The sequence below is a fragment of the Canis lupus genome, chromosome 4 (assembly GCF_003254725.2).
Source record: "Canis lupus dingo isolate Sandy chromosome 4, ASM325472v2, whole genome shotgun sequence".
In the NCBI taxonomy this organism is placed as follows: domain Eukaryota; kingdom Metazoa; phylum Chordata; class Mammalia; order Carnivora; family Canidae; genus Canis; species Canis lupus.
The window spans coordinates 77,736,578-77,880,756 of NC_064246.1; the positions used below are offsets into that span (position 1 = coordinate 77,736,578).

Genomic DNA, 144,179 nt, shown 5'->3' on the forward strand with positions numbered 1-144,179 from the left:
AGAAAGAAAGAAAGAAAGAAAGAAAGAAAGAAAGAAAGAAAGAAAAAGAAAGAAAGAAAGAATCAGACATATAAAAATAAACACAGCAGCTATATCACTGGGAGAGCAGATTCCGAGGAGATTTAGATGTGGGGAAACAGTGCCATACTGAATATTGATCCCCATATTGGATTCATTTTACCACGGGCAGCACTGAACCACCACAATTATTTCCCAAAGGTAGAGGATATCACACTGTGTGCATCCTGAGAGCGATTGGAGGGATGGGAAGTCTGGGTTAATAATATATAGTTGCTAATTTTTTTTTCTTTTTTTTTTCTTTTTTTTCTTTTTTTACTGTAATCAAAATCATTGGTCAGATTGAATGGATAAAGGTATCATCTTTACCATTAAGTTTAGGCCAGACCAGTATATTTATTCTCCGTATCCAGTATATTTATTCTCTGTATCCAATCTTATTTAGAATGGAGGGAGGAAGAAGTTCAAAGTCTCTAACTCCAAATTCATTAAAGAGAAAATTCACTCTTCTTCCACTGAGATGGACTGTGTAAAGGAGTATGAGAGAGGCCTGAGAGCCAAAGTCTTTCCCTTTATTTATTTATGTGTTATGTGCTTTATTCACTTTATTGAATAAATGAGATTCTTTTGACCTGTCACCTGAAATCACACACCCTAAAGTATATTTTAATTACGTCTTCCTTATTGATTAAAAAAAAGAGAAGCCATGGAAGTGAATATGTCTCATTAGCAGTTTCTAAAATAGCTCATAACTCTCTCCAGACACTTATGTTGGAGAGGGAAAACAGTACTATATTTTGAGGGGGAAAAGCAACAATATGACGCTTCCTTCAGGGAAAATGAAAAACTATTGGAAAAAGCAAGGATCAAAAACACTAAGCCACCAGTTATTAAAAATTATTTATCACTTGAACTTTTAGTAGGAAAATTTCATTTCCTGTAGAGATGTAAGAATTTCAATCACAGAACTAATGTCCTGAGAATTAATTTTATTTACTCTGAAATCTCAGGAGATTGGTTACATTTTTATAGTTTTAAAATCAGGATAAACTCTATTGGATTGTTTTAGATGAAATACATAGATATTATTTTTTCAAGCACATGTTAGGACTTAACTAGTAAGATACCAGCCTATATGTTAGCCAGACTACATACACTCTTAGAAAATGTTACAAACTGTGACTGATGTTGATAATGTGTGTTTGTAAATTCACCTTTACTGTTCATCTCTTTTTAGATATCTGGTAACCTCCATTGAATGTCTTACTAATTTCTTTATCTTTTTTAATTTATCCCTTTATCTTCCTTGTTGCCTATCATTTTGGTATATTTTTGTATTAATGATTAAATAAGAATTACCTTGAATTATGATTAATAAGTTTTATTTAATGTATACTCTTTGCACTAGCCATTCATTTGCTTGTTTGTTTATTTATTTTAAACATTTTATTTACTCATGAGAGGCAGAGACACAGGCAGAGGGAGAAGCAGGCTCTCTGCAGAATGCCTGATGTGGGACTTGATCCCCGGACCCAGGGATCAGAGCCTGAGGCAAAGGCTCAACCACTGAGCCACCCAGGCATCTCATAGCTTTCTATTTAGTAACAGAATTGTAAACACTTAAAACCTATTAGCTTAAAACCACATACCTAAATTTACTGGGTGCTGATAAAGCATTGCCTGAGTAAAAATTATAGTTTTAAATGCCAAGAAAATATATACTAATAATCTAACATACTATTTTCAAAAATTATAAGAAAAATAAGTGCAAACTAAACCCAAAGGAAGAGGAAGAGAATAATAAAGATTAATGAGTACATTAAATGGAGATTGTATAGAAATTATTCATTGTTTTTAGTTAAAGTCCACGTGTATCTAACTCAAGACCTAGTGTATGTGTATCTTTTTATCTCCACATTTATCAATCTTTGCCTCCATTTACTTATGGATTTGTTTATCATTTACATACGGAGGTATTTAACTGTAAATAGGTCATTTATAATTCCCACTTTTTCTTTTTTTCTAGTAATTTCAATATCTGTTTTATATTTTCCTACAACACAAGGAATTTAAAATGCCTTAGGCTTTATTTTTCATAACCCACTATTTTTATTGAAATATACATTGAAGTTAACATACCATAATTAAGAAGATTGAGGCATATTCATTTAATACACTCACGTGCACAGCACCTAGATCAAGAAACTGAACATTGCAGCATCCAGAATCCAGAAGTCTTCTGTGTCACCTAATAGGTATATAGCCCTTGGGCAAACTACTTCATTTTTCTTAGTCAAGTTCCTCACCTATAAAATGTGAATATATTATATTTTGTTACTGGTTTTTATCTAGGCTGCAACAGAGTTATTAAAAATAACATAAATTATTATAAATAACCTAATTCCTATTCTCTCTCATCTCCTCAGGTAATAACCCAACATAGCCTATGTACAAGGTTTTTAAGGAGTCCCAGCAGCATTGGGCACTGCCCTCACTAACTACAGTAGTCATTTGCTCAAGGTTTTGATGGTCTGTTGTGAGATGGCTTAGAACCTTTTCACTCTACACCTGCTTTTGTGTTTACCTCATGTAGATGGTTCACCAGCTATGCAGACTGTGCTTTGATATTGTAGAGAGGTTTGTTTGCAAGGCCTAGTTTGATTTGTCCTCTTCATATTGCATCACATATAATTTTAATAATTCAATGATTTTATTAAATGCGTATAATGCCTAGAGTTGTTCCTTCATCAGTTATCACAACAATTCAATTTTAAAACTTTTCCATCACTCCTCATGCTTCCATGGAGCCTGTGCAGATAATTCACATTTCTCCCCCTACCACCCAGCCCCAGGCAACCAGTAGTCTCCTTTCTGTATTTTTCAATTTGCCCTGTTAAACACTGAAAAGTTCAGGTAAATGGTGTCATAGAATAAATATTATTTTTGCAACTGGCTTAGTTTATTTAGCAAAGTTATTTTGATATTTATCCATGTTGTAGCACGCATCAGTATTTTTTAATGCAGAACAGAATTGGATTATATGGATATAACACTTATGCACTGACAAGCTGATAGGCATTTGGTTTGTTTCCAATTTGGGCTATTATGAATAATTCTGCTATGAAATCTAAGTGTCTTTAGACATGTTTATTTCTCATGGGTAGATTACTAAGACTGTGACTAGTGAAATATACAGTAAATATAAACTTTAAATAGATTGTCAGACTGATTACCAAAGTATCTGTAGCCTCTTACATCCCTACCGGCAATGCCTGAGAAATCTAGTTTTCCACATACTCACCAACACTTAGTATTGTATGAGGGTTTTTTTTTTTTTTAACTTTTTTAAAAAAAGATTTTATTTATTTATTCATGAGAGACACAGAGAGAGAGGCAGAGACACAGGCAGAGGGAGAAGCAGGCTTCCTGCAAGGAGCTGGATGCAGGCAGGACTCAATCCTGGGATCCTGGGATCATGCCCTGAGATGAAGACAGACGATTGGCTCAATCGCTAAACCACCCAGGCGTCCCATTGTCTGAGTCTTTCATTGTAGCCATAGCATTGGGTTTACAGTCCACAAATTGTGGGCTTAATCTACATTTTCCTAATTTATGAGATTATTCACCTTGTATTGCCTTTATTAGGCATTTATATGTCTTAGGGTAACGTTTGGCATTTTGTATATTTTTAATTGAGTTTCTTACTATTGAGTTGTAAGTAATACATTCTGGGTACAAATGTCTTATCAGATATATAATCTGAAAATATTTTCTTCCAATCTATGGCTTGCCTATTCATATTCTTATGAACATGTTTGTCTAGAGGTTCAAAGCTGTGGTGCTGTTTTCTTTCTACTTTTAATTTTTATTTTTATTTTTTATTTTTTATTTTTTTTAATTTTTATTTTTAGTTGAAGTATGTTTGACATACTATATTAGTTTCAGATGTTCAACATAAAACACTGTGATTCAATAATTATAAAGATTCTGAAATATCACAATAAGTGTAGCTACCATCTGTGATTATATGAAGTGATTACACTATTGACTATATTCCTTATGCTGTTTTTCACCCCTGTGACTTATTTATAGCTGGAACTTTGTACCTCTAAATCTCTTTCAATTCTGAATGACAACCATGTGGGGTAGAGTATTCTTGGTTGTTAGGATTTTTATCCTTTTGTTACTTTGAACATGTCACACTAGTCTCTTCTGGTCTACAAAATTTCTGCTAAAAACTCAGCCAGTAGCCTTATGGTGTTTTCCTATTTGCTTTTCTATTGTTGGTTTTCAGATTCTCTCTTTAACTTTTGATGTTTTAATTACTATGTGTCCTGTGTTGACCTCCTTGGGTTCATTTTGTTTGGGGCTTTCTTTGCTTCCAGAGACCTGATGTCTATTTCCTTCCCCAGGTTGGGGAAGTTTTCAGCTGTTATTTTTTCAAGTAAGTTTTATGCCCCCTCTATCTTGCTCTTTTCCTTCTGGGAGCCCTATATTAATATTATTAATTTTTATATTGTCAGAGACTCCTTAACCTATCCTTTTTATAATTCTGTTCAGATTGCATACTTCCATCATCCTTTCAGATCACTGACCCAGTCTGCATATGTATATATCATTTGTTGTATTTTTTCAGCTCTGATTGGTTCTTTTAAAAAATATTTTCTATCTCTTTGTTGAAGATTTCACTGAGTTTATCTACTCTTAATTCCAGTGAGTATTTTGTATGGCCATTATTTTGAACTCTTTATCAGATATACTGATCATTTCCATTTTGCTTAGTTCTTTTTCTGAGGTTTTGTCTTATTTCATTTGGAACATATTTTCCTATCTCTTCAGTCTGTCTGATTCTGCTTATATGTATTACATAGATCAGCTACATCTCTTTGTCTTGAGTATGGTGGCCTTCTGTCAAAGGCATTGTATGGGGTCCAGTAGTGCAACACCCCCTAGTTACTGGAAGCAGTACCTATATAACCTTTTTTTGTGACCAGGTTGCAACCGCTGAGAACATGCTAGTGGATGGCAAGAGCCCTCAGCCCTGCTGTTTATAACTCTCCGTGACTCCTGCAGGTCCACTGTTGGGCAGGGCTGACTCCCAGCTCAACCAGCTGAGAGGCTGGGTTGTGGCTGCTATAGATGTGCTGGCAAGTGAGGCCAGTCCCTTGCAAAACTGACTGAGAGGTCTGATTGAAATTGCTGCAGGTGTGCTGATGCGGGGTTCACAGGACAGGAGCCTTTTGGAAGATCAACAGTCCTAACCTGATTGCTGGTTGAGGTGAGGCAATAGTTACTTTGTGGGTATTCCAGTCCTGACCAAGACCGCCTACCAGGTGTTGCAGTGTGAGCCACTTTGAAGGAGTACCTGCTGGGGCAGGTGGGTTGGATGGGCCTGGTTTGCAGGAGAATGACAGGGCAGGACAAGCGGTGCTAGCGTGCTTGGAGACTGTCAGAACTGGCTCCCGTTAGCATCAAGCCAGCAAGGCTAAAAGAGAGTAAGAAAAGTGGTGCCCTACACTACTTTTGTTTCTAGAGGACGATCCTTCAGATTCCTGTTCTTCTAGCATATGTCCTAAAATGAGTTAATAAATCTCCTTCAAGTATAACCCAGACACTTTTCAAATTGCTTTTTCTACGCTATTTCCTACTGAGTGATATAGTTGGCTGGCTCTCTAATAGCAGAATAGTGGTTTCCTATAGACTTTTAGTTCTCCTGGAATTAAGCTTTGCTGATTTCGCAGCCAGATGTTACAAGCGCTTGTCTTTCTGGTGCAAGACTCAGGCTGGGCATACCCATTGTGGGGTTTGATCCCCTCCTCGGAGAGGCCTTGGTGCCTGTGATATTCCTGGGTCCCTCACCAGAGGTTTGATTCTTGACTATGTCCCTGCCCCTCTTACTCTTCTCAATGTGGCGTTCTCTTTACATCTTCAGTTATGGAATGTCTGGTCTGCAGTGTGCAAGTCATTTTAAGAGTGAGCTGTATCACATCTATTTGTTCCCTCTCTGAGGAAGGTAAGCCCAAGATCCTCTTACTCTACCATCTTCACTTTATTTTGGTTTCTTTTTAAAAATAAATTCCAGTTTATCTTAAAAAAAAAAAAAACCTTCTGATTTATTCTATTGGTATCATATCTGAGATATTTTTTCCTAATCCAAAGTTAAAAGTTTTTTTCCTAGAAATCTTAGTTTTAGCTTCTAAACTTTTGTGTATGTGTATTCTTTGATTTTCTGCAAATATGATCATGTCTTTTGACAGTAAAGAAAGCTTTGCTTTTAATAGCACAGATAATTTTATATTTATTTTTATTACTCTATGGCATTGGGTAGAATGAGGTGGAAATTCTTGACTCTTGATTTTTTTCCAGTCTTAGAGGAAAAATAGCCCATCATTAAGAGATAGAAGTTTCCTTCTATCCCTAGTTTTTTGAGTTTAACTTTCTCAGATATAACTTGTCTAATACTGTTGTTCTTTTGCCTAATAATTGAATGAGAAGTAATAGCTCCAGTTATTTGCAAAATAGGGCAGAAGTATACCTGCTATGCGTGTTGTACTCAATACACTTTCATATAGTATATTAGATAAAATATTGCTCTGGGTCATTGGTGCATGTCCATACTCTGTCAGTCTCTGATTGCTAAATAAAGTTTCTTTTAGTTGTTCAGTATTTATGGGACTAGGGGTTTGATCTGGTGGACTCAATTTTTCTTTATTTTATTGAAATAGTACTTAATATAATTCAAATTGTAACTTTGAGTTTTCTTCTCTAAGTATATTCTGATCATTTCCCATTACTGTATTTCCATTTTCTCTCTACCAAAATTCTTCTGAAATCTTGTAGAGTTAATAAAGGGTCTTAGATGAGGTCCTTTAGAAGCAGACCCTGAGATGACAACACATGTGCAAGTAATTTATAAATAATATGTTTCCAGAAGAAGCTGGGCAATGGCAGAAGAAGCAGGGTGGGGAAAAGGAGGAAACTAAGTAGATGATTTCATGTGAAGTATGGGCTCTAGCCTAACCCTGCAGGGGTGCCTTAGGCTATGAATTGTACTTCAGAGTTAGTTCCAAAATTTAAGAAAATAAGCCAGGCTCTTATAGTTCTTCATTGACTAAGGGTTACCTTTGAGGGTTGGAAGCCTACCAGGAGCTACAGGATCATTGCATATAGAGGTAAAGTGGTTCCAAGCCAAGAACAGTCATCCAAAGACCATATTAGGCACATGAATTGAAGAAAACGCATACAGGGACGCCTGGGTGGCTCAGCGGTTGAGTGTCTGCCTTTGGCTCAGAACGTGATCCCCGGGGTCCTGGTACCGAGTCCCACATCGGGCTCCCTGCTTGGAGTCTGCTTCTCCCTCTGCCTGTGTCTCTGCCTCTCTCTGTGTGTCTCTCATGAATAAATAAATAAAATCTTAAGAAAAAGTAAGAAGAAAATGCATACAAGAGCTGGGTGTGACCCCACAGGTAAAAAGAATCTAAAGGATCTGGGCATGTACAGGAAGTGTCCATCACATTAGATCTTCATGCTTTTCATAACTATTTGGAAGTCTTAAGTATTTTTATAAGTTTTTAAATGAACTATAAGTGATATATAATATCCTATTAATTTAAGTTGTACATCGAGGTAATTTAACTTAAGGTAATTATAATTTATAATGTATAATTTATAATTATACATTATAAGAGGATCCTCAAAATAAGTGTCATTAACATCTATCACCATATATGTTATTAAAATATTATTGACTATATTGCCTATGTGGTACCTCTCCATGACTTATTTATGACTGAAAGTGTGTACCACTTACTCCCCTTTACCTATTTTGCCCTCCCCTTAACACCCCACACCTTGTAAACAACAGTTTGTTGTTTGTGTCTATGAGTTTGTTAATTTGTTTTGTTATTTTAGGTACGACCTATAAGTGAAATCATATGGTATTTGTCTTTTTCTGTATGACTTATTATAATACCTCTAGGTTCATCCATATTGTTGCAATAGATAAGATTTCATTGCTTTTAAAGCTGAGTAATATTCCAGTAGACACACACACACACACACACACACACACACACACACAATTTCTTGATCGATTCACCTATCATGAACACTTATATTGCTTACATACTTCGACTATCATAAAAACCACTGCAATGAACTTAGGGGTGCAAATCTCTCTTCAATTTGGTGTTTTCATTTTCTTCAGATAAATACCTAGGAATTGAATTACTAGATAATATGTTAGTTTTAATTTTTCAGTAACCTGAAATTTTTTTCCATAGTGGCAATACCAATTTACGTTTACAGTGAACAAGTGTCCTCTTTTTTTCCCATTCTCATCAAAATCATTTTTTTTTGTCTTTTTGATAATAGCCATTTTTGACAGGTGTGAGGTCATATCTCACTGTGTTTTTTTTTTTGTTTTTTTGTTTTTTTTCTCACTGTGGTTTTGATTTTGCAGTTCCCTGATGATGAGTAGTGATGTTAAACATCTTTTTATGTGTCTGTTGGCTATCTGTCTTCTTTGGAAATGTGTATTCAAGTCCTCTGCTCATTTTTTATTTGGGTTATTTTGGTATTAAGTTGTGTAAATTCTTTATATATTTTGGACATTAACCCCTTATTGGATGTATGTTTTGCATACATCTTCTTCCATTCAGTAAGTTGCCTTTTCACTCTGTTGATTATTTCCAATATTATTGTGAAAAAGTTTTTTAGTTTGATGTAATCTCTTTTGTTTATTTTAGCTTTTGTTGCCCTTTTCTGAAGTGACAAATCCAAATTTTGCTAATATCCAAGAGCTTACTGCCTATTTTCTTCTAGTAGTTTTATGGTGACAGGTCTTACGTAAAAGTTCTTGTCCATATTTTTGCATGAACTGTCCAGTTTTCCCAGCATTATTTATTGAAAACTGTTAAAAAAAACTGTCATTTTCCCATTATATATTCATGCCTCATTTGTTATAGATTAATTTATCATATATACATGGTTTTACTTCTGGGCTTTCTATTTCATTGACCTATGTGTCTGTTTCCATGAGAGTACTATACAGTTTTGATTACCACAGCATTGTAATATAGTTTGAAGCCAGGGAGTCTTTTGTTCTTCTCTGTCAAGATAACTATGGCTATTCAATGTGTTTTGTAGTTCTATTTTAGGTCTCTTTATGATAGTTTTATAAAAATGGTCATTGGTATTTTTGACAGGGAATAGAATGAATTAAGTACAGAGGTTGCTTTGGGTAGTATACATATTTAAACAATATTGATTCTTCCAATCCATGAGCCAGACTATTTTTACATTCATTTGTATCATCAACCTCTTTGGTTAAGTTTATTCCTAGGTATTTTCTTCTTTTTGATGCAGTTTTACATGGAACCATTAATTTCTCCTTCTGGTAGCTAATTATATGTGTAAAAGAACACAACCAACTTCTATATGTTAGTTTTGTCTCCTACAAATTTATTGAATTCATTTAATTGTTCTAATAGTTGGGTTTTTGTTGTTGTTGTGATTTTTATATATATAATTCAGGGTTTTTATATATAGTATCCTGTCACCTACAAATGATTTTATTTCTTCGTTTCCAATCTGGATATCTTCTATGATTTTATTTATTTTTTGCCTAATTGATTTGGATGGGACTTCCAGTACTTCATGAATACAAATGGCAAGACTGGGCATTTTATTTTTAATTTTAAAAAGTTTAAGCTTTTCATCATTGAGCATGTTGTTAGCTATGGGTTTGCAGTATATGGCTTTATGTTATGTTTCTTATATACCCACTTTTATGAGAGTTCTTTTTGTAAATGGATGTTGAACTCCATCAAATGCCTTTTCTGCATCTATTGAGATGATTATATGATTTTTATCCTTTATTTTGTTAATATAATACACAACGTTGATTCACTTATGGGTGCACTTGCATCCCTGGAAGAAATCACATTTGATAACAGTGTACAATTATTTTAATATTTTTTTGGCAGGCCAGGTGGTGTGGGTACAAGCCAGGGAGTCCCAGGGGTATGACACATTGGGGACCCCTTGGTGGGATACCAGGAGGTGGCATGGATCAGGAGCCCAGGGTACACAGGGTCAATGTTAGCAGGTTGGCTAGAGTTCCTGGACCCTATTTCTAAACTTTTTTTTTTTTTTTATGATAGCGAGAGAGAGAGAGAGAGAGGCAGTGACACAGGCAGAGGGAAAAGCAGGCTCCATGCACCGGGAGCCCGACGTGGGATTTGATCCAGGGTCTCCTGGATCGCGCCCTGGGCCAAAGGCAGACGCCAAACCGCTGCGCCACCCAGGGATCCCACCTGGACCCTATTTCCACCCATGTTATTAAGCTAAAGGAACATAAAATATAGTATTCAAAGGTACCTCAATCTCAGAGAAAAATATCAGAAATTCTTACTTGTTGGGCTCTTTAGGACTAGTAAGTGAATTTCCTTCACCTATAATCCTGTTGCCTTTTAAATGAGGTTTTTCGTTTTTTCTCTGTGACCCAGGTGGGTGAGTCTGCACATGGGCTCCTCAGTGATATTCCTCCTTCCTACAGATTGTCAAGGAGGGTGTGGTTCTCTTCATTACCATGTTTTTCTTACCTTTCTCCATGTTTTCCTTCTATCATTTGTTGTGCAAAGAGTTTTCAATCAGCCTTCAGTTTTCCTTCCAGATGATTGCTTTATATGTAGGTGTAGATTTCGCATGTCTATGGGAGAAGATGAGTTCAGTGTCTTCCTATACAGTGTCAGGAACTCTACCATGATTAGGTTTCATCTAGTTGTCTGATCCTGATAGATACCACTTGGTATGTGAATACATGCTGATAGGTGTTAAAATCCCTGGGAGTATATAATGTGTTATATAGGTCAATATGGTGAATAAATGGAATAATAGCCAATGATTAAAAATTTCTTGGAGTGAATTCCTGGAGCCAAGATTTAACCATTTATATTCAGATTTTAATTTTCTAAATCAATTTTTTGAATAATGTATACTTGGGTTTTAATTTTTTGAGTTATTTTCATGAGTATAGCATGATGTATTAGCAGACACATTCTCATGATTACTTAAAACATTCTCAGATTTATCGTGTTGTAAATCAAGAGACAATATTGCAGCAGAGCTTCTACCTAAATTAGACCTTTATATGATGGGAATAATTGGGCAGGTAGAGTTAGTTTTTAAAAATTTTCATATAAATTGTAATTTAAGAAAATTATACATTTGAATTTGGAGAACACCCACTCTAGAGTGGTTTCAAAACATCTTGAGATGGTAATATGAGGATGGCAGTTTTATTCTAATGGGTTTTTCTAGTTTAACAATGTTTGATGATTTCAGCAGGTCCTCTGTTGAACTTCCTTGAGTTGCTCATACAGCAATAGGCATAAAGTTGTCCACATACAATTTATTGTGGTGAATTCTCTGAAATTTACAAGTAGGTAACAAAACCTCAAATACAGTCATTACAGTACTAAAATCTGATATCTACCAGGGTATATTATTGAAACATAATCTAATATTTATCATAGATAATCATAGTAAGATAATAAGACTAACTTATTTGCGAAGAAGTATAGTTTCAAAACACTTGGTTTGATTATTTACAAAAGTGCAGCAAGAAATGTGATTGACCAGATATAGGTGTTTTTAAACCTAATTTGATGAAACTTTTCATAAGGAATCTCAGATTGGACTCTTAAAACCATCTCAAGAATAGGAAGCCAAGGTAAGGATTTGTCTAACTGTATCCTGACACAGAAACAGACTTTTATTCAACTTATGCAAATAGTTATATTGTCTTGAAAAATAAGAATATTCAATAAGTTTCTGCATTCTGCAGAGATCAGGTAGTGAGAAAAAGATAAACGTATCTGCTTGTTGCAAAAATCTACTTTACCAAATTACAGTAAGTTATAGTTTGCTTAAAAGATAGAAAAGGGGGCCTTGTAAATCTGGAAAGCACACATTAAAACAGCAACGTTTTAAGTGAAGTCATAAGAATTATAGCTCTTATTTTGCTTCAACTTGGATTAGCAGCTTTATGAATCAATTTTTTTAAATATTTTTTTCTTTATTTATTTATGATAGTCACCACAGAGAGAGAGAGAGGCAGAGACACAGGCAGAGGGAGAGGCGGCTCCAGGTACTGGGAGCCCGACGTGGGATTCGATCCCGGGTCTCCAGGATCGGGCCCTGGGCCAAAGGCAGGCGCCAAACCACTGCGCCACCCAGGGATCCCCTATGAATCAATTTTTCATTAGAATTTTAGAAACTCTTACTCAGTTCTGTCTTATTAAAGTTACCAGAAACCTACATTTTAGAGTAGTAGTCAGGGTCTTTTCCAAGAGCCTCAGAGTAAAACAGTAACTGTGAGTGACAAAGGACTTAAAAATGGCCATAACCAAAAATTTGATGAGTTCATTATAATTTACAAGGAAATTTGTTATCTCAGTGACATACATTTTAAAACAATAACAAATTATGACTGATAACATATCAGAATATCAGATTTTTAGAAATTTCATATAATTTCTGAATCACTTATTTTAATGACATACATAGGCCATAAAAATGTGGTCTAAGAAAGTTAAAAATTACTTTATGTATCAAATAACATTTCTCTTTCCATTAATTCAGAATTTGATATTGAGAAGTTTAAAATGTCAAAAGATTTAAGATATTTCAAGAAATAGGGTCACTATGAAACAATAGGTATCCATTCAAAGTGACAACAGATTTCAAAGGTAAATACAGAAAGTTATATAGCTGTAAAAAGCCTTAGCTATTTTCCTAAGTAATCAAAGTCTGAAATGGTTTCATCAGAAACAGGAGCCTTGTTTTCTAGGTAGATTACATTAAAGGTAAAGAAATTGTGTTCATAATTTCTTATTGAGATCAGAGTAATAATTTTTAAAAATACTTTGTCCTTTTAACAGAGAGAAAACTGAATTTTAATTCTATAACAGTGTACATTTGATATTAAAACTCTCTAACTTAAATCCTTTATTTATTTATTTATTTATTTATTTATTTATTTATTATTTTTAATTTTTTAAAGCCATTTCTATTTTAGCTTGACCACATAAAGTTTCTTTCTCAGGATCTATTTTCCACCAACCTTCTGCAACTTTCTTATCCTGGAATATTTTCAGACAAAATTACCTTATTTCCCTTTAACAAAACAAAAATCCATGTCCTTTAAATCATTGCTTATCCAAAAAACACTATTTTTTAACTTTTTATGCACAATTGGTTTCTTTTATTCTTTATTTCTATTAGTATTACTTACACATATTAATTTGAATTCTTAGCCCTTATAATCCATAATTCCTACTGAAAACTAAGAAGCAATCATCTGATTACTGGAAAGTTAATATGTAATGATAAAGACTTTTTTTATAGTATAATTTTTTTAATGTGGTGAAAAACATATTACTATCTTCTGTCTTTCTGTAAAAATTAAAAAGCCAAGTTGATAAATTTGTTTATATTATTTGGAAATAATCTAGCTATTATTTAGTATAACTGAGTAGAAACTTTGGGCTTATTTACATTTATTTAAAATATTTGTTGTTACCCAATATGCTTGGATTGCACATTAAATAACTAGTCTCATTTTTCTTGATGATAAATTTTTGACATAGATATTGGGCTTATTTGATTAGTAAACCAAAGTAGAATAAGTTATATGTTTGGAATTACATTTAATATTGACAATTCTGAAGACAAGCCTGTTTTTATTAAATCAACAGACAAACTAGCTTTTATTTATTATAGATTACTCAAGGTCATGTGAACCTGAAAAACCTTTGGGTTAATTTCTGTATTTCTTAAAGTTTTACAAATATGTAAGCACTTATTTTTTCCGTAACCCAACTACATAGAACTCTACATATTTCTGTGCGTTTATGTGTGTGTATATGGCAGGTACAAAACTCAAAAGAATAGTTGGATCAAATTGTGTTTCTGTTATATAGGCTATATTAAGGTTACTTGCTTAGAGGGCCAACTTTGTTTTTGGAGAAGTTTATTTATTGTTATTTATTTTTTTAAAGATTTATTTTAGAGAGAGAGAGCAAGTGAGGGCAGCGGGAGAGAGAAACTCTCAAGCAGAGACCATGGCTGAGCATGGAGCCCAATGCTGAGCTCAATCTCATCACCTCCTGAGCTGAAACCAAGAGTCGAGTCAGATGCTTAACCAACTGAGCCACCCAGGTGCCTCTGCTTTCTAAATGTTTTCTATTTCCATACCATAATTATTTTTAGAACTATTTTTGTAGTCATTGTATCTTTTAGAACTTTCTGAATACTGAGGTATCCATTCCTTTGTCTTTGAGAGGTTTGAGATCCTCTCTTAGATAAGACCACCTTGAGGGTCACCCTCATAAGTTAAAGGTGTCTCAAAGTGGCCACTGCAATTACAAAAGTTCACCCATTTTCCCAAAAGACATAAGAGCATGGTCTATAGACAGGTGGAACCTGCCATGCCTTAGGATTCCCCAAGATGTCTTAACTATGAGTGACTGTTTACCAAAATTCAGGAAATCACGTATTTTCCATGCTTTTGAACGGAATAGAAATAGACTATGATGGGGTCATGCTTGATAAGAGAACCCTAAGTCCAACTCTTCTCTGTGTTTTTCTTTGTCTTTGATCTTACAAAGGAGTTAAAGATGGCTGTGTAAAGATAGAGGCAGAAATTGTTATGATGTAGCTATGAGCCAAGGATTATTAGCAAATTGCCAAAGCTAAGAAAAGGCAAAAAAGAATTCTCTCCTGAAAACTACAGGGAGAATGTGACAGGGCTGACACTTTCATTTCAGCCTTCTTGCCTTCCAAAGTATAAGAGATCAAACTTCTACTTGAAGCCACCCAGTTTGTGGTTAAGTATTATTGCAGCTCTAGGAACCTAATACACTATTTATCCCTCTGCTTCATCTCACATTGAAATCCTCTGTAAGCCTTTCCAAACAGCCACCAAGCCAAGCTATGCGCCTCTCTGCAGTGTGTCCTTTGTGCCCTTTGCATTGTTATTCACAACACCAAATATGATATATGAAAATTCTCTGCCAACAAGTGTATCTACTACCCTAGTTTTCTCCTATCATGTTTTAACTATTTAATTGTGGTACAATTACTATACAACAATCTGTACACATAAAAATTGCAGAGCTCTGTCATATGAATGTACCTGTTAGAATATTACCTAATCAAAATATCGCACTGTTCTGTTGAAAATAACTATTCATATAAAACATTTTATAGTTTTGATGAAAAAAAAATCTTCTTTAACAGTGAAAGTAGAATAACTTTTGTCCATTGGAACCCTTACTTGTGACAAGGACAATGTTGGCAATGATATAAAGTGAAATGCATATTAAAAATGAAATATGAAAACTAACTTGATCATTAAAATAGAAAATGTTTGTACTAAATGCAAATTATTTATAATACATTTTGACTAATACTATTAAAGGAGATTCTTCTGCAAATGAAATGTGTTCAGTATTTTGCTAACAAATTGCATCTCAGTATTAATTATGATTGTGAAAGATAAATATACACAATAAAAGAGAGCTCATTAAAGATAGATTCACTCCATTATTTTCTTAATTATTTTTAACCATTGTATATTCTTTCCAGAAATAAAACTTGCAAATATTTAAATGCTCATTTTCTTCAGTTTATAGAAGAACATCATACAATGCATTTATACATAAAGCACTTATGGAGAGCAAACCCACATTTTAATTATACAGTATCTGCTAATGATATCTGAATAATATCAACACACAAAAACAATTCTAGGAGAAATCTAAAACTCTATTAGAGCTTTAAAATCAAACAATAGGTAACTGTATGAAATGGAAAAAGGGAGGTAATTTACTGAACAGATATTTCATAAATAAGTCCAAATTAAACACTGTATCTAATTGGAAAACATGACTTAATGATTTTCACAAAATGCAATCCTTTATCTTCATTTCTTTTGCTTTCGAAATGAATTTAGACAATCTACAGTGAATTTTTTCACTGTAGAACTTAAAAGTTATTTTGCTTACAATTTAAAAGATATACCTAACAAAGGTTCTGGTTTCAGCTCTAACACATGAAAAACACTGAAGTCATCCCTCTAAGACACACAACAGGAAAATCCTGAAAAACCTAGAAATTAATGTATCTTCTGTGGCTCGATCTGGAATCTAGTCTGTAGGGCAAATCACCATCCCAAAGTCAAGAAAAGCAGGTGAACTCAAAGGATCTGCTTAAGCAGAGAAAAAAACTACAGGAGCCAGAAAATGGTAAGGCATCTTTAATGATAATATCGATTTGGTTAGTCCGCAGAGTCCTGAATGAATGAGAAATTTCTGGGTGCTACAGTTTGAGGGAACCCCAAAATTTCATGGGTTTTATTTCCAGAAATACCACTAGATTCTCACAATGAAGAGTCAAGAAAGGTTCTTTATGATGTTAGGAATGGAAAAAATAGCTTTATTAATTTCTTAGGGCTGCTGTAACAAATCATCATAAACTCTTAAGACTTAAAACAATAGAAATATATTATCTTACAGTTTTGAAAGCTAGAGGTTAAAAATCAATTTCACTGACCTGAAATGAAAGGTTCAGCAAGGCCATGCTTCCTTGGGAGAGAGACTTTGAGGGGAGACTCCATTTCTTGCACTTCCAGGATCTTGGCTTATGGCCATATACTTCCAGTCTCTGCTTCTGTGGCCATGTTGCCTCTTCTTCCTTTATGTGCTTCTTATATCTTAACTGTGAGGGATCCTGTTTTCCAACAGCTATTCAAAAATCAGGGAATCATGTTTTCCATGCTTTTGAACAGAATAGGGTGACTTACCAAGAAACTTCAACAAACAAAATACATGTCCATTTTGAACTTGTAAATGTAAATGCGACATTATTTAGAAACAGAATTGGTGCAGATGCAATCAAGCTATGATGGGTCATGCATGATAAAGATATTCCAAGGATATAAGGGTATTCCATATTTGCAAACTGATCAGTGTGATGCATTTCATTAGTAAGAGAAAGGATAAAAAACATAGATGATCAAGGATGATCATATGATCATCTTGAAAGATGCAGATAAAGCATTTGACAAAGTACAATATCCATTCATGATAAAAACTTCCAACAAGGTAGGTTTAGAAATAACATCTCAACATACTAAAGGCCATATGTGAAAAACTCATTGCTAATATCATAGTTGTGAAAAAAATGAGAGCTTTTCCTCTAAAATCAGGAAAAAGACAAGTATAGACATTATCACTTTTATTCAACCAACATAACACTGGAAGTGCCAGACACAACAATCAGACATAAATAAATAAATAAATAAATAAATAAATAAATTCCAAATTGGTAAGGAATACATAAAACTTTATTTGCAGAATACATGATACTACATATAGAAAACCCTAAAGACTCCATGCACACACACAAAAATGTATTAGAAATGTTAAATGAATTTAGTAAAGTCAGAGGATAATTCTTTTGTATTCAATTGGTTGCATTTCTATCATTTTTTTTATAGACTAAAAATGAAGTAGCAGAGAAATTAAAAGAATACCATTTAAAATTACATCAAAAGTAATAAAATACCTGGGAATAAACTTAACCAAGGTGGTGAAAAATCTGTCCTCTAAAAACTATAAAACGCTAAGAAAAAAATTGAAGATGACACAAACAAATGGAAAGATATCCCATGATAGTGAATTGAAAAAAACAATATTGCTAACATACATTTTACCCAAAGCAATCCAGATTTAATGCAATCTCTACAAAAATGCCAACATATTTTAAAAGGTTAATTTATTTTACAGAGTGAGCAAGAGAGAGTGGGCAGGGGAGAAGGAAAGAGAATCCTCAAGTAGACTCCCTGCTGAGCGTGGAGCGCAAAGCAGGTCTCAATCCCAAGACCCAGGGATCATGACCTGAATAGAAATCAGTCAGACACTTAACAGACTGAGCCACTCAGGCTTCCCCAACTACATTTTTCACAAAGCTAGAACACATAATACTGAAATTTGTATGAAAAAAAAAAAAAAAAAAAACGAAGAATAGCCAAAGCAATCTTAAAAGAGAACAAAGCTGGAAGTATCATAATTCCAGATTTCATGATATACTTCAAGCTGTAATAAAACAGTATTATACTGGTACAAAAATAGTTCAATGAAACAGAATAGAAAGCCCAGTAATAAACCTACATTTATATGGTCAATTAATCTGTGACAAAAGCAAGTATGTACAATGGGGAAAGACAATCTCTTCAACAAATAGTGCTGGGAAACTCTTATACCATACACAAAAATAAACTAAAAATGTTTTAAACACCTGAATGTGAGACTTAAAATTATAAGACTCCTAGACAAAAACACAGGCAGTAAATTCTCTGATGCCAGCTTAACAACATTTTTACAGATGGATTCCCTCAGGCAAGGAAGACAAAAGCAAAAATAATTACTGAGAATACACCAAAATAACCATTTGCAGAGCAAAGGAAATTATCAACAAAAAAAGCAGCTGACTAGAAGAAGATACTTGCAAATTATACATCCAATAAGGGGATAATGTCTAAAACATATAAAGAACTTACACAACTCAAAATATACACACAAAAACCTTCCCAATGATCCTATTAAAAATGAGCAGAAAACCTGATCAAACATTTTTTCAGAGTACATACAGATGGCCAACATAAGACATGAAAAGACACTCAACATCACTAATCATCAGGAAAATGTGCATCAAAACTACACCTTCCAGAATGACTAAAATCAAAAACATAAATAACGTGTTCATAAGGATATGGAGAAAAGGAACCCTGGTGCACTGTTGGTAATTCAAATTGGAGCATGCACTATAGAAGATAGTACAGAAGTTACTAAAAAAAATAAATAAATAAAAATAGAATTTCCATACGGTCCAGTAATTCTACTGCTGGGTTTTTACCCCTCCCCCAATAAAAACACTAATTCAAAAAGATATGCACCCCTATGTTCACTGTCGCATTATTTACAATAGCTAAAATAAGGAACCAATGCAAGTCCATCAACAGATGAATGGATAAAGATGTGTATGTGTACACACACATACACACAGACACGTATTCACAAAGGAATATTACTCAGCCATAAAAACAAATGAGATTTTGCCATTTGTAACAGCATGGTCTAGGTCTAGATGGACCTAGAGAGTATAATGCTAAGCAAAATAAGAAAGACAAATATGATTCATTTATGTGGATTTAAGAAAAAAATAACAGACAAACATAGGAAATAAACAGACTCTTAAATACAGACAACAAACTGTAGCCATCACTTTGTTGGCTGCCAGAGGGGAGGTAAGATAGATAAAGGAGATTAAGATTTCACTTATCTTGATGAGTACTTAATAATATGTAGAAATAATATATGGAATTGTTAATTCATTATATTGTATACCTAAAACAAATATTGCAAGTTAATTTTACTTCAATAAAAAATCTGTTCAGAACTTGTATGTAAATCATACAGAGAACTCTTAAAACTAAATGATAAAACAAAACAATTGAAATGTGCAAAATATCTTAATAGACACTTACCAAAGAAGATGCTCAGAGGGCAACTAATCACTTGAACTCAAGCTCAGAATCATTTGTCATTAGGGATTTACGAAATGGAACAATAACACCACATAGGTACATCTCTATCGGAATAGCTAAAATCCAAAACCTGGCGATATTGATTGCTGGCAAGCATGCACAGCAGTGGAAACTATTTTTTCCATTTACATGATATTCTGGAAAAGGTAAGGCTGTAATGATTTTGTTTTTATTTCTTTTTTAAAGATGTTATGTATTTATTCATGAGACAGAGAGAGAGAGAGACAGAGAGAGAGAGAGGGGGGCAGAGGGAGAAGCAGGCTCCATGCAGGAGCCCGATGTGGGACTAGATACTGGGACCCCAGGATTATGCCCTGTGCCGAAGGCAGGCGCTAAACTGCTGAACCACCCAGGGATCCCCCGACTGTAAAGATTTTAAACAAATTAGTCATTCCCAGGTGTCCATGTGAAGGTAATGAGAAGGTTGAATAACTGAAGCACAGGAGAAATTTTCAGTGTGGTTAAACTACAGTGTATGAGACAGTAAAGACAATACATTTGTCAATACTCAGAATTTTAAAGTACAATGCTTGAATCCTAACAAATGAAAAGAAAGTTAAGTCCTTTAGGAGAACAGAGAATTACAGGATGGAATTCAGAGTATTGAGAAAAATTAACTGTATTTGAAACATATTAACCTCACTGGAAAAGATATGAGAGATTAATCTAATAATCTAATCTAGGTAATTTTGGAAATGAATGTAATCTCTAAGACTAGAGGCAATGGAAACTGTACATGAGAACTGTATTGAGGGATGCCTAGGTGGATTGGCGGTTAGCATCTGCCTTCAGCGCAGGGCATGATCCTGGAGTTCTAGGATTGAGTCCCACATCCGGCTCCCTGCATGGAGCCTGCTTCTCTCTCTATCTGTGTCTCTGCCTCTCTTTCTGTCTCTCATGAATAAATAAATAATTTAAAAAAAAGAAAAAAAAAACTATCGAGTTGATAAAGTCGTTTTTCATGGGGTATAGGTCAATAATTCTTGTACCACAGTACAAATACATTGAAGAACTAAGTAAATGGATTAAGGATGGTAGGAGTCAGTTTTCTCACTTTTGGAATGGGAGATTGCACATAAGTAAGAGAAAGAGCCTAAAATAATACATGTGGTTATTTAAAAAAAAAGATTTTGTTTATTTGATAGAGAGAAAGAGAGAGAGAGAGAGAGAGAGAGAGAGAGAGAGAGAGCAGGGGGAGCTACAGATGGAGAGGAAGAAGCAGGTTCCCTACTGAGCAGGGATCCCAACTGTGGCTTGATCCCAGGACCCTGAGATCAGGACCTAAGCCAAAGGCAGACACTTGGTTAACTGAGCTACCCAGGAGATCCAGTATATGTGGTCATTAATTAGAGTCCCAGACATTAGTATTAACTCATAATTAACTTAATATGGATGCAGATAACTATATATATATATATATATATATATATATATATATATATATATACACCACCCAGGGATTTCCTGACTGGGATATATATATATATATATATACACTCAGAATTGTACTGTATAGAGTACAACTGAGCTGGAGATATATATTTTAGAGTAACTGATTAAAAACAGCAAGCCTAAATAAAAAAGATAAACCTTTAGTCACTTACTGAAATATTATAAGTAACCACCTAAGCAGAAAGTGACAACACTGCATTTCATCTCCCCTTCCAATGAATGGTATGCTAGTCAAAGATCAAATAGATCAGCAGAGACATGAAAATTGTATTACAGTACATGGATCATTAAGCAAAATATTCCTGCACATTTATGGACCCTGAGGCTAGGGGTGGATGTTGGATAGTAGGAAAAGAGGAGGAAAACAGTAGAAAGTAGAAAAGTACTATTGGGCCAGAGTGGGGAAAGCCTTGTTAAGTATTCTCTTGTTACCCTAACAAGGAGGTGTTTGAAGACTACTTTGGCTGAGGACCCCAAGTAAAGAAACCTAGAAATGAAGGCACCAGGGCATTAAGCATAATGACATTTAACTTACCTGACTGTTCTCTCTCTCTTCACAACTAGAAAAGAAAAACAACGGCCTGAAATCACAGTGAAAATCAGCAGCATGACAGCATTAGAAGATGCAAATGATATCAAGCTCCTTTAAAGCCCCATTCTCAATTGTTCATATTTGATCTCACTGGTTATTCCCTGAAATTTGTACTAAAAAACTTGTCTTTATTTGACCTGACTCAGAATTCTCCAGGGGCCAGATATGTTTCTGGTGAATATTTGTTTGAAACAATCAGTGGCAATTTTTTAACATTACAAATGTCCCAGGTGGTGAGTAAAAACTGGAGCAAACAATAAGTTAACCATAAGGCTTAATGAAAAAATCTAGGGGAAAAAGATATCCACATAAGGCAGAATAATTTTCACATATTCCTAGAAGGTTATACACAAGTTAAAGCCTGAGTGTTTCCCTGAGTTGTAGACATAATCACATTCTACATGAAGAAATTCTCAGCAACAAGCAAATAAACCTAATTACAAACATCTAAAGATCATTAGCTGTCCACTAATGTAGCCAAACAAACTTCAGTGGAAATTCTATTACAGAAAGAATATATTCTTTACATAATTAACTTAGATATCTCTAAACAAACAACAATAACAACAAATACTGGGGGAGATCAGGTTTCCAGAACTGTCATGTTATTTAATATATCCATTTAAAAAATACAAAATATACAAAGAAATAAGAAAATATGACCAATACAAAGAAAAGGAAGTAGTCAAGGGATGCCCAGGTGGCTTAATCAGTTAAACATCTGACTCTTGATCTTGGCTCAGTTTGTGCTCTCAGGGCTGTGAGATCAAACTCCACAATGGGCTCCATGCTGGACATGGAACATGCTCAAGATCTTCTCTGTCCCTCTCTCTCCTTAAAGAAAGAAAGAAAAGGAAGAAAGGAAGGAAGGAAGGAAGGAAGGAAGGAAGGAAGGAAGGAAGGAAGGAAGGAAGGAAGGAAGGGAGAAAGAGAGAAAAGAGAAAAAAGAAAAGAGTAAATAAAAATTGTCCCTTAGGAAGTTGGTGGCTGGACTTAACACTCAATAAAGACATTAAAACAGTTATCTTAAATATATTAAAAGAACTTAAGGAAAGCATGTCTGTGGTACTGAGCAAAGAACAAGAATGGTATTTATGAAATGTGGAACATCTGTGAAGACATGGCAATCATTTAAAAATTATAGAAATTCAGAAGTTGGAAATCACAATAAATAGCATGCAAAATTCACTACAAGTCCCCCGGGGCAGTTTTCACTTGGCAGAAGAAATAAACACCAAATTTGAAGGTAACTAAATTGAGATTATCTGAGTAATATAATATGATAATTAAGATTATTTCAGTCTGAGAAACAGAAAGAGAAAAGAATTTTAAAGAATCAAAATTATTTGAGACCTGTGGCACATCATGATGTGTGTGTGAGTACCAGAATAAAATGGGAAAGAAAAAGGCATGGAGAGAATATTTGATGACATGATGGACCAAAACTTCACAAATTTGGTGAAAAACATTAATATACATATCTAAAGGCTCAATGAACTCCAAATAGGATAAAAGATCCACACCAAGACACAATATAAACATTTTTACAAAAAGAGAACCTTGAAATTAGCATGAGAAATACAATTTATCATACATAAGAATTCACTACAAGATTGACGGTTTTTTTTTTTTTTTTCCATCAGAAACCATACAAGTCAGAAGGCAGTGGAATGATATAGCCAAAATAATAAAAGAAAAAAATACAGTAACGCAAGAGTTCTATATCTGAAACTATCTATTGAATAAAAGGGGAGATTTAAAGATTCTCAAACAAAGCTGAGGATTTCACTGCTAGTTGAACTGCTCTACAGAAAACAACAACAACAACAACACAACATACTAATGGTAACCTTTCAGACTAAAATAAGTGACAGCAATTAATTGAATCCCATAGAAGATATTAGGAACACCATTAAAAGTAACTGCATAGGTGAATGACAGCATAAGCATAGTTTTTGAAGCATTTTTCTCTTATATGTATTGAATGACAACTACAAAAATCAATATTTCTAAATCTGTGTTGTCATACATTTTACAAAGATGTAATCTGTATGACAGCAGCACAAAGAAGGGAGAGATAATTAAGATAAAGAAATATATTTTTGTGTACTCTTGAAAATGTTCATATCAATTGAAGTAAATTGTCATAATTTAGGACGTTAATTGTAAGAAAGACAACCATTGGGAGAACATCATAAAAAATATAGTCAAATAACAAGCAAATGTACACTATAAAAATATCTATTTCATACAAAGGAAAGCAATAATTAAAGGACAGAGGAACAAATTAAATATATGACATATAGAAAGGAAATAGCTAAACAGGGGATATTATGCAAAATTTAATGGATTATATTTACAATAAAAATGAAAAGATTTGAAGAATGGATAAAAATTTAAAAAATAGCAATATGTTGCCTTTAGGAGACCACTTAACCTTGAAAACATAGGTAACTTGAAAATAAATGATAGAAAAAAATTACCATGCAATAGAAAATAATCAAAAGAAACCCAAAGGGGTACGTGGGTGGCTCAATTGGTTTAGCATCTGACTGTTGATTTTGGCTCAGGTAATAGTCTCAGGCTCCTGAGATTGAACCCCATGTCAGGCCTTGCACTGAGCATATTGCCTGCTTAGGATTCTCTCTCCCTCTGCCCCTCCCCACCCAGCTAGTGCTCTCTCTGTCTCAGAAAGAAAGAAAGAAAGAAAGAAAGAAAGAAAGAAAGAAAGAAAAGAAAGGAAGGAAGGAAGGAAGAAAGAAAGAAAGAAGAAAGAAAGAAAGAAAGAAAGAAAGAAAGAAAGAAAGAAAGAAGAAAGAAAGAAAGAAAAGAAAGAAAAAAAGAAAGAAAGGAAAGAAAGAAAGAAAGAAAGAAAGAAAGAAAGAAAGAAAGAAAGAAACCTGAAAGGGTTAATATCAGACAAAATACCCTCGAGTACATAAATTGTTACTAGAGAAAAAAGAAGATATATTTTTAATGCTAAAAGTGTCAGTTAATTAAAATATATGATTATATATCCATATGTACTTCATATGAGATTTCTATAGGACATAAAACAAAATTTTATAATGGAGAAATAAATGATTTTAGAATAATATTTGGACATTTTTGCACTTTCAGTAATGGATAGACTAATATAAGATCAATAAAGAAATAGAAAAACTGAACTACATTATAAACAAACTATAAATAAACATATCTACAAAACAGTTCAGCCAACATCACCAGAATACACATTCATCTCAAGTAATATAGAATATTCTCCTGAATTGATAATATGTCAGGTCATATTGACAAGTTAACAGATTAAAATCATACAAAATATATTCTTCCAATAATAAAAGGAAATATGATATATTCAATAACATTCTCCAAAATCACTACTGGGTAAAATATGAAATCACAAGTGAAATTATGACATAATTTGAGTGGAATAAAAGGGAAAACACAGTATGCCAAAACATTAGATACTAATAAAACACTACTTAAGAGAAATGTATTGTTAGAAATGCTATTTAAAAATATTTTTTGAATTGATAACCTAATGTTCCCAATTAAGAACTAGAAAAAGAAGAATAAACAAATCCCAAAGTGAAAAGAATGGATATAAGAAATATAAGAACAGAGGTAAGACAATAGGTACTATATAATAAATAAAAAAATCACAACTAAGTATTTATCCTTTAATGAGATCAACTAAATCAATAAACCTTTAGCTAAACTAAAAAGGGAGAAAACTCAGATTGCTATAACCAGACATGAAAAAGAGGACAATACCAATGACTTTACAAAAATAACAATTATATGGGAATACTATAAACAATTGTATGCCTAAAAATATATCGGAAATGAGAAAATTTCTAGATAGACACAAACAACGGAAACTAATGCAAACTAATATACTTGTAATAAGCAATAAAACTGAAATAGCAATCAAAAATGTTCTACAAAGAAAAATTTTATACAATAATGAAAAATTCTGCAAAATATTTAAGATGAATTTATGCTGATACTTAATGGCCTCCAAAAATAGAAGAGGAAGAAACATTGCTCATCTCATTCTATGAGGCTAGAATTACCCTGATACCAAAACCAGAAAGAAATATCACAAGAACAGAAAATTATAGAACAAATATCTCTCACAGATGTAATAGACATCAATAAAATATAGCCAACCACATCCAGAACAATATTAATGGGATTAAACAGTATGTCCAAGTGGAATTTATGCCAAAAATACAGTATTTCAATATATGAAAGTAAATCTATGTAAAACACCATGTTAAGAGAACAAAAGCTATAAAAATGTCCTTTCAATAAACCAAAGAAAAAGTCACTGACAAACACAGCAAATACCAAACTTAATAACGAAGACCAAAACCCTTCTTCTAAAATCAAGTAAAAAACAGCAATGTCCTCTTTCACTACATCAATTTAAAATTATTCTGTAGGTTTTACTCCATGCAATTAAAAAAATAGAAGGAATTATAGAAAACATATTGTTAAAGTTATACATAATGGTGAAAGATTGTCTGCTCTCACCATGTCTATTCTATTCAACCTTGTAATAAGGGTTCTAGCCAGGGCAATTAGGAACAATTATATTGAAAAGAATGCATTAAAACTATCTCTATTCACAGATAATATGATATTACATATTCATAATCTTAAGGATCCACAAAAATGATTAGATCTAATAAATGAGTTTATCAAAGCTTCAGAGTACAAAAATAATAAACAAAGAACAATTGTATTTTTATGCATAAACCAAATCAGACAGAAAATGAAATTGACGAACAATCCCATTTATAATAGCATCAACAAGTAAACTAGAGATAATTTAACAAAAGAAGTACATGACTTCTATATGAAAAACTACAAAACAATGTTAAAAGATATTAAAGACTAAAACAAATGCAGGGGTGTCTTATGTTTATAGCTTGGAAGACTTTTTTTTTTTTTTTTTTTTTTTTTTTTTTTAGAGATTTTATTTGAGAGAGAGAGTGCATGTAAGCAGGAGGAGAAGCAGAGGGAAAGACTCCTTTCTGAGTGTGGAGCCTGACACAGTCCTGATCCTATAACTATGGGATTATGGCCTGAGCTGAAACCAAGAATCAGACACTCAAATGACTAAGGCACTCTGCCACCCTTGTCTGGAAGATTTAAAATTATTAAAACAGCAAACTCTTTAACTGTTTCACAGAGTTAACACAAACTATCAAAATTCCAGCTGACATTTTGCAGAAATTTATAATTGGATACAAAGTTTCATATGGAATTGCAAAAGACCTAGAATAGCCAAAACAAACTCAAAAAGGTAACAAAATGAAAAAAAAAAACCTCTCACAATATTTGAAGACTTATTTATTTCAAAACTTAGAACAAAGCTACAGTAATCAAGGCTTCATGGATTAGCATAAGTATAGACAGACAAACTATAATAAAATTTAGAGAAGAGAAACTCATTTAAGTTTAATTAATTTTGATAAAGGTGTCAGGACAATTCAATGGTAAAAGCATAGTCTCCAAAAGACCATGCTGAGGGGTGCCTGGGTGGCTGTTAACATCTGCCTTTGCCTCAGGTCATGATCCCAGTATGCTGGGTTTGAGCCCCTTATTGGGCTTCCTGCTCAGCAGAGTCTTTTTCTCCTTCCCTCTGCTCGTGTGCTCTCACTCATTCTTACTCTCTCTCTCCTTCTCAAATGAATGAATAAAATCTTCTGAAAAAAAATTTAAAAATGGTGCTGAGAAACTGAATACATGCAATGACAATGCTGAATCTCCACCTTATGCAATATACAGAAAAAGACAAAAACCAAAAGAAACAATAACAACAAAAAAAAAACCCTAGGAATAGATCAAAGACCAAAGTGTAAGAAATAAAGTGATAAAATTATTTGAAGATATACACCCAAAATTTTATGTTGTTGGATTATATGACGGTGTATTTTATATGTCAAAACACAATAATAGGCTGAGAAGATGGCAGCATAAAAAGACTGTAAGCTTACCTCATCCCACAAATCCTGCTAGATTACAGCAACATAAATAAACCAGAAAAATTACTGAAATAGTGGCAGAGCAAACTCTCCAACTAAAGGTAGAGAAGAGGCCATATCAAAGAGTTTATGAAGGGCAAAGACATAGTAAAGAACAGAACAGATTTGCAAGACTCCTGTATGAAACCATTGGCTTATCTCAAAGCATGTCTGGAGGTCCAGGGATCATAGGACGACCATTCTAGGAACAAAGGAGCTGATAGGCACCATTTCCTTTGAGGTCCTCAGAGTAACTACATGGCCATATGGGAGAACCACATAGCACTGACATTCACTACCTACCTTATTTAAACCAAGTCCTACCCCCGTGATTCAGTGGATCTGCCCTTTCCAGTCACACTAGTCTCAGTCCCAGCATTGCAGGTTCCTTCCCTCAGAAGGCCAGCACAACCCCTGCCAATCTGCATCTATTTATCAGTGTGCTTTGTAGAGCCTCTGTGCCTGTGGTAGTGGTGGTGGTGGTGGTGGTGGTGGTGGTGGTGGTGGTGGCAGGCCCTTTGGAATTCTGAGGTGGACCTTGTTAAGAGTGCATTCCTCACTTACACATTCTTGGTCCCTGTGGCAGTGGCTACATGTATAATTTTGAAGGCAGACCTGCAAGTATTTTGTTAAAATTATGTTGCCCCATCATGGCTGGACACATGTCCACAATAAGTAAAGAGAGCCTCCGCAGGATGACTGGATTGAAGGAAAAAGTGGCAAGGAAATAACAGCTGGACACATGCAACACACATAGACGACCCCTGAAATGCCATGTTCTGGGGGACAGGAAATGCTTCACTGCAGGATCCTATAGGATCTCTTCTTCATAAAGCCATTATTTTCGACAGCAAGAGATATAGCTCATTTTCTCAAACACAGAAAAAGAGAGTTAGATAAAATGAGGAGACAGAGGAATATATCACAAATGAAAGAATAGGACAAAACCACAGCAAGAGACCTAAGTGAAACAGATATATATAATGTGCCTGATAGAGAATTTAAAGTAATGATCATAAAGATACTCACTGCACTTGAGACAGGAGTGGAGGACATTAGTGACATTTTTAACAAAGAGATAAAAAATAACTAATCCAAGATGAAGAACACATAAATAAATTGAATATATATTAGATGGAATAAATAGTAGACTAGATGAAGCATAGGAATGAATTAGTGACTTGGAAAACAGTAATGTAGGTGATCAAGCTGAGGAGGTGACAGGGAAAAAAGAAGCAATAGGAGATTAGACTCAGGGGATTTAGCAATTCCATTAAGTAAAATAACATTTGCATTATAATGATGCCAGAAGAAGAAGAGAGAAAAGAGGACAGAACATTTATTTGGCAAAATAATAGCTGAACATTTCCCATATCTGGAGAAGGAAACAGATATCCAGATCCAGGAGGCACAAAGATCCCCCAACAAAATCAAACTAAGGAAGTCTGTACCAAGACCCATTGTATTTAAAATGGCAAAAAATAGGGGCTCCTGGGTGGGTGATCCCATTGGTTAAACTTCTGCCTTTGGTCATGATTTGAGGGTCCTGAGATCAAGCCCCATGTCGGCTCCCCCTCAGCAGAGAGTCTGCTTTTCCCTCTGCCCCTCCCCTTACTTATGCTCTTTTTTCTTTCTTCCTTCCTTTCTTTCTTTCTTTCTTTCTTTCTTTCTTTCTTTCTTTCTTTCTTTCTTTCTTTCTTTCTTTCTTCTTTCTTTCTTTTTCTTTTTCTTTTCTTTCTCTCTCTCTCAAATAAATAAATAAAATCGTTAAAAAATAAAATGACAAAAAGTAGTGATAAAGAATTTAAAAACAGCAAAATGAAAGAAGGCAGTTACATACAAGAGAAAGCCTATACTGATACGAGCAGATTTTTCAGCGGATACTTTGCAGGCCAAAAGAGAATGGCATGATATGCTTAAAGTAGTTAAAGGAAAAATTCTGCAGCCAAGAATACTCTATCCAGGAGGTCCACCATGCAAAATAGAGGGAGAGATAAGATTTGCTCAGAAAAACAAAAGCTAGAATTCATGGCCAGTAAGTCAGCCTTACAAGAAATATTATAGGGGACTCTGAGTGGAAAGGAAAGATCACAAATGACAGTATGAAAAGTAGGAAGCACAAAAACAGAAAAATAAGTATATCTGTAAAATCAATTAAGGGATGCATAAAATAAAGCAATATAAAATATGATACCATTTACTTAAAGTGTGAAGGATAAAGGAGAAAAGAATGTGTTCAAATTTAAGTGACCATCAACATAATATAGAGTACTATATGCAGAAGATGTTATCTATAAACCTAATGGTAACCGAAAAAGAAAAACCAGTAATAGATATGCAAACACTAAAGAGAAAAGAACCCAAGAATATCATTAAAGAAGCCCAGCAAACCATGAAAGAGAACAAAAAAGGATCAGAGAAAAAACACAAAAACAGCCACAAAGTAACTAACGTAAATGGCAATAAATACCTATCTATCAATAATTACATTGAATGTTAATGCACTAAAAGCTCCAATTAAAAGACATAGGGTGACGGTATGAATAAAAAACAGGACCCATCTATATGTTGCCCACAGGAAACTCATTTCAGACCTAAAGACACATGCAGATTGAAAGTGAGAGGATAGAGAAAAATTTATCCTCCAAATAGATGTCAAAAGAAAGCCAGATTAACAATACTTCTATCAGACAAAATAGATTTTAAAACAAGGACTGTAACAAGTGACAAAAACAGACATTATATAATAATAAACAGGACAGTCCAACAAGAAGATATAACATATAATTGTACATATTTCTGCACTCAACATAGGAGCACCCAAATATATAAGCAGTTAATAACAAACAAAGGAACTAATTGAGAGAAATATAATAGTAGGGGACATTAACACTGCACTTACATCAATGGACAAATCACCCACATGGAAAATTAATAAGGAAACAGTGGCTTTGAATGTTATACTGGACAAGATGGATTCAATATAGATATTCAGAATATTCCATTCTAAAACAGAATACACATTCTTTTCTTTTTTTTTTTTTTAAGATTTTATTTATTTATTCATGAGAGATAGAGAGAGGCAGAAAGAGAAGCAGGCTCCATGCAGGGAACCTGATGTGGGACTCGATCCCGGGTCTCCAGGATCACACCCTGGGCTGCAGGCGGCACTAAACCGCTGAGCCACTGGGGCTGCCCCACATTCTTTTCAAATGCACAGTGAACATCCTCCAGAACAGATCACCTATTAGCCTACAAAAGAAGTCTTAACAAATTTAAAAACATCAAAGTCATATAACCATGCATCTCCTTTGACCACAACACTATGAAATTAGATATCAAACATAAGAAAAAGTTTGGAAACAGCACAAATACATGGAGGTTAAAAAATCATGCTACCAAACAATGCATGGGTCAATTGAGATCAAAGAATAATTGAAAAATTACATGGATAAAATTGAAAATGACAACAAAATGGTCCAAAATCTTTGGATGCAGTCAAAGTGGTTTTAAGAGGGAAGTTTATAGCAATACATGCCTACCTCAAGGAGCAAGAAAAATCTCAAACAACCTAGCTACACACCTAAAGAAGCTAAAAACAGAAGAACAAAACTCAAAACCAGCAGAAGGAAGGACATAATAAAAATTAAAGGAGAAATAAATGATAGAGAAATGAAGAAAGGGGGAGAAGGAGGACAATAGATCAATCCAACCAGGAGCTGATTCTTTGAAAAAAAAATCAACAAAAATGATAAACCTCTAGCCAGATTCATAAGGGAGGGAGGGAAGAAAGAAGAAGAAGAAGAAGAAGAAGAAGAAGAAGAAGAAGAAGAAGAAGAAGAAGAAGAAGAAGAAGAAGAAGAAGGAGAAGAAGAAAAAGAAAAAGAAGAAGAAAAGAAGAAGAAAGAGAGAGAGAGAATTCAAAATCAGACATGAAAGAGGAGAAATAACAACTGGCATCACAGAAATACAAAGGGGTGCACGAGCATATGATGAGAAATTATATGCCAAATTGGACAGCCTTGAAGAAATACATAAATTACTGAAATCATAAAACCTATAAGATATGATGCAGGAAGAAATAGGAATTTCAAGAAGACTGATTACTAGCAATGAAATTGAATCAATAATAATAATAAAAAACTCCCAACAAGCTATAAACTTTAAGACTAGATGGCTTTGGAAGTGAATTCTACCGAACATTTAAAGAAGAGCTATACCTATTATTTTCAGACCATTCCAAAAAAAAAAGAAGAGGAAGAAAGACTTCCCAATTCATTCTAGGACGTTAGCTTTACTCTGAAACCAAAACAACATAAAAACAGCACACAAATAAGAGAACTAAAGACAAATATCTTTGATGAACATAGATGCAAAAGTCCTCAACAAAATACCATCAAATGGAAGCCAAAAATACATTAAAAAATCATTCACCATGATCAAGTAGGAATTATTCCTGGGATGTAAAGATGGTTCAATATTTGCAAATTAATCAATGTGATACATCACATCAACAAGAGAAGAGGGTAAAAACCATATATTTATTTCAGTAAATTCAGAAAAAGCATTTGGCAAAGTACAACATCTATTCATGATAAAACCTTTAACAAAGGAGGTCTAGAAAGAACATACTTTAACATAATGAAGACCATATATAAGAAACCCATGGAGAACATCATATTCAATGGGGGAAAACTGAGAGCTATTCCTCTAAAATCTCAGGAAAAAGACAAAGATGTCTACTGTCACCACTTTTATTCAACATGGTACTGGAAGTCCTGGCCACAGCAATCAGACAACAAAAAGAAATAAAAGTAATCCAAATTGGTAAGGAAGAAGTAAAAGTTTCACTATTTGCAGATGACATGATACTCTATATAGAAAACCCTGAAGACTAATCAAAAAACTGCTAGAACTGATATATGTTTTCAGTAAACTCACAGAATATAAAATCAATATACAGAAATTCAATTGAATTTCTATACACTAATAATGAAGTAGCATAAAGAGAAAGTAAGAAAACAATACCATATCTAATAGCATCAAAAACAATACCCAGGAATAAATAACCAAGGAGGAGAAAGACCTATAGTCTGAAAACTATAAAACAATGATGAAAGAAATTGAAGATGGCACAAATGGAAAGACATTCCATGTTAATGAATTAGAAGAATATTGTTAAAATATGTATTCTATCCAAAGCAATCTACACATTTAATGCAATCCCTATCAAAATACCAACAGCATTTTTTGTAAAACTAGAACAAATAATCCAAAAATTTGTATGGAACCACAGACTCCAAATAACCAAAGAAATCTTGAAAAGCAAAGACTTGAGGTATCACAATTCCAGACTTCAAGTTGTGTTACAAAGCTGCTGTAATCAAAACAGTTTGATACCGGCACAGAAATAGAATGATAGATCAAAAAAACAGAATAGAAAACCTAGAAATAAAGTCACAATTATCTGGTCAATTAATCTTCAGCAAAGGAGGAAAGAATATCCAATGGGAAAAAATATTCTCTTTAATAAATGTTGGGAAAACTGGAGTACATACACAAGAATGAAGGTGAACCACTTTCTTACACCATACACAAAAATAAATTCAAAATGGATGAAAGAGCTAAATGTGAGACCTGAAACTATAAAAATCCTAGAGAAAAACACCTATTCCTCTTTGAAAATGGCTCTGCAACTTCTTTGTACATATGTCTCCTTAAGGCAAAGGAAATAAAAGCAAAGATACACAATTGGGACTTAATCAAAATAAAAAAGTTTCTACATAGCAAAGGAAACAATCAACAAAACTAAAATACAACATACCAAATAGAAGATACTTGCAAATGACATATCCTATAATGGTTAGTATCCAAAATATATAAAGAAGTTATACAACTCAACCTCCCTGCAAAAAATCCAAAAAACCAAAACCAAAACCAAATAATTCAAGTAAAAATGAGCAGAAGACATGCAGCTAACAGACACATGAAAAGATTTATAACATTATTCATCATCAGGGAAATGCAAATCAAGATTATAATGAGGTATCACCTCACGCCTGTCAGAATGCCTAAAATCAACTCAAGAAACAACATATTATTGAGGATGTGAAAGAAAAGGACTCCTGCTATAGTGCTGGTGGAAATGCAAACTGGTGTAAGCCACTGTGGAAAGCAGTATGGAGTTTCCTCAAAAGAGTAAAAATAGAACTATCCTACAATCCAGAAATTACACTAGTGGGTATTTTCTCAAAGAATATGAAAACACTAATTACTAATTTGAAAAGACATATGCATCCCGAATATTTATTGCAGCATTATTTAAAATAAACAAACTATGGAATCAGCTCATGTATATACATATATATACATGAGCCATAAAATCAGCCATAAAAAAGAACAAAATCTTGCCATTTGCAACAACATGGATGGGTTTAGAGAGTAATATGGTAAGCAAAATAAATCAGTGAGAAAAATAAAAATATAATTTGACTTCACTTATATGTGGAACTTAAGAAGCAAAACAAATGAACAAAGGGGAAAAAAGACAAACCAAAACCAGCCTCTTAACTCTAAGAACAGATGGTTACCAGATGGGAGCTGGGGGGTCGGATGGGTGAAATAAATGAAGTGGATTAAGAGTATACTTAATTTATTGACCATTGAGTGATATATTGAACTGTTGAATCATTATATTGTACACTTGAAACTAATATAACACTGTGTGTTAACTATATTGGAATTAAAATTTTAAAAATGAGCAGAGAAAAAACACAAAAGAAAAATTCATAGTTTTAGCTGTGTGATTTTTTTAAATGTGCATCAAAAAACACTTATCAGGAAGATAAAAAGACAGAATGCCAGATGATGTTTGCAAATCCTATCTCTCATAAGTGGCCAGTGTTCAGAATATATAAAGAACTCTTACAACTCAGTGATTAAAAATACTCAATTGAGATTGGACAAAACATTTGAATAAACATTCTTCTGAAGAAAACAGAAATGACTAATAATCACATGAAAGGATGCTGAATAGTCATTAGCAAAAATAGCCACCAAAACAAAAATGTGAATTGTTACATCATAGAAAATGGCAGAATAGGAAGCTTCGGACATTGGTTTCTCCAGTAAACAACAATTTAGCTGGAAAAATTATAAAAATCAATTATCTTGATACTCTAGACCCTGATTAGATACAGTGATGAGAGGAGTGTTGTATATAGAGAGATTGCACACAGGTAGTGGGGAGGAGCACAGGGAGAGAGAGAGAGAGAATCTTAAGTAGGCTCCCAGCATGGAGTCTGATACGGAGCTCAATCTCACAACGCTGAGATCATGACCTGAGTTGAAATCAAGAGTCTAATGCTTAACCCACGAGCCACCCAGGTGCCCTGAGGGGAGTGCTGTGTAACTGAAGAGTCTACATAACTTTGGTAAGAGAAAAATGTGTACAGGGCCTGCTACTATTACCCTTGTCAGGTCTATTCTAGCCACAGAGATGGTGCCCCACACTCCTGGAGTGGTTGGTGTCAAGATAGTAAGAAGCAACTTTGTCCTCCATATTTGGAGTTGTATATTTTGGTCAATCCAGCAGTTCCAAGAGATCATGGCACACACCTGTATTTGTTTTGGCTCCCTGTTTGCAGCAACCTCTCTCATAGCTTCTCTTGTAAGATTCAAAGAAACACAGGTGTTTCTTTTTTTAATTAATTAAATTAATTAACAGTAATTAAATAAATTTAAATTAATTAACAGGCTTACTGAAGAGATAATAGAGCAGAACACAGGTGAGTGATCCCACAGGACAAGGAATACAGATTAAACAAAGTTAATGTGGAAAAGATAATATACAAAATGATGACTGCAGCCCTCAGTAAGTAGTTAATGCAATTCCTGATGTGAGAAAGAATATGAATTGCAGACTTACCACATTAATGGTACTCAAGATGTCCAGTTATCATTAAAAAATTACACAGTAAACTGATGGGGAAATATGAATAACTCACAGGAAATAAACAGAAACTTTCTGAAGAAGGAAGACCTGATGTTGATATTAATAATCAGTGTCCATATTAACTGCCTTAAATATGCTCGATGTGCTAGAGGAGACCATGGGTAAAAAAAACTAAAGAAGATGATAAAAAGTTATTTGAACAAATAGGGAATGTTAACAAAGAGAAATTATGAAAGGAACTAAATAGAATTTCTAGACCTGAAAGTATAGAATTCTGGTACCGAAAGTAAAATAGTAAAGATGAAAAGATCACTAGAAGAATTCAACTGCAGCTTTTAGCAGGCAAAAGGAAGAATCAGGAAAAATTAGACATAAGGTACTCTGAGGAGCAGAAAAAGTTCAGAACGATGAACAGAACCTGAGGGACCTGTGGGACACAGTCAAATGCACCTACATACACATCATGTGAGTTTGAAGAGGGGAAGGATGAAAGGGTCAGAAAAGTATATTTGAAGAAATGGTGGCAGAAAACTTCCCAAATTGGATAAAATATATGCATATCCACATCCAAGAGGCTCAATGAACTCCAGTCATGAAAACTCAAAGAGGAACTTTATAGTCAAACTGTCAAAATACAAAAACAAAGAATCATGAAAAGCAGAAAAAAAAAATGGATAAAAAGGACCATGAACAAGATTAACAGCTAATTTCTCATAAAAAAACAATAAAGGCCAGAAAAAGTGGATGGCAAAGTTAAAGCACCAAAGTTGAAAAAAATAACTGTCAACCAAGTATTCTGTATGTGGAAAACTATCCATCCAGAATGAAGAGAGAATTAAGATATTCTCAGATAAAAAAAATTAAAAAGTTTATTGCTAGTAGACTTTTCACATAAGAAATGTTAAAGGGCATTCAATAGAATGATATGAGATAGTAATTTGATCAAGAAATAAAGAAGACTAATATAGGTAACTGCATAGGTTAAAAAAAAAACAATGTACTTATAAAAATAGGTACCATTTAGTGTGTAACTCTATCTCCTGTATGATTTAAAGGTGAATACATAAGACAATAATTATAAATTTATATTAATAATCACACACATATAAACGTAATCTGTGACAATAGCAAAATAAAAGAGGCGAGATAGAGATATATTGGAACAAAATGTTTATGCATATTGACACTAAGTTGATAGCACTTAAACTATGTTGCTATGTTTAAGATACTAATTACACTGTCTAAGATAACTACTAAAATATAGCTAAATATACACAAAATGGAAAGTACAGGAGAGTCAAAATATTGTACAACAAAGAAGTACAAAAAAAGGCAGTGATGAAGAAATTGAGAAACAAAAAGTACGTACAATATACAAAAAACAAATAGCTATATTCCAAAAGTCCTTAATATAATTACTTTAAAAGTAAATGGAAAATTTTTCACTTAAAAGGCAATATTTAGAGAATGGATTTTAAAATGGAGTCCATCTATATGCTGTCTATAAGAAATTCTGTTGAGCAACTTGTTATGAATTTATCAAGTTGAGCAACTTGTTATGAATTTATCAAGTTAACACTTAGGAATTTGAACAGAGTATGCAGATGGTGAGCTAAGTTTCAACAGCAGAATATAAGAAGAACTAAAATCCTCATGAGTCCTGGAGGAAGTACCCGACATGCCTTGAAGGTCCAAACAGGAAGATGAAGACAGAGACACCCACTGGGGGGCATATGCCTTTACCAGAATCCACGGGTGAAGTGCTGTGGCTTTCCTGGGCTAAGGCTGACTTGATCAATTCCATCCAAAAGAGCCCGATAAGTTTGGTAAGTTACATGAGAATCTTATCTAAGGGGCAGAGAAGAAGGTGGCAAGAGAGAATTTTTATCATAAAGGCTTTTAAGAAAATGACATTGAAAACTTACATTTGCTTATGACTCTGTAGGCTTCTGCCAATGTGTGCATTTGCATGAGGGGTCTGGTGTCAGTTTACAGTTATTGCTGTTTGGCCAGACCAAATGGATGACAAGGCATTATTACCATGCAGTAGCTTGCCCAACTCTTCACACAATCAAATTAAAAATGAACAGTCCTTGGATTAAACATTCTCCAGAGAAGATATACAAATGGCCAACAAGGTCATAAAAGATGCTCAATGTCATTAGTCATTAGGGAAATGAAAATTTAAACCACAGTGAGATACAACTTCAGACCTATTAGGATGGCTATAATTTAAAAAATGAAAATTAAAAGTGTTGGCAAGGATTGGAAATATTTGAAACCCTCATGTATTGCTTGTGTGACTATAAAATGGTACAGCTATTTAGAAGGATAGTTGGAAATGCCTCAAAATATTTATCATAAAATTACTATATGGTCCAGCAGTTTTCAGAAATTCCACCAAAAGGAAATTAAACACATGTTCACATAAATACTTACACAGAGATTTTTTATAGTAGTATTTCTTAGAATAGCCAAAAGGTATAGACAACCCAAATATATATCTATCAACTGACGAATATATAATCGGAATAAAACATATCCATATAATAACATATCATTCAGCCATAAAAGCATAGGAAGCATCGACACTTGCTATAGCAAGAATAATTCTTGAAAATATCATGCAAAGTTTAAAAAGCTAGACACAAAAAGCTGGACATTGCATGATTTTATTTATATAAAATGTCCAGAATAGGAAAGTCTACAAGGATAGAAAGCAAAATATTGATTGTCAGGTAGAAGAGGTATGTGTGGAGTAACTCCTAATGGATACATGTTTCCTTTGAGGGTGTTAAAAGTGGGGAATTAGTGGCAATGGATACACAGTGATGTACTAAAATCTACTGTAAATAATTGCCACTGTAAATTATGCATTGCACAACGGTAAATTTTATGGTATGTGGACTACATCTCAATTAAACATGAATGAACACGCATATATAATAAAATTAGCAAACTAATAAGTACTAATATAGTTTATCCCATCATAAAGTTGAAAGAGAAGTTACGTTTCCAGAACCATTAACAGTTCATCCTACATCATCAGGGTGGTCCTAGTCACCAGAATCTTTATGTTCCATCTTTTGTGTTAAAATAGTCATTAGAATTCTGGGATGTCTACATGTGGGATACAACTGGCTTTATACCATTGCAAAGCTGATCATGTACATAATTTTGAGCTGGTGATGTTCTTAAATGAGGGAAGATAGAGAAGAACAATTCTCTTGTCGAAAAATGCAAATACTCCTTAATCACCGTCTTCCTACACACAGCTCTGAAATCGAGTTGGATTAGAGGAGAATGTTTCTTTTACAGTAGTTCCCATTATCCAAGGGTACCTCAAGACCCCTGGCGGATGCCTAACACCACAGACAGTACTGAGCTCTGTATACATTATGCTTTTTGTCCTATACATACATACCTAGCATAGAGTTTAATTTATAAACTAGACACAGTAAGAGAATAATGACAAAAATAATAAAACACAATCATAGCAATATGCTGTAATAAGTGTTGTGTGAATATCATCTCTCCCTCCCTCAAAATATTACTCACCCTTCTTGTAATGATATGCTATGATAAGATAACATGGCTACATGATAAAATGAAGTGAGGTGAATGATGTAGGTATTTTGATGCAGCATTAGGCTGATACTGAGCTTCTGACAATACACCAGAATACGGATTATTTGCTTCCGGATTGTGGTTAATTGATGGTAACTGAAACTGTGGAAAGTAAAACCATGGGTGAAAGGGGACTACTATAATCCTAAAAACAAATATCCCTCTTAGCCTGCTAACAGAAAATGAGTTTTATCGCATCTGCTTAGACATTAAAAAATATCTTAAATATTGCACCCAAACATAATGTTTCGATGTGATTAAGAAATGCAATTTATATAAGCTCCCAACGTAATAGTATATAAGCATGCTTTTAGGAGTTAATTTTAGAGGAACGCAGTGTCAACAACTATGTCCTTATGTGATTTCTAAAAAAAATCCACTCAATCTGAATTTCTTTACTCTGTTTAGATTTCCCATGTTGGAAGAATCTGTTTTAAAAGTAGCACTTAGTGTTCTAATTCCCCTAATTTAATGTCTGGAAGCTGCCCACTTGTAACTATGTAAATACCAAATTATTCTATCTTATTGTCATTGCTTCATTAATTTTCTGCAGGTTAAATGCAATTTTAGATCATACTTTCAAGTTTCATATTATATCAGCAATTTTCTAGCTCTTATTTAATACAAGCAATTTAATCAAAATGTTGCCAGTGAAATTAGAGTACAGTGAAGGGAATTTTTTTATTATTATTAAGTATTTTGTACCTCCCACAGGTTATAGTACATAAAATGTTCAGCAGTTCCTAAACAGTACTACTGTGTTTTCATATTAATGCAGCTAATGTTTGGATGTTATGGCAGGGGAAATAAAACAAGACCTCATAATTGCCATCAAACTCCTAGAATCTTCACAATCTAAATCCTATTCTGGATATTTATTTAAATACTAGCACCCCTTCTTTAAATCAGAAAGTTGTGCTAACCTTTGAACTATTTGATTTAGGGATATATTCAAAAATCCGATTAACAGAGAAGCCACTCCATTCCTAAGAATTTTTTATTTTTATATCTCTTGATTATGTTATTTTTCTTGTATTGATTTATCCTCAGAGTTTCTCCCCTTACTGATAAGATGGCTGCAGCAATGTCAAGTGTGATGTCACTTTAGCCTCATGTCCAGAAGGGAAAATAAGCAGGTGCCCTGAGTTTGACTTTCTCTTACACTGATGATGACAGGGACTGTGGCCAAGGGCATAATAGGAGGTATTTATTCCTAGAAAAAAAAAAATTGCCTGCTTGCAAAGTTGATTATAGGGTAAATTCATCCAACTGAGTGAACTAAAACTGAGGTATATATAAGCAGATTCCCATAGAAATGTATATATTCTTTTATCAGGATGTGAGTAGATTGAAATAGGAAGAAATAGAAAAGAATGATTTCAAATACTTTGGGGGATCAGTAGTGTGCAGATATCCTATTAAAATGTTAAGAAATTACATTTAAATAAAGAGAAATTTCTGAATTCCAAACTTTTATAAATTTATTAGAGAAAATCAAAAGGTGTCTCATTTAACTAAAAATCCTAGAGAAAACTATGGGAATCTTGAAACACATGTACAACATTCATACATATTCTAATGTGCTTATTTGTCATTTGTATACCTTTGGTTTGTTTTAAGCAGTGTGAGCTATAGTTTCTACCTTTAAGAAAAGTTTAATCTCCAGTATCTTGAATTTTGGCATAAAATTTGAACACCTGAAACTCTGCTTTATAACAAAAAAGCTATCTTGGTATTCACTCTTTCTTTTACCACTGTTTTTAGTCCTCAAAAAATATTTTTATTCTGTTTTTTTTTTTCTGTACTCAGTCATGAATTTCTCAATTTCTATCTCCCTTACTTTAATTTGCTCATCTACCAGAGATTTAAGGAAGCAAGCCTATCAATACAGAGAAGCAGACAGAAACATCACCAGCCTTTATAGGAAAAGATTAATGCATTTGCTTATTCTGTCCCTTTTTGTGGCACGTCTGAGCAATGATTGTATTAAATACAGGCTCAGCTTTAGGCAGTAATATAAAAAATGACAGTAGGAAGGAAAGTAAGTTTATCATAGAGAGAATGCTGTTATGAATTAGTCTTCTTTTTTTTTTTTAAGATTTTATTTATTCATGAGAGACACAGAGAGAGGCAGAGACACAGGCAGAAGGAGAAGCAGGCTCCCTATGGGAAGCCTAATGCGGGACTTGATCCCAGAACCCTGGGATCATGGCCTGAGCCAAAAGCAGATGTTCAACCACTGAGCCACCCAGGCGTCTCTAGTCTTCTGTTGATAGGCCTGGCTGGAATGTGATTGGTGTTCATTACTGGTTCTTTTATGCTCTATTTTTCTGACTAGCTGCCATCTTGCATATGATCTTTATTTTATCTTATTTTATTTTAAATAAAATATTTTATCTTTTTTATTTATTTATCTTTTTGTTTTATCTTTTATTTTATCTTTTAAAGATTTTATTTATTTAATCATGAGAGACAGAAAAAAGAGGCAGAGAAACAGGCAGAGGGAGAAGCAGGCTCCATGCAGGGAGCCCGATGTGAGACTCAATCCGGAGACTCATATGAGTTATTTTAAAGATAAAATTATTACTGGAAAAATAAGGAAGTAGTTCACTTTCTTGCTTCATTATTCTTCACCTATTATTTTCAGGAAATACATAAGGCAAAGATAGGAAAATGAGAAATTATTTTTAACTACATCATAATTTATTAAGTGATCTGGACTCTACAAGGGCAGAGGAAATGTGTCATACTGCATTAAGTAAAACCTATAACTACACATTTTAACAAAACAGGTTTTTTGGGTTAGCTTTCGTCACCTAGAAAATTAAGGATGAATTCATATTTTTTCATATTTGGTAGGTAAATATTACATGGAGCATGTAATCTTGAAATGAATAAGTATATAAAAGTGGGCCTTTTAATCACTTGCAATAAATAAGAAAAGACTGCAGTTAGCTAAAAGAAAGAGTACCTATTTTCCATTAATCTTAGTCCAATATACTATGTAACCAGAAAAAGATGCGGTGACGATTATGAGCTATGTGTTCCAGCAATGTCCCACTCAAGCTGTCAGGTTAAAGAAAATTTTCCTGACCTTCTGTTAAGATACATGAAGAGCAAAATGAAAGCTAACTTAAAGAATAATCTGCAAGTGCTCTCTTTTGAGTGATCAAACGCATAAGTAGGTGATGAGCTTTCTTACAATCTTCCCTTGCTTTCAACTGGCCTTTACTTTCACATTATTTTTTCTTCAGCATTCTATGCTCTGAGTTTGTCTTTGATCTCTCCCCAGAAGGAAGCATGAATATGCACTTCCAATTTCGAGGGATATTGTAAAACTTTCAAGAAATTGCTTATTTTATGTTCATTACTTTCCTGTTTCAGTTATATACACCCTAAACTCTCTAATGTCATATGCTTGTAAAATCCATTAAGAAAAAGAAAAATAGTCTACATCTATAAAATTGGGAAATTCCAATACCCGAGGGACCTTCCCTTTTACTTCTGCAATTCTAAGATTTCTCTACCATAATGTAGCCCATAGCAATAGAGGAGGAAAGAAAGAAAACAAAAAAACAACTTGAGTCAATACATGTTTTGCTTTGAAACAACAACAACAACAACAACATTGTATACTTCCATGATGCTGTCAAATAACATAGAAAACTGACTTAATTAGGATAAACTCAAGGTCATTTTCCATGTTAGGCACTGATTACTAAAATGTCACCTATAACCTTCTCAAATAATTAGATTCTCCATTTAAATATTCACTGATAAAGCATTTTAAAAGGCAAAATAATTACTGTTAAACCATTCTGTTTTATTCAGGGTCTTATTTGCTGCTTTGTCACATCCATAGAGTGCTGTTAGTAATTTAAATAATTCAAGCTTTGGAAGATTGGTATGTTAATTTAATTAAAACTTTTCTGCCAATTGTTATTTTGCCATGTCTTATTGCCAGTACTTTCATAAACTGTGGAAGCTGTTGAGGAAAGAGACTACAATTTGCAATGAATTTCCCTTTCTGTTGAAAATGAGAACCATTATAAAATTTTATTTAGCCATTTATCCAAGATGGCAATACACTATACCCAGGATTATAGGCCTGTGAGTTTGAAATCTTCTGTGATTTAATGCTGACTGTCCTTTTCCAGCTCCATGGTAACCTGATTACATTGCCTTGAAGTAGTAAACATGTTGCTTGATATCTAAATACATGCAGAACTTTTGCCAAAGGCACAGCATCTACTAATGAATTTCAGTGGTGTTGGCCAGGAGAGTGTCAGTGAAGGCCAAGTACGGCTTTAACTTGAGAGTCTTGATACTGATCACGGAAGAATTTAGCTACAACAGTGTTTTTAAGCCACCAATTTTGCAGGTGACTTAGCAAATTAAAGGTGACAATATGAAGTTTTAAAAAGTCTGAATAAAAGCAATGTATAGGCAGTAATCCAATCCAGGAATCAGAAGATACAGATCCAGGCTAAACTCTGCACTATGAAACTTTAGGGAGAAACATTTGCCTGTAAGAGTTTATTTACAGAGAATCTGATTTAAAGTATGAAATGAGAAATAGAACCTATTATAAAAAGCAAACATAGATAGATGTTATTTACAGAGAAGAAAATAGGCTTAAAGTATTTTGTACAACCTAGCCTTTGGTGGGGAGGACCTGTAATTAACGCCAGGTCATTAGATGTCATAGACAGCCCACAAGCTTAACCTTTTATACATTATATTTCCTCCCAGCTGATGATGTAAGAGGTTAAGTAGTGGAGGTGAAGAAAATTCAAAATAAATAGGAAGTCATCTCAAATGTGTCACTTTTGTCTTTCTCCCAGGGCTAACCTAATCATCTCTTTGTCTTCTCACTGTCTGCGGCCACACTCTGGTGTCCACTAAGAGGCCATGGCATTGCTCCCTGTTCCAGATCGTCTCTTCATCCATTCTAGTCAATGTCATTTTACCTTCTTTTTTTCCTCAAGTAAATAAAAAGTTAATAATAAATCTGTGATAACAAAAAATTTTTGAAAATGTGGGGAAAAGAGGGTAAGACCAAAGCTAAGTGTCTTATAATCATTTTCATTTTAAGACTGTGTGATGAAATAAGGTTTATCCTGAGTTTTTTGACATTCATCCAGTGAAGAGACACCTCTCCTTGAATATGGGCAAGCTTTTGGACTGCTTTTATTCACAGAACTGGGAGGAAATGCTTCTATCTTCTGGGTGGAGGCTACTATTGCTTTCTATCTCTTAAAACATATATGTTTAGGACCCAACTATTCTGAGAAGCTCAAGAGATGTTAGGAGGCTATGTGGGGACGAAGTATGATAAACTCTAGCTGGGTTCCCAGCCAGCAAACAGAACGGACTCTCAGCAATGTGAATGAGACATCTTGATTTTCCTGCCATGTCAATCTTAAAAATGACTCTAGTTTCAACTTCTCTTCAACTGCATTCACTATGAGAGGCAACAAGCAAGAACTGCCCAGCTGATCCTAAGCAACACATAGAAATAGGATAGAAAACAGTTTTTAAATTTTTTTCCTTTAAGCCATTAAGTTTTGTGGTGTGTTATATAGCAATGGAACAGGTTGCCATATACCCAGTTATCTATCCATCACAGTAAATGCAGTGCCTTATGCCAACTAAAATATACTGGTACCTGACCCATCTCTGGCATCTATTTAAAACTTGTTACCCAGGATTTAATCTTAAATTTAGCTAAATCCTTATCTTGTTGTGTCTCAACTATTTTTGGATTTCTCTGTTTAGAACTTCCACATTCAATTCAAACAATAACGTTTACTCTCCTTCACCATGTCCATTTCTTCTTATATTCCTTTCTCAGGTTAATGGAAATAGAATTTGAGAATCACATATTCTCTAAAGAGCTATCAATTTTGACTTGAATTGTTTTTGGCATCTAAGCTCTTTCTTTATATTCTCTTAGTGGCATCCTTAGTTGAAATCCTCTATTTTACATACATTAATTAAAGAGTTTTTCAGCCACTGTTTCTCTGCTCAATTTACCACTTAGCAATGAATCTATCTTCTACACAGTTCCTTATTTTTCCAAAAGTAAAATGTAATAATGCCATTACTACACTTAGTTGATTTATTGTATAAAAACATTGTTTTCCCTCCATCTGTAAGATACCAGATGAAAGATACACAGACAGATCTTGAAGGTTTAGAACTTGGGAATTCACTAAGATTCAGGGAGCCAACACCTGTCTTTACAGGAATAAAGCCAAAAAAAAAAAAATGATACTGAGGAGAAATACATAGCTAGTACTAACAATAACCCAGATGCTATTCTAAGCATCCCAGATGTATTGACTCATTTCATCCTCACAATATTTGTATTTGATAGGTACTGTTATCCCACTTTACAGATAAAGAAATTGAGACACAGAGGTTAAAATAATTTGGACATTTAGCACTTCTATATCCCTTTCAAATATTAATACTTGATAAGCATTGGTACTAACAGTCTTCATAAATGTCATGAAATTTATGAAAGATATGAAAAAAAGGAGAGTATATAGATTAGAACATCTAGGTTTGCTTCAAAACCATTACAGTATCCAGATAGAAAATTGCTCTATTCAAACACAAGAGTGACTTGATCAGAACTTTAAAGTCATCTCTAGAGCTAGGAAGAAATTTTGAAGGTATACCTTTCCATGGAAGCATGAATTGCACAAGAGCAGATTTCGTAAAAAGTAAAATAAATAGTATAGAAACTGTATACTGAAATGTAAATTAATGATATGGGTCAATTTCTATTTTTTCTCACCTCTTCTCACAAATGTACATAAAACTACAAAGACTAGAATCCAAAAATAATGGATGTGGGTCACAATATTTCTTTATCCTAACCTTCAAATACTGTATATGTATGATATATGTGTAATAAAAGTCATGGGAATTTTGTGGGTTTTTTTTTTTTTTTTCTCAGTTTCTTTTTTTTTTCTCTCAGATTTTTGACTAAACTCCTAAAGTTCCTAAAACTCCTTCAAGGAGCTCCTAAAGGAAACAACATAGAAATAGGTGGTGTCATCCTCCATACCTTGTGATGAAATACACTTATTCCTTGCTATCACTTCCCTTACCACAATTATCTATGTAATCAGAGCAGACTGGAGAGTCTATATGCTCAGAAGATTGGAATTCACTTGAAGGGAAATCATCGAAGTATGAGTAACGAAAATTAAATTTTTCCTAGACTTGAAAATTAAGACACAGGGAAGAAGATTTAATCCAAAATGGCTGAAAAAAAGTGAAGTGAGATATAAAGACATTTCTATTTTAACATTATTGAGTCCATACTTTTAAAGAACATATTAGATATCAAATAGTACAGAGCAGTTTAGGAATGACAAACAATGGTACATGTGAAAGCCTTATTCTCTGCCCTATTCTTCAAGGTATATTTTAAGTTTCTATTTCAGTTTGAGAATTGGCTCCAAAAATTTATATGATATAATATCACCATTTTTTTTTATTTATAGGTTCTATAAGAGAGTATTGATCCCTACCATGAAAGATGGAAATTTAACTCACTTGAATTGGCATCTCTTCATCCCTGACCCCATATGTGTTAGAAAATTATAATATTAATTTTCATTCTTGTATTTAGCGGAAACAGTTCTTAAAATTAATGTTCCAAAGTTACCTTTGCACAGTTAACTATATTTGAGTTATATAAGGATTGGAATGAAAAATAACAGCCTGCTCCATCCAGAAGGAACTCACTTCCCATCGCCTTCAGGCTGTGACTTTCAACACTTCTGGTTGAATTTTTAGTATTTGGGAGGTTTTTTTCTATCTCAAAATTACATGCTTATGCTGATATTCATTTGTTCTATATTTTAGTCATTATGTACTTGTATTCATTTGTAAGAAATGAGTTTAGCCTACCTTTCCGATTTCTCTATCATACCCTCTCATTTTTCATCCTTTGATTCTCTTGAAAGATACATGGCAAATTTTTAGATCGCTACTCAGTAGTTATATTATAATACTTAAATGAATATGTCTAGCAGTACTTCCTTTTTTTGAAGTTTCCAGTAAGTGCCTATTATATGCTAGACAATTTTTTAATCATTTGAGATCCATTGTTCAATGAAAATAGATGAAATGCCTCCTTGTAAGGAGTTTACATTGAAGAGAAGAATATAAACTATAAATATAATAACCAAATAAATTTAAAAAGAATATCAGAAGCTGATAAATGCCATGGTCAAAGTAAAAAGTGGGGCAGGAAAAAGAATATCTGGAGTTGCTTAGAGGAAAAAGAGAATATGTTTTAAATATGATACCAGGCGTTGCAATATCTACATGAAGGGAACACTTGAGCAAAGATGTGAATGAAATAAAGGGATTTGCCATGCAAATATGTTGGTGAAAGCATTCTACATGGAGAAAATGGTGAGCATAAAGTCCCTTTGGCTGGAACATGTTTCTATTGGATCTGGAGGATTTAAGCAAGGAACTTGGCTTACCTGGAATGAGAAGCCTATTAGTAGGGGATGCTGTGAAGGAGGACATACATGACTAGATCATGAAGACCTTATAGACTATTTTAAGAACTTTGTTTTTTTCCTATGAGTGGAATGACAAATCACTGCAGGATTGTGAGCATAGAAATCAGCAGTCTTAAAAAAATTTTAATCTGGTTGCTTCATTGAAAATAGGATGTTGGGCTCCCAGTGAAGGAGAAGGAACAACAGTGATAAGATCACAGAAAAGAAGGAATGGGGGAACAGACCCAGAGACAGCAATTGGGATGATAAGTACTCAGATCTGGATGTATTTCAAATGTAAGCAAAAAGGATTTTCCAAGGCATTGGTTGTGAAAAGTAAAAATGATGGTTCAAGCATGAAATCATGGTTTTTGTGGTGAACACTTGGAAAGACAGAGTTGCCATCAAATAAGATAGGGATGGCTTAGCAGGAGCAGACTGAGTTGAGGAAGAAAATTATCAGTTCATTTTTACATATGTTGATTTGAGATACTAAGTAGACAATCTTGGGAAGCTAAAACTGAGACAAAGGCCAGTACCGTAAATTAATTTTGGAAGTTAGCGTATAGATTAAACCCATAAAACTGGAAAAGTACACCAAGGGAAATGAAAGTATAAAAAGAGAAAAGATGGGAGTCATAAGTCCTGGAACACTTCGACAGAAACAAGACAAAATAAAACAAAACAAGAGGTGGAAGAAGCAGATAAAAGAGACTAAGAATGAGTTTCTAGAAAGTAAGAGATAATTAGGTATGGTGGGCTGCCTTGGAAGGAGAAGGGGGAAGTATACGGATGGAGAGGGCAATAAACTCATTGAATTGTGCTGCTAGTTTTATGCTGCACTATGGGTCTACACTGACTCATTCACTGGCATTCTCTGTGCCTTGTCAAGTGTCCTTTCTTTGGCTCTGGGAACTCCTCACCTCCATATTCTCTTTCATCTCTTTCTAGAACTTATTTCTGTGTATACTTGGCAGATAGGTTGTCTGACTTTTTTTTTTGTCACCTTTCGATAATTTCCATTTCATTTGTTTTTGTTCTACTTTGATTTTTAATTCTATTTAATTCTCTGTTGAATTCTTTTTTGTCTTCTAAAAGAAGACAAAAAGAAGTTGCTTTTTATAGCATCCACTTGTTGATTAATGCTGTACCTTCTTTAAATGCTCAGAAGCTACCCATTATAGTTATCTTCCCAGATTCTGTTCTTTTCCTACTGTTGTTTTTTTTAAGATTTTATTTATTTTTCATGAGATACACAGAGAGAGAGAGCCAGAGACACAGGCAGAGGGAGAAGCAGACTCCATGCAGGGAGCCCTATATGGGACTGGATCCTGGGACTCCAGGATCACGCCCTGGGCCGAAGGCAGGCGCTAAACCTCTGAGCCACCCAGGGATCCCCACTGGGGAATTTTTAATGTCAGAATTTTTAGTTACTTCTTTTAAGCTGGTAAGATTTTCCAGTTTGGAAGAATATATGCCTTGCTAACAGCATTGAAAAATTATAGAATTCCAGCAGGGAAAGAAACTGGTGGGTCCCAATATTCATATTTGATATGTAGACTTTCCTTCCAACCATACCTGTTAACTGCAGTCCATACCCTTTTATCGCCCTCCAGTACAGTGTTTACTTTTCAGTAATAGAGAAGGTGTAATGGTCTCCAGGCTGAGTGGAATGGAGTAGCTGAAGGGTGGGTGTAACTTCCGTTCAGATAAATTAATCTTCCTGTTAACCACATCAAGTTCATATCCACTTCTGGGTTTATTTGTTACAGCCAATTCCAGAAACTTATGAGGGTTCAGTCCCACAAATCCAATTGCTCTTCAGCTTGTCACAACTGGTTTAATATTCTGCGTTTTAGGTTTAGTAACTCACACACTGCTTATGAAGTTTCCAAAACATTGTTGATTTTTTTTTCCCTCCTCTACTTTCTTTTTAATTTAGTACTTAAAACTATTGTTTTAGGAGGATTTTATGTTGTGGAGGGTAATGAATTCTCACTCTGCCATGATACTCTTGGATATCTCTTGTAACATTTATAACTTTCATATATATAATGATAGTCTTTTTTTCATTTTTTCCTCAACTTCCATGTTACTCAAATTAGCAACATTCTTAACTTTACACTAACGTTTTTTTTTGTTTGAACTTTTTACTTTCGGGAACCCTGGGTGGCGCAGCGGTTTAGCACCTGCCTTTGGCCCATGGAGCGATTCTGGAGAACTGGGATCGAATCCCACGTCGGGCTCCTGGTGCATGGAGCCTGCTTCTCCCTCTGCCTATGTCTCTGCCTCTCTCTCTCTCTGTGTGACTATCATAAATAAATAAAAATTAAAAAAAATTAAAAAAATTAAAAAATAAACTTTTTACTTTGGAGTGATTTTAGGTTTACAGAGAGGCCCTGTCAGTAGAACATGTGATGCTTGATCTTGGGGTTGTAGTTCAAACCCTGTGTTGGGTATAGAGCTTACTTAAAAAACAAATACAAATACACTATCATTTATGACTTATACTAAAAGTTTATATATCTTATACATATATGTATCTTTTGAACAGTACTATTATACACTTCATAGACTATAGTACAAATACAAATTTCATATGTGCTAGGAAACAAAAACTGTGACTAGTTTTGTTGCAATATTCTTTTTATTGTGATTGTCTGGAACCAAACCCACAGTATCTCCAAGGTATGCCTGTATTTAGGAAAGTGACAAAAGTATTAAACTTTTAGTATAAGATATAAATGTTAGTCTATTTTTTTCTTTCTTTCCATAAGAATATTTTAAAGTAGCTTCAGATACTAGAAGAAAATATTTTCGACATCACCATCTTATGGACTCTCTTTTCTTACATTCAACTAATTCTTTAAAATCATTATAAATTACAGCTCAGTGCCTTCATATTGATTTTGCTTGGGTTGGTTGTTTTTGTTATTTATGGAGATTCTGTTTGCCTTATTATCTGCTAATGGAAATATGACTATTATGTTTTGAAAACATCATATTTACAATAGTTTCAGTCATTAAGCCTATTGGATAAAATTCCTTTTATTTCTGGAGATAGCCACCTGTGGGTGTGTCATGTAAAATCACAACTCCCAATCCATCCCCTTTATTCTTCTTATAATTAAGTATGCATTTCTTTAAACATAATTCATTAGTCTCTTCATATTATGATATTTTACAAACATTTTTTGTTCTATTTTTGGAATTTCATGCCATTTCTTTTTCCAAGTGAGGTCTTTCTTCCCTGATTATTAATGAATTTTTGTGATCTTATTAAGTATTCTAATATAACAGAAAGCAGTAGAGTTTATTAAATTTTACTAACAGTAAAACATGTACCTTTAGCTCCTTCAAAAGGCTGAAGTGACAGGGATTAGACAGTAGCTGTTTTCCAGAAATAATCCCGTGATCTGACATTTATGGCCAGGACAGCTGGTATAGTCTAGTTCCTTATGTCAAGAATAATTTAGTATTTATGTGGCACTTCACATTTAAAATGCTCTTCAATCATTAATAAAACATTTCCCTTGACATTCCTGTCAGAGAGGTCAGAATAACTACCAGTAACAAAAACCACTTAATAACAAAATGGTGAAAAAGTTACCATAATCCTCTTTGTTTCTTGGTGTTAATTTTCAGGCATGTAAAATCTGAGAATTTATTAAATCCACTGACTACACTGCATTAAGTTCCATGAATTTACAATAAGGATGTGTTACTATAAAAGATATTCTAAAAAGTTTAAGAAGTTGTGCCACCCCTTTCAAAAGCAGGCTGAATTCAAGGAAGTCTACTAAAAAACATATAATAAATCCTCTCCAGACTAAAGGCTATTCTAATCATTCAGAGGGGAGAGAATTCTAGAATATGTAGCATTAGCAATGTCTTGCTCAGAACTGAAAAATGAATGTAAGAGAGATTGATTAGAAGTTGAAATCATCTGTGAGAAGGATTGTTGTCTCTCAAGTATGCTTAATGGAAACATTACTCAACATTTTTCAAACAGATAATGAAAAATAGTAGGCAATATACCCAGATGTTTTCAACTTAAGATACATCTAGCAAACATTATGATCTTGTGCTTAGTTACCACACCATAAAATTGTTACCAGTTCACAAATGATTTTGTGGGGTATGTGTGTATGTTAGTGTCCTTGTCCTTTTTTTACCCCTTTTTCTCTTTTTTATATTGTCCTAACAAGACTTTGAAAGTACATCCTTTATTTATACTCTCTAAAGCTATCTGGGCCTGTTTTTTTTTTGTTTGTTTGTTTGTTTTGTTTTGTTTTGTTTTTATTTAAGGGAAGGTAATCAACATTTATTTCTAAATAGAAATAAAAACATTCAGGGGTATTTTTTCTTGGCACTTTTATGATAACTTTATTTCATGTTCATTTTATGTTTTTATATTAATTTTCTTGTCAAAAAGTGATACCCCTAATATATTATTTTTAAATATATGTATTTTTTGATAGTTAAATCTACCTTTTTTATTCCTTAATTATGTTTTCTATTTTATTTGCGATCAGTCTTTCTCAAAGTGTTGTTAACTTATTAATTCTTTCCAATAAGCAAATTTTGGCTTAATATTTTTCTGTTTCAAGTATTTTTTTTTTAAGATTTTATTTATCTATTCATGAGAAGCAGAGAGAGAGAGAGAGAGAGAGAGAGAGGCAGAGACACAGGAAGAGGGAGAAGCAGGCTCCATGCAGGGAGCCTGACGCGGGTCTCAAACCTGGGTCTCCAAGTCCATGCCCTGGGCCAAGGCAAGCGCTAAACCGCTGAGCCACCCAGGCATCCCTCAAGTGTTTTTTTTTTTTTGTCAGATACAAAATGTTTTAAGCTTTATTGACCTACATAGTTTCCATTGCAACTACTCAAATCTGCCATTGTAGCATGAAAGCAACCATGCAATACATACATGAATAAACATGGCTATGTTCCAGGAAAGCTTTCTTTTAACAAAAACTTCAATGTTGTTGCAAGTTAAGTAAATATTTGATAACAGGAGTATCAGTGTTTGGGCAATAAGTTATTCTTTGAAGCACCTTTGGGTAATATGTCACATTATCTCTCTTAATTTTAGAAGGAAAAAATGGCAGGATTTGGCTTAAAGGAGGATTACAAAGTTTCTGGCATAATGAGAATGAGATCATATAACTTTTTAAAAAATTCCCTCATGTAACCACTTGCCTCATTTATAATTAGAGTAATAACAACCTGCTGACTATGGTCTACAAAACTGTACATAATGCAATTTCTTAGGATCTTGAGACAATCTGCCTCACTGTCCACATTCCTATCATACTACATGTTCTTTATGTCTTATTATAGCCAGTTAGTTCCTTTGTCAGGGCCTTAGCTCTTTTTGTCCTTCTGACTGGATAGTTTTTCATAGCTCTACTTATCTGGCTTGGGGCAGTGTAGTGTAAAGCCTAGGGCCACCTCTCTACTACCAGACCATTCTCATATATACATATATATATGAGACATATGAGATACCTATATCATAATTTGACACCCAGAAATGGTCATTTGTAACATTTTCCTTCTCTGCTTCCCTCCCATTCTGGTAATAATCACAGAATGAAAAAATAATAATGGCCAGGAAACAAATGCAGACAATAATACTTATCAAGTGCCTGGGTGGCCCATTTAGCTGAGTGTTGGTTTTGGCTCAGGTCATGATATCAGGGTCCCAAGGTCAAGCCCTATGTGGGGCTCCAAGCTGGGTGTGAAGCCTGCTTAGGATTCTCTTTCTCTTTCCCTCGGCCCTTCCCTCCTGCTCTCTTACAGAAATGAAACAAAACAAAAACCTAAAATATTTTCATTACTGAACTTCATATCTATAAGCATGTAAGATAATAAATTAGAAATTATAATTATAAAATAATGATTTCAATGTAAGAAGGAAGATAAGAAATAGAGTAATATTTTTTCAGTTACAATATGTAGTTCCTGAAAAAAAAGAGGGAAATACAATATAAAGACATCAGCATGCACATGGACCTCAGCATCATGACCAACAGCTTGTGGACTCCTATGCTAAACCTGCATTTCCATAAACTTTGCTAACTAATTGACCCAGAATCTCTGGCTTGGGCTGACTGGTGAAGGGATTTCTTTTTCAAAGCCAGTCTACCTCTACCAAGAAGATTAGTATTGGTGATTGATCCTTCAAATCTGATGACATCAATGCAACTATACAAATATAAAGAGGTGCCAGGGGAGCATGATGCCACCAAATGAGCAAAATAAATAAAATATCAGAAGAGCTTTACTTATTGAACTACCTTCCTGGGAGGTTGGGGGAGGATTAGTACCTTTATTTTAAGGAATTCTAGTAAACCACAAGAAAAAAAAAACGATGACTAAATGAAATCAGGACGATAAAACCTAAACAAGATGAAAATTTTAGCAAAGAGAAATCATTAATAAAAAAAGAACAAAGAAATTTCTGGAGCTAAAGAGTGCAATGACTGATATGCAAAATTCAACAGAAAATTTCAACAGCAGATTCCATCAAATAGAAGAAGTCAGTAAATTCTTGACAGGTGCTTTGAAATTATCCAGTTAGAGAAATAAAAAGAAGAAAATTATAAAAAATAAATGAAAGTCTATGGGATTTATAGACCATGATTAAGTGCACCAGTGTATACACCAGGTGAGTAGTAGCAGGAGAAGAAAAAGATAAAGAATAGAAGGCTAATTTAAGGAAATGCTGGTTGAAATTTCCCATATCAAAGAGGGAAAAGGACAACAAGATTCATGAAGCCTAAAGGACAAACAAAGGGAATTCATCACCACTTATAAGAAATAATACAAAGAATTCTTCACATTGAAACAAAATGATGCTAGATAGCAACAAGTAAGCTATGAAAGGTAAAAATATTTAGTCAAATTCAGAATGCTATTAATAATGTAAGGGTAGTGAGTATATTATTTTTATCCCTAGTATAAAAGTTAAAAGACAGAATTACTAAGAATATAACTGGGGCATCTGTGTGGCTCAATTGGTTAAGCTTCTGACTCTTGATTTTGACTCAGGTCATGATCTCAGGGTTGTGAGATCAAGTTCCACGTGGGGCTCTGCAGTGAGCATGAAGCCTTCTTAAGCTTCCCTTCCCTCTCTTGCTCCTCTCCTGCTCACACTCTTGTTCTCTGTGGAAAAAAAAAAAAAGAAAAAAAGGAAGTAAATTCTGACATTAATTAAAAAGTCAGGGGAGAGGGAATAAAATTGTAGATTTTTTTCTTGCCTGTGATTGTAGTTAAGTTCTTAACAGTAAGACACTGTTATAACTATAAAAAGTTTTATGTAGGGCAGCCTGGATGGCTCAGTGGCTTAGTGCCAACTTCAGCCCAGGGCCTGATCCTGGAGACCTGGGATCGAGTCCCATGTCGGGCTCCCTGCATGGAACCTGCTTCTCCCTCTGCCTGTGTCTCTGCCTCTTTCTCTCTCTGTGTGTGGGTCTCTCATGAATAAATAAATAAAACATCTTTAAAAAATAAAAAAATAAAAAGTTTTATGTAAACCTTGTGGTAATGACAAAGGAAAACTTATGACAATTAGAAAAAGGAAGAGAAAAAACAAAGAATATCATTACAAAAAATTTCACAAATCACAAAGGAAGACAGGAAGAGAGAAAAATAGAAACAAAAGAAGTACAAAATAGAAAACAACAAATGACAATAGTAAGTCCTTTCAGTTTTCTGATTACTTCAAATGTAAGTGAATTAAATTCACCAATCAAAAGAGATATGGAGAAGTGATTCAAGATGGCAGTGTAAGAAAACCCCAAACTCACCTGCACTCACAGACACACCAACTCTATAGTTACATTGAAATAATCCCCACTGAAAAAGAACTGAACATTAGCTAAACAGATTTCTCCACGAGGGATAAATGGGACACATTCATGTTTTGGGGGCCTTGTTTCTTTAGTGCAGCTCTCAAGGGCTGGGATGCCCAGTGTGAGGCCCCCAAAACAGGGGTTTGGAAACCAATGGGGTTTACATCTAAGGGATCTAGTAGGCTTTGTGGATCTGAGATACTTCTTTTGAGGAGCTTGCATGCAGACTCATTCATCGCAGAGTCTTGTGCAAAGGCAATGGCTTGAGAGGGAACTGGCTTCTACCTGAAGGACACTTAGCTGCTAATCTTAAAGTGCCTGCCCAAGGGGCAAGAACCAGTGGAGACTTTCTCTGGGGATGAAGGCACTGGGAAGTACCATTCTTGCATTCTCCCTCTACCTTGTTAATGCAGGTGAGTGCATGCAGACAAAGCCTCACTAAACTATGGGCATGCCCCGCATCCAGCCCTCTTCCTCTGCATCACTAAACCTGAAGGTGTGACCTGGCCCAAGTACCCTTCCCCTTTTATCACAAAAGGCACGGATGTGCCCCCTCCTCAGCACTCTCTGTAGCCTTGCTAAAACTGGTGGGTGGGTGCAGTCCACATAGGGCATGGCACAGTATCACTTGCCTTGACAGCTAGAGGAACTTGCATTTCTGGCTGCATGGGATCATAACAATTGAGGAAGACAGTTTTAGGTAGGGACCACATTCAGGAAATTATACAGAGAGTGACGATAAGATACCTTTAATGTACCTGTGAGAAAGGCCTATCTACTTGTCTTGAAGTTTAAAGCTAAAGAAAGACTTCAGGACTTCCGGGCAGGAAGCCTTTACATGCCACACTGTAAAGGCTACAGAGCCATTCTCAGGAAACACACACAGGATGAAACCATTTGAGCCCTCCATTAGCTTCATTCCTACTTCCCAAAAAAGAGCTTATACAATCATCTGAAGCCCCAATTTTTATAACAGTTTCCTTGCAGACAATTCCTGATCTCCTGTTTTAGGACATCAGCAGGGTTTATTATTGCAGACCCAAAAGACTAGATCTATTAACATACTTTAAAAGCTTCTGCCCGAGGATATGGCTTTCAATCACCCTGAAACTAGGTGCTGACTGAGATCACTCCCTTCGGAAGACTTGCAGGTCTTGGCATACTCTCAGTAACTAGGAACCATCAAAAACAAGCCATGCTACTTACACAATCACAAAAGTTCAAGAAACAACAAAGAGCTAGGGCAAAATTGAGCAATAAGTTTCATCTGCTACACACTGCTACTACTTCAAGCCTGGGGGAGGTAGCTGTTTCATCTAATACATAGCAACAAATGCAGAGTCAGGCAAAATAAGACAAAAAATAAGTTCCATATGAAAGATTTTGACAAAAGGTCAAAGAAAGACTTTAATGAAATGGAAATAGGTCATCTACCTGATAGAGTTCAAATTAATGGTCATAAAGATGGTCAGCGAACTCAGCAATAGAATGGATGAACACAGAATTTCAGCTGATGTAAAAAATATAGGAAAGTACTAAAAGGAGTCACAGAGTGGAAGAATACAGTGATTGAACAGAAAACTACACTAGTGGGGTTCAACAGCAGACTAGAAGAAGGAGAAGAACAGATCACTGACCTAGAAAACAGGGTAATGGAGCTCACCCAAACAGAGCAGTGAAAGAAAAACAGAATTAAAAAAAAAGGAATATAGCTTAAAGGACCTATGAAGCAATATCAAGCAGAATAAGATATCATATTAAAGGGGTCCCAAGAGATGAAGATGGGAAGAAATGTACAGAACACTGGTTTTCAAAATAATGACTGAAAACTTCTGTAACTTCGGGAAGGAAACAGATGACCACACCCAGGAAACACAAAAACCCAAGTAAGACACATCCACACCAAAATACACTATAATTAAAATGTTAAAAGCTACAGGCACCTCAGGTGGTTAGGCATCTGATTCTTGATTTGGGCTCAGGTGATGATCTCAGGGTCATGAGATCAGTGATGGAGACAGTTTAGGATTCTCTCTACCTCTCTTCCTCTGCTCTTCCCCCATCCTACTCATGCTTTCTCAAGTAAATAAATACATTTTAAAAATACGAAAAGTAAAATGTTAAAAGTTAAAGAGAATCCTAAAAGCAGCAAGAAAGAAAACAATTTTTTGTGTATAAGGGACTCTCCATTAGACTATCAGCTGATTTTTTTTTTCAGAAAATCTGAAAGCTATAAGACAGTGGCATGATATATTCCAAGTGCTGAAAAGAAAATATTTCAACCAAGAATACTATGCCCAGCAAAATTATAATTAAGAATTGAATGAAAGAGTTTTTTCAGACAAGCAGTGGCTAGAGTTTGTCATACAGACATATACATATATGAGTATATTTGTATACCTATGAATATTTAAACACATATATGTATCATATATAAAAATATATGTATATACAGACAATCTGGATTTTTTGGTGAAACTATATAATTCCAATTCTTAATCAGTCCCATACTGATATCTTTTTTTAATTTTAGTTAGCATTTATCTTTACATGAAATCGTATTATTATTGTATTATGTCTATATCATTACAGTAGATTATCATTATAGGATATATACAATTATTTCTCTTACTATTTTTGGCATAAGCACAGGAAAGCAATCTTTAGCAGTCCTTAGTTGTATTTTTTTTATTGTCTAGAATAATTCTTGACAAATAGAAACTCAATAATTTTTAAAAAATATTTTACTTATTAGAGAGAGAGAGAGAGAGAGAGAGAGAGAGAATGAGAAGATGGAGCAGCAGGCAGAGGGAGAGGGAGAAGCTATATCCCTACTGAGCAGGGACCTCTATGAGGGGTTCAGTCCCAGGACCGTGAGATCACAACCTGAGCTGAAGGAAGACACTTAACTGACTGCACCACTGAGGTGCCCTAAAAATCAATTTTTTTTCTGGAATTAAAAAGTATATAAAATATATATAGAGAGTGATACAATCATATAAACACCTGAGCCAATAAGTGTGCCATCTGTTGCCATGGGAAATATTGGAAGCAGGAGTGTTGTAGAGAAGAAGAGTTTCTGGGGATCTCATTTAATATCACCAAGGACAGGATCAAGAAGTTATCAGAGATGGACAGATGAAACCAGGCAAGAGTGCTGATGCATTATTTAAAGAGAAAGAAGCTATAGGAAATAAGATCTCAACCACGTGACAAGCTGATGAGAGTTTTAGTAAGAAAAAGATTCCATTTTTGTTTCGCAACATGAAGATATTAACAAGTGCAACGATGATAGATTTGTAAGGGTGGAAGATGAACAAGGATAAAAAGAGTAACTGATAGATTAAGAAGTAGAAGCTGTTGGAAGAAAGAAACATTTTATAGAATAGACAAAGAGAACAAATCAATAGGGCCATGACTGGAAGGGGATGTTTTCTAAGGATGTTTATAACAGAGCTATACTGGTCAATAAGGTAAGAAATGTTCATGTATCTGTTGAGCACTGAGTAAAGTCCAAATGCCATAAACGTAAAATGTGCACCAGAGTTTGAGGATTCGATAGGGAGAATATAAATTTTTCCTAAACATATTTATATTGTGTGCATATCAAGGTGACTATATATTCAATATGTTGAGTTAAATACAATATATTACAAAAATTACTTTCACATTTTTTACTTTTTAATGTGATTACATGTGTGGCTTGCATTATATTTCTATTGTATAGGACTGATATAAAATATATTTAAATGTCTAACCCACTTGAGGGAGAGATAGGAAAGGAAGAGGAAAACAATTTATCTGAAATTTTTAAGACGAAGAGAAGATGAAATTATAAATAAGGTTGATTGAGTTCAATGTTTTAGAGCAGGCATATAGATGTAAAAAAAATAAAACTTCTTGAATTACTGGGAGAAAGTATGAACGTTTAGGTATGCTTTCTGATGGTTTACATGTGCCATGATTTCAGCAGATTGCTTTTCTGTGGCTCAGATCTAAAATGGCAAGCTGTGGTGGACATACGCTAGGGTGATCTCTCATGATATCCATTCCCTAGTGTTCATGCCTTTTATAATCCCTTCCCTTATGTATAGGTTGGATCTGTGATTTGCTTCTAGCTAAAAGAATATGACAAAGGTGAAGCGATAGTGCCAAAGTGATGAAATTCCCCAATCAGTTCTATTAGAGATAATAAAAATGCAGATTATTTTGTGCTGGGCTGACTTAATCAGATGAAAACCCTTAAGAGAGGGACAGGGACTTCCTTAAGGTGAAATAATACCCTTTATGGTTTGATGATATAAGGAGTCATGCCAAGGATGCCCACTCATGTGGCCTCTATGAACTTTTAGTAGCCTCTATGACCTGAAGAGTGGCCTCCAGCTGAGGACCCGTGGAAAGCCAGTGCCTTCAGCTATACATTCATGAGAAAATGACACCTACCAACAACCTGAATGATCTTTGAAGCATATTCTTCCTTAATTGAGCCTCCAAAACCTGGCAGACAGCCCGATTATAACCTTTTGAAACCCTGAGCAGAGGAGACAGTGAAGTCGTGTTCAGGTGTCCGACTCAAGAACTGTGAGATAATAAATAAAAGTTGTTTAAAATTGCCAAGTTTGTGCTTATCTGTAATGCAGCAAGAGAAAAATAATACATAGGCTTTTCCCTTTAAACAATTTTTATGGTGCACAACAAAGTTCTGGATATCTAAAAAGCTGAATTCTAGTCTGAGATATGGCATTTAAAACTATATTAAAGTTACTTCACTGTTGGAGATGTTTCCTCTTATGCAAAAAATAATTTGGCCTAAATTAAATCTTTGATTATTTCCAACTCCAACATTCTATTTGATTATAAAATATCCAGAGAAGGATCCTCCATAATCATTTGCTACAACTTTCAGAGCCTCACTAGAACTTGGCATCACTTTTTTGCAAATTTATACCATACACAGACATTGGCAACAGACACATGTAAAACAAGTATGCACTAAAGAGCAGTAAATATATAATTAATATGATAAACATTGTCATAAAAATCCATTAGTTATTTTGTATTTGGAAGTTTGCCAATAATGACTTTTGAATATCTTCTCAGAAAGAAAAATCTATTGATATTTTACATTAATCTTACGTTTTTAAAGTGTTTAAAAACTCTTCAGTTTTCTTTAAAGTAAATATTATCTAACTATGAAAATAGAATATGGATAATAGGCATAAAACACAAAATTTTATCTACATTTGACACAAGATACAACTATTTTGTGGTCCTTGAAAATGTCCCAACAAGACCTGCATTGCATAGGAAAGGCATCTGTTTGAGTCCTAGAAGTCAAGTCCGATCATGAAGCAGGACAGCTACTTTCTCCCCTTCTTATATTTGTGTCAAATAATAGAACAGCTTAAAGATTAATAGCAAAATTAATAGGAGGTTCTTAAAGCAAAATGTGTATAATACTTCATAAAAATGACTGGCAGATTTTGAAAATGAATTATAGTAGATAATAAACTTACAAGGGCAGGTATCTGGTAGGGTGGTGTAGAGCCTTCCTGTCAGAGTTAATATTTCCATTGATGATCTTGAAAAATAAGTAAAGCAGCCCCTAACCATATTTTCACATGAAATTACATCGAAAGAATGTGTGGAGAGGAAAGAGAAGCAGTGTAAAACAAATAGACTGTGACAAGATCATAGCAATCCCCTCTAGTTGTTGACAGGTTAAAACTTCAGTCTAAAATCCCTTCATACAAATCAGAGTAGAAATGAATGCCAATGGAGTCAGTGACGATTTCATTATGTAGAACTGAGAAAAAGGAAAGGCTTGTGAGAAAGAAATATTAGAATGTGTCAAAAAATGATTCATTATTGCACAAAAAAGATAACACAAACATATTCAGGAAAAAAATAAAAATGAAATACATTAGTATTTTCTTTAACTTGAGAAATAACTGAAATTTGAACAGATCTGCAAAAATTAAATGGCCTAGAGTACGAATCCATTTGGGTGGGGGAAAGGAATCACAAGGCCCGACTCAGTCCCGACATCTCTCCTTATTCATGTTATATATGAACTAAAATATGAACATCATTTTTATATTGTGAATAAAGAACCATTTCTAAAAGTACAGCACATTTAATTCAAGTAAGGTTCTTCTCTAAATAAGGACTTTCTTGGGTTGTTACTACGTTAAAAGCATATATAATACTTTTTCCCCCCTCAGGGAGTTAATATTTTTAATACATAGTTTCCTTTATCCTTTACAGGTATTTATAAAGTGAAACTATACAACAGCTTCTGTACTTTTACCTGAAACATTCTTCCATTTAAATTTATATTTTCAATGGAGCACTAACTTCAGGTAGGTAGGTTCACTCCCTATGTGAAGAGTAGAACAAGAGAGTGAGATATGTTTGAAAGTTCAAGAATGAGTAAGAGATGTCCGGAATAAGCTAAGCTCTACATTTTCCCAGCTCTGCTTCCTGGGGTAAGTTACTAGATTTCTCTGAATGTTGGTTTCCACAGCTGGTAAATGGAAACACTGACACATAATTCCGTGTGTAGTGAAACTCAAATAAGATAATCTTGACCAAGAAAAGTATTTAATGTACATGAATAGTATATAAAATATGATGGAAAATAGATTTCATTCTCTCCAGGCAAAAATAAAGTAGTGCTAGTTATCAGTGGGTGAGCTGACAATTAGTATCTCTATCTCCAATGCTCTCCCAGTTTTCATAATTTGCTTCCATTTGCCTTCTGTTGCTTATGTGTGCAAGTTGTTGATTTTATCTTGTCTCTTGGTCTTCCCTCATGTAGCTAGAATTTGTGGTAAAACACGAGAGCCAAAGAAGCAGATATTGAATTTTCCCCCTGTGACAAGGTTTTTAAAGCTAAAATCTTAAAGATTGATGGAAAATTAAAGTTACAAAGATGAAAACATAAAACCTCCAATGTTACATTCTTTCTGGTTGACTTAGTATACAACTGCATACTCCAAACTTTCCTGTTTTGTGATAATCATAAAAAAAAAAAAAAAGACCTCGTTGGAATTCAAAACAGAAAATTTGAAGCAAGGATATTTGAAATAAACACTTTAAGGTAATAATTAAAGTTTCTCATTATAGATACAAGAAAAGATACGGGGGAAAGGGGATAAATATTTTAGTTCTTTTCTTCTACCCTTCAGAATTTAAGTCACTTTAAGGTAAGGTAATAAAAGTTGTCTAAATTGATATATACAGTGATAAAACCAGACTAATTCTTAGATATTCATGCATTTGAATATTTTGCAGAGAATCCATTAATCTTATGTATCTCTCATCTTTTTTTACAATAGTGCCTCTTGGTTAATATCTATTGGACTGATTTACTCGCAGACTGACTGAATTAAATCATTGATGTTTTCGAGACAATCTTAGGGTAGGTTAAAGCTGCCCTAATTTAGTTACTGTATGTTATTAGATAATTATATTTCTAAATGGTCATTTGATCATTTACAAAATGAAGAGAGTAATAATTTTAAGTTCTAGATAAACCCTAAGCCAATTAAGGGATGGGGTTTGATGAGGGGCAATCAAAAAAAAAAAAAAAGCTTATTGTAGCCTTCCCTATTTAACAACATAGATTAACCAAATAAATCTATAAAACCTAACCTTGCAATACAAAGACATTTATTAGGAAGCAGTAGAGAATGGGAGTACTAAACCATGGTCTCAGAGCATTGGGCTGAGCGGCCTACTGGTTTCGTGATAGCATGACATTAAGCTTTGCTCTTTACTGTCCAAAAAAATAGGCTTTAGATATAAGTAGCTCCAAGGTAGCCAAACCATAGTTCAAGCAAAACCATCAAACTTACCACCAGATACATAACTCATAAGGGAATACTGCCACAGTAAAAGGTCATTTTCAAGAGAAAGGTGGGCATTAGAAGATATTGGGAAATTATTTGTGGTTTTCCTTTTTCCTTTCTCGCTGTTTTTTTTTCCTTTATAGAATCCGATGTTATTTTGAATATCTATCTTTTACAAGACTTGAACAACAAAACCCCTAAAAATCTCATTTAAAAATGAGGGTAAAATAAACATTTTGTTAACATGTAAAGGTATGTATACTAGTAATAGTACTATAAAAAGTATAAACCAGTAAGAAACTTATTTTTAAACAAAAAAAGCACTGGCACTTCGACTTGTCATTATTTTCTCAAGGTGACCCTCTTGGATCAAACTTAATTAAGCACTGTACCTTCATAAAATAGATATTACGTTGATTATTATGCATGGAATGTCAATACTCATACTCCCACTTGATATTTGTAAGAGAATAATAATCAAACATTTATTCTAAAGCTATAAAGAAGCATAAACCTGGAAGGCACTGTAAAATCATTTTGCCTACCTTCTTTTTTACATGATCACAATGAAAATAACTTAAATAACCAAAACTTTATTTGAAAATAAATAGAGCAAATTTTTACTTTATTTATTTATTTATTTATTTATTTATTTACCTTTTTTAAGCAATGTCAAAACAAAGAACAGAAAAAAACATGAGCACTGAAAATATTTTTATGGTATATATGTTATCATTTGACCCATTTTTATGATTATTCTATAAAAGATGTTTCAATAATCTTTCAAAATTCTCCATTTTTAACACCCAAATCCTATATATGACAGAACTACTTGCTATAATATATAAAAATTAAATGAACTTTTTCCTATTTAAAGTTCTTTTTCTAAATTTACTTCAGCCAAAACTGTAGGATTAGAATTGCTAACACACTTTTTACAAATGGAATGAAATACTTAACATTTTAATTTTGGTCTTATTAGAGAGATCATAGTGAATTCAATCTTAATGAAGAGGCATTCTATACCATGTAAATTTGGGGTCAATTTAGAACTTAAAACCATTATGGTAACTTTATGGGGGAAAAATGCAATTTGGGGGCACCAGAATTTATTCTTTTCCATGCCCTCCTTTACAATTTGAACTCCAAATTTTATATCAGGAAAGTAATCTTTTTATATGACTGGAAAAATAAAATGTCCATATTTTAGATTAAAATAATTCATATAGAGCAAATCACACATCTAAAGTATTATTTTTAAAAAATGAAAAAAAAAACAATGAAACACTGACAAAATCATTGTCTAGAAAGACAATAAAGAAAATAATACATCTTCTTTGTTGTAACGAAAACTTCATATAGTGTTTTTCTTTTTATAAAAAGGCATGGTTTCAGATAAGATTATTACAGCGTTTTACATAAGGTCATATGTCAAATATTTACCTCATATTCTAGATTTAGCCAAAATTTCTAATATTCATATTGTGGAAGGTAAATTTCATTTCACATTTAATGTTAAAAAAATCAGAAAACAATAGAAATCGCATAAAGCTCTCAAAATAATATATTTAGTATAAACTTTAAGAGATATTGTTAACAATGAATAAATCTGCTTCATTGCAAATTTTGGTTTTGTGGAATTAAATGTTACATTGTTTTAGTCATTTCAGTAATTAGTTTTATTATATATATATATTTAAATTATTTTCTCTATCTGAAAGTACTTGTTTTGACATTCTAACAGGTATCTTGTTTTTATTTTCATTTTCCTCAAAAGTAATGATATTGATAATCTTTTTTTTTTAATTTTATGTATTTATTTGACAGAATGAGTGCATAAGCAGGGGGAGCAGCAGGGAAAAGGAGAGGGAGAAGCAGCTCGCTGCTGAGGAAGGAGCCCCGCGGGGGCTCAATCCTGATCCCAGAACCCAGGGGTCACAATTCCAGCCAAGGGCACACACTTTAACTGAGCCATGTAGGTGCCCCTTGATAATCTTTTCATGTGTTTTCATTATTAAAGCTTATGATAACAGACTTGTAAAACATATATAATGGATTTACTTTTTATTTGGGGGCAGAGAATATTTAACTTTATAAAATCAACTTCACAAAGTATAACATATACAGTAATTCTTTTAGCTTTAAATGTCCACTGACATTTCTCTCAGAATCACATATAGAATATTTGTAGACCATCACTCCTGCCCTCCATGCCTGCAGCAACTACTGATCTGTTTTTTCTAATTTGTATTTTCTAGATTTTATATAAATTGGATTATACAGCATGTATTAGTTTATGCCTACCTTATTTTGCTAACAATTCATCATCAGGATTGTCAAGTATTAGGAATTAAATTTTATTAATTAGTATTATTCCTTTGTGCAGATATGTATTTTGTTCATCTATTTATATTTTGAATACATTTGTTTCTAATTTTGGATATTGCAGCAAAAGCTGCTATAGAAATGTGTGTGCAAGTCTTTGTAAGGACATATTTTACCAATTCACTTGCTTATATACTTAAGAGTACAATGATTAGATCACAAGATAACTTTTTTTTTTTTCAGAAATTGCCTAACAATTCTTCAAAATGGTTAGACCCTTTAACATTTCTTGTTTCTTGCCTACTTTGTCGTAGATTAATTGACATTATAAACCTAAGTTAATTTCTGGGCTATTTTGTTCTATTGATCTGTGTCTGTTTTTGTGCCAGTACCATACTGTTTTGATTACTACAACCTCGTAGTAGATATTAAAGTGGAATTGTGATCTTCTACCTTTGTTCTTCCTTCCCAAGATTGTTTTGACTATTTAGGGTCTTTTATGGTTCCATAGACATTTAAGTTTGTTTTTTTTTTCTGTAAAAAATGCTGTTGATATTTTTTTAAATAAATTTATTTATTTTTTGTTGTTCAATTTGTCAACATACCGAATAACACCCAGTGCTCATCCCGTCAAGTGCCCACCTCCCCTTCCACCACCCCTACCTAGTTCGCTTCCCAGAGATAGGAGTCTGCTGTTGATATTTTAATAGGGATTTCATTGAATCTGTATATTGCTTTGAGTAGTATGGACATTTTAACAATATGGGCTTTCCCAATCCATTAGCATGAAATATCTATTTGTTTATGTCATCTTCAATTTATTTCATCAGAATTTTAGAGTTTTCAAAGTACAGTTCTTTCACTTCTTTGGTTAGCTTTATTACCAGATATTTTGTTCTTTTTTGACAGAATTATAAATGGATTTGTTTTCTAAATTTCTCTCTCTGTTGCTACATTAATATATAGAAATATTACCAATTTCTGGGTATTAATTTTTCATCCTGAAATTTACTAAATTCACTTATTATTTCTAGTAGGTTTTTGGTTGAGTCATTAGGATTTTTTATTTATAGTATCATGTCAACTACAAATAGTGATAGTTCAGTATCTTCTTTTCCACTATCAATCTCTCATTTCTTTTTCTTGTCTGATTACTGTGGCTAAGACTTCCAACCATGTTGAAATAAAAGTTGTGAGAGTGGATATCCTTATCTTTTTCCTGATTTTAGGGGAAAACTCTCCATTTTTCACTATTGAGTATGAGTTAGCTGTGGATTTTTCATATATGGCCCTTATTATGTTGAGACATGTTTTCTTTGAACTTACTTGGTTGAGAGTTTTTATCTGAATGGATGTTGAATTTTCTAAAAGGATTTTTCTGCATCTATTGAGATAATCACATAATTGTTATCCTTCGTTTTGTTGATCTGATGTTATGTTGATTGATTTGTAAATGTTGAATTATATCCTTGGATCCTTGGAATAAATTGATTTGATCAGAGTGAATGATGCTTCTATCGTATTGTTAAATATGGTTTGCTAATATTTTTTTGAGGACTTTTACATCTAATTTCATCAGGGATATTGAGCTGTAGTATTTGGTGTGTTTTGTGATGTTTTTGTCTGGTTTTGATATCAGGGTTTACCTGCTGATCTTGTATATTTGGAAGCTTTCCGTAGCTTTTTTTTTTTTTTTTTGAATAGTTTGGGAACAATAGATATTAATACTTCTTTAAGTGATGCCTGGGTGGCTCAGTGGTTGAGCATCTGCCTTCAGCTCAGGGCATGATCCCGGGGTTCTGGAATCAAGTCCTGCATCAGGCTCCCCAGAGGGAGCTTTCTTTTCCCTCTGCCTATGTCTCTGCCTCTTTCTGTGTCTCACATGAATAAATACATAAAATCTAAAAAATGATGATAATACTTCTTTAAATGGTAGAATTCACCTGTGATCCATCTGGTCTTGGACTTTTATTTTTTGGTAGTTTTTTGTTTTGTTTTTCTTTTGTTTGATTCAATTTTGTTAGTAGTAATGAGTCTGTTTAGGTATCTATTTCTCCCTGATTCAGACTAAGATTATATACTTCTAGGAATTGCCCATTTCTTCTAGATTGCTCAATTTTTGACAGAGATTTTTTTTTTTGTATAATTCTCTTACACAGTCTTTTGTATTTTGTGGTATTAGTTGTTACTTCCTCCTTTTCATTTATGATTTTGAGTCCTTACTTTCTCTTTCTATCTCTCTTTTTTTGGATGAACCTGGGGAAGAGTTTATCAATTTTATTTATCTTTTTAAAGAAGTGGCTCTTGGTTTCATTGCTATCTCTCTTTTTTTTAATATATTTTCTTTTCTTCTCTCCCTCTCTCTCTCTCTCTCTCTCTCTCTCTCTCCAGCATCTATTTCTGCCTGTTCCTTATGATTTCCTTTCCTCTGCTTACCTTGGGCTTTGTTTGTTCTTTTCCTAATTCTGTTAGGTGTAAGGTTAGATTGTTTATTTGAATTTTTTCTTGTTTCTTGAGGTAGGCTGTATCACTATATGTTGCTCTCTTAGAATTCTTTTGCTATGTCCCCAGGATTTTGGACCATTTTATTTTCATTTGTCTCTATGCATTTTTTTTTAATTCTCCTTTGGTTGATCCACTAATGCACTGGTTGTTTAATAACATGTTGTTTAGTTGCCACATGTGTGATTTTCCCATTTTTTTACTTATGATTTACTTCCAGTTTCATACCACTGTGGTCTTCTAGAAAAGATGCCTAATAGCATTTCAGTCTTTTAAACTTTATTGAGTTTTGTTTTGTGGCCTAATTGATCTATTCTGGAAAATGTTCTATGTGCTTTTGAAAAGAATGTTTATTCTGTTGTTTTTGGATGGAATGCTCTGTATATTTATATTTATCTGCTCTATTGTGCTATTTTAAGACATTTTCCTTGATTTTCTGCATGGTTGATCTTTCTATTGATATAAGTTGGGTGGTAAAGTCTTCTACTATTATATTACCATCAACTTTCTTTATGTGTGTTAATCCTTGCTTTATGTGTTTAAGTACTTCAGTGTTGGGTGTTAGATATTTACAATTATTCTTTTGTTGAATTTGTCATGATATAATGCTTGTTACAGTCTTTTTTAAATTCTGTTTTGTCGGGTTGCCTGGGTGGCTCAGCAGTTGAGTGTCTGCCTTCAGCTCAGGGTTGATCCCCTGGTCCCGGGATAGAGTCCCACGTTGGACTCCCTGCAGGGAGCCTGCTTCTCCCTCTGCCTATGTCTCTGCCTCTCTCTCTCTGTTTCTCATGAATAAATAAATAAAATCTTAAAAAAATTATAAATTAAAAAAATTGTTTTGTCTGATATAAGTATTGCTATCCTTGCTTTTTTTTTTTTTTCACTTCCATTTGCATGGTAAATATTTTCTTTATATTTTTACTTTCAGTCTGCATGTGTCCTTAGGTTTGAGGTGAGTCTCCTATAAGCAGCATAGAGAGAGGTCTAATTTTTAAAATTCATTCTGCCACCAATAGGTGGGATTTTTAAAGCTAGAATGGTAAAGCTGTCACATAATGCAGTGATACCAATGGCAAGGAATATATAGCTAAAAGACAGATGTACTCTGCAGATGGTATGTGTGATATACAACATATTGCATATTGTAAATCAGTAGGAAAAAAACAGAATTTTTGATGAGCCATTATAGGATAATTGGTTTTCCATATGGCAAACAAATATAGTTAAATATCCATCTCACATTAAATATATTTTTTCTTTAAATACTTGAATATGAACAGCAAAATAATTTATACAGAATATGTTAAGAATTTTTTAAAATGATCAGAAAATGATTGTAAAAGACTAACAACTAATAGAAAGAAATGCATATAGCTAATAAATGTGATCACATTACTATTCAGCATATATAAAAAAAATTTACAGAAGCTCATAAACAGTAATTCAAAACCCATTTGAAGAATGAGTGAAGAATATCATGTGAATATAAATTACATAATTGGTAAGCCTACAGTTAATTGAACACATGAAAACATGAAAATTTGATAAATTCAAATTTAAAAATAACCATGTCATATCTACTATATTATAGATAGTAATATCTCAATATCCCAACAGTTTATTCAATACAAAATATTGACACAGAGGTAAAGAAATTGGGGCACTCAAAAATCATCTACATCTTGGAGAACAGTTTTGCAACAGAGTTTAGTTAAATATATTATACAGGCCCCAGAGAAGAACTTGGCAGTTATAAGCATGTAGTAAAACATACATATGAGCCTGAAGAACCATATATAGTAAAATTATTCAGCAATATGTTTAAAATAATAATCAAAACTTAAACATACCTTTGTAGAGAAATACATAAGCAAATCAAAATATACTTATAAGAACAGCATATATACATTTTGACTTTATAATGTTAGAAAGAAAAACACATTCTAGAATTATATTGACAATGCATTATTCATGTGAATTGTATAAATAAGTAGAACCTTATATATATGATAATGAACACATTTCATATATGAAATTATTAAATTCACATTTGTAAAAGTATATATGTGTATAGCAATAATAAAATATAAATTATATTAATGGATCCTCAAAAAGATGAGAAACATGGAAATCTATGGGAATGAAGGGACTCTAGAAAAGTACTTAGCATCCAAAATCTATAGGAGTAAAAGTAACTGTAATTACTATTTTTTCTTTCTTATTCCTTGTAAGCACATAAATGCTAATAATTTTAAAAATCTCATAGTTGGCAAATACATGCTTGAAATTTACCAGCCATGTACTTACTGGAATATTTCATTATTTTATAAAATTATGCTTGCCATTCAAGTCAAATGTATAGCCATAGATTTTATAGCAGGGATTCCATGAGGGCCAATGCAAGGAGGGGGGCTATTTTTAAGAAATAGATTACTTTAAACTTGACTTGCAAGATGTTAACTGCTAGAAAAGGGAGTTTAATATAAAATAACTAAGAAACACTATGTAATTTTCTTCTAAACCTTCAAATATTTTAACTGAATTAAGTAGCCTAAAACTTGGCACTGAAGAACTAATTAATAATGATATTCATTAAATGTAGCAAATAAATAGAACAACTTTCCCATTTGATGACAGGGTAGATAATCTTCATCCTTTCAGAATTCCCTTAGGATGGGTATTTTTTTTAAGATTTTAAATTTATTTATGCATGAGAGACAGAGAGAGAGAGAGAGAAGCAAAGAGAAGTCTTTGCTTCTCTCTTCTCTTCCATGCAGGAAGCCTGGTGTGGGACTCAAACCCAGGTCTCCAGGATCAGGCCTGGCCTGAAGGCAGCGCTAAGCCACCTGGCCACCCAGGCTACCCTAGGATGGGTATTATTGGAGGAGTATATTGGTGCTATGGCCCTGTTGGGTCATTACTTTACCTCTGCTTCATTAGTTAGATCTGGTTTCTAAGGGTCAGTTAGACCCTCAAAGCAGCACCTACCTCAGTATGTCTCAAAGCAGCGCCTACCTCAGTATGTGATAGTGGTTACAATTCCAAAAACTTGTTTTAATGCCAGGTCTAATTTTTATATCTCTGTGCCAACTTTCCCTATTTGAAAAATGGGACTACTATAATAGCGAATTTATAGGATTGATTGTAGGATTAAATACATGAAAATGAATTAACACAGGTAGCATCTTCATAGAAGTATCTGGCATGTTCAATAAAAGTAGGAGGAAAACAAATACATTTGTATCTCAGTCATTCTGTATTTATCTTTGTGTTTTTTTAATATTTTATTTATTTATTTGAGAGTGAGTGATCAAGAAAGAGAGAGTATGAGTGGGGGTGGGGGTACAAGGAAGAGGGTCCCTACTAAGCAGAGAGCTTGACACAGGGCTCAATCCCAGGACCCAGGGATCATGATCTGAGCAGAAGGCAGATGCTTAACCAACTGAGCCACTCAGGTGTCCCTTGTCATTTTTTTCTGATGACTAAAGCAAAGCTAAGTTTTCACTATAATTCCTCTTTTGCTTTATCACATTACAATTATAAATAGAGCTTATCCTTCTCTTTGGTGAAAGTCTTTCAGTCTTTCTTGGAAATAAATATGACAAGGATAAAACACAACATTTATCTAGACAAGTGATCTCTAATCTATCTAATCTATTGTTTTATGAACTTAAACCTACTGCAATTTTGAGTTCTCATTAATATGGTGTGCTTTTCTATCTTAAAGGACAAGCAAACATCTTTATATTATTTCTAAAAATTCTTTAATATTGACATCAGCCTTTTTTCTTCACTCATACTGAATTATGTCATTTCAGAAAGCAGGTAACCTTAAAAAATTGCATAGGAAGTATTTCAGGGAGGAAAATACATAGCAAAATTATGGAGGCAAAAAAATGGATTTAGGTAGTTTCTGCTTTTTTCAATACTAGAATAGCCTATAATAGATTAATTCATCTACTGGAAAAAAACACAATAGGAAAGTAGTTTAAATTAAAATGATATTACTTATGGGCATCAAAGCACAAAGTTAGACTGGATTTGATGGACTAAGTCCTAAAGGAAGAAAGTCCATCAATGTAAGGTTGGTATTCTCTGCCAGTGTTTAATTTAGGTAATTTGCTAACTCATAAGCCAAACAATCAAATCACAACAACATGGATTCATCTCACCATCATAGCCCACAAAATGCTGAAAAAGCTATAAACACACAAAACGCATGATATGATAATACTTACATAAATTTAAATTTATGTTATATCGTTAGAAACAATAGTAATTACTTTAAAGAGAATGAGGCTTAGATCATGGGAAAGTTTATGTGAGAGCAATCTTGCATACTGATTATAATCTATTTCTTCATCTACTAATGGCTATACATAGGTGTCTTTCCTTGTGGAAAGTCACAATTTGTGAACTTTTCTGTGTATCTGTGTTTGTAAACACACACACACACACACACACACATACATACATACAATACTTCAGTAAACATTACCAGTAATTACAATTTTCCATCTGTCAATGGTTGGGAATCAAACTCTTGGATATCAACTAATGTTTGGTTCAATGCAATGACAATACGCATATATAATCACAATAACTAATAGCAAAAAATACTGTTTTCTATTTTAAGAGAATTAGTTTTATATTTTAATGAGACAATTAGAAGGCTAACTTCATTGATCCTTCTCCTCCCTCATCCACCTGTCTATTTTCCTGGCTTTATTTTCTCTTTCAACAAATTATTTCTTGTCTATGCAGTGCCAGATATTGTACTTAATTTGTGGGTGACTTGTCTTCATTAAATGGTTTTTGGTGAGAAAGAGGTTCCTTTTACACAGATTATGGAGAAAAAGTCTACAACACAGACTCAAAATTTAGACAGAATGTAGGATAAGTATGAAAATAAATAAAGGAAATTTTGTTGAAAATGGAGTTTGGAGGCCCAGAAGAGAGACTTGTCATGCACTACCACTCAGACCCCAAACAGAAGGCATATTTGCATACCTCAGCAGGGGGAAGGAAAGAAATTTTCCTTGCGCAGCTACAGTCCAGCCAGTGAGGAACTGCCACACTCAGCCAATGAGAAACAATCATCACTTTGAACTCTTTAAAAATCAGTCCCTCCTAGCTTCTTTCTTTTTCCATGATAGCACACCTTTCTCCTCTGTTATATGAATTTGCCTATAGTTCCCTATAGTTTGATTGTCTCAAACTGCAATTTTCTGCTATTGCCAAATAAAGTCATTTTTGCTGGTAAAATAGCTGGACCTTTCATCTCATAGGTGAACATAAGAGAACTGTAATGTTGAATAAGTCAAAAGGAAAAAATTATTTGGTTGGAAGGATAAAGATATTTTCAGTGGAGTGATGGGAAAAATGGAAGAGATTGGGTAGGAATTGGGAGGGGAGGCAATCAGAACCTGAATGGAGACAATGTTTTCAGACAGTAAGATTTGAGCTGAGGTTGTACGTATGGTACTATGGTTTAGATTTTTGTGATCTTTTTTTTGTCTTTAAAGTCAATAGAATATATATACATCTAATAGAAATAGTAGAAGAAAAAAATTGACAATACTAATGGGCAAAAAGAGGGTAAATGGAGGCATAATTGAGATATCAGATAGAATGGAATCCAAAGCCTGAGGGTGGAGAGGTAAGAGGAGCACAGGATGTTCTTTGGGTGGGAACACCTACCCACCTCCTCCTGTTCAACGATTTAGAAAGAAGAAACAATAAGTGCATATGAGGGATAGGGGATATGAAATAGAGATATTACCTGTTTTTGAGGTCTTTTGAGTTTTTGTGATACATCAGAAAACATTAACCAGTAAAAGTGTTTATGTTCATAGAAAAGTACATCTTAAAGGATGCATTTTTCTTTTTTTTTCTTGTCATTTCTTTTTTTGTATATTTTTTGGTATATTATTTGGTATATTTTTTAACATTAGTCGATTTGCCAACATATAGTATAACGCCCAGGGCTCATCCCATCAAGTGCCCCCCTCAGTGCCTGTCACTCAGTCTTCAGCCCCCACCCTTTCCACCCCCCTCATCCCCCACCCACCTTCCCTTCCCTTTCACTACTCCTTGTTCGTTTCCCAGAGTTAGGAGTCTCTCATGTTTTGTCACCATCTTATTTTTCCCACTCATTTTCTCTCCTTTACCCTATAGTGCCTTTCACTATTTTTTATATTCCCATGAGTGAAACCATATAATGACTGTCCTTTTCCGATTGACTTACTGCACTCAGCATAATACCTCCAGTTCCATCCACATCAAAGCAAATGGTGGGTATTCATCGGATGCATTTTTCTTTATGTAAATTATACTCCAATAATCTTGCCTTGAAAAATAGAAAATAAATTATATTAATTTCTTCTTCTTTTACCCCCAGCTTCATCATGTAATGAGGATAAAATTATTTAGCCTGGGGGAAAAAGAATACAAAAATTATAAAAATATTTGTGTGGATTAAGAAAAAATTACAATTTAGATGAACTGTTCACTTTTTAACGATAATGCTTATATCTCATAAGCATTCCTTATACTTTCATTACAACACTTTATCTAATTTTATTTGTAAGTTTTAGGGGATTTTGTATATTAAAGTTTATAAGTGTGTGATTCAAGTTGCATGTGTGTGTACAGATATAAAAAATATGCTGTAGTTTGCTATAATTCATGAAATAGATGAAATATATATGCAAAAGAAAGCATTGAAATGATTATCACAGGGGTAGCCCCGGTGGCTCAGCGGTTTAATGCCACCTGCAGCCCGGGGTGTGATCCTGGAGACACGAGATTGAGTCCCACGTCAGGCTCCCTGCATGGAGCCTGCTTCTCCCTCTGCCTGTGTCTCTGCCTCTGTGTGTGCGTGTGTGTGTCTCATGAATAAATAAATAAAATCTTTAATAAAACAATGAAATGAATATCACATTCATAATAAAAGTTATTTCCGTTAAAGAGTTAAGGGCATAAATTAAAAATAAACACAGAAGTGTTTTTCTAAATATTTTTTTATTTTGTAGATTTGCCTTTGGAATGTTACAAGGATTCTTGATTTTACTTCCTGGTTTTAAACTATAGATCAAACCTATAGTAATCAAAACAGTATGGTACTGGCATAAAAATAGACACATGGAATAGAATATGGAACCTAGAACTAATCCCCTGCATATATGAGCAACTAATATTTGACAAGGAAACCAAAATGACCCAATTACAAAAAAGACAGCCTTTTCCAAAAGTAGTGTTTGGAAATCTGGATAAAAACATGCAGAACAATGAAATTGGATCCCTGCCATCCACCACTCACAAAATTAACTTAAAATGGATGAAAAACTTAAGCATAAAACAATAGACCAAAAAGCTCCTGCAAGAAAACATAAGAAAGAATCTCCTCAACATTGGACTTGGTGATAAATTTTTGTATAAGAAACCAAAAGAATAAACAAAAGCAAAACTCATTAAGTGGGACTGCATCATACTTAAAAAGTTCTGCACAACAAAAGAAATAACCAAACAAATGACATGGCAACATACAAAATAGGAGAAAGTATTTGTACACCATATATCAGACAATGGATTAACATCCAACATATATAAAGAACTCATACATTTCAATGACAAAAAATCATTAGAAAATGTGCAAAGCAACTAAATGAGTTTTATTACAAAGAAAACATCCCAATGGCCAACATGCAGGTGAAAAAATGCCCAACATCACTAATTGTCAGGGAAATTTACACCAAAACCAGAATGAGGTTATCACCTAAAACTAATTAGAATGGCTATCATCAAAAAGACAAGAAATAGCAAGTGTTGGCAAGGATGTGAAGCAAAGGCAACCCATGTACACTGTTGGTGGGAATATAAATGGGTACAACCATTGTGGGAAACAATATAGAGGTTTCTCAAAAATTACAGATGGAAATACCATACAACATAGTAATTCCACTTGGTATTTGCCCAAAGAACACAAAAACACTGATTGGAAACAATTTGTGCACCCCTATGCTTATTGTAGCATTCTTTACAAATGCCAAGATATGGAAGCAACCTAAGTGTTCATTAATTGCTAAATGGATAAATATGTAATATAAATATACATATATATTCAATATGATATTCAATATCTTCAATGGGATAGCACTCAATCATAAAATAGAATGAAATTGTGTCACATATGACAATATGGATGGACTTAGAGGGTTTGCCAAATTAAAAAAAAAAAAACAGAAAAACAACTATATGATTTCACTTATACATAAATATGAAAATAAGAAAGGAACAGAACAGAAATAAATTCACAGATGCAGAGAACAATCTGTGGTTGCCAGAGGGGAAGAGAATGAAGGGATAGATAAAGTAGAAAAAGGAGACTAATAGGTAAAAACCTCTAGTTATAAAACAAGACATGGGGATGCAAAGTATAACACAGGGAATATAATTAATAACATTCAACAATTTTGTAAGGTGACACATAGTAGCTAAACTTGTGTGGTTATCACTTCCTAATGTATATAATGAATCACTATGTTTTATACCTGTAACTAATCTATATCAACTACACTTCAATGAAAAAAAAAATAAAACTCTTAAAAGTAAACATAATGCCTATTTAGTCAGTAAAGCACATTACCAAGAACAAGGAAACATTTTTGACAGTTTAGTATTTAACTATATAGACAGTTATGAAAAGAATTTCAGCCTATACTGAACATAAGAGAAATGTTCTTTGCTAAAACTGTTTTTCATTTATTATAATTTTCATTTATCAGTGCCATTTTCATAAGTAGTTTAGAAAGATATAAGATGACGTTTCATATATTAGTGAATATTTCTATTTAATAAGAGAATAATAATATCCAACATGTCACATACAGATTACTGTTGCTAGAGTTTCTCAAGATTTAGATGGGATCATAATCCAGGGATCCTAGTGTAAAGTTATCTTTGCATGCTCTATCGCCATCTAGCTCACTGCCTGGGTATTTACTTATGCATACATATTTGTATGTTTCTGTGTATGTACACAAAATTTTGTGTATCTCTGTGTGTGATATATATGCGATGTCATATATGCAGAAAACATGTAACTAATACATACCATATATTTAAAAATCAAGACATTGTATGCATATTCAAGTGGTATTACATTTATCGCTGATGTTGGTTAAATTTCCTTTTAATCATCACCTGATATCAGCAAAATATGTTTCTATATTACAAAAACAGAGGGAACCCCTAATATATGAACTCATTTCAATATTGGTAATTCATTAACTTACACATTTTAAAAATGGCATGGACATGAAATTGCACTAGATTTGAGTCATATCTTTACAAAACACCTAACTGTGATGAACTAAAAATATTTCCTAAAGAACAAATAATAATCCAAAGTATCTCGGCTACCTATGGTTCCACAGATTTCTTGTCTATTAGTTAAAATAGTATAAACCCTTAGATGGCATTTTCCCGAACTAGAGAACTTCCACTCTTTTACAGTTGACTTCTAGAGACACTGAACACATACACAAAAATTAATAAATAAGGATGCAAATATATTACAAGAATAATGAACATTCACTTGATGATTTGAGTTACAAATTGAATTATTCCACTGCTCTTGCAATGAATTAACTAACCAAACCAACATAAATACATACTGGTCTATACAGCACATGTTTATCATTCTCACTATGGTCTGTATAACAAGTCAGATGGCACTGGGTTAGATTTCAGAGAGCTCAACCTGGCTCTGGGCTTTGAATGAAATTCAGAGGTATTCCACATGTGTCCGCATACTCCTTGGGCAAGCACCCAGGGTGTATTATACTCATGGTCATCACAGGGGGGAAAGGGGGCAAGTGAACCAAAGCTATTCACTTGCCATTGGACAGACCAAGTCAAAGGCAGGTCCATAGTCTGTGTGAAAGGAATGTGAACTTTCCCCTAAAGGGTTTGAACAGTTGGTGAATATCTGCTACACACACACACACACACACACACAGAGTTACACATATGTACACAGAAAATGATTCTCTGATTAAATAGTGATCTTTAATTTTTCTGGTAAAGTTTTATTTGTCTTATTTAAAACCATTTTATTTTTACAGAATTATTATGAAGATAAAACAGAGTTCCCATAATATCCTACACCCAGTCTCTTCTATTTTCAAAATCTTAGTATGGTACAGTTGTCAGAAATAATATTGATATATTATTAATTAAAGTTTATGCTTTATTATGATTTCTTCAGTCCTATTTTTTTCAGTCCTGTTTTTATTTCAGAATTTCATTCACGATACCACCTTGCATCTAGTAGTGATACCTCCTTAGATTCCACTTAGCTATGAGTTTCTCAGACATTCCTCAATGTCAGATTCCTTAGATTCCTGACATTCCTTGACATGGACAATTTTCAGGATTACTGTTCAGCCTTTTTTTAGGATATTTCTCAATTGGAATTTGTCTGGGATTATGTGTTTTGGAGAGGAAGTCCACAGAGTTAAAAAGTCATTCTTACCCCTTTGCATCAAGGGTACCTGCCATCAATATGAAATCACTTTTGATGCCAACCTTGATCACATAATTTGAGACAGTGATCATCAGATTTCTCCACTATCAACCTTTTTCCTCTTCTTTCCACACTGTGCTCCTTGGAAGAAAATCATGCACAGCACACACATAAGAAGTGGGAAGTTATGCTTCATCTTCTGAAGGGGGGCATACCTACGCAAATGCTTTTGAATTCTTCCACATAGGAACTTTGTCTATTTTTTCCACTTTATTTACTCAATTATTTATACCTATATGGATTTATGGATATTTATTTTACACTTATAATATAACACTAGTTTGTTACATTATTCTAGCTTTTTCAGTTGGCTTAAGTATCACTTTTATCTTCTCTCATCATTTTGTGTGTGTGTGTGTGTGTGTGTGCTCTTTCTTTGCTTTATGGCACTACAAATACTCCAGGCTCATTCTGCACGTTTTCTGTCCCAGTCCTAGAATAATACATTTCTCCAAAGAGCCCTGGTTCCATTTTGAAGACTGGTATTAGAAGCCAGTATTTGTCCATTATGTGTAGTTGTTGCTACCAGACTTTTTTTTTTTTTTTTTTTTTTTTTTTTTTTTACTTGAACTATTTTTTGGAGGAGGTGGGACGGGCAGAGAGAGAATCTTAAGCAGGCTCCATGCTACTTAAGTAGGGCTTCTGAGGTGAGGATCATCTCACAACTGTGAGATCATGACCTGAGGCAAAATCGAGTTAAGTGCTTAACTAACTGAGCCACATAAGTGCCCTTTAACTATTTTTTTTTTTTGTATTATAAAAACATACTACCTGTAAGAAGTTAGACATTTAAAGACAAAAAAATCATTAATTAAGGGAAATACATTTCCTTCTAACAGATTATACTTTTCTAAGAATCAAAGAAAACGAACTTTGGAGTACCATACATAGGAAATGTTTGGTATAGAAATCGTGGGATAGGGATCCCTGGGTGGCGCAGCGGTTTAGCGCCTGTCTTTGGCCCAGGGCGTGATCCTGGAGACCCGGGATCGAATCCCACGTCGGGCTCCCTGTGCATGGAGCCTGCTTCTCCCTCTGCCTGTATCTCTGCCTCTCTCTCTCTCTGTGTGACTATCATAAATAAATAAAAATTAAAAAAAAAATCGTGAGATATATTTCTAGCAGATGTGCATCTTGTGCATATATATGCACGTGTACATATATTTTATATATATGTTGATGGTAGATACCCTTGATGCAAAGGGGTAAGAACATATATTTAATGTTTATAAATAAACATAAAACATATGTACCTCTATGTATATTAATATATAGGATAGTGCTGAAGATAAAAGTTTTTTTTTTCCCCTAGATTCAGCTCCGATAATTTCTTTATATAACAAAAACACTGGTAATTTTAGTATGTAACTATTTTAGGAAAGCAAATATTCATAAATGAAACTTAAATATATAATCTGATTTCAAACTTTAAAGTGCGTTAATAATTTCTCAACAACCCAGAATATGGACAATTTTGATAAATGTTGTATGTGACCTTAAAAGGCATGTAAATTCATTTTTCCATTTTAATCACTTTGCTGTGTTTATCATCTTTGGTTTCTCTTACTGTCTTCCTAGGCCTCGCTTGGATTCTCAGCTTTAGCCAAGAGAGTTTTTACTAATTACAATGAATTTACTTCTGAATAGTTCCTTCCAATTTGGGACTTAATTCAATGATTGTCCTTCATTTCTTTATCTCTTTTTTTCCTTTGAAATAACATTTTTGTAACTACTCATGATTTTTTTGTTTTGGTTTGTTGAAATCTAGTTTGTCTTAACTGGAAATTTAATACTGATTAGTACTATTAAACCATTGCTAGAGTATATCATATCCTCATTTACCAACTAAGTCCAATAGGCTAACATGTAAGATTTACGTTGTTATCTAAAATGATACTGGGCATTACTGTCAATGATATCAAAAGGATTTTATGTGGACTGGAGGTCATTGTAGCCTTGCCTGAAGAAATATATAGACATCATCTATACATAGTTACAATCTTATTAGAAAAGAGAATGATCTATTGAAGTTGGGGTACAAAATTGTTTTCTATTTCTGATTCCACCTTTAACTTGCCACTCAACCTTGAAAAAAAAATCACTACATTTCTCTGCACTTCAATTTCCTCGTTTCCAAACCTAGGTTAATGCTTATCATGGCATCAAGTTTGATGGTGTTTAGGATGACTAAATAGGGAATGCCTTGAATAGAGCAGTGGAGCCCCATGGTATTCATTATAGGCTCACTCTTATGCCACACTGGAACATACAGTCCTAGAATTTTTATTCTGGCCTTTCTTGTATTTCAGATTACATTTCTTCCTAATACTTGAAACTGTTTATGAATATTCAATTAACATTTTCAATTATCATTCACTGTTATACTATCTGGAGCTAATATTAAGAAAATAATAAATGGCTTTATAAATAAAAGACCATTGTTTTTTTTATCTAATTTTAACTATATTTCCCATAACTTATCTTGTAAAACTTTAGAGAGAATGTTCCAAATTTATATGTAATAAAATTCCTCAACCAAATACCCTCTGTTTTTATCTCTAAAATGGAGCTGGTCACTTAAAGTAGAATCAGTAACAAGAGTTTCACTCAGGTCTTTCAAAAATGTGTAATTTTTAAAAACATATAACTAATAATGCCTCTCATTGTGATATGAAGTGAATAATGTAATAATTATAATTATCACAACACACAAACTTTTAAAATATTGCAAAAGTAGCAAAACACTGAATATAGTTTTCTGATCTCATCTTTTTTTTTTTTTTTTTTTTGGTGTCTGAAGGTATGCAATTCTGTGAGTTGGAAATAACAGTGAGTTTACCAGCATATTTTCATATATTACTGCAAATCACCATAAAATTTTTGAAAGCACCATTGATTTTCTAATGCCCTAAATCTATTAACAACAAATACTGTGAGCATAGAGTAGTTATATACAGATCTGCTTTGACTTATAGTGCAGTTACCTCCTGCTAAACCCTTTCATAAAATTAAAATATCTTATGTCAAAAATGCATTTAACATATTTAACCTAATGAACATCGTAGCTTAGCTTACCTTGAGTATATTCAGAACACTTATATTAGCCCACAAATGGGCAAAATCAATTAATACAAAGCCTATTATATAACAAAAGTGTTGAACATCTTACATAATTTATTGAATACTACACAAAAGTGAAAAAGAGATTGGTTGTATGCATACAGAATGGTTCTAAGTGTATCTGTTGTTTACCCTTATGATTATGTGGCCGATGGCAGGCTGTGGCTTGCTGTTGCTACTCAGCAACATGTGAGAGCATCATATTGCATATCACTAGCCTACGAGAAGATCAAAATTCAAAGTATGGTATCTACTGAATACACATTGCCTTCACACCATTGTAAAGTTGAAAAATTATAAGTTGGGTATCTTCTATACTGTGAAGGAAGAGATATGCAAAAATCATTAGCTCAAACTTTATTAAATATTGCAATATGATATTATTTCAAGGTTACCCTTCTGAATGCAGTATATATATTATATAATACAGTATACCCATTTTCTATATATATATATTAAAGAATATTAGACCCATTCATATTGTTCTGAGTATGAACTTATGATAAACATGGGATCATATATAGAGACAGCAGATATATTCAATGTTTTAGCCTCATTTGATAAATAGGCTTAGATATTATTAGAACAGTTGTGAGAAATAGATGTGGCTAATGTTTAGCAAGAGTCAGTTGGAAATTTTCAGTTCTTCAGCATCTATTATATAGAATTCGTGAGAAAAATATAATCTTATTTAGCAAGTTAGTTTTTATTTCTCAATCATATGGAGATTATTTTATCTCATATCAAAAATATCACCCCTGGCTATAGGCAGCATTGAGTTCAGGAACAAGAGTGTGAGCCATCACTAGGAAAGATGGAAACTAGTTAAAGCACACATTGAAATTTAATTTATCAAGTCTCAGGCTATTTGGAAAAAGAGTGTTAGAACACTGTGCCTCATATTTAATAACAATAAATATCTTAATATTGAAAAGAAATTAAGGGTCCTTTCATGGATAAGACATGTCTGATCCCAATTTTACAACATTTAATGTGTTCCGTACCTTTTATTATATTAAATTCCCTAAGTATTTAATTTGATGCTATGCTATAAATTGTTAATGAGAATATTTCCTAAATGCATGGACAAGCTAGGAAAAACAAAAATTTATATTTCACTTATTACTTCCGATATTTATTAAGCCCTATAACTTTGTCAAGAAATATTTTATTTGCAAAACAATCTCTGGGAAATACAAAGGAAAATAAGACGATCCCAAACTCTGAATTTAAAGTCTAAAATTTCAATATCCAAGTTCAATTTCTGGGGACTCCCTAAGCAAAAAATGTCTAAAATAATAACATGCCAAGAAATGTGAGATCTTGTTAATAGACATATGAAGAAAACCTAGATATGATGTTGCTAAGCTAAATATCCTTAAAATCTAAATTGAAACCTGAAAAGAAAGATTCAGCATAAATATCAATCTATCTGCTCATAATTGTCTACCATCTTGGCTTTTAACTTTTCACTTCTTTTTAAATAAAATTAAATGCCTTCTTTTTCCTCTATGTTGATTGACTTTTGCTATAGACTAATCATTTTTCATCGTATAATATAAAAATATGTCAACTTTATGAAAAAGAAATTGAAGTTTAATATCCTACACAGCATATAATGTATCCAAGACAGCTTACAATTTTTACATAATAGACTTGAGATCAAGGATCAGAGAATGGCATCAATCAGATTGTTACTCTGCCCCTTGATACTTGTCACTCAACTATTCTCAGTAAAATTCAAATATTTCCATCTAGTGCCACTGTAATTGGGCTCTCCATTTAAGTATAGTGTTTTATAACCAAGCTGCCCACATTATCAAGCAAATAGCTATCATCCATTTGAAGGAACTTGTGACAAGATTAGTATTCGTAGTTCATGGAATTTTACTTTCTTAGTTGGACCAGAAAAAACAAATTTTAAGCGTAAAATTCTATTTTTGGTGATAGCATCTAATATAACCACCACCTTTTCTGGCTTCACACTTCTGTGGACAATGAGATACTGAACACTGAAGCCCCTCCTCTACTCTGTTTTACAATTCTATCACCTAGTATAGTAGCTAGTTACTTTACTCAAGATAGTAACTGTGCCTCATTAATCTATCTTTTGCCAGTATCTGGTATCCAGCATGACAGAAAGTGAGTTCTTACAAATATTTATAGAATGGAATTGAATCCTAGTGATGGGCATTATGGAGGACATGTGATGTGATGAGCCCTGGGTGTTACATGCAACTGATGAATTATTGTACTCTACATCTGAAACTAATGATGTGGTGGTATATGTTGGCTGATTGAATTTAAATTAAAAAAAAAAAAGAACTTTGAAAACAATGAAGTAAATGCCTGCAATAGCAATTTTTTCCATTGGCCTGAGTTATTTAGCAGAGACATGGGGAATCATAAAATCTGAAAATAACATTAAGAACACAAAATGTGTGGATAGAGTATATATGAAACTTTTAGCCACCATTGGCAGTTTTTAAATTTTCTTATTTACAAGAGCCTATAGTCTAAATGATTTAAGAAGTTAAATGCACATATTTAATATTGACAGATTTTACCTTATTTCTTGTGATGCTCACAAGATAGTCACCAAATCTGCAACATATACATAACACATATGTATAACATAACTTGTTAAATAACTAAGGCACAGATCTGAATTATGGTCATGCATGTATGTGTTCCACTTAGTGAACTGAGCCATCCATCTTGTCATCTGCATATCAAGAGTTTTGGTACCTTTATATAGTGAATATATAGTACCATATATGCTTTACATGGTGACTTAAAGAAAATCTAATGATTTTTGCAATCTGACTTTATTCTACTACACACTCTGGTCTACTGTGATTCTTATTTACTTACTACCTAAAGTTAGAGCAGCAAAACTGTCCGTATATCATTTTAGCTTTTGTAAATACAAATATATTTTTAGTCACTGGTGATGAGAAATCAGGTTTTGTTTTGAATTATTAAAGCCATTTTTAAGATCTCTTTCCTTTTGTGGTAAAAAACAATCTATTTTAGTAGTATTTGGGAAATCAGATTTTCTCTAGAATCTTAAAATTGATCTACAAATGCAAATTTATAGAGAAATTAAGGTGGAATTTAGTTTCTTCAATTTTTTTTTCTAAAAATTATTTCAAAAAAAGAGCCACAAAATACAAATATCCCCATTTAAAAAAAAAAAAAAAAAAAAAAAACCTAAAACACAAAAGAGAACAAAAAAAAAAAAAAAAAAAAAAAAAAGAAAAGAAAAGAAAACAAATCCAAAGAAGTTAAACTTTAAAAGACATAAATTTTACTGGATATATTCTTGGAACCATGCTTTCAACTCAGTCGATGACAGGTTGCTTATTTTAGTTCAAATGTAGTAAAAGTAGTTTCATTGGCTTTAGGAGCTTTTCAAATTCAGCGCACAAGTTAGAAACCTATTTTCAAATTCTACTGACATTAGGATATTTGAAACCCTACAGTATATAATTTGAAAATCTACATGTGTGTCTGTACATATGTGTATGGCAGAAATGGAAAAAGAACATTTGTAATACAATGCCAAAAATCATTTAAGAAGTACAGAGTCACACAATTTTAAACTGTAGAATTATATAACTGAAAAATCACAATCCAACATGAAATTGTTATATAATCACCAATTTGACAAGGACCTAGCCTAGTTGGCCTTTTTAAAAATCCTTAGTGTTTTTAATAGTTTTAGGTAAAATACTTAAATGTTTTTATTGATTCATCTGATTCATTAATACATCACAGTTTCTTTTTTTAAGCAGTAAATGCTACAGTGTATATAAATAAGAATAGGGATCCCTGGGTGGCGCAGCGGTTTAGCGTCTGTCTTTGGCCCAGGGCGCGATCCTGGAGACCCGGGATCGAATCCCACGTCGGGCTCTCGGTGCATGGAGCCTGCTTCTCCCTCTGCCTGTGTCTCTGCCTCTCTCTCTCTCTCTGTGTGTGACTATCATAAATAAATAAAAATTAAAAAAAAATAAGAATATAATTTCCCATGGATCTAAAATTTTTAAAAAATAAGCAGGTTTGGTTTTTTGAAAAGGTCAACAAAATTGACAAACCTCTAGCCAGAGAGAGAGAGAGAGGGAGGGAGAGAGAGAGAGGGAGAGAGAGGGAGAGGCAGGCATAGGACTCAAAATCACAAAGAAAAGAAGTGACAACCAACACCACAGAAATACAAATAATTTTAAGAGATTTTAATGAAAAATATATAACTAATTGGGCACTCTAGAAGAAATGAATAAATTCCTAGAAACATATAACCTCCCCCAAATGAATCAGGACAAAATAGAAAATTTGAACAGATCAATTACCAGGAATGAAATTGAATCAGTAATCAAAACAAACAAACAAAAACAAAAGCAAAAAACCCTCCTAACAAACAAAAGTCTAGGACCAGAGGGCTTCACAGGCCAGTTATACCAGTTATACCAGACATTTAAAGAAGAGTTACTAGCTAGTCTTATCAAATGATTCCAAATGATAGAAGAGGAAGGAAAACTTCCACATTTATTCTTTAGGGCCATAATTACCTTGATACCAAAACCAGATAAAGACACCACCAAAAAAACAAAACAAAAACAAAAAACAAAACAGCAAACTACAGGTCAATATCTCTGATGAACATAGATGCAAAAATCCTCAAGAAAATACTAGAAAACTGAATCCATTGATACATTAGAAAAAGAAACTCACCAAGATCAACTAGGATTCACCAAGATTCTTGGGATTCAAGAGTGGTTCAATATTTATGAATCAATCAGTGTGATACATCACATCAACAAGGGAAAGGATATGATGATATGATTATATATATATATATATATATATAATATGATTATTTCAATATAAGCAGAAAAAGAATTTGACAAAGTACATCATCACTTTTATTCAACACAGTACTGGAAGTCCTAGCCGCAGCAATCAGACAACAACAACAACAACAACAACAACAACAAAATAAAAGTCATCCAGATTGGTAAAGAAGAAGTAAAACTTCCACTATTTGTAGATGACATGATACTATATATAGAAAACCCTGAAGACTCCACTAAAAATGTACAGAAATCCATTGCATTTATTTGCACTAATAATGAAGCATCAGAAAGAGAACTTAAGGGAAAGAAATCTCATTTACAATTGCACCATAAAGAAAATATCTAGGAATAAACGTAAAAAGGATGATGGACTTTCCTCTGAAAACTGTAACACATTGATGAAAGAAATTGATGATAATAAAAAGAAATTGAAAGGTATTCCATGCTCATGGACAGGAAGGATGTTGTTGAAACACCCATACTGCCCAAAGCAATCTACAGATTTAATGCAATCCCTATCAAAACACAACAGTATTTTTCACAGAGCTAGAACAATCCTGAAATTTGTATAGAACTATGAAAGACCCTGAATAGGCAAAACAATCTTGAAAAAGAAAAAAAAAACTGGAAGTATCATAATGTTAAATTTCAAGTTATATTACAAAGCTGTAGTGAAAAACAAAAACAAAAACAAAAACAAACCTGCCAAAACACAAAATTCCAGGACCAGTTAGATTCCCTAGTGAGTTCTACCAACCATATAAAAAAGAGTTAATACCTATTAAATGCACAAAAATGAAAGAGCTAATAACTACTAAAGAATAGAAGAGGAAGTAAAGCTTCCAAATTCATTATAAGGTCAGCATTACTCTGATAGCTAACAAAACCAAAGATGCTATAACAAAAGAAAACTATAGGCCAATATTCCTGATGAACATAGATGCAAAAATCCTCAACAAAATATAGCAATTAAAAAACAGTGATACAATAAAATATCATTTACCACCATCAAGTGAGATTTATTCCAGGAATGTAAGTATGATATATTATCCACAATTAAACATGATACATTACACTGATTAAATAATGGATAAAAACCACATGATCAAGGTGCCTGGGTGGTTCAGTCTGCCTTTGGCTCAGGTCATGATCTCAGGGTTCTGGGACTAAGCTCCACATTAGGCTCCCCACTCAGTGGGGAGTCTGCTTGTTCCTTTCCTTCTGCCCCTCTCCTGCTTGTGCTCACTCCTTCTCTCTCAAAAAAAAAAAAAAAATATATATATATATATATATATATATATATATATATATCTTAAAAAACTCCACATGATCAGAAAAAAACATTTAACAAAATTCAAATCCATTTATTTTTTTTTATTTTTTTTTATTTATGATAGTCACACACACACACACACACACACACACACACACACACACACAGAGGCAGAGACACAGGCAGAGGGAGAAGCAAGCTCCATGCACCGGGAGCCCGACGTGGGATTCGATCCCGGGTCTCCAGGATCGCGCCCTGGGCCAAAGGCAGGCGCTAAACCGCTGCGCCACCCAGGGATCCCTCAAATCCATTTATTATAAAAACTCTCAAAGAAGTGAATTCAGAGGAAATAAATATACTTCAACATAATAAAGTCCATATATGACAAACCCATACCTAATATCATACTTAATGATTTTTAAAAATGTAAGCTTTTCCTTTGATATCAGGAAAATGACAAGGATGTCCACTCTTGGCACTTTTATTTAACATAGTACTCAAATTCATAGCCACAACAATTAGACCAGAAAAAGATATAAAAGGAATCAAAATTGGTAGAGAAAAAAAATCAAACTGTTACTATTTGTGGATGACACAACACTATACACAGAAAGCCCTACAGACTCCACCAAAACCCTATGAGAACTAATAAATGAATCAGTAAAAGTCACAGGATACAAAATATACAGAAACCTCGTTGCATTTTTATAAACTAATAATGGACTACCAAAAAGATAAATTAAGAAAAAAATCCATTTAAAAATACACCAAAAAGAATAAAATATCTAGAATATATGTAAACAAGTAGGTGAAGATATATATTCCCTGAAAATTACAACCAATGATGGAAAAAATTGAAGACACCAAAAAAATGGAAAGATACATTATGCTCATGGGTTGGAAGAATATTGTTAAAAAATTCATACCACTCAAGGAAATCTATAGATTCAATCCAATGCAATCTTTATCAAAATGCCAACAGCACTTTCACAGAAATAAAACAATCCTAAAATTTGTGTGGAAACACAAAAGACCAAAAATAGATAAAGCAATTTTGACAAAGAACAAAGCTAGAGGTAGCTCAATCCCAGATTTCAAGATACATTACACTCTTTGCATCCCCCTAAAGAAAGATGAGATAATCAGCTCTTTCCATGTCTCTGCTCAATTCTGCCTATTAAAGTCCCATTTTGTGCAGCTTTTCATAACTTCTTTTGGCTAGATGAGATACCGCCCAATTCATGAATCTCTGAATAAATCCAATGTGATCTTTAAGTTTATTCGGTTGAATTTTGTTTTTTAGCAGTTTTGCTGGCAATGATGGGGTTTGAAGTGAACTTCTGATGGCATTTGAAACAGATAATGACATGGGAAAGGTACATCATGAACCTTTCTGTATTTGAGGAATTGAGAACAACTGTCCTTATCTTACAAATCTTTGCAAAACTCAAAATGCGGGTCTAGAGGTAGTTCAAAGTTTACCTATTCCTTTTTATCAGTCTCAGAACATCTCTCATTTATCTCAGAGGCTTGTAAATATTATCTTTAGGAAACAAATTTTTCTGGGAGGACATGCGTTCTTTCCATAACTCTTACCCAGGCCATCTGTAAAATATCAACTTCAGGGAGGTAATTCTTTATCTATGTATCATCTATCTTCTATCTATCTATCTATCTATCTATCTATCTATCTATCTATCTATCTATTTATTCATGAGAGACACAGAGAGAGAGAGAGGGGCAGAGACACAGGCAGAGGGAGAAGCAGGCTCCATGCAGGGAGCCCGACCTGGAACTCGATCCCTGGTCTCCAGGATCCGCCCTGGGCTGAAGGTGGCACTAAACTGCTGAGCCACCTGGGCTGCCCCAGGGAGGTAATTCTTATCTGAAGGACAGCAAAAGAGGAGAGAGTATTTTAAAATTTAGGAGAATGGAAAATATTATGTCTTCTCCACAAAAATTAGTAATTCATTAGTCATCTGGAGCAGATAATCTTAATTTATTCCATCCGCCAGAAAGATCCAATTTCTTTTCTAACTGATCAATTTTCTATTATTGTACCTGATTCCTAATAGTAATTTTTAGTTGCTATATTATTTATTTCTACTCTAATCTTTATTATTTCCTTTCTTATATTAACCTTCGGCTTTTTTTTTTCTTTTTCTACTTCTTTTAGGTGTAAAGTTAGATTTTTTGAGATTTCTCTTGTTTTGAAGGGGGCTTCTATCACTACACACTTTGCTCTTAGAACTGGTTTTGCTGAGTCCCAAAGATAAATTCTTCCACTCACACTAACAGTCACTAAATATTGACTACATGCAATTTAAAAGCCTGTTTGTATTATTTTTCCTATTTAATGTTTGACAACAAAGGTTCTGTGTTCTGTGAAAATAATATTCTGTGTTGTCTTTAGCAAAACTTTATTGGAGAAATTGAGTTTTCCCTATTAAAAGAGCTAAGATTTGTTGTTTTTAAACTTATTTTCTGTGTTTGCCTGTAACTGTTTAAAAATATTGTTTCACAGTAACCTATGATCCTATTTGACCAAGTGCTTTAAAATCTTTCAAAATTTTTGACAAATTTTCCAAAATCAAATTCTAAAGGAAGTTTTTTTGACCTGGAACAAACTTAAGGATTTTAAAGATGGTCCTTGAGATAGCTGAAAATATTTGTTCTCTCTCTTTATAAAAAAAGAGAAATGATAAACTAATTAGGCTAATTTGATATGTTAAATTATACGGTAAGAATGTCAAGTAAGAAATAATAGTAAGATTTCTTTATGTTATATTTGTATAGATAGAAGTATTGCAGAAATATGAAATTTCCAAAATTTGCTATTTCCTGTTCTAACATTATCAGTCATAATTCCAGTTCTTATCTTCAAATGTGTGCATGAAAATAACCAAATTTCCTTGTCAATTGCATTATAATAAACTCTTATCAGATCTTTTACTATAAGAATCTTTAAGTATTTTCATAGGCTCTTATTGTTTTACTTTGCTGCTTTTATAAAGTTATTCCTGTAAAAGTACTTCATCTTCAAGGAAATTCATGTAAAGAATCTTAAAGCTATCAGAAAGCTGTCCTCATCAAGATCATTAAAACTGAACTGGGTAGGAATTTCTTGAACTAGTGGAGAAACTGTAAAAAGCAGAATTATTAATTATTGGGATTACAGGAACTGAAAAGTATGATCATAATTTCTTTTTTTTTTAATATCTCTTTATTTTTTTTTAATTTTTATTTATTTATGATAGTCACAGAGAGAGAAAGAGAGAGAGGCAGAGACATAGGCAAAGGGAGAAGCAGGCTCCATGCACTGGGAGCCCGATGTGGGATTCGATCCCGGGTCTCCAGGATCGCGCCCTGGGCCAAAGGCAGGCGCCAAACCGCTGCGCCACCCAGGGATCCCTGATCATAATTTCTATGACTTTTTTGAAACATTACTGGTTCTATGATGACTTGCTTTCCAAAATTTAAGGAAGCATTTTTTCTTAAGCTTCCTATGGGTTATGGCAGTTTGGTAAATCACACATTTATAAACCAAGAGGAAAACATTTATTTTTCCTACCTGCCTGATTCCTTCAGAATTCATAAACTCTCGAGTAATATTTTCCTAGCAAAATAATATATTTATATAAGTTTAACAAGCATTTGTTCTTGTTACAGGACCCAATTGAAAATGTTGACTATATTACCAAGGCTTTGATTGGAATGCCATAGTTGAGAGAGATGTGCATACACTGAGAGGTGATAAGACATTTCTCAGGAAGCAAGGTTGACTTTATGGAACCAATAAAGCTTCTTGGAAAAGTCACAGAGGACCTTTTTGAAAAGATGTCGGTAAAGCATTCTTAAAAAGAGCTTATAGGGTCAATCACTATTCTCGCTTTACTTTTGTTAATAATGAGGCCAAGTTTAATGAAAATATTATTTTAATGTTATTATCTTTGATAAAAATGGGGCTGACTATAGAGAGAAAAATGTTTGAAGAAATATTTTTAGAGAGAGGAATTATGTCTGCATAAAAAATATTAGATTCTAATCCTGTGAGCATGTCTAATTAAGTTTTGGTACATACCTGTAAGTTGAACTGGATTCTGAAATCTTCTAATTTTTTTCAAATACCTGGCTACAATTCTCTGAACGAACATTTCTAATTTTCTTCCACCTTCTTTTGGACTAAGAGAAAGACTTCCCTTGAATCTCCTTAGAGGTAAATATATCAGGCTGCCTTCACTCCCCAAATGGAAGCCAAACTTCAGAAACCTGAACCTTAGATATACATCTCACAGCCAAAGAGGGCTGTATCTCCCAAGCCATTGCTAAGGGGGTAACCCAACCTTCAAACAACTCTTAGATTTGCAGTGATTACGTAGTTCAGCTCATCACAAACTACTTTGATTTCCAAAGCATCAGTTTGTCTGGAACAAACTCTGTTCCCTCTCTATTGTGTCATAATACTTAACCAAGAGATTCTATTTCTCTGTGGTTAATAATTCCAAACTCAGGGAAACTTGCATCTAGGCTCTATGCAAAGAAAGAGGCACAAGGCATTGGTAACCAGAATAAAACTGTGTGGTCTACAGACCATTAAAATTTACTGGCTTTCATGTAAATTTTCCAGTCTTGAGCCATAGACTCATGTGGAAATTACCAAGAGGAGTTTAGCTTCCTTTGATAGATCACAGCTCCCCTGGCTAAGAATAGGTGGAAATGAGGCTATGATCAGGAAGTTTTCCTTAACTCTTGAAGGTATTACATGACTGCTAAAACAATAGCTGCCCAGCAAAAATCTTTAGACTCTTTGGCCAAAATCATTCTTGATATAGGCTAGCATTTGATTATCTTTCAGGTGAACAAGTACTAGTATCTTGCCGTGGCCAACACCTGTTTTTAGACCAGGATTAACACTTCTCATGAAATTCAAACTTGGTATTTTCCAAGTATGTAGGATTATTGAGCTAGCCCCTTGGTTTAAAAAGATAATTCCTTAATGGTGTCTTTCTTTATTTTATCTTGATTGATTGTGTCTTGGAGACCGTGGCTCTGAAGTTCACTCCATATGCTAGATTTTTTTTTTTTTTTACTTCTAAAACTCAACAGTAATCTCTGTGTCATGCTCTACTCTCTCAAAAACTTTAAATGCATATTTGCACCTGTCAATCACCAAGCAAACGATCTCCCTAAGACTGAAATGTCAGAAATGGTATGAAGAAAATGACTGAATTAAAATTTGTAGATCTGAAGTTGTGGCTTGTAACACAGAGATTAAGGGGGGAAAAAAGTCATGACCTGTGAATACCACACAGAAGATCAACAAAAACACGCAAGAACTTCTGAGCAGTAGCTGGGAGTGGTGACAATGCCTCAAATTTTGTTCTTTTCTCTCAATCTGAGACTTTGATCAAAAGAAGGAAATTAAAACAAGAAAAGACAATAGGCCCACAATGGAATCACTTGTGCTAAACCCCACATCAGAAAATCAAGACTCAATACCTAACCTAATTGCAATTTCAATCTGTCCCAGGAAAATAATCTTAAAGTAGTAAATTTGAAATTTCCTGGTCAGTGCTAATGAGCTACTTCACCTGATAGGCCCTTCCCATCCCCCAAAGATGATATAATTCACTCTTTCCTTGTTCCCTGTCCCCTTCTGCCTATGAACATCTCCTATTTTGTTCAGCTCTTTGGAGATCATTTCCATTTGATATATAAGATGCTGCTAGATTCATGAATCATTAGGTAAAGTCAATTGATCTGTAAATGTATTCACAGTTAAATTTTGGCTTTGAACACATTTTATCCAAATATTTCTCCAAAAAAAAAAAGTTGTTCTCATTTTAGCCCTAAAACAGAGATGAATCAGTAAAATAAAATGCAGAAATGGATAGAAACTCTATAATCTAGTCTTCCTTCTGTCACCATGGCAAACTATTAGAACCTAATTAGTTTTTGGCTTCTTTATATTTATAATGTGGTCAGTAATACCAACCCACAGTTTACGTCATAGTATTGGTTAAGCATTAAATTAGATGAAAGGCAAATTTTAACTACATTTGAAATGATAAATGAAGCAAAACTAGAAAATAAATCAGAAACCATTATTTGGTATTTTTTGTACTTTGTGGGTAGCAACATTTCCCATCTTATTTTTTGAATACTTTAGAGTCAAATAGTATGTTCTAAAAATAATTTCTTGATCTTTGCTGAGGGTCACGTTGAGCTGCAAGTGGCTACAGGGGTGTCTTTAGAGTGAGCACCAGGGCAGAAGGCATCAGGACCAAAATCGAGAACTACCAGACTGTCCCTCTTGACAGCTGCTTCCCCAACCAGAAACAGACTAGGAACTGCTGCCAGAACTACCTGGATCTCCACTGCTGTGAGCAGCCAATGACTGCTAAAGAGGATAACATCTCCATGTGAGAACAGTGCTGGGCATGCATACAAGTCCCTCTGCCCCATACCCCTGGTGCCAGCCTGGGATGACCACCAGGAAGAAGGCAACTTGCCTAAGAAGATCTGAACTGGTCCACCCACCTCTCCTCTGGCCTCCATCCTTCTCCCAGGGTGGTGAAGGGGGACCTGGGTACATGGTGATCTCCACCACGGGATCCTGAATCAAGCCTCAACTAATAGTAAATACTCGTTGAAAAAAGTGTAAAAAAATCAAAATAATTTCTTGTAGATATCTCACTATGCCCTACGTCTATGGAGGAATTTTCTGAAACTGCTTGGTTTTGTACAAATATGTTATTTCCACATCCGGAATCAGATTCTTCCAGGTGTATAACTACTCCATAAAACATTAACTACAAAGATTATTCCAGCAGCTTCTGAAAACACAATTTAAACTACTGAACCTGAAAATGTACACATATATCAGACAAGTCAATTTTAGCAGAAGGAGTCAAAAGGATTAAGCGCCGTATTTACATATATTTGAATCCTGGCAACTTTACTATTAATCCACTACCTTTCATATGATGTTGTAATGTTTGCTCCCTGAGGAGACAGGAGGGAAGCTGACACCATCCGTGGTTTAATGTACTTTACTTTATGTAGTCAGATTGTTTCATTTTGTTTGACACCAGATATAGAACTCTAAATTATCCCTTGCAATGTTCAAGTCTGAAGGAATATAAATAAAAAAACGTATGCTATTTTTCTAAGAAATGGTTCCTTTTTAAATTGTATTTACCTTAACATTCTATTTGTTTCCTAATATAGGCATAAATACGTGTGCACGGAGCCCAACACAGGGCGTGAACTCACAACCCTGAGATCAAGACCTGAGCTGAGATCAAGAGTCAGATGCTTAGCCAACTAAGCCAGTCAGGAGACCCTGTGTGCATGTTTAATGAAACATTATTTTTAAAATATTTGTACTAGTTTCTGGATCAACTACTTGGTACTTTAATAAGGACCAAAATAATTGTTACCATGATATATTTAAAAACTAGCAAAACAACCTTTCAGAAAAAAGAGAAGTGAAAGGTATAGAACCTTGATGAATGTATATTATAGAATATATATGTATATTCTATAGTATATTATTCTATCATTATTATTCTATAGGATATATCCTATATATATGATATATATTATATAGGATATATAATATACATATCCTACAGACTCATTAGCAAAATTACCATATAATTTTATATATACCCTCTCTTATTCTCATATGATAATAATGCAGCTTATTTAAACAAAGACCAATTTTTTTAAGACTTCATTTATTTATTTGAGAGAGAAAGAGACAGAAAGACAACATGCATGAGTCAGGGGGGAGAGGGAGAAGGAGAGGGAGAAGCAGACTCCCTGCAGTGCAGGAAGCCACGTGTAGAACTCAGAGATCATGACCTGAACTGAAGGAAGATGCTTAACTGACTGAACCACCCAGGTGTCCCCAAACAAAGACTAATTTTTAAACTTCATTTAAACAAGTTGATTATTTTCACCTATTGCCATCATTTTTTTCTTAAAGCACCAACTAGACACTGTTATTATTCCAGTTTATTATTTTAAAATTCTAAAGAAATATGAAAAAATTGATAATGAGAACAAGAATTGTAATTTTGGTGGAACTGACATATTATTTTTTTCCATTTCTTTATCATTTTTTCCCTAGAAACTCCCTTCCCCAGGCTGCTCTGTTAACTCTCTATTTTCATTCTAACTTTATATTTACTGTGATAATATTCTGGTTAAAATGAATAGATACTGCCTATGATGCATAACTTATTGACCAGAAGTGGGAATTAGACACAATATATGAAAATGAGTAGCTCTTTGGGTAACTGAACAAACACTTTCAGATCTCACTGGGTTCTTTAGTAATATGGTTCTCATATAGTAGACATGTCAATTTAGGAGTTACTGGCCATTTTCTGATGTGTGAACTTGAAAATGGAGGAAAGAAATATGGGGCAAGTGATAACAAATCATGTAAAAAAAAAATGAACTGGTACACCAGTAGAGTTTGAAAGGGTTTGTATTTCTGAATTTAGTTCAGCCCTTTTTGAGTCTCTGGACTTATATCAGCATCATTACTACACCTTACTCTTTTTTATTAATGCAGCTTGGGTTGGACTTTTGCTACCTACTATGAGAACAATTCCTGGTAATAACAAGCGTTAAACTTTTTGTCAGTTTCAGAGAGAAATTAGACTTTATAGGCCATAAATAAAGGGGACTAATGTAATTAGTCTATACAGATATCTTGCTGCCTAGGGAAGGAGGGAACACCTTTCCTAAGGCCTTCAAGCTGGTTACAAACCCAAATAACTATACATCTATTGCAATAGCTTCTATAGAGTAGCCACAGTTTTGTTTAAAAATTGTGCATCCTGCAGTAGTAGATCTTTTATCAATGGTCCAATGAGGTGACATTTTAAGAAACAAGACAGGATGTGAGTGGGGCTAACAATTAGCAATACATTCTGGGAGGATGATTCCTCTGAGAAATACTGAATATAAAGATAAATGATATCAAACCTCTAATACCCAAAGAATTATAAAGTTTTTAGGTTGACAATAAGATCAACTGATAGCTATAGAGAGAGAAATTAGGTAAATCTGGGCAATATTCATGTCACATTTCAAAAGAACCCAACAAATGCATGCTAGATGGATACAAGGAAATAGACTTGGGGGTAGCCCTGGTGGTGCAGAGGTTTAGCACCACCTTCAGCCCAGGGTGTGATCCTGGAGACCTGGGATTGAGTCCCACGTCAGGCTCCCTGCATGGAGCCTGCTTCTCCTTCTGCCTGTGTCTCTGCCTCTCTCTCTCTCTGTATCTCTCATGAATAAATAAATAAAATCTTAAAAAAAAAAACAAGGAAATAGACTTGGAATTTTGAGACTCATAACTCATCAGATTCAAGTGCATCAGAAGGCACTAAACTAGACATACTTTGAAGTGAATTTGCAGAAAGATTTTTTTTTTGCTATTGTGCAAAAAATATTCACCCTCTTGTTTGCAAAATGTCAACAGTTTATAATGCACTTTAATTAAACAACCAAAACATAAGGTTGGCTTCAACATAACCAGAACTTTAAAGTTGGTTTTAAGCTGCTTTAATTTTCATAGCTTCTCCTGGTTCAAGATACTGACAGTTTGGATGAGGTTCCTCAATCTTTCACTTCCCCATAAACTAGTGGTTCCTTTTAATTTATATAATCTCATCACTTTAAAAGTTAGGATACTTTAAAATATAATGAGGTAAGATAATGTGTACTTCTATTCCCTTTATGCTGCTATCTTCTTTGTATATTAGATCTTTTAATATCTTTGTCTAATTTAAATTTATTTTATCAACATTCATTTATTTGGCACATTCATTAAGAAATCTCAAATTTGGGTATCCTAACATTCAATTTCTTGTCAATACATTTTTTAAAAATCTCTATAATATTCTATGGGGATAATTTTCTTTCACTTTATAGAATTATAGGGAAGGAATCATAGTTAAAATTGCTTCTTTGTTAAAATATTGTGAAATATGTTAATTTTTTAAGAATACTATTTGTAGAATCTTGCATTTCTTGAACTGCTTTAATGATCTAATTCAATTGTCTTCTGGATTCCAGGATTCTGCTGAGAAATCAGATGTCAGTTTTATTGGTTCTTAATTTAAAACACTGTCTTCTAGGGGAATGTGGGTGGTTTAGTCAGTTAAGCCTCTGGCTCTTGATCTCAGCTCAGGTCTTGGTATCAGTATTGTGAGTTCAAGCCCTGCATTGGGCTCCATGCTGGTCATAGAGCCTACTTAAAAAAATAAAATAAATTTAAAAACCCCAAACAATGTCCTTTAAAATTAATTTTCTTAATTTTTCTTTTTTCAGATATTTTGACTATGATGTTTATATATGTCATTTTATATTTATACTGCTTGGTGTTCATAATGCTTTATAAACTTGTGTTTGCCATCTCTTCAGTTTTGGAAAATTCATAGTGAATACATCTTTAGGTATTTTGGGTACTCCATTTTCTTCTCTTTTTACCCCTATAAATCAAATTAGATGCATACTAAACTTTTTCACTGCATTACACTTAACTGTGATGTTTCATTTTTGTTGTTTTATCAGTTATTCCCTGTGTTTTAGTTGGAACACTTTCCACTACATAGGCTTAACCTCAGTCTGGGTTCAGAATAGGAAGGCTAGTGACCATTAAGGCAGGTAAAAATAGTAAAGGTGGAACAGAAAGGAATAAAGAATGAGAACTGAAAGAGAGGATCTCTGATATATGCCATAATAGCAAAGGGAAAAACTATATATAACTAGCTTCCAGAAGGAGAAAAAAGATAGGATAAGTCAGAAGAACTATTTGAAGAAATAAGGAATGGAGAATTTCCAAACTGTTAAAAAGACGTTGATACACATGTATAGGAAGCTCAGCAAAACTCTAAGCATGTAGTATATACATAAAAGCACACTAGCATATCATAAATTATTTAAAGCAAACAAAAAGTAAATCTTAAATGATAAGGGAAAAGTACATATTACATACAGCAGGACAACAAGATGAATGACTAATGGCTTCCACCAGGGAAAATGGAATGTCAAATGGCAGAACAAAAATAAATTTTTTAGCTACAATTTTATATTCACTAAAAATATTGCTTGAATTTTAACAAGTCTCAAGGAACATTTCCAGATAACACTAAGAGTATTTTATCCAGTAAATTCACTACAAGAAATGGTTAAAAGAAGTTCTTCAAGTAGAAGGGAAAAATTAACAAATAGCCAGATTTAAAGTGTATAATAAAAAGTACCAGGAAAGGGGTATCTCTTGGGAAATATATAGTAGCATTCTTTTAGTATTTATATTTTATAGAGTTTTAAAATTATTGAATTATTAAAAATCTAGTGATTTCTTTCAAAATAAGTTATGTTGGGTTTAGAGTATAGAAAGGAATATAAAAAATGACAAGTATTTGGAGAGAGTAAATGTACTGTGATTGGTTTGTAAAATTATTATGATGTACAGTAATATTATTTGCATATTAAAATCTCTAGCATACCAAAAGCAAAAATATAATTAAGTCGATGTAGGCAAAGGAGAACTAACAAAGAAGAACCAAATAATAGCAAATGCCAAGATGGGAAACATGGCCCAAACATACCAACTATTTTATAGATTGAATTAAGATTATTAGCAAAAAAAAAAATCAGACCAGACTTTTGATCAAGTAAGACCATGGTGTATTTGCTTATAAGAAATGCATTTTAAGTAAAAAGATGCAGTAGTGGAATCAAAAATGTTTAAGAATTACTTACTATTCTAAAACTAAAGAAGGCTGTGATGACTACATTAATACCTGACAAAGTATATTTCAAGTCAAATGCATTACTAGATCTTAAAAGATATTTTATAAAAAATAAAGTATTATTTGAAAAGATCTAACAGTCATTAAGTGTGCACCTCTTAACAGAACTACAAGATACTTGGAGAAAAATTTAATAGAGCTAAAGGTAGAAATATCAAATCTACAGTAAATGCTAAATATTTAGTATTCCTTTCAGTAATTGACAGGGCAAGTGTATAAAAATGAGCACAGGTATGGATATTTGTGGTTGGATATCAAGCCAACCTAAGTTCTGTAGATCTAATTGACCTGATAATTAAAGGACAAACGCAACCCACCCCTGAAGCATATATAGTCCTTTCAAGTGTCCATGGCATATTACAATAAGTCATAAGGTGGATTTCTGGGATCGAGTCCCACATCGGGCTCCTTGCGTGGAGACTGCTTCTCATCCCTCTGCCTGTGTCTCTGCCTTTCTTTCTGTGTCCCTCATGAATAAAGAAATAAAATCTTAAAAAAAAAATGAGTAAAGCAGAGTATATTTTCTGTCCCATATTTATTTCTCGTGTTTGATTAGGTATAGAACTCTATGCCAGGGAAGCATAGAGGAAAAAGACTGTAGTGAGGAGACCATCAGACCACAATGCAGGGAGAGAGAAAAAAAAAAAAAAAGAAGCAAATTAGGATAGAAAGAGCTTCAGCCTGCAATGCAGCCCTGATCAGGCCCTGGCCAGGATGATGGGAGCCTCATAACAATGATAGTCCATTAGAGGAGTCACACATGAGGCAAGGATCTGATACTTCAAGTACCCTCACCATGTTCTGTCTTTGGTTGGGAGTAGACTGGGAAATGTGGCTTTGATAAAATGCTCTGGTGGGTCATGAATTTGTGGCAGCTGGAGGTTGTGAGCTAACTTTACTCTTCCCAGCATAGATTCTCTTTTGAAAAGAGTTCTGAGTGGAGCACTCTCACGTCTGCCACAGAAGGAAACTTTGTTATCCTAATATAGAGCATCTTTGATAAGGATGATACTTGTTGTCTGATGACAGAAGACTGAATACTTTCTCTTGAGCTCAAGAACAAGACTGGACCATCTGCTTTCATCTTTTCTATTCAATATTGTAGATACACACATATATATATTATATAAAGATGTTATATATGTATGTTATATTATTATAAATATTACATCTGGGTTTTTTTAACATTTTATTTATTTTTTCTTGAGAGAGAGAGAGAGAGAGAGAGGCAGAGACACAGGCAGAGGGAGAAGCAGGCTCCATGTGGGGAGCCCGAGGTGAGACTCAAATCCCAGGACTCCAGGATCAGGCCCCGGGCCAAAGGCAGGCGTTAAGCCACTGAGCCACCCAGGCGTCTCTACATCTGGCTTTTTAAAGATCTAATTATTTTTGGTAGATAGTTCTCTCATATCTTTAAGGGTATAAAGTAGTTTTTTTTGTTTTGTTTTGTTTTGTTTTTTAAGAGGGTGGGAGGGGCAGAGGGAGAGAGAGAAATGGAATTTTAAGCAGGCTCCATAAAGTAGTATTTCTTTCCCATGAGTAAACGGATTCTCAGAAGTTGCTTTAGTTTGTTTTATTAGCTACTTTCCTGGTGGGTTATCTATTATATATAAAATAGGGGTACTGAAAATCATGTTCAACTAAGATCCATGTGGGAATACAGGTCCTCTTTGTCCTTTACTGTAGATTGATCTTGCTGGTACTTCTTGTGGAAATCTCTGATATTTTTTCCTCCATTCGTACTTCCTATGCATTCTGAAGAAGTTAAAGCCCATTTCCTGCTTGAAGGGTAAATACCTTCCTCCCAGTTAGGATACCAAATAGCAGGAAAAAAAAAAATCTTTAAGTATCTCTTAATTCTCATGTGAACGGCATGGTCTCCCAACCTTCAACTTTTCCCCCCAGGCAAAAAGAAATTGTGTTTTATTCTCTCTAGAGTACAATCCTTCAGTCTCCTCTTAAGCAAGGCAGCTACAATCTCCCGCCTGCGTGGAGTGGGAAGAAGATACTTAGGTCTAATTTCTTCTCAATTAGACTTTGAACCAGTCCACCTGTTTTAAAGGTCACCTTCCTTCACCTTTTAGCATTTACTGCCACTAATTAGCACAGCTTCTGGAAGCTCTATGGGGACATATTCACTTCATTCCTAACTTTCCCCACTGCTAAATTAAGATTCTGTCTTTTCAAACTTCCTGCATTTATCCATACGACAAATGTTACCTCTTTAATCCCTTTAAAACACACTTAGGCTACCTGTATGTATGCATGTGTGTCTAATTTTTCTGTCATCCTAGGATCCCATGCTCTTGGGGTTTACTTTGAGGTTTTAAACCCAATAGCTCCAGTTCTCCTTGAGCATTTGACTGCTATCACTTACCATAAATGTTTTAATTTCTGATCTGGAGCTTTTGAGCTCATCTTAACCTGGCCTCTTTTGATTTCTCCCCATTTATAAATCCTACATGGACTAATATATCTCTCCAGAGCAATTTTGCATTTGATTTCTAGACCACCCAGGGTTTGCACCACACCAGGATCATTTTTTAATTGCTACCATCTCAGCTTGCAATATCCCCATATTATAAGCACAGTGTAAATTTATGTTCAAACATGTCAAAGTTGCAAGGCTATCCTTTTGATTTCTTGTGAGAATTTTTACCCCACCCACAGAGCCGTGGGAGAGGCAACCTTAGTTTTCTCTGGTGACAGATTTAGTTAGTTTCCTTATCACTGACACTAAAGGCCTTTGATGGTACCTACTCTATAGGAATTTTGTAGGCTTGTAAGTGCTGTACTCTAACCATTACTATTGCAATAAATTCACAGAACTGCCGCTGTATCATCTTATTTACTTCCATGTCTAGTTCTCAGTGGATTCTTTACTTCTGGCATCTATAATTTCCCCTTCCTTTTTGCAAACTACTGCACATTTTTTTAAATGGTCATATTTCATGTAGAAAATCTAGTTTTTCTTTTCCAGAAGAAATAAGCAGTTGCAATTTCATTACTCTAGTCCACCACACATTGTAAGTAGTATTATAAAGAAACCATCATTTATGTGAAGAAACATAGTTCTTAACAGTGATATATATTTATCAAAGTCATGGACTTAGTAAATAGGGCCATGGTGTATGGGCATGTGTTTCCTTTCTCAGTATCTTTTTTGAAAACCATAAAGCTGCCCGTGCCACTGCCTCTAGTGTATGACAATCTTTAGACCTATACCTACGTTGGTTATTGGCTTGCTGTACTAAGCAAATAACTTTTCAGTTTTCAAAATCTCTTTTTTTTTGCTTTTTAAAAATCATCTCATTTGTGTTCCAGGTGCAAATTTTCAATGTGTCTTAGGTTTTATCTTCTTGCTTGATGTTATACTCCCAGTTTTTTCCTTAAGTAAATTCTATGTAATAAGCCAGGAAGCAGTTGCTGGCTTTTCCTACTTTCATGTGTCTCCAAAAGTATTCAGTATTAGTGGCCTGGTTGATTTGTGAGGCTGTCTTTTCTGTTGATGGTGAGGATGGCTCACAGTGACACTTTGAAGCTACTCAAGTAGCTGAATGTGACATCCATGGCAAGTCTGTGTTCCCAGCTGGAGAGATTTTATGCTCAGCTTTGCTCTACTGACCTTTTGCTCAATTTGTCCTTTCATGTCATAAGCCATGATTCAGAAATAGATGCTGGCTTTCTCTATTTTTCAAGTTTCTATCACTTGCCAAATAATATGCCACATGACAGGGTTGCCTAAGAAGAAACTTGTGTGATTTAATGACATTTCTGATTCATGATGGAAATCACTATATTATCAAGAGTTTTCTTCCAGGTATAAAACCTATCAATTTATCAATTACATTCTAGTAAGTATGTGTATGTGTATATCCTTAGGAAATTATAGTGTGTGTGTATTTACTTTTTGGTGACTCCATCTAGTTTCATGGTTTTAAGTATCTATATCCTGACTTTTTAAAATTTGTATTTCAAGCCTCATTCCCTCTCTTAAACACAAGTCAGATAAATCTGTCTATTCAATATTTTTGCCCAATTGTCCAATTGATATGTGATAGAAAGCTCAAGTTTTCTACTTTCAAAATATAGTGGCTTTATCATGCCTTTTTTTTCTACTCCAGTCTTTCTCATTTCAGGCAATCCCATTCTTCTATCCCTCACATGAAATATATTGAAATTTTCCTCAACTCTTGTCTTTTCCTGCATAGTCCTTTGCCCAGTGAATCATGAACTCTTGCTGGTATTTCTTCAAAGTATTCTAAACTCTAAAACTTTTGCTAGAACTCTCCACCAGAAATTTATTTGGCTCACATTCTCATAACATACACTCAAAGATTGATTACCTTCCTACTCAGACCTAGCCTGACTTCTCCATTGAAAATTTCAACATTCCCTCCCTTGGCCTAACACTGCTGTATATCCACTCAATGTTTGTTCATAAACCTATCACACTTTAATATGCTATCAGATTTACTTGATACCTAATTGAACTTATTTTGTTGTCATATAACACAAATAGAGTGGAAAATAAAATTAGTATTTTGGGAAACAAAATAACAGAAGTTAAATTTCATTTATCCCAATCACTCTTTAATTTATACATAGTCTTTTCCTCTGAGATTGTTCTGAAATGCTTACTAATAATTCTAAACTGTGATAAGTTAAAATGCACTTGAATTGATAGTGCAAAGTTATGGGTAGACTAAGGATTCTAAGTTTCTAAGGCTGACTTTAGAGACAAAACAAATATAATGAGAATTAGCAATTGACATTTTATGCTCATTATCAGCTCACTATTACTTGTCCTTTAAGCAATTTTTACCATATATAATTCCCTTTATAAACACATATAAAAGCACTTTGGAAATAAGCTATTATTAAATAAATAATATTTATTGGGTACTTTCTAAATCTAAATCTAAATATGTTAACATAGGAGCACATTTAACTATTGTAAATGTTTATGGAGTTCTATTATATCCTATTTTTATAAATAAAGAGTTCAGTTTACAGAGTTTAAATGTCTCACTCAAATTTATCCACATATAGTAAGTGGTTTACCAGAATATAAGTTCAATAATTTCTTCCAGTAGAGACCAAGGTCATCATCTACTGACATTCTCAAATTTCTTCCCCTACTCAGTATGGAGAAATGAAAACTTAAGTGTACATATTAGTTGGCCTAAGGATACTTATTGCTATGGTTAATGTCATTTTACAATGCCTCATTTTATTAGGAAATTAAATAGCTCTTTAAATGTTTTAAAATATTAACATATTCTAATATAATCATTACTTTTTCTATTGATTTTTCTTCCCAAGAAATATGTTTTCATGTACACGAATTATTTATAAAAAGGAGATCAAATGTGAGAGACTATATGGGCAGGTATCCACACAATTATAAAAATGTAATTAAATTATTCTTATTCTTACTTTTATACTTATAATACCCTGAAATACTTTTGAGATTGACTTCTCTCCAGGTCTATATTTTATGTGCTCTGATTTTCAAGAATGGTCTTTGTAAAACTCTGTCTTACAGTAGATTGAACTTTGTAAACAGAACCACTTTTGGCTTCCATAGCATTTCTTGAATGTTACTATAAATTAATTTATAATGAAGCTATTAACTGAACATTCATTATGAATATCCAGACATTCATATTAGCATAAGAGACTCTCTGTCCTTCCCTTGTATAATCTCTTAAGATACTTTGCAAATAAATGTATAACTTGTGTCAAGTTTTTTAAATAAAATTTGAAGAAAAAAAATACCGATTGAGATTTGAGATTAACATGCTTCAACTTCATTTTGAGCTTCTTTGTTCTGATTGTATATCATTTGATTTACATGTGGATATTATGCTATCAAAAAAGAGTGCTGCATTTGAGAAAAAATGTGCTGATAGTTTAGCTCATGTTAATATATACCTTGTTACATATGAATGGGTAAAATATTAAAATCATTCTTTGAAATCTTTACCCAAATGAATGCGAAAATAAATTGTAATGTCTTCTTAAAGCATAATTTGAGAAAAAAAACAACAGGACTAAAACATGATTGGTGATTCTACAGAGGATTAAACTAAATCAATATAAGACAAAAAGTCATGGCTCTTCAAAATGCAAATTGTTGGGCAGCCTGGATGGCTCAGGGGTTTAGCACTGCCTTCAGCCCAGAGTGTGATCCTGGAGACCCAGGATTGAGTCCCACGTTGGGCTCCCTGCATGGAGCCTGCTTCTCCTTCTGCCTCTCTCTGTCTTTCTCTCTCTCTCTATGTCTCTTATGAATAAATAAATAAAAATCTTTAAAAAATGCAAATTGTTAATTGTTTTTAATTGTGAAAAATAAGACTATAGGAACGGTCAACTGCTGAATTAGCAATATAACTAACTTCAACTGACCTGTTGTTTTCTTATCTGTAATGTGAAGATAATAACAGCTATCTGGCCTTCCTCACAAAGATTTTATAATATCAAAAGAGTTGACAAATATGAAAACAAATTATTTATAAAGAAATCCAACCTCCTTAACCTACTTATGCTGCACTTTTTTGGTCTAGCTTATACCTCTTTTACCTCTGCTCCTCCAAACACATAAAAAAAAAAAAAAAAAGTTTACTACTGGAATTTTATTATATTATGTACTGCAGCCACAACCAATGATAGTCTTTCACATATCCTCACCCATGGTCTTGGTTCCCTCTGGAAAGTATCTTAATTTGTCTTTGTGCTACTCACTTCTGTAGCCTATCTTGTGTCAGTGCAGACAAAAGAACAAAAACAACTTCTGGACATTTCTAGCATAAAAATATTTTGTCACAAATTTATCTGTAAGACCTAAAGTTGAAAATCAAAAGATAAAAAAAAAAAGAAAAGAGATTCTACAGAAACATGGAAGACATCTTACCTAGAGCCCACAACTCTACATTTGCAGCTATGCACCTGGAGAGTTCCTTGCTACTGCTGCCAATGGTATTGGAACTAGCAATTTCTTGGAGGTCCCCAAATCTGTTATTGGTTCTTCTACCACAGTCAGAAGAAGAAATACATTTTCTCTTTTATATTCCCTTCTAATATCCCATTAGGGATTCCCAATTATGACAACCAAATAGAAATCATCTGGTAAAGGAGCCTAGGAAATAAAGTTAGTAGATTCTCAGCCTCCTGTGAAATTGTGAAGAGCTCAGGAGGGCGGGAAAATAACTTGGACCAATAATATGTGTTAGAGTACCTGTATCAGTTTGTTAGGGCTGTTGTAACAAAGTACTATAGACTATGTGGCTTAAACAACAGAAATTTATTTTCTCACAATCTGGCAATTGGGAGTTCAAAAGCAAGGTGTTGTCCTAATTAGTTTTTATTTTTCTCCTGAGGGACCTGAGGGAAGAATCTGTTCTACATCTCTGTCCTTGATTTGTAAATGGCTGTCTTCTTCCTATGCATCTTCACGTTATCCTTTCATCTGTATGTATCTGTGTCCTAATTTTCTCTTCTTTCAGGGACATAAGTCATATTGGATTAGGGCTCATCCTAATGATTTCATTTTAATTTAAGCGTATAAAGACCCTATCTTCAAATAAGGTCACATTCTGAGATACCAGGGATTAGGACCTCAGCATATGAATTTTCAAGAGACACAACTCAACACAATAAGAGGGGCCCAATGTGGTAGGAACCTAAAGCATTTGTAGTTCAGATGCAGCTTTATTGAGCTTTTCTAGTTGCATGTTTTTTGTTTTGTTTTGTTTTGTTTTGTTTTGTCTTTCTCCTTCTGTAGGAGAAATCTTGTTTTACCTCTCTTTTAACCTCACCCAGTAGTCTGGTGCTTGGGATATCAGAGTCTCAATACATGTCAGTTAGTCACTTGTTAAGGATTGATTGAACTAAACATTTAATGTTACATTAATGAATTAAAAAACTGGAAGTCAAGTTGCATTTTACAGCTATTAACACTGCATTCCTCTCTGACTATTCCATTCATTTGCTCAATATAAATCTACTGATATCTTATATCTCAGACCCTTATTTACAGAGGCACTAACCAGTTACACAGTAAAGATAGATTCAAGTAAATGTGTTACTTCTTCAAAAAGCTTATATTCACTAGTAAGACCAAGAGCTACATTGACAATCTGCTCAGTTTAATAATTGCTCTTAGATAAATCCAATATTCTGGGATTAAAGGTAGACCAATTAGGGGGCTCCTATTTCTATGGAACTCGTTTCTTCTCCCACATATCAATCATGATGTTGACCCTACCACAAACACTCTCCACATTACTCTCCACCTACATAAAATATCCATGAGTATTTAACTTATTCTTGCCTTCTTTCATAAACACTAATACACAATGGGTTTCCTCCCACGTTGATTGCCTAGAAGCTTCAATATTTCTCTCCACTCCTTCCCTCTCCTCTCTTCCCCTCTGCTCCATCCTCTCCTCCTTCCCTTCCTTCCTCACGTCATTTCAACAAATTCATAACAATCGCAGTCAGTTTTGCTATAACATGACATATGTGTTGATAAAAATCAATGTGGTATCCAAAAATCATGCCATAAACACCACAAGGCTTTAGGGAAAATGTAAACCTAAACTTATATCTGATTACTTATAATCAGAATTTGGCAATTCCTTTTTCCTTTATGTCTTTTATAATAAGACTCTCACATATGCATCTATTTCTTAATGTTAATTGAATTTTCTTCTATTATTTAATAATTTTTTTCAATATGAATGCTAGTTTAATAATTTTATAAACATATATGCTCATTAATTTCTCATTAAATTGTGTTCTGATTAATGAAATGCTCCTTTTGTAGAGATTTGAGGAAAAATTATTTCTGGTTACAATTTTTTCTTCTCAGCATATAAGCCACCTAGAGAAAACAAGCCTCATTGGTTTTACCTATGTATCATTATCTTTCATATACACATTGGCTCTATCTGAAAATGATTCAAAGTGCAAATAAATTGAGAGAAAATAGATTGTGTTTGTTAAGAGGATTGGCATTGGTGTCAGAAACCTGTTTCTGATTCTTTATCCATTAAAAAAATCCCATAATTGAGGTTCATATGGGTCTTGATTTTCATGTTTCTTAAATGAGGACAATAATCTTGTCAACTTCATAGTCTTTTAGAAAAAATTAAGTTAATATAAAACATGAAGAGTTTAACTTAAAAAGTAGTAAACTGAAAGAGCATACACATAGAATAGTGCTGTCATCACTGTCAAAACCGTCACGGTCAAAATCATCATCATCATTACTGTTATATTTACACAGACAGAATTCACCTAAAATTTGTAAGGATAAAAGAGAAATATTCTATGCTTTCTAATATCCTTGTGAAGCACTGGAATGGGTAGCCAAAAATCAGAAGATGTGCCATTTAGTTTATGCCCAAGGCAACAGGAATGTTAAAAACTATGTGATGAGAAGTTCCAGACTACATACAGAAATAATTAAATGCCTAAATTGTTTCTAAAGAAAAATCTGGGAAATTGAAGGACATGAAGCCATGAATAAAGATTAGAAAAGAGCAGCCTGAGTGGCTCAGTGGTTTAGTGCTGTCTTCAGTCCAGGGTGTGATCCTGGAGACCCAGGATCGAGTCCCATGTTGGGGTCCCTGAATGGAGCCTGCTTCTCCCTCTGCCTGTGTCTCTGCCTCTCTCTCTCTATGTCTCTCATGAATAAATAAATAAAAATCTTAAAAAAAAATAAAGACTAGAAAAAATGTTCATTAAATGTAAACATAGTAATATGCTGTTTCTCAAACAGAGAGGGAGACAGATAATCAAGAGCATAGCTAAATATAAATCCACATAATATTTACTAAATTTAAGACAATGTGATATTGAATTAATCATAACAAATATTTAAATAATGTAACATTGAACTCTATAATGAAGAAATATTTAACATAGTTATTGAAAATTTTGGGATGTCAATCATTGAATAATTTCTTTCTTCTTTTTAATTATTTTTTATTAGAGTTCAATTTGCCAACATAGAGCATATCACCGGTGCTCAACCTGTCAAGTGCCCCCCAGTGCCCATCTAATTTCCTACCAATGTAAACACGTTGCATAAGAAATTATTCAATGATTCACTGCATCTTTGAATAATTTCTTATGCAGCGTGTTTACATTGGTAGGAAAATACAGTTTTCATGATTTTCTTATTTTCATTAATTTTGAATTATTTCAGAGCTAAATAAGATTTGTTACATACATTCTAATCACTCTTTTAAGTTTGGGCTTAAAAATTAGGACTCTCTAGATTTAGAATAAATTCAATATATAACAAAGATGCCCTATTGGTAAAATAAATGCTTCTTCACTGTTGACTATCTTTCTCTTCCTTTTGAAGTCCTAAGGGAGTATATACTTCTAGATCCTCTGAATATTTCTTCTCAAAGATTTAACCCACATTTGTTTGCCAATGATATGAAAATTACCATAAATCTATGTCAGGTGAGGATTTTATAAATTTCAATACACAAATAAATAAGTTTAGAACAATAAATGGCTGGTAGGCACACACAATACCTAAGAGATATAAGCTAGGCTCTCTTTTCCTTAAAAGGAGTACTTGTAATATCTAATTATGCCCTTTAAAATTATACGAATCAATCGGCCCTGGGCAATATAGCTCAAAAGGCTTAGTAACTTTTTTTACTACCAGCTTCTTAAAAACATTCATGTAAAATAGCATAATTCCTTCAAACTGAGCTTTTCTTACTTTTATCAGCATGATACATAAAATAACTGTGTTAAATAAATTTAAGAAATAAATGATATTTTCAATCCAGGAAAGAAGAAATGTATTAGTTTAAATATTAAAACCATGTTCACAAAAACCATCAGATCAAATGAATTATACACTTGAAGTAATTTGAGGGATTAAGTAAAAACCTTAAATATGTTTATTAAGAGGAAACTAACATTTAACAGCTAGGAATAATGTAAATAGTTTGCTTATCTATGTCTTGTTCCAGGTTATTCTGACATTTATACACATATATTTATAATATACATGCATATATTTACATATATATATTTACACACACATACATGCACAAAACCACACACATACACATTTCCCTATTTGTCTTTGGCATAAAACCCATGAATAAACATGGAAATGTTGAAAAGAATGATTATTTTTATCAATTTTATACTCATTTTTTCTTGACATTATTAAAATACAACAATGCCTAACAAAAATCATACAGTATCCTCACATGAAAATTACATAACTTGGTAGTATTTCACTCAAAAAAATATTTCTCATAGGTTTATTATTAGTTTCAACAAAAACAATAGAAAGTTAATATGTATCAGGTGTTACTTATTTACTTTTGTAGTTTACCAACTGACAAAATTCTACCATGCTAACTTTCAGGAAAATTACTAATATTTATGTTGACTGTATTTCACTTTTATTTACAAAGTATAAGAAACTGTGAAGACTCCTTTTATTCTCATTTCATTTGTCTACATTTTTAAATTAAATTTATCCACTCTACTCATGACAAATTAATAAGGATAAAACTACAACTTATGCCCTAAAAATAACTAAAGTGAAAGCCAAAAACCGAACAAAATAACTTGGCAAGAGATTAAACACATGTTTCAGGAATTAATCACTAAGAAGTGCAAGATTTTGATTAAAGATATGAAGAAAATAAATGAAATATTCTTGATATTGATTTTCTGCCTATATGCTTCTTTTAAATCATAGAATCAGGTATGGCAAATAAAACAGAATCTAAGAGCCCTACTGAGAAGAGACTGTAGAGATTGGAAATCTGGTGAGACTAAGATGGCTGAAATTTAGAGAGCTAAGTTCTAGAAAGGAGAGAACCATAAAGAAAAATAAATCAGAAATATGGATAGTGTCCCAATTGATATTTGCGGAGTATGAAATTATGCAAGTGTGGAGAGTTATTCTAAAAGGCCAGGGGGAAAAAAGTAGAAAATTGTAAACTTGAGAACATCCATCAACCCCATAGAACACTAAGATATTTGAGCTATGTACAAGCAAAAGAAATACAGTTGAGCCTTGAACAACACAGGTTTGCACTACATGGGTCCAGGTATATAAGGATATTTTTACAGTATAGGACTGTAAATGTATTTTTCTCTTCCTTATGATTTTAATAACATTTTCTTTTTTCTAGCAGACTTTATTGTAAGGATAGATTATATAATACGTATAGCATACCAAACGTGTTAATCAACGGCTTATGATATTGATAAGGCTTCCAGTCAATAGTGGGCTGTAAGTAGTTAAGTTTTGGGGAAGCATAAGTTTTATGTGGATTTTCAACTGTGTGGGGGGTTGGCACTTCTAACCCTCACATTGTTCAAGGGTCAACTGTCATCTTCAATGATCACCTGAATCATTAGGGGTCAGTGATACAGAAGTCTCACTTCCTTGTAATAAGACTGAACTATCCCTGAAGTAAAAGGTTATAGTTTATGTTCCATGGAAAATCTAGTGTTTCACTGATTCACAAATGACTTACCAGCCAGCCAAAACAAACCCAAAACTCCTTAAGAAACAAATCCAGTCACTCAACAAGAAAATACAGTAACCAGCATCCACCCAAAATATGACAAGCAGCAGAAATTTGGGGTGTCTATAAACTTGGAGACATAGCAAGATCATGTGAATTCTATGAGCCAAGTAAGTCTGATTAATTCTTTGACTCACCTGCCCATTATGGAAACAGCTAATTTTATAAATGACATTTAATTTATGCCAGGTAGCCAAGCTACCATGGATATTATCATCTCCATTTAGTTCAGTGAGCTCAGTTTCATGGCACCACTCCTAATGACATTCACGGCTGCAGATAATAGTTGCCATATTGTTGTTTGAGAAGATTAAGACCACCTTGCTTAAAGCCACTTCCTACTTCTATGGGATTTATTTTTACTTATTTATATAAATTCATAAAATCACAACAATTATTTTAGAAAAGATATAAGATTGAAATTAAATTTTTAATACAAAGCCTATGGAAAAGATATAGGAATAGGTCTTAAAAGATATGCATCAGGATCTAAGATATGTAGTGTTGGACCAGCTTGAATGTTCAATTTGTGAATCAGGAGAAATTCTGGTTCCCATCTGTAAACTCAATTTTCTGGGAATGACTAGCATCTTGATCAGTTGATTTAACCATAAGCACAAAGGCATTTAACAAAATAAACTTGAAACTCCAGAATTTTTTTTTTTTTGGGTATTCTGTACAAAAAGGAGAGAGAGAGAGAGAGACAGACAGAAAGAGAGATCAGAAGTTTATAATGGATCTATAAGATAAGACTTGCTCTTTCTACCGGTGTTCTCTGGAGGGACCTCAAAGGTATTCCCTTTGCCGTTAGCCTTTTGATGTGCCTGGGTGATCAAGCTCCCAACAAAAGCTAGAGACAGGCAGCCTGCAAAGGTCATATTTGTTTTGCATACACAGGAAACATCTATACCTATTGAACAGAATGTGACTGGAATCACTATAATAGCTGCAACTAAAGCTCTTAATTCCCAGACTTGAGCCAGTTTACAGAGTCAAAAAACCTTTAAATAAATTTGAAGTCATTTTCCCTTGCAGGAGTATCCTGCTACGTAACCAATGTCACCCTGTAATTTTCCCTTTAGTAAATCTTAGAGAATCTGGTTGAAGGTGACAACATGGATGAACCCCAAAGACATTATGCTAAATGAAATTAGCTAGTCAAAGAAAGAAATACTGCATGATTCATTTATATGAGGTATCTAAAATAAAGTCATAGAAGAGAGAATAAGAGTTGCTATGAACTGAGAGGAAGTAAAAAATAGAGACCTACTATTCAAAAAGTATAAAATTTCAGTTATGCAAGGTAAGTTCTAGAAAATTGCTGTACAGCATTGTGCCCACTAGTTAATGATACTGAATTATTCATCGAATTTTTTTGTGTTGTGATAGATCTCATGTCACATGTCCTTATCACAGTAAAAAGGGGTGGGAGTGTACGGTACATTGGCAAAGGGGAAATAAACAGACTTTTCATAAAGTCTTAGTGTTAAACTGAAACTAATATCTGGAGGACAATGCTATTATATTCTACCAGTCAGAGAAGAAGTTCATAAAAAAACAGGTAATCAATAGAGCTTTGATTAGGGTTAATTTTATATTTGGTCCAGGTCTTCCCTAAATCTCTCTGTGATTATATCCCCAGTTTCAGAATGTATAGTTTCAATAGACCCAACTGGCAGAAAATCCACATTGGTTTTCATGATACATGGAATGATGACTTATACTGTAGGAAAGGCCAAATGGAACCCTAGAAGACTGCCTCTATCTTCAAAAGTGGTAAGTTAAAAGCAATACTATCTCTACAGGGGGACTCTAGAGAATAATGCCACCATGAAGGACTTGAAATATGCAAATATAGGCATTTCTCCTTCAGCCATATTCAATTTGCCTATTTAGTTTATTCTTAAAATGTATGGGTCTTGATGAATGATGGCGACTTTCATTAAATTGTATAATGTTTATCATTTATCTAATGCTCCATGATAAACCACCCCAAAACTTATGATTGTTTTATACCAATAGAAATGGATCACTAGGGATCCCTGGATGGCGCAGCGGTTTGGCGCCTGCCTTTGGCCCAGGGCACGATCCTGGAGACCCGGGATCGAATCCCACGTCGGGCTTCCGGTGCATGGAGCCTGCTTCTCCCTCTGCCTGTGTCTCTGACTCTCTCTCTCTCACTGTGTGCCTATCATAAATAAATAAATAAAAAAATTAAAAAAAAAAAAAAAGAAATGGATCACTAAATGTCTTGTCCAGTGAGTACCTATAAAGCATTTAAACATCTAAGAGTGTCTATCGTTGAGTATCTACTCAATATATATTTTGAATTAAACTAATGAATTATCATTTGTCAATAATGAACTATTTCCAAATGTTTAAACTGATCAAACCTTTTCACACACCTCTGTTCTTGACAATATTTTTCTCCTTGAATGCATGTGTTTAATAAAAGAATAACCATTGTTTAAACTTAAAATATCTAAACTGTCAGATCCCTAGAGTATTGAGGAACAAAAGAACTTTTTTGTAAGTCAACCATTAGATCACTATCTTAAAAGATTTCCCTTCTTTATGTTCCTGAACCTAAATATTCTGTTAATAGAAGAAAAATAGCTTGTGTGGTTTGTTGATTCAGGGCACATGCATATATCTGGGTTTGTATTTCAACTTCACAACATATTACCACCAAGATGTCAAAGGAATGGAGTCTTTAATTGACCTCTTTAGAGATCTTTGATCAGGGAAAGTTTGCATAGGATTCTAGGATACATTTAGTATTAGTGGTATTTATTATGTTTACACATGGTAAATTAAGGCACACATGGTAAGTATACCTTAGTTAAGAATAAATGTTGGGCAGCCCGGGTGGCTCAGTGGTTTAGCGCCACCTTCGGCCCAGGGCCTGATCCTGGAGACCTAGGATCAAGTCCCACGTTGGGCTCCCTGCATGGGGCCTGATTCTCCCTCTGCCTGTGTCTCTGCCTCTCTCTCTCTCTCTCTCTCTCTTTCTGTCATGATTAAATGAATAATAATAAAAAAGAATAAATGTCTATTTTAGTGAGAGCAAATATTACTGCCTTTCACAATGGCACAGTGCAATATTGTCAACTTGCTACTAGGTAAACAGCTGGCCTTTTTAAGGTACAATAAAATATAGAAACTAATGTATGGTCCTTCTTCTGGGGAGTGAAGTCATTAGCAATGAAATTAAGTCTTGTGAAAATGGACTTAAATCCATGCATAGTATTTAATATTCATTATTACCCTCATGGCACTTTGCTCAGGAGCCCACTAGACAAGATGAGCTAAAACTAAGCTAAAATCTAACATTCAGAGAATAAATTTTCTGTCTTCAGTACAGAAGGTTTGAGGCACAAAAATCTTATTCTGATATGTCCCCAAACTTTAAACTCAACCCTATAATAGGACAAGACTTCAGTCATTTCTATGAATTTACTTGTTTCTTCTATCATGTTAGTTCCTATTCTGAGTATAAAATGTACTGCTTAAAGATAAATATATTGGATGCATTTTGGCATGTTTGTGCTCCTCAGAGATTCTAATGCACTGGGACATAAATTTGTAACAGGCTACTCTGGCTGATGGAACTAAATTCTTTGTTTACCACACTTTTTTTCTAACCTTTAGTCAATTAGTTAAAAATAGCTCCTATTACTGCAAATATGTAGAGGTCACAGCAGTAGGAAGATAAAGAATCTGCTTAGTCAGAATGAATATGCCTTCAGGATGTTTGAACCGGATCTCTTTTGCACATTTTTAATTGGCCTTGTAATTAAACGTACCTAATTCAAAGGCTAGGTGGGTCAGATTAAGTTTGGAATAGGCACCTTGGATTTTATGTTCACTTGGGCCTCATATTTCATCAAGGCCAGTGGAAAACCAGGTGCTGAAAATCAAGGGGAGATTTATTGACCAAAACCCGTAAAGTTTTACTCACAATTGTATGGGTTTTCATGGGTCCCATGCTACATCATAATTTTCCTTAGACATCAAGTTAATTTAGTTATAGTTTTTGTAACTAGTATGTGAAGATAGCCAAATGCTTCCAACACTATGTGAAAAGCTAGAAACTCCTCTTACACTCTGAATGCATTCAGAGTGGAAACTTTCTCACTTACTCATTATATAGATAAAAATAGCATATCTAAACAGAACATGTTTTCAAAAATTAGTAGTCTCACAAAAGCTTAGTACTCTTAGAGCCAGAAGGAATAGAGTATAACATTTTGTCCTTTAATTAAGAGATAGTACTTTAACTTACCACTGTATGCATAAGAAATGTAAAAGGTTGGCAGACTATTGAATTATCCCTAGAGTATCTCTTCTTTGACACTTGACTTAACCATAGCTGTCTTAACTTAGAAGGTTCTGATAGTTGCTTTTCAGGTGGTAAGAGGGATAATGTCATAAATGTGTGGAACAGAGTAATATCATCTGAGATGGTGAGCAATTATGATCCTTAGGAACTCAATTTTGGGAAATGAAGTGTTAATGCATTACATAAGAGCAGAATAAGGTATTTACAGATTTCCTCAGCTTATGATGACATTACATCCCAACAAATCCACTGTAAATTGAAAATATCTTAGGTTGAAATTTAATTTAATACATCTAAACTACTAATATCATAGTTTGGCTTAGCCAACTTTAAACATGTGCAGAACAGTTATATTGGCTCTAGTATGGTGTATCAGGATATATCTTGTGAACCTAGAACTCTGAGGTTATATAAGCCAAGGTGAAACTTATTTGTCCATTTATAACTTGTGGTTTTTATGGACTCCATGATCAATTAAAAGCTACAGAGCATTTTTGCTTCAGACTAATATGACCATCTTGACTCTACTGACTCTTTGGTATCAATGCTCACTTTATCTCCAGGAGTTAATTCTTACTAACGAGTAAGTATGAGATCATTCTATCCTCAGAAATAAGGTCATTTTAACTTTAGTATTTCAAACTAGCATGACTATAGCATTAAAAATGGGCTAGTGCATGCTGAATAAGCAGCCCAGAAATCTCGGTGACTTAACACAAAAAAAGGTTTTTTCTTACTCATGCTCCATGTCCAGTAGGTCAACAATGGCTGAAGAGACTCAGAGACTCATATCATGAATTACAATCTGCTATCACAGATACTATACAATGCCTGAGTGAACAATGCATTGGTCTTTACAACTTCTACTCAGGGGCACCTGGGGGGCTCAGTTGGCTAAGGATCTGCCTTCAGCAAAGGTCATGATCCCAGAGTCCTGGGATCGAACTGTGTCAGGCTCCATGCTTGATGGGGAGTCTGTTTGTCCTTCCCTTTCTACCCCTCCCCCTGCTTGAGCTCTCTCTCTCTCAAATAAAATAAATCTAAAAAAAAAAAATCTTTACTCATTTTATTGGACAAAAATTACTGAAAAAATGCACAATTCATCAAGTTTCTGGAAATATTAGAATATTTGTGAACAAAGCTAACATACATTACAGCTACCAGTTACCAAACTTTTTTTTTTAAGATTTTATTTATTTATTCATGAGAGACATAGAAAGAGAGAGTCAGAGACATAGGCAGAGGGACAAAGCTCCCTGTGGGGAGCATGATGTGGGACTTGGGGAGCCTGATGTGTGGCTTGCTCTCAGGACCCTGAGATCATGACGTTAGCCAAAGACAGACAACCACTGAGCCACCTAGGTGCCCCTATCAAACTTCTTCTAAGAAATGTTTTTATTTCTTTCACCAACATATGTTTCATGTGTTTCTTCAAGAATAAAACTTAGAAAATGAGTGTTTATCATTCTTCAAAAGTCCTTTGAATTCCTTTCTTTGAACTATGGTAAAGAAATTCGACCATTTCTAATTTAATGTGGGTCAAATGTTAAATTTAGGTATTTATCAGCTCAGCAAATACAAAAACCAATTGTTAAGTATCTTTGTTAAATATACATGTGATAATAACTCAAGCGTGATATTAATTTCTCCTTCAGACATTTTTTTTTATTTTTTAAAGATTTTATTTATTTATTCATGAGAGACACACAGAGAGGCAGAGACCCTGGCAGAGGGAGAAGCAGGCTCCCTGTATGGAGCCTGATGCAGGATTCGATCCAGGCATCCCAGAATCACCCTGAGCCAAAGGCAGACTCCCAACCACTGAGGCACCCAGTCAGACACCTTTTAAATTTATTCCAACTTTTATTTCATCCTTATTTCATCTGTTAATAATGCGAATTACATGAAAAGATTTTTGTATGGTAAATAAGTTTCCCATTCTTGGTGCACATGCTATGCAATCGTATGTTTATATATTATTAAATATATTATTTTTATATATTTTGTTTCATTGTTTGCAGGAGATCTGCTCTGTAATTTTCTTGTATTTATCAGGTTTTGATAGTACAGTATGCTTGAATGTTTGTTTCAAATAAAAACACAAAAGGTATATGATCATTATCATTAAAATACTAGAAATATAAATTGATCATTAGATATTTTCTGATTCAAAGTAACTTTTCAAAATCTACCTATATTAGAATTTTCCAAAGAAGCAGAACAAAACAGGATGTGAGAGAAAAAGAGTGACAGAGATTTGTCTTATTTGATTATGGGAGCTGATGAACCCAGAATCCTCAGAGTAGGCTGACAAACTAGAGATCCAGTGAAGAGTTAATGTTTTAGCTTAAGGTTAGAGGCAATTTAGAGGCAGTATTCCTGCTTTCTCCAGGGACTGCAGTCTTTTAAGACTTTCAACTGATTGAATAAGGCTCACCCACATTATGGAAGGCATTCTAATTTACTCAACAACTATTGAACTATTGATTTAAATATTAATCTCATCTAAAAACATACTTCCATCACAACACCTAGACTGGTCTTTGACCAAATAACTGGGTACAATGGCTTAGACAAGTTGATACATAAAATTAACTATCACTCTACCATATTTAGACAATGGAATGGCTATTATTGAAAAGACAAGAAATAACAGTTTTAGGATGTAGAGAAAAGGAAATCCTTGTGCACTGTGGGTAGGTATATAAATTGGTGCAGCCATTATGGAAAAGTGCATGAAGATTCCTCAAAAAATTAGAAATAGCTACTTTATAACCCAACAATTTCACTTTGGGGTACTTATTTAAAGAAAACAAAAGCACTAACTTGAAAAGATATGTACACTCCAATGCTTATTGCAGCATTACTTACAACAACCTAAGAGTTCATTGATGAATGAATAGAAAAAATGTGATACAAACACACAATGGAATACTATAAGCCATAAAAAGGAATTAAATCTTGCCATTTGCAACAACATGGACTCTGTGGGCATTATTATAAGTGAAATAAGATAAAGATAAATCTCAATAAGTGAGATATAATCTCACTTATTGTGGAATTTAAACAAACAAAAAATAGATATAGATATATATATAGAGAGAGTACAAATTGGTAGTTGTTAGAGGTGGGAGGCTGGTTATAAGTGAAAAGGGTGATGGGGATCAAGTTACAAACTTTCAATTGTAAAATAAATGTCATGGGGATGTAATGTACAGCATAGTTAATAATACTATTGCATATTTGAAAGTTGCTATGATAGTGGATCTTAAAAGTGCTCATTATATGAAAAAAATTTTACTATGTATGGTGATAGATATTAATAGGCTTATTGTGGTGACCATTCCACAAATACTGAATTGTTATGCTATATACCTGAAATATGTTGCTATATATCAATTATGCCTCAGTTGTAAAAAATAGTATAGTTAAGATCTACAGTTTTCCATGGCTACTTCAACATACAATATGCCAAATTACAATAGTCAACTAAAAATGCACCTTTGTACTACAATCCAGGTTTTTATGTTTTAGAATCATTTTACTCAATTTTAGGTCAATACAATAAATAGTAACAATATAAATTCTATCCCAGTAGTTAAATTATTACATTTTCTTATTTATAAAGAAGGATTTGCTAAAGTTAAACTTTCAAATAATTCCAGGTCACATATAAACATTTCTGACATTCAATAGAAAAAAAAAAAAAAACATGTTTCCTGTCTAGTCACTCACATTTTTATGACACACAGTTATGTATTTTTTCCACCACTTTCTTTCAGCATGCCCATTTCTATCTCTAAGTACATTTGACACAAACTGGTGTCCATTATAATTCCCTGGAAGGGCCATTTATCATGGGAGAAAGTTTAATTCCATATTGCTAAAATGATGTCAAATACTGCAGAACAAATTAGAACTACCAGTAACCTTAAACAGTGATTAACACTTGAAAATCACATGGGAAATATTGTATTGAAATTGTCTTTTTAGTCACCAAATGTATAATTCTCCACCTGATCATATACTGTTACTTGAAGGGAAGTCAAGGATTTTCAGAAATAGCAATGTAGAGTACTGTTGAAAAGTACAAAGCTTTCAAATTTGTATTACTGCATTATGTTAAGAATTTTTACCTCCTTTAGATTTAGAATTCTTTAAAATTTCTAATTAATAAAAAAAATTTCTAATTAATATAAAAGTTTTCATTTGGAAAAAAATGTCAATATAATTAACAGATGCAATTAGTCTAAACTCCAAAGCAATAATGGAAATAATTTAATCTAGATTATTCAATATATGTTATTCTTTTCTCCAATTTATTATCTGTATTTGCTATTCCTAGGAAACATTTAAAAAATGCTCTTTTGTTAGCAATGTAATTAATGGGCTTTTAGATAACATTTTCTTAACAAATGCTGAAAGCACAACATCAATACTAAATAGAGTTACCTTTGTATCTTTGTAATCTTGTTAAAGACTCTAATGTTGATGTTGTGTTTTAGCATACTTGGTGACTTATCACTTATCATAAAATAGGAATTGTCAAGCAATAAAAATGAGCAACGTTTTATTTTATGAATTACCAGATTTATCTGAGTAAAGAGAAGTTTTTCAGCAATATATACCTAGAAATATTAAATACAGGAACTATTATACTACAGCTACATATTTTTTTTAGGACTGAGCTATCAGTTAGTGCTTATTTTTAAATGTTATTTTATCAACTTACTGAATCTTTAAAAATGACAGGTGAGAGGAAACTAAAAATTATGAGGAACTAAATTTAACTATAGAGAAATAATGATTTTAGAGAAAGGCTATTATATATAATAGTTATATGTTAATAATATTATATATTATATAGTGATTAAGTTAATACTAATTGATAGGCTACATTCTTCATTTTAAACCTCTTTTAACTAATTTATTTGTTTAAAGATTTATTTATTTTAGGGAGAGAGAGAGTTGCACATGCACACACAGGGGAAAAGGGCAGAGGGAGAGAAAAAGCCTGAAGCAGACTCCCTGCTAAGTGCAGAGCCTAATACAGGGCTCTATCTCACAACTCTGACATCACTATCTGACCCAAAACCAAGAGTCAGATGTCTAACCAACTATGCCACTTAGGCACCTGTAAGCAATTTGAATATGTTATTATGTAAGACAAAGTTATGAATATATTATTCATATTTGTATGTATATACAGATTAAATATTTTCAAAATTAAACTGTGGTAATGAGAGTAATGGCTTCCTGAAATGGTCTACATGTTAATGCCCATAATTGTGACTATTTCAGATTACATGACAAAGATGATTAAGGTTTCAAATGAAATTAAGATCAGTAATTGATTGACCTGGAAATAGATTATCACAGATTATTTAGATGTACCTATTGTAATCACAAGAGTATTTAAAAGTGGAACAGGGAAACAGAAGAGGAGATTCAGAGAGATATGTTTTTATGAAAGAAAGGCAGAGAGTAATGCAATATTGTTGGTCTTAAAGTGGAAAAGTAGTGTTTGTCTGAAGCTGGAAAAGACAAGGAAAGTCTTCCCTAGAAACTCTAGGAAGGGATGTAGCCCTGCAGACCCCGGGATTGTAGCCCAGGGAGACCAATATCAGGTTTATTACTTATGGAACTAGAAGATAATAACTTTGTGTTTAAGTTGTTTGTAAAAATTTATTATCAGAGAAAGTAGGAAACTAATGAACCAAATAAATTAATTTTTAAATCACATTATAAAAAAAAGACAGACTAAATTGCATTCAAGACCCCCTTTTTCTGCTAATGACCTTTATGGAGGTAGCACCATTAATAAGTAGACAGTGGAATCAGCTTGAGTGGGGTAACTGAAGCTCAAGAATCAAAATATCCAGTTCAAAATTAGAAAGCTCTTTTTTTTTTGATACAGGATCAACATTTTAATGACATGACATGTAATATAAAGGACACAATGATAGACTGAGAAACTTTTTCTTTCTATCCAAGGGTATTTAATTTATTTAATTTGCATGGGAGAGGGAGGAATTAATCTCCTAACAGGAAAAGACAAAACTTGCATTGGTGTTCTTTATTCACAAATTTCTACTTTGGATTGGACTTCCTTTTGTATCTGATGAAACTGAGAAGAGAAAAAATGCCTCCCAATAAATATACTGGTTTATTTTTTCCCAGGCTATAAGATCAAAAGCTGTTCTAATTCCTTACTGGCTGACTCTTACTTCATAATATCAGCAAATTGAGGTCTATGAGTGTTAAGAAACCGTATCATTCTGAGGAACCAGAGAAAAATCTTATGATGGATTACTCAGTAACTTGATAGAGAAAGGCCACAGTGAACTAATGGAAGTGATAAAAATTAAAAATAAATTATCAATAATACAATTAGAAGAAAAACAAAAACACCAAGAAGTACCAAAAATATATTTCCAATTTTTATTAAAAGATAACTGATAAGGAATGATCATTTCTGAGAAATGAATTCATTTCCTAGAATACAAACTGAATATTTCATAATTTGGAAACAAGCCAGGAAGAATGCAAAATCATTTGTTAAAAATCAAGGAAACATGGGATGCAGTAAAACTTCTAATTTAGACAACAACTAGAAAAGAGCAAACGAAATCCAGAGCAAGCAGAAGACGTAAAATTAGAGCATAAAGTAGTGAAATTGAAGATAGGAAAACAGTAGAGAAAAATCAATGAAACCCAAAGCCAGTTATTTGAAAAGATCAATAAAAATCAGTACTCCTTCAGGCAGAACTAAGAAAAAGACACAAATTATTAATATCAGAAGTCAAAAAGGGAATATTATTACAGATTCTATGGACATTAAATGGATAATAAAGGGATATTATAAGCAAGTTTATGCCACCAAATTTAATAACTTAGAAGAAATGGATTAATTTTTTGAAAAACACAATCTATCAAATTCATGTAGAAGTAATCTGAATAGTCCTAAAACTATGAAAGAAATGTAATCAATAATAACCATACAAAACAGAAAGTTCCAGGTTCTGAGTGGGTTCAATGATGAATTCTACTAAATACTTAAGGGGGAAATTATACCAATTCTCTACAATCTCCTTAACAAGATAGAAGTAGAAAGAACACTCCCTGTCTCATTTGACGAAGTCAGTATTACCCTAAGACCAAAACCAGATAAAGACAATATAAGAACTACAGAATGATATCTCATGAATATAGATGTGAAAATCCTCAGCAAAATATCAGCAAGTTGAATCCAACAATGTCTAAAAGAATTATGTAAGTGCAAATAAGTAGATTATTAAAGGTATGCAAAGCTGGCTCGGTATTTTAAAATCTGTTAACACATTCCATTATAACAATAGACTAAAGAAATAAAATCACATGATTATATAAATAGATGGGGAACCAACATTTGACATAGTTCACCATCCACTCATGGAGATGAAAAAAAAAAAAAACTCTTAGTAAGTTAGAAATAGAAACTTCCTTAACTTGACAAGAAGTATTTGTTAAAAACAAACAAACAAACAAACAAACAAACAAAAAAACCTTATAGCTAACATCATACTTAATAGTGAGAAATTCGAAGCTTTCCCCTGATACCAAAAACAAGACAGGAATATTCTCTCTCATTACTGCCCATCCACATTGTGGTAGAAGTCCTAGTTAATGCCATAAGACCAGAAAAGGAAATGAGTTATACAGATTGCAGAAAAAGAAAGAATCTGTCTTTTGTCCAAAAATGACTTGATCATCTTTGTAGAAAGTTTGAAAAGAATCAACAATTCTTGAAACTAATAAGTAATCATAGCAAGGTTGCAGGATACAAGGTAAATGTTTAAAAGTCAATTATTTTTCTACATATGAGATACGAACAAGTGGAATTTAAAGTTAAAAATATAATACCATTTGCATTAACATCCCCAAAAATAAAATACTGAAATAAAAATGTAACAAAATATAAGAATATTTGAGCAAAGCTACACAACTCTGTTGAAAGAAACAGTCAAAAAGACTCAATATTGTCAAGATATCAGTTCTTTCAAAATTGATTTATAGATTCAAGGCAACCCAAAATTAAAATTCCAGCAAGTTGCTTGTGAATAGTGGTAAAATGATTCTAAAGTTTATATGGAGAAGCAAAAACAAAAACAAAAAAAAAAAATAGAGAACGCAACATTGAAAGAGAAGAACAAACTTGGAAGACTGGCATTATCTAACTTCAAGACTTACTATAAAGCTATGGTAAACAAGACTGTGTGGTGCTGGTGAAAGAATGGACAAATAGATGAATGGAACAGAATAAAGAAGCCAGAAGTAGGCCTCATTTACATAGTTAACTGATATTTTGCTCAAAATTTTATTTTTTAAAGATTTTATTTAAATTCCAGTTAAAACACATTGTAATATTAGGTATACAACATAGTGATTCAACACTTCCATACAATATCTAGTACTTATGACAAGTGTGCTCCTTAATCCCCATCACTGATTTAACTCTCTCCTCTGGTAACCATCAGTCTGTTCTTCATAGTTAAGAGTCTGTTTCTTGGTTTGCCTTTCTTTCTCACTTTTTTTTTTTTTTTTTTTTTTGTCTATCTGCTCATTTGTTTTGTTTCTTAAATTCCACATGAATGAAATGATATGGTATTTTTCTCTCTCTAACTGATTTATTTTGCTTAGCATAAAACTGTCTAGCTCCATCCATATTGTTGCAAATGTGGTTAACTGATCCTAGACAAAGAAGCAGAGGCAATAAAATGGAACAATGATAGTCTTCACAAATGGTGCTGAAAAAAATAATGCTGAAACTGGACATCCATAAATAAATAAATAAGCAAGCAAGATACAGAATTTATAGTCTTCCCCAAATTAAATCAAAATAGATCATAGACCTAATCGTAAAATGCAAAAATATCATATAAAATATTGTATAGGGCAGCCCGGGTGGCTCAGCGGCTTAGAGCCACCTTTAGCCCAGGGCCTGATCCCAGGGACATAGGATCGAGTCCCACCTCTGGCTCCCTGCATGGGGCCTGCTTCTCCCTCTGCCTGTGTCTCTGCCTCTCTCTGTCTGTCACTCATGAATAAATAAATAAATAAACAAACAAACAAACAAACAAAATTGTATAAAATTGCTTAGAAAGCAGCATAGGAGAAAATCTAGATGATCTTGGAAATGAAAGTGACATTTTAAGATATGGCACCAAGGCACAATCCATGAAAGAAATAATTTATAAGTTGAAGTTTATTATAATTCTAACCTTCTGCTCTACAGGATATATTGCCATAAGAATATAAAGACAAGCTACAGACTGGGAAAAATATTAGTAAAGCATGTATCTGATCGATGACTGTAATTCAAAATATACAAAGAACTGTTAAGACTTATCAATGAGCAAGCAAACTACCCCCATTTAAAAATGGACCAAAGATTTTATCAGTTACCTCACCAAAGAAAATATACAGATGGCAAATAAGCACAAGAAAAGATGTTCCACATGACCTGTCATTAGGGAAATGCAAATTAAAACACTGAGATACTACTACTCTCCTACTAAGATGGCCCAGAACACTGACATCAAATGTTGATAAGATTTGAAGCCACAGGAATTCTCATTCGCTGCTGGTGGGAATGCAAAATAGCACAGCCCTTTTGAAGACAGTTTGGCAGTGTCTACAAAAATAACTGTACTCTCACTGTCTCAGTCTGTTTTGGCTGCCATTCATTCTTCATCATCTTGGACTTCAATTATACGTATATTAAATCATTTGATATTGATCCACAGCTCTTGGATGCTTTGTTTTTTGTTGTTTCGTCTGTACTCTTCTGCTTTCATGTGTTTCAGGTTTTGTAATTTTTCATTGGCCTGTTTCCAAGTATATGACTTTCTAAGATATCCAATTTGCTAACAGCCCCTGAGTAGTGATTCATCATCTGTGAAACTAAAAACTTTTTTAAAAAGATTTTATTTATTCATGAGACACACACACACACACACACACACAGAGAGAGAGAGAGAGAGAGAGAGAGAGGCAGAGACACAGGCAGAGGGAGAAGCAGGCTCCATGCAGGGAGCCTGTTGTGGGACTCGATCCCGGGTCTCCAGGATTATGCCCTGGGCTGAAGGCAGGCACTAAACCACTGAGCCACCCAGAGATTCCCTAAAAACTTTTTAAAATTCTATTTTCATTGTATTCTTTATGTAAAATTTTGATTTCCCTTAAAAGTCTCCATCTATTTTTTTCCCTATCTCTCTCACTAGGTAACTTAACATAATAATCATAATTAAAATAGTTTTGACTGTTGCTTCCAAAATCTTATTCTTCTATGGTTCTACAACTGTTGATAACTTTATATCTTAAAAATGAGTCACTTTTGATATGTTGATTTTGCTTTTACTTTTTTTTTAATTTAATGCCAGAAATTGAATACAAAAATTTTAGTTTGAGAAAGATATTTATACTCCATACCATGTACTCACATCTCTTCTTCTGACAGGACATTTGTGTGAAGTGCAGTCAATATAGTCAGTAGTTAATTTTTTTTTTTTATTTTATTTTGGAGTAAGAGGGTAGTATGGGCTGTAATTACTTTGAGATTACTGCTGTCTTCAAATTTTGCTTTACATTGTGCTTTGCAGAGTTTTAGAGATTCGGAGATTTCTCTATTCATTTGCCACCTTCAGCTTTCACAGCAGGTTTAACACATTTTCTCCAGAGTGGTTCTCTTGCAGTCTTGCACCTAACTCAGTAGATTATGGTCACTTGTTTCTTGATGGAAGTCTCTTGGTGAGATGGGTGATTTCTTGGTTTTATTTCTTCAGCTTTAGGCAGGCGCATTACCTACCAAGTGAAACAGCTTGTGTTTCCAATCTGTCACTGAAGAGACTTGTCACCCTCTGGAATTTATTTTACTTGTTTGACTTCCAATACCAGTGCCCTCATACTTAGGGAAACTCCTGATTCTGCAGATGAAGTTATTTTTTTCATTGTTAAGTATGAAGAATTGTTCTTGTGGATTCCTTTACCCACAGTGGAAAGAAATTCTGACTAAAATATGGTTAATAATTAGTAAATTAAAAGCATACATTATTGTCATGACCACATGCAAGCTCAAATATTTTTATGAAAGTAAAAAATAAAAAAATAGTAAATGTATACTGATTTCATTTTCATGACAATATATACTCTTTATGGACTCCAAAATTGAAATTACAAAGAGGCATGAGCCAAGCTATAAAAACCGTAGTGGGTTACCAGGATGTTTTTTTCTTTTCCATATTTTATTCTCTTCCTATATGAACAAACATTTATCGATGAAGTAGAAAATGCCAAAATCTGTGTTAAATGTTAAGATACAACAGCTAAAATGCTATATAGTAGAAAAAAAAGACATTTATAAATCATCTAAAAAGTATAATAAAGGGAGAGGCATTAAAAGGGATCACACATAGAATACCAAGATTGATAATGCATTCTAGTTTGTAGAGCACATGCTAAAGTAGATGTCTTGAAAGATAAGACTTCACAAAGTATGAAGTGGGCTAAATTTGGAAAAGTAGTTAGAAATAAGAGTCTGTGGAGGGTTCATGCATTTTTTATAGTAAAAATTTAATCAATCAACAATTTACTTGTATTTAAAGAGTTTTAACATCTCTAAACAGAATTTCAGAATGCATAATTCTATGTTTACTGAAATATTTATTTTTATGTAAATATTTTTTCTCTAGGAATACCATCACAGAAGAAATTTAATATGAATTTTCTTATATATACTATGGTCCAATAGTTCTGACACTCCAACTAGTGGATCAAACACATTATTTTTGTGATGTATGTTTTATAGGTGATTGCTTAAGACATTCTTTTAGCAAAATTAGGCATTCCTTTTTATGACTTTGATTTACCCATTTACTGATTGAAATGAATGGCCAATGTGGGAACCTGGAATAAAACAAATTCATGTTGCTTTTATTTTGTTTATTAGCAGAGAAAGGCACAAAGTGAGAGATAAAAGACAAGGGATCCCTGGGTGGCTCAGCAGTTTAGTGCCTGTCTTCGGCTCAGGGTGTGATCCTGGAGTCCCGGGATCGAGTCCCACATTGGGCTCCCTGCATGGAGCCTGCTTCTCCCTCTGCCTGTGTCTCTGCTTCTCTCTCTCCGTGTGTCTCTCATGAATAAATAAATAAAATCTTAAAAAAATAAAATAAAAAAAATAAAAGACAAGGAAGCAAGGAATTATAGCCAGTGTGGGACATACAATCACTGCCTAAATCTTCCAACTGAGGAATTTAGAATGAAATTAAGAAATTAGCAGGGATCCCTGGGTGGCTCAGCTGTTTAGAGCCTGCCTTCGGCCCAGGGCATGATCCTGGAGTCCCGGGATCGAGTCCCATATCGGGCTCCCTGCATGGAGCCTGCTTCTCCCTCTGCCTGTGTCTCTGCCTCTGCCTCTCTCTGTCTCATACTGATACTTTAAGAATGGCCAACCTTCTAGGAAACAAACAAACAAAAAAAAGCAGTAGGAATAGACAATCTAAATGAGTTGAGTCATTTTGACAAAGGACTGGCTTTTTGCTCTTTTTTGGGGGGAGGTGGGAGCAGTACTGGAAATACATGCTGCAAACAAACGATAAATCACTAGGTGTGTGGCTTCTGAGAGTACAGGTTTACCTAATCTTTAGGAAAGTTCTGAAATTGAAAAAACAAAACAAAACAAAACAAAGAAACCAAAGAGCTCTGATTACTTTCAGATTGACATGACATCACAGTCCTGCCCTTCAATACCCTTCAAAATTTTGGAAGGATAACAGTTTTACTAACAATAACAAATATGCACTAATAAACACTTTCAAAAAAAGACATGCTGAATATTCCTTCAAAATTACAGAGCAGATTGAGTTTTAGGATTGAGAGTTTCCTTGATTTTCAAGGGCCAGGGATACTTTTCTACAAGTAATTTTCTCAAGAAGTTGGCACAATGGGAATCACAACTAAGTGTATATAAAGAAATTATAGGCAAGATTAGAAAACTTTATGCAGAAAGCAGTGTTTGTTCTTATAGGGATTTAAAAATGCACTAAGTGGAATTAAACATAAAACAGAAAAAACATATTCAAAATGTTAGTTAAAATGACAAAATTGAGGAATATCTCTACCTGTAGATAATCATGTGCATACACATAATTTATATTTTTTATGAATTAAATATCATTAGACTCTTGGAATTATATCTATAAATTGCATTAATCTGTTTTCATATTACTGTATGAATATTACATTAACGTGAATTGTGTTGCAATAGTAATCTTATTTCTTGTACTCTGAGACTCAAATATGTTAATTTCTTAAAACAACATTTACATCATAATAAAAAAACAGGCTATTGAGTAGACTAACTGTAATTAAACTTCAGGTGGCATAATAATAATTAAAGTTTTTAACATGTCCCTAAAAATTAATAATTGATGAATATAACTATAATTCAATATAATTAGTAAACTAAATTTTCATACCCATATCAAAACATAGCTGTTTAAAGTACAGCATGAAATCATGCTTATTTTAAATTTCACAGCTTTTAAGTAAAAATGGAAACATGTTAGTACAGGGTAATTTTTTTTTGACTTTTACTTCTTGACTACTATATTTGTACTTAAGAATTTAAAACATTTTTTTCTGAGGGAAAAATCAAGGTGATTAGAAACACTACATCAAATTTTAGACACCAGTTTAATATACATAATTCTTTTATATAGAGCTACAAGTATTGAAAAAGGGCAAAAATGATAATTATCTATAACATGGTATTTTCTTAATATTTACAAGAAAAGTTCATTTATACTTGCATGTAGATTTCTATAATATATATCCACTCATATATGTGAAATAGGAAAGCAATAAAATGAAAATGCTAAATATTCCTAAATTTTTAAATTTATTTTTAGAATCCAACTCTTCCAAATAATTTTTCTCCTATTATTGAAGGTCTGTTTTCCACTCAATATCCTACTTTGTGCCATTAATAGTGTTAGTGGTACAGCATTCCTTCCTTTCTTCTATTTTTCTTTTTCTTTTTTTTTTTTTTTAAGAGAGCGAGAGAGAGCAATCTTAAGCAGGATTCACACTGAGTGGGGAGCCCTATTTGGGGCTCAATCTCATAACCACAAAATGAGATGCCAAAATCAAGAGTCAAACACTTAACTTAGCCATCGAGGGGCCCTGACACAAGATTTCTTTAAAAAAAAATTATGATAGCTCTGAGATTTTTTTCCCAACGTATTTATCTCTGTACCCTCAAGTTTGAGAACCTTCTTTTTCATCACATCTAAAGGTGACAATGAAAGGTTTGCAGAATGGAAGATAAGACCCATGTTTTTTCTTCCAATAATTTTTAAATTACTGTTGACTGAAACTTTAAAAGGCTAAGGGTGACTAGTCATGTTAACAAATAACAAGACTCATACATGTGACAACTAGTGTCATTGTAACTACCACCTTGCTAATCACAATTGTAATATACTATTGAATTTCAAACATGTCTCAGCTACACTTTCATAAAAATATGGGAAGATGAGGATCTTACAAGTGAGGGAATATGTAATTAATACTACAGAAGAATACATATTTTGATATTTTATTTTACTATAAATTAATGAATAGCTTTTTAATCGCCTTGCCTTTAAAATTCATTATTAATATATAAAATTAACTTATATTATTCAATTTATATATTTGTTTATAAATTACATTAGATATCATATTTATGTATATTTGTGTTTGTATATATGTATGTATACGTGTAAAATAATTCTTAATTCTCCATAGAAAATTGTATTTACCTGTCCCATGTTTTCCAATGTCATACTGAAGATCTGGGCAAGAATACAAGAACAGATCTCTAAGTGTACAATTTCCTGCAAAAGTTTAATCTTTTTATCACCATCAGTAAAATTTTATTCTTATGCCAGCCTTTATCTTTAGTCTCTTATGAAAAATCAATTTGCTTCAAAAGGCTATGATTTCTCTTCAAAGAAAGTTTCAACACAGTATAGCACTAAAGAACATAACAGATATTCACAAGATGCACATTAAGGAATGTGATTACCTGGATTTGTGTCTGGTGTTACCAGAGGACAGATGGGAAAGAGTTATTAGCATGTAGTGGTAAATGGATTTCTTCTATGCTCTATGGAAGGACAACTATGGAAAAACTTGGATACCAACAATAGTGACATTTCTCAAGGTCTATTACTTCAACTTTGCTATTCTACCCTATGAACAATATCTTCTTTTTGTTTTTGAAAGATTTTATTTATTTATTTATTTATTTATTTATTTGAGACACAGAGAGAGAGAGGCAGAGACTCAGACACAGAGGGAAGCAGGCTCCCTGTGGGGAGCCTGATGCAGTACTTGATCCCAGGACCCCAGGAGGACCCTGAGATCACAACCTAAGTCATAGACAGACACTCAACCATTGAGCCACCCAGGGACTCCCATATCTTTTTTGATACTTATCTGTATAGGTTTATGATTGATTCCTCTTCTGTTTCTCTAAAAATTATTTGCTGTTAAGTTCAAGAAGGTGGCCTGAACATCCCTCCTCCTACAGAAATATCTGCAGCTACATATGGGACAATTCCCTCAGAACAATGATGAGAAAACTAGCTGAACAGTACCTCCACAACAAAGAAAAAAGGGCTGCATCAGAATGGGTAGGAAGGTTTGAACGTGGCCTTGCAAGAAACTCCAACCCAAGTTTGGTGAACCACAGCTGGGAAGGATGCTATAGTACAGAACTTGTCATCATGGAGTGAGGGATTTGTGTCCTGCATCAGGCATCTATCCACCCAGAGAAAAGAGACACCAAAGTTCTTGAAAGGAAAATCAGAGGGCTATAAAAAATTTAAAAAAAAAATTCTTGAAGAATTTCCACATAGACCTACTTGCCCAGGACCCATAATAAAACAACAGTTTGAAAGGTGCCTAGAACATATGTGATAGAAACTTATTTACTAACCTTGAAGCATCTGAGAGAGAGGCAAGAGCCTCTGTTCTCTCTTGGAAGAGAGGGGTTGGCAGGCACCACTTTTGTATTCTTCTTCTGTCTTGTTGGAGTGGGCACCACTTTCATGCCTCCCACCAGGTTTCTAACTTTAGTGGAAGCATCTTACCTTTATACATCAGCTGAAGTCCAACCTCCAACAGCTGGACAGGCTTAGTGCTCTATCCCTACATTCCACAGTTGTGGCCAGCCCTGCCACAGCCAACAGACACATAATGCCCTTGCAGAGAATGTCCCTGGAGCACGTGGCTCTGATAATAGGAGGACTGCATTTCTGGGGCCTCATGGGTCTGAAACAATTGGAAAGACAATCCTTGGCAGGCTACCAAATACTAGGGCATTGCACAAATTATAGAATGAAAAACACCCCCAGTCCTCATATGAAGAAGGTCAATTTCTTATCTTGGAGCTTCTTCCTAAGGATCAGACTTGCCACACATTCAGTCTACAGAAGTGTCCCCAGAGCGTATGAGCAAGGAGACACTTAGAACACTCCTTTGGCCTCACTACAGCTTGCTGATACCTCTCAGAAAGGATCTACTATACACGTATAAAGCTACAATTTTAGCAACCCTTATACAGATCTACTGGTCTGGGGATAAGACAAGCTTATAACTGTGGACTCACCAGAGTATATATTCACTTACCTTAAGCTGCTGTCTGAAAATCTGGCTTACAATTAACCTGAAATTAGGCACTATCTGAAATCCCTCCTCCTGGAACACTGACAGGTTTTGGCATACCCTCAATGGGAAAATATCAAGAATAAATCAGGCTGGGGTACCTGGGTGGCTCAGGCAGTTAAGTGTCCAACTCTTGATTTCAGCTCAGGCCATGATCTCAAGGTCATGAGATTGAGCCCCGCATGGGGCTCCATGCTCAGCAGGGAGTCTGTTTGGGATTTCCTCCCTCCCTCTGCTCTCAACCTCTGTGTGCATGCTAAAATCAATCAATCAACCAATCATTTTTTTTAAATGAATAAATCAGACTACTTAGAAAGGCATGAAATTCCAAGAAACTTTGAAACCTATGACAGAGTTGAATGATAAGTTTCTTCTACTACACAAATCTACTACTTCAAGACCATAAGAGATTGCAATTTCATCTATTACATAGCAGAGTCAGGCAAAACAAAGATAAAGGAATATATTCCAAATTAAAGCACAAGATAAAAGATCCAGAAAATTTCCTAATAAAATGGAGATAAGTCATCTACCTGATAAAGAGTTCAAAATAATGTCATGAAGAGCCTCACTGAACCCAGAATATGAATGGATGAACACAATGAGATTTTCAAAAAAGAATACGTTAGAAAATCAAGCAGAAGTCACAGAGCTGAAGAATACAATGGCTGAACTTAAAATACACTAAGGGGGTTCAATAGCAGACTAGACAAAGTAGATCAGATCAGCAAGCTGATAAAATGGTAAAACTCACCTAGATAGCAGCAAAAGGAAAAAAGAATTTTGAAAGTAAGGATAGCATAACGGGACTATGGGACAGTATCAAGCAGAATAACATCTGCATAATAGGGGGTTCCAGAAGGAGAAGAGAAAGAAAGAAATTAGAAACAGTAGTTGAAGAAATACTGTCTCAAAATGTACTTAATGTGTGAGGGAAACAGACTTCAGGTCCAGGAAGCAGCAAGAGTTCCACATAAGATGATCCCAAAGAAATCCATACCAAGACACATTATAATTAAAATGTCAACAGGTAAAGGTAAATATTAAAAGCAGCAAGAGAAAACAACTTGTTACATACAAAGGACCCCCCATAAGACTATCAACTAATTTTTCAGCAGAAACTTGCAGGCCACAGAGAGTATTAGCATGATATATTCAAAGTGATGAAAGGACAAAGGCTTCCAACCAAAAATCCTATACTTAGCAAGATTATCATTCAAAATTAAAGGAGATAAAGAGTTTTCCAGACAAGCAAAAACTAAAGGAATTCATCACTAGTAAACCAGCCTCACAAGAAATGTTAAAGAGATTTCATTAAGCTGAAAAGAAATGATACTAACTAGTAACAAGGGAAAAAAAAAACTATAAAAATACAATCCTTACTAATAAATACAAATATAGAGCAAAGTAGTAAATTAACAACTTCTAAGGTTAATATGAAGGATGAAAGACAAAGTAGTAAAATTAGATATAATAATTAGCTAGGGGATATATGGAATAAAAAGAATATTAATAAAGTATCAAAAACATAACACACGGTAGAGGAAAATAAAAACATAGCAATTTTTGGTGTACTCAAACTTATGGTATCAACTTAAAATAGACTCTTATCTGTAGAATGAAATATATGAACTTCATGATAACCACAAAGCAAAAATCTAGAGAAGACACAAAAGACAATGAGAGAAGAATCTAAATATAAGACTAAAGAAAACCACCAAATCATGAGAGAAAGAAACGAAGAAAGTAACACAGAGGAACTATAAAGCACCCAGAAAACAATAAAATGGCAATAGATATATATCAATAATTATTTAAATCATAAATGGACTAAATTTTCCAATCACAAGACAAAGTGGCTAAATTGATTAAAAAAAAAAAACTTCTATATGCTGCCTACAAGAGATTTACTTCAGATCTAAAGACACACAAAAACTAAAAGGATGGAAAAAATATTCCATGCAAATGGGAGGGATGTAAAACTAGTGTAGTAAGACTCTCATCAGAAAATAAAACTTTAAAACAACAATGAAGGACACAAAAATACATTACAAAATAATAAAAGGATTCATACAATAAGAGGATATAACATTTATAAATATATATGCATCCAACATAGGAGAATATAAATATACAGAGTAATTAAAACAAACATAAGAGAAGAGACCTACAGTGATAGAATAATAGGACACTCTAATAGCACACTTGCATCAGTGTATAAAGTCAAGTGTTCTGATTTGAAAACAACAAAAACAGGCAGAGAATCTGAATAGATGTTTTTCCAAAGAAGACATACAGATGGTCAACAGGTATATGATAATATTTCAAAAATCACTAATTATGAGGAAAAATGCTATTCAGAATCATAATGAAACATTACCTAGCACTTGTCAAGATGACTATTATCAAAAAGTCAAGAAACACAAGTATTAGAGAGGATGTGGCAAAAAGGGACCCCTTGTACACTGTTGGCAGGAATGTAGATTGGTTCAGTCACTATGGAAAACAGGATGGGGATTTCTCAAAAAATTAAGAACAATTCTACAATATAATCCAGCAGTTGCACTTACTAATTCAAAAAGATATCGGCACTCCTATGTTTATTCCAGTTTATTTACAACAGCCATGATAAGGAAACAATATAAGTGTCCATCAATGGATGGATGGATGGATGGATGAAGATGTAGAGTGTGTGTGTATGTATTTACACAGATATATATATGTACACACACATACACACACACACAATGGAATATTACTCAGCCATAAAATTTAATAAAGTCTTGCCATTTGTGACGACATGGGTGAGACTTTAGGGTATTATGTTAAATGAAATGTCAGACAAAGACAATTACCATATGATTACACATAAATATGAAATCTAAACAACAAAACAAAAATTCAGAGATACAGAGACCCTATTAGTGGTTACCAGAGGGAGAGGGAGTTGGGAGATGAGTGAAATGGGTTGAGAGGCTCCACTGTATGATAGATGATAAGTAGACCTATGTTGGTGATCATTTTTGTTATGTATACAAATATCAAGCTATGTTATACATGTGAAACATTTTTTATATCAATCTTACCTAAAAAATCTACTTTCCCATTTATTAATTTCTATTTTACCTTTAAGTAAGCATACATAATATTTAATAGGCCTGTATATCACCATTTCTCTCTTTTGTATATTTTATCCAATAAGTGAACAGTGGCCCCATGAGTTCAACTATTGAATGTGAATGATGGCCAACTCTCAACATGAAGTTCAGATTACTTTTCTGAGCTCTACATTCACAGATCAAACTCACTGCAGACATATGCATATAGATATTGAAGAGGTCTTTTTCCCTAAAATTTTACTTACTGTGCTTCATATTACTAGGTCTGAATGTTGTTAAGTGATATTTCACCTAAATCTGATAATAGACATTTTTCAGTGACTAACGTGGCCATGTTTAGCTATAGAAAAAGTCACTCAAGGTGAATTGACAGGAAATTGGCAGATTAAACAATGTAGTCACTGCATCATGTGGTAAATGGGGCTGCTCACAGAATCAAATTGTCTAATGATGTCACCAACACCTCTCATTATATCACTGGTAGAGATTTATAAAATCAAGTGTAATATTAATGGATTTAAGGAATGACCTCCAAAAGGAGGCATCTAATGCTGCAAAATAGCTTTGACATATAACTCTCCTTTTCTATAATAAATTCTCCATATATATATATATATAAATTTGAAAAATGTTAATGTTTAAAAATTCCTAATTACAAAATATTTTATGAATGGGTTAAAATTATAGATGTTCTACCATCTGTTAAAAAAATCATTTTATACGTATTGATGAGAGACACAGAGAGGCAGAGACACAGGCAGAGGGAGAAGGAGGCTCCCTGTAGCAAGCCTGACACAGGACTTGATACCAGGACTCCGGGATCACGACCTGAGCCAAAGGCAGACACTCAACCACTGAGCCACCCAGGTGTCCCCCGGCCAAAAATAATAATAATAATATTAATAATTTTATATGGAGTAAAATTTCACTCCTGTTACCTCATGTTGAATATGTTTTTCCATTGCCCACAAGGTTGTCATTACTTTGCTCAACTCACATTCAGAAATTGGAGGCTCTACCCTAAAGAATCTGTCAGCTATGGAAAATACGTTGATGTGTAATTGTGTATTTGTGGGTGTAGTGGAGATGGGAGAGGAAGACACCTGGGAAGTCCCCTCTGTGTGGCCTGAAACTCATTTTACAAATAATGAATTTTGCAACAAGATGCCAAAAAAGTAGCAAATTGTTGACATATGGTTTTAAAATAAAACAGGAGTAGTTTCTGTGGAAAAGAATCCGTTTTACATTGTTGAAAAGTGGTATTATAATGCATAACATATATGTTCATATCTATTTCTCTTTCTGTTGTGACATGGCGCAGGTTCTACCTAGAGGGTCAGGGCTTTTAGGTGAGATGCTTTACTGCTATGGCCAGTGGTCTTTCAAACCTGATAGCATGTGTTCATATATCAATTCTGTGAAAAACAGCAGTCAGCATTTATTTTCCAGGAGTTTTTTTTTTTTTTTAACAAAGAAATTCCCTTAATGTATGTATTCTCTTAATTCATAGATTTGATGGAATATCTTTTCATTCTCAGGGAGATACTGAATTTATTAAAAAAAAAAAAAAAGGTCCTAGAAGGGCACATGCGGTCAGATTTAATGGCCTGCTTTATCATATAGAAGAGAATTGGTGGGGACATTCAGGACACATTGGTTTCTTATTCACATTCTCATTTTCTCTCAAAATCCCATGAAATCTGTGCTCATTACTGAACATTCTCATTGCTCTAAAGACAGAATTTGAAGGAGAAACCTGTTATACAAAGATGCCCTAACATTTCTACATAATTTATCTCTGCACCTGCAGTGATAGATCACTTTTCTTGAATAGTGTCCACAGAACATAACCTGAGATGGTCTCTTGCAGCTTGCATTAATAGGATCTGGCCTACATACCTAGAGGTTACTGGTCTATTGTGTAGTAGTTAATAGCTAGCTGTAGAATGCTTATTTAATTTTTCAATTTAAATGCCTAGATAATGCTGGGGGCAGTGCAGATATATAAACAACTCGTTCTTGGCCTTAAGAGGTGTTATTATTGCTTGGGATGAGCAATTATTCAAGATATCCCCAGGAGAAGTGGAACGTGACAGATGACAGACTAGCGCTATTTAGAAGCCGCCTGCCAGATGGTCAGAACCTGCAGTGGGGAGTGAGGACAATATGAAGGGACCTGGGGCAAAACAGTTTTTCTGTAGCAATCTGGTAGCAGGAGCATTCGGAGGGCCCAGCTCTCGAGGTTTGCGGGGGGGTGGGGGTGGGAGAGAAAACCAAACAAGTTCCACAAAAAACTACATGAAAATTAGTTACATATGAACTGAAATTAGACTGATTTGATGATTAAACAGTTTTGTGATTAAATCTTCTTCTCTGGCCTGATGGGTTGGCTGTTTTTACTTCAGAAGGATTTGATATAGAAGTTATGGTAAAATTTCAAATTTACTTTAAAAGGGTTAATTATTACTTAATTATTATTACTTAATAATTAATTACTTATTATTATTTAAATATTAATTACTTAATTATTACTTAATTTATTACTTAAAAGAGCCACAGGTGGAGGGTGGTGGGGGTGGGGTGGGGTAAGAGGAGCTGTCTATTGCTCTGGCCACAGTTTCAGCAGTTTGTTAAGCTGCCCCTGGTATAAAAATATGTTGTGTTCTTGGGTTTCCAGGTGTTGTCTGCAGTTTGCAGTGCTCGGGAGCACTTGTTTCTTTGTCCCAATAGTCAGTGGGGGTGGATGAACATACAAGGGAAGGTGAACCACCGAATGCTAGAAGAATCAAGGCAACATTCTCTGCCAGCCTCTTTTTCGTGTTGTGTTGGAGAAGCACAGTATTATGTTGGGAAAATAGTTATTTGAGGGAAGTATCCAAGACTACCCACATCCCAGCACGTATAATGCAATTCACTTGGAACGTCAGATGTCTGACATCGTAAACGTAAGGAATGTTCATCTGCTAGATTACAGGAGACGCGGGCACTGTATTAGCACACCACTAACTGTTATTTAGGCCTTTAAGTTAAATGTACTTTAATATAATTCAAATGCCATAAAATGCACTCAGGTCAATGCCACACTATTAAAGGGGTTTGGAACATGTCTCCCTGAAATATTCCACTTGGACATGAACCTTACTTTTGAACTAAAACAAAGCAAAACTCAGCAGATTTAAGAAAATCTTCACCTCTCCCCTCACCTACTTAAGTTGACATCTGGGGCCTGTACCTGGAAGAGAGTTATCACCAGAGATTCCATTTTATCTAAGAAACTTATCCATGTAAGAGGGTAAAGTGTTGTTGTTGTTGTTTTTAATATTTTATTTATTCATGAGAGACAGAGACACAGGCAGAGGGAGAAGCAGGATCAATGCAGGGCCCTGATGCAGGACTTGATCCCGGGTCTCCAGGATCAAGACCTGAATTAAAGGCAGATGCTCAACCGCTGAGCCACCCAGGCATCCCAGAGGGTAAAGTTTTCTTTCTCAAACTTCTCTCATCCTCCTGAGAATGGCCGTCCTCCCCTTAGATCCCCAGAACTCTACTCGTTTCCTTTGCCTGAGCTATTACACAGGCTTCCCCTACTGGCTGCCCCTGGGGTCTTGTGTTTCATATGTCCCTGTTTATACATAATTAAATTTGTTCTCCTGTTAATCTGGCTTCTGTCAATTTAATCATGAAACCAGCTAAAAACTTAACAGGGAAAAAGGAGAAAAATTTTCTGCCCTTGCACTGTTTTTATAATGAATCACTTAAGATTTAATATAAAACTGCAGTAAAGTGTCTGCTGACCTTTAAATTCCTTTTCAAAATAGTTTTCGCTATTCTAGGAAAATTGCATTAACAAGAAATTGTAAAGCTTTCCTGTAAAGTAGGCAAAATATCTTGCTGGGGTTTTTATTAGTATTAAAATGAAGCTATTTGGGGCACCTGGGCGGTTTAGTGGTTGAGTCTCTGCCTTTGGCCCAGGGCGTGATCCCAGGGTCCTAGGATCAAGTCCCACATTGGGCTCCCTACAAGGAGCCTGCTTCTCCCTCTGCTTATGTCTCTGCCACTGTCTATATCTCATGAATAAATAAAATTTTAAGAAAAAATAAATAAAATGAAGCTCTCTTCCAATCCATATACTTGGCTTAATAACTTGTTTACTTAAATTTTATGTTTAAAAAGTTATAATTTTCAGCAGTCATTTTGCTAAATTCATCCCATGAATTTTGGTTTAATACTATTATAAATGATGTAATTTAAATATAACATATTCAAAATTTTTGTTCATGGTCTCAAAAAATAAAATTCCTCTTCATACATTAATCTAATATTTTCAAACTTGCCTAGATCATTTTTTTTACTTTATTGTATACATTTAGATTTATTTCAGATTTTGATTTTTAGATTTTATTCATCTATTTGAGAGAGAAAGAGAGAGAGAGAGGAGGAGTGAAGGGAGAGGGACAAGATGATTCTGAGCTGAGTGCCAAGCCCAATTGGGGCTCAATCTCAAGACCCTGCAATCATTACCTAAGCCAAAATCAAGAGTTGGTTCTGAGTCACTGGACTGAGTCACTCCAGGTGCCCCTTATGTTTTTTTTTTTTTTAAGATTGTATTTATTTATCTATGAGAAACGCAGAGAGAGGCAGAGACATAGGCAGAGGGAGAAGCAGGCTCCCCGGGGGGAGCCCGGTGAGGGACTCGATCCCAGGGCCCCAGGATCACAACCTGAACCAAAGGCAGAGGCTCAACCACTAAGCCACCCAGGGGCCCTGGTGCCTCTTCTTTCACATTTTTTTTTAGACAAAGACTATAGGAATAGTCTTTGAGTGGGACATTTTTGCTTTGTTGCAAATCTTAAAGTGTTGTCTTTCACTATTAAATATGATATTAGCTTTAGGTGTTTCATAACTGACTTATCCATTTGAAAATAATGTTTATTCTATTCCTAATTAACATATTTTTAAAAAAACATAAATAGGTTTGAATATTGCAAATGGTTTAAAAAAATTGAACCTATTGAAATGACCAGAAAAGATATTTTTGTTAAGGTGGCGAATACTTTCTTCTGAAATATTGAAAAACATATTGTATCCCTGGGTATAAATTCAACTTAATTCTACATTGTCACATAAAATGATGATAATTTTTTGAGTTTTTTGTATAAAAGGAATATTTGTAATTTTCTTATAACATCCATGTCAGATTTGAATAATCAGATATATTGGCCTTAAAAATGAGTTGGTAAGTATTCTCTTCTCATTTAGAATTTATCTATAAAATCTGTCAGTATCTTTTCTTTATGGGGAAGGTTTGGGGTTAAATATTAAATATCTGTACTAGCTAAAAGGTTAATCAGGTATTCCACTTCTTTTTGAATCTGTTTTGGTACATTATTTTTTAAGGTTTGTGAAATTATTTCCCAAATTTTATAAATGAGTCTGTTAAATGTAAGTTATCTATTTTATTGATTTAAAGTTATTTATAAATTCCCATTATTCCTCTTTTAATGTCTGAAGTATCTGTAATCCTGTCCTCTCATTCATTCCTGCCGTTGGTTGGGAGAGAGACCGACAGAGACAACGTATTTTCCTAATAGCATTATAAGGAGCTTACTAGCTTTGCTTTTCAAATAATTTTGCCTTTGTTTTCTCTTTTTTAAAAATCTTTTTCCAATCTTCTATTCCTTTTATGACTGCTTTTTATTATTCTTTCTTTCTTTGTATTTACTATGGATTAAGAATTGTTCCAGATCAACAGAACCAGGAGTTGGTTCTTTGAAAGAATTAATAAGATAGATAAACCATTAGCCAGTTTTCAAATTTTTCTTAATGTAGATCTATCATTGCTTTTCTTAAATGTTTCCTTTTTCCAATATAGGAATTCTGTGGTGAAAATTTCCCTCTAAATTAGGTTTAACTTTGTCTCACAAATTCAGATAGGTTGTATTTTAATTATTTAACTTGAAATATAATTTCTCTGGTGCTTTATTTCTTGATTCATTGTTTTTACATATGTACGTATGCATACTTATGTATGTGTTAACACCAAATATTTAATGATTCTGGAGATATAGTGTGATGATTGATACACAATTTACCTAAATTCTGATCAGAGCATAGACTCTGCTGTATTTCAACCATTTAAAGCTTAATGAGTTTTGTTATTTGGGCCAACAGCCAGTCTAATGTGATGAATGCCAGTCGGCATGAGGGGGAAAAAAAAAGCGTATTCTGTAGGGATTACTTGTATTGTTCTGTAAATGCCAATTTGACCAGTTTATTGATATTTCTTCTCATATCTTATATATTTAACTGATATTCACTTATATGTTTTATCAATTGCTTAAAAATGTATTTTTAAAATCTTCACCATCATTTGGGATCTGTTCTCTTTCTTGATTCTGTTCATCTTGCTTGGACAGAAATGTTGAAGCCCTCTTATTAGGCACACACTTAGGACTGTTATGTTAAAATTGAGAAAAAAATGTGATGCACCAAGTTCCCATGAAATGTTCCTTAGATTTAAAAACCTTTCAGACTCATTAATTCTATTTGGCCTATGTCAGGTTTCTAACGTAATTTTTGATTATTTGGAGCCATTCCTATTTTGAAAACATAATAAGACATTTTCATATGCAGGAAATTTTGTTGCTTAAGATTTTCTTGATAGTAAAATGTGTTTTAAAAAAAGGTTTTATTGAGGAAAATAATCTAGTCTTCAAGGTTGCTCTCAATTCATAGCAATAATCCTGCCTTGCTGGTTTAATCAGTTTCAACTCTAGTAACTTGCTGGTATTATTCAATTTTAACTCTGTCACTTTCTTTGTATATGATCTTGACTTAATTTATTTGTACTTAAGATTCTTGCCCTGTAAATTTGGCTTGTTGAGATAATGAATGAGTTTGGCCATATAAGTATATTTTTAAAAATACATTAAGATCCCATACCTAAGGAATGATCATTAACTTTATAAATGCAATGGTTACTATTTTATGAATCTTTGTTCAAGTCAAATAGATAAAAATAGACTACAGGTATTTTTTAAAGATAGTATGATTTAAGAAAAAATTTATGCCATTTGTAGAATATTACAACTGATACATATTTATAAAAATTGATGTTCTTTGATAATGTAAGGCTAATATTATACATGACAAACATGTTAATACACTATATTTAAGTACTATCAGTAGAAAATACTTCTAGCAATACCATTCACTTGAAGCAGGCTGCAGGGGAAGGTTTAGAAATATACCTTAATATTTTAGCGACAAATTCCTGTTTTAA

General features: G+C 33.7%; 1 long non-coding RNA gene across 2 annotated transcripts; it reads right to left on the bottom strand.

Moving 5' to 3' along the window:
- Window positions 1-2,171: 2,171 nt before the first annotated feature.
- LOC112652816 (uncharacterized) lies at window positions 2,172-92,690 on the bottom strand. 2 transcript variants are annotated; one of them, XR_007410422.1, is made up of 8 exons: window positions 92,339-92,690; window positions 74,671-74,772; window positions 62,054-62,122; window positions 60,187-60,322; window positions 21,678-21,702; window positions 16,636-16,826; window positions 10,623-10,729; window positions 2,172-2,324 (listed from the first exon to the last, which is right to left on the bottom strand). It is a non-coding gene; the product is annotated as an uncharacterized LOC112652816 (long non-coding RNA). The 2 variants fall into 2 exon arrangements; XR_007410423.1 differs by lacking the exons at window positions 2,172-2,324; window positions 10,623-10,729; window positions 16,636-16,826; window positions 21,678-21,702 and adding an exon at window positions 54,811-55,054.
- Between the last annotated feature and the right edge of the window lie 51,489 nt (window positions 92,691-144,179).